This window comes from Lissotriton helveticus (genome assembly GCF_964261635.1).
Source record: "Lissotriton helveticus chromosome 1_1 unlocalized genomic scaffold, aLisHel1.1 SUPER_1_unloc_53, whole genome shotgun sequence".
Lineage (NCBI taxonomy): Eukaryota > Metazoa > Chordata > Amphibia > Caudata > Salamandridae > Lissotriton > Lissotriton helveticus.
Window position 1 is genome coordinate 41,555 of NW_027611696.1, and position 144,179 is coordinate 185,733.

The 144,179-nt window shown below is 44.6% G+C and overlaps 1 protein-coding gene across 1 annotated transcript; it reads right to left on the reverse strand.

Annotated features, from left to right (window-relative positions):
* Positions 1 to 11,054: 11,054 nt before the first annotated feature.
* LOC144806204 (uncharacterized) lies at positions 11,055 to 120,544 on the reverse strand. The gene is given in 8 exon segments (XM_078672614.1): positions 11,055 to 16,763; positions 26,294 to 26,377; positions 93,693 to 93,939; positions 95,277 to 95,439; positions 95,959 to 97,218; positions 108,135 to 108,356; positions 108,358 to 110,250; positions 120,449 to 120,544. Coding segments are annotated over 7 exon segments (5,901 nt in total). The 5' UTR covers positions 109,941 to 110,250; positions 120,449 to 120,544; the 3' UTR covers positions 11,055 to 14,421.
* Positions 120,545 to 144,179: the final 23,635 nt, after the last annotated feature.

The following is a 144,179-nucleotide window of genomic DNA, read 5'->3' on the forward strand; positions in this document are numbered from 1 at the left end:
AGATTTGAAACTTCACATTACAAAAGAAGACATACTATTTTATTTATAACCCTATTTAGTGTCAAGACAGGGCCTTTGCAGACTCTTTAAACAGCACATGGCTGGCATTTTTATTTTGGTAACCCTACTTTATATTCCTTTTCATGAAATGCATTCTCACATTAAGGCAGTAAAAAGTAAAAGGTAAGGAATAGGCAGAGCGGGGACACAGGGGGTACTGGAACCAGAAAACAAACAGCCTCTTTAATCATTTTACAAAGTATGTAAATATGCACATGGGGCAGATTTACAAGCCCCTTGCGCCACATTTGTGTCACTTTTTCTATGTTAAAAGTGACGCAAAAGTAGCGCAAGGGGCTTGTAAATAAGCCCCATGGTTTTTAACAGGCACACAACACCCATGGGCACAAAAGGCTTCAGCATGCTTCCCTCCTCCCCCACGCCCCCTAGTTGTGTGTGTCAGCACAGAAATAGACAGTTTTGGAGCTGCGCATCCGAGTACTTCACAGGTCTTTAAAAGACCATTTAAGCGTTAATGAGGCTTTGTTGTTTTCCTTCCTTTCTTAGAGCCCTTGCATCTCCATGAGAATTAGCGTCCTACCCCCTCCGAAATCGTCTTGCCTCTGGCCTTTAAAGACCTGTGACTCTTGACACTCTCAGCCGAGCGAGCCCCGGGCAGCTGCAGCAGCCAGGGCTGAGAGGCACGTCTCGCGACTGGAAACAACAGTGTTGGTGTCAGGATTGAGAGCAGCGCAAGAACACGCAAGCGCCACTAACCTCACACTGAGGGCCAGCAGAGACGATAGACGATATTCCTTCCGACTCCGCACTACACAAGCCCCAACACTGGAATATACCCACTGTTTCGAGCCTGTACGGTTAGGGGCCGGGAGGTAGATGGACATCAGGGGATAGGTACTTCTAGTGACGGCTGGTCGCTACACCATGAGGTTACTGGTACTGGGACACTGCAGGGAGAGGAGGAGACAGAGAGTAAGAGATTAGTACCTGCAGAGGTAACTACGTGAACCATAAACCCCCCTGTCCGTCAAACACGGACTCACCAGTTTCAACACCCCATGTATCCCAGAAGGAAATCCGGACATGTGCAGGGCACACGAACTAAGAATCACCAAAAGTCTTGAGAAGTTAACATCACTCCTCGATCTAACACTCAGTAGGCAGAATGCGCCTCTATAGTATTACAAAGTACCTGCGCGCTCCTTTACGGCCTCTCCACGAACCGCAATAACTCTTGTGGAACTGTGGAGGTCAAGTACGAAAATAAGTCAGCAACCACTGACAAAGAACCCAGCGCTCCCCATAACGTAAACAAGAAATGGCGGCAGTCCGCTGAAAACGGCAAGAAAACAAGTACAACAAAAAAGGAGGCGAGCCCGCACTCCTCAGCAATACTTGCACGACTGGAAACAGAATTCTTCCGGGGACACACTGACCACGCAGGCTCTTGCTCGGCGACGGGAAGCTCCGGACACACTGACCACGCAGGCTCTTGCTCGGCGACGGGAAGCTCCGGACACACTGACCACGCAGGCTCTTGCTCGGCGACTTGAAGAACTGGACAAATACCCCGCAGCGTGTTGGCTCATCCGCTAAGAAACAGGTCGGAACACAATTGACAAGCACCGTTCTGTCCGGGGGTGGGGCTTATGTAAGGTCTTCCCATTGCGTCAGCCCCCAGCGCCGGATGGCCTTCTGGGACTTGTAGTTCATCCGCATAGTAGTTGCGCTACGGAATCTCTTGCTTTTGGCCTTTGCGATGGTAGCGATCGCTACAGAACCCCCTCTCGTGGACCGCCGTCCCGGCGGACGACCCGGCTTCCCGGGAAACCGTGCATGGAATTGTTCCACCAACTCGGGGCAATGGAGATGGTCCATAGGCTCCCAGGTCCTGTCTTCAGGGCCAAACCCTTTCCAGTCCACCAGGTATTGGATCCGGCCACGGACCAAGCGAGAGTCCAGAATAGAGTGCACCTCAAATTCCTCGTGGCCTTCTATCTCCACCGGCTGAGGACGAACAGGCACCCTCACGCTCGGAAGACAAGGACGCAGGAGCGACACATGAAAGACAGGATGGATTGCCCACGACACCGGCAACGAGAGCTTCATAGCCACGGAATTTACAACCTCGCAAATGCCATAGGGACCAACATATTTGGGCTTCAACTTAGTAAGACCCTTGATATGCAGGTTACGTGTAGAAAGCCACACCTTATCCCCAACCTTATACTCGGGTTCTGGGGTACGCCTTTTATCCGCGAACAACTTCTGAGCTGCCTGGGCGTCTTCCAAATTTTTCCGAGCCTCAATCAGAATAGCCCGAAGATGAGCATGATGTTCATGAATGGCAGGGACCATGGACTCAGCCGGCCATTCAAAAGGAAGCATATTCGGGTGGAATCCATAAAGGCAAAAGAACGGAGAACAACCCAGGGTGGTATGCACCGCGTTATTATAGGCGAACTCTGCCAACCATAAAAGTACAGTCCAATCGGTGGCGTTCTGTAACGAAAAACAACGCAGATATTGTTCCAACGTCTGATTTAGACGTTCCGTCTTGCCGTCCGTTTGTGGATGGAAACTTGATGAGAGGCGAGCATCTATTTGTAGTATGGTACAAAGAGCCTTCCAAAAGCGAGATGTGAACTGTGTCCCTCGATCCGTAATCAACACACTCGGCAATCCGTGTGGACGGACAATATGTTGTAGAAAGACTTTGGCTAATTCGATGGAGGAAGGCAGACTAGGCAATGATATAAAGTGTCCCATTTTCGTAAGATGGTCCACAACCACTAGAACAACTGTTTGCTTCTCGCATGGGGGCATTTCCACGATAAAGTCCATGGACAGAGTGTGCCACGGCTTGGATGGAATCGGTAAAGGCCGCAAAAGTCCCGGTGGTTTGATGTGACTGGCTTTCCCCTGGGCACAGATTGCACAGTCCTGGACATATTTCTTCGTATCAGGTCTCACTCTTGGCCACCAAAAGGATCTTTCCACGTTGGCAGTTGTTTTGTAAATGCCCATATGTCCCCCTAGAACAGAGTCATGTGCCCATTCCAGGACCTTGCGTTGCAACACGGACGTGGGTACATACAAGGCATGGTAATGATATGCTAACTGGTTCTTTTCACACCGATTACCTGGCTCTTCCCGCACCCAAGCAGGGATATCCAAGTCCGTGAGAGCAATTTTAACATCTTCCAGGAAGTCTTCCGATGTGATCAATGCAATTGCATTGTCTGGGTCATCGTGCCCCTTCAAGATAAAAGGGGGTTCTGTTGAGGTTCCCGCTTCTTCCACACCCAACCTTGAGAGGGCATCTGCTTTTCCGTTGCGAGTTCCCGGTCTGTATTTGATCACAAAATCAAAGTCAGAGAAAAAGAGGGTCCACCTCAGTTGTCGAGGGGTCAAAGCCTTCGCCGTCTTTAAGAACAAAAGATTGCGATGGTCGGTGATGATTTCAACCGTATGTAAGGCCCCTAGGAGGTAGTGCCTCCATTCTTCACAGGCCCTTTTAATGGCTAAGAGCTCTTTGTCTGTTACGGTATAGTTAACTTCACATGGGGTGAGCTTCTTGGAATAATACGCCACAGGGTGCAGCTGTCCTGTGGTAGGATGGCGTTGAGACAGGACCCCACCCAGAGCGAACTGAGATGCGTCAGTTTCCAACACAAATGGCATCTTAGGGTCCGGATGTCGAAGGATGGGTGCTCGTGTAAACCTCTCTTTTAGGAGTTGAAAAGAGGTTTCGGCGGCCTCACCCCATTTGAAAGGGGCATTTTTTCTCAACAGGGTAGTGATGGGATGAATGACCTTGGAGAAATCCTGAATGAAGCGCCGATAGTAATTGGCAAAACCGAGAAAGCTTTGCACTGATTTAATGTTCCTGGGCGTTTTCCACGTAATGATGGCCTTCACCTTACTCATGTCCATTCTGAACCCTTGAGCATCAATAACATAACCCAAGAAGGCAACTTGTTGGACGTGAAACAGGCATTTCTCCAGTTTGGCGTACAAGGAGTGTTGTTGGAGCCTTTCTAACACCGTCGTCACATGATTTATGTGATCAGCAAGAGACACAGAATAGATTAAAATGTCGTCTATGTAGACCACACAAAACGTCTCCAAACAACCCCTCAACACTTCGTCCATGAAGAACTGGAAGGCAGCTGGGGCGTTGCAGAGGCCAAAGGGCATAACTCGATATTCATAGAGACCAAATTTAGTCCTAAAAGCAGTCTTCCATTCATCCCCTTTCTTTACGCGGACCAGATGGTAGGCCCCGCGGAGATCAAGTTTTGTAAAATATCGAGCACCTTTCAATTGATCCATTAACACAGGAATCAGGGGCAGGGGATAGCGATTCTTGATGGTCACCTTGTTAATGGCTCGATAGTCAATACACGGTCTCAACTCCTCACAATCCTTCTTCGGTATGAAAAACATAGGCGAAGAGGCAGGGGAGGTGGAATGTCTTATGAACCCAGACGCTAGATTGTCCTCGATATAGGATTTGAGATATTGTGTTTCTTTTTCTGTCAGAGCATATACTCTACTGCAAGGTATGTCCGCGCCCGGAATGAGGTCAATCCGGCAGTCGTAGGTGCGATGTGGAGGTAATCGGGTAGCCTTTTGTTTATCAAACAATGCATGAAAAGATCTATATTCATCGGGTAATGCGGTGGCGCAGCAAAAGGAATCGACGGTACATTCACTTGCTAAGAAGGTAGCAGGGGAAGGAACTAGGGGGAATACTTGGTGCATTCCTTCTTGACAGTGTTCTTTACAATACTCAGACGTCATACTGACTGTACGTGACGCCCAACTCACCAAAGGATCATGCAGAGTCAACCAAGGCATACCCAGAATGAGACGGAACTGTGGGGCATCGATCAAGTCGAACTGGATGTACTCACAGTGATTCTCCCCTACTCTCATTAACAGGGCTCGCGTGTGGTAGGTGACAGGGCCTGAAGTCAAATCTGTACCATCCACTGTTTTGACATTTTCAGGGATTTTCTTCTTTTCACAGGGGATACCCAGGCTATAGGCATAGGTCTGGTCTATATAGTTTCCAGTTGCACCTGAATCTAACAAAGCGTCTAGTCGTACAGGGTCCTGATCTTCAACCTGTAGCGAAACGTTCAAGTTCATATGGGCAACGGCAGGGTGTAGGGTATTGGCGACATAGGGGGAGACCGTGTCCGAAGGTGGTCTCGAATCAGAGGTCTCGATCTGATCCAAGACTGTTAGTTTTCCGACGGCTCACCAGAACTAAGAGCCACCTGCCCTCGTGGAAGGGAGGTTTTTCCTGGAACAGTATTTCTGGCCCGGCAGTCGTTAATGAAGTGCCCACTTTTGCCACAATATAGGCAGAGTTTAAGCCTCCGTCTCCTGTCTCTTTCTTCCCTGGTAAGTGGGCCGCGTATTCCCCCTATTTGCATGGGTTCCAGTCCTTCTGGTGATTTACTTTTTTCTTCACCTCCCTGTCGGGGTTTGACTAAGGGGTAGGAGTATCTGTAATCTCCCGGTTTCCTGTCCCCTTTCCTTTCTATCAATCTGTGATCTAACTGGACGGTCAAATCTATTAATTCCTCACAGGTAGTAGGCAATTGTACCACCTGTGCTAACACATCTTTCAGTTCTCCCCTGAGGCCTTGGTAAAACAAGGAAATTCTTTTTTGAGCCGGCCAGTCTGTTTCCACGACAAGGCGGTTAAAGGTGGTGATATAGGACAACAGATCCTGGGACCCTTGTCTCAAGGTCATTAATTCATGATCTAGGGACATCATGTGGGACTTTCGATCAAACAATTTACGGAGTTCTAGGCAAAAAGCAGAAAAATCATGAAGAACAGGATCATTCCTTTCTAATAAAGGAATTGTCCAACTGGACGCATTCCCTCCCATATAGGACATCAGAAAAGCAGTTTTGGAAGCATCGTCCTGAAAGACCATAGGCTTGCATAGAAAATGCAGACGGCATTGATTTAGAAACGTTTCGAATTTACGTGGATCCCCATAAAACCTTTCGGGAGGGGCTAAGGGTATCCCCTGGTTTTGGACTATATGCACCGTGGGAGTGGTCTCGGTAGAGGTGGAGGGGGCTGCCAACGAACCCCCTAGTCTAAAGGAAGGAGGTGGCTGCAGGGTTGCAGGCCTAATCAGAGGTTTCCCTACCGGGTCTCTCATAGCAAGGTCTGCCACGTCTTTACGTAAGTTGGAGACCTCTTTATACAAGGCCTGATTTTCTGCACGAGAATTCTGTACCTCTTGTTGAAGGCCTGAAAAGCTCTCCAACAATGAGGTGAGAACAGCATCAGTATCCATCGTCTAGGCTGGGCTGTATTCCTGGGCTTGTCAATCTGTCAGGATTGAGAGCAGCGCAAGAACACGCAAGCGCCACTAACCTCACACTGAGGGCCAGCAGAGACGATAGACGATATTCCTTCCGACTCCGCACTACACAAGCCCCAACACTGGAATATACCCACTGTTTCGAGCCTGTACGGTTAGGGGCCGGGAGGTAGATGGACATCAGGGGATAGGTACTTCTAGTGACGGCTGGTCGCTACACCATGAGGTTACTGGTACTGGGACACTGCAGGGAGAGGAGGAGACAGAGAGTAAGAGATTAGTACCTGCAGAGGTAACTACGTGAACCATAAACCCCCCTGTCCGTCAAACACGGACTCACCAGTTTCAACACCCCATGTATCCCAGAAGGAAATCCGGACATGTGCAGGGCACACGAACTAAGAATCACCAAAAGTCTTGAGAAGTTAACATCACTCCTCGATCTAACACTCAGTAGGCAGAATGCGCCTCTATAGTATTACAAAGTACCTGCGCGCTCCTTTACGGCCTCTCCACGAACCGCAATAACTCTTGTGGAACTGTGGAGGTCAAGTACGAAAATAAGTCAGCAACCACTGACAAAGAACCCAGCGCTCCCCATAACGTAAACAAGAAATGGCGGCAGTCCGCTGAAAACGGCAAGAAAACAAGTACAACAAAAAAGGAGGCGAGCCCGCACTCCTCAGCAATACTTGCACGACTGGAAACAGAATTCTTCCGGGGACACACTGACCACGCAGGCTCTTGCTCGGCGACGGGAAGCTCCGGACACACTGACCACGCAGGCTCTTGCTCGGCGACGGGAAGCTCCGGACACACTGACCACGCAGGCTCTTGCTCGGCGACTTGAAGAACTGGACAAATACCCCGCAGCGTGTTGGCTCATCCGCTAAGAAACAGGTCGGAACACAATTGACAAGCACCGTTCTGTCCGGGGGTGGGGCTTATGTAAGGTCTTCCCATTGCGTCAGCCCCCAGCGCCGGATGGCCTTCTGGGACTTGTAGTTCATCCGCATAGTAGTTGCGCTACGGAATCTCTTGCTTTTGGCCTTTGCGATGGTAGCGATCGCTACAGTTGGGTGTAGTGCGCGCCCCCCCTGAAGGGATGTGGTACCCCCCCCAGGGGGGCGCGCCCCACAGTTTGAAGAGCTATGCTCTAGATCGTAAGGGGGCGCACCCAGCATGTGTTGCAGGCTATGCATAGGCTGTCGGTACTGTCAGTGATGCGATTGTGGCAGCCCATAATCACACATGAGAGTAGCAAAGGGGGCCAACTCACCGTCCCCTACTATATCGTCAGCAGAGCGTATCCCTCTGGTCCTCCGCTAGGTAACCGGAGTTCAGATCATACTTGGCCCCAAGCAGCTCCTTGAGAAGAGCAGGGATCAGCAATGCGTTATACGTCTGAGCCAGGAGAAACGTGAGGTCAGTGAACCAACGCTGTTATGCCTCACAGTGGCATTATAGGCAGCCAAATCATTCATCTGCCTTCCTGTCCGCTCACAGCACCTGTGCAGAGGAGATGGACCCAGCGTTCGCCTCCCAGTACTGGCTCAGATATTGTGACCGTCTGTGTTTATTTTCAGGGGCTTTATACCGTGCTGTATACGTTCTCCAATGGGCCTGAGGAGTTTGCAACCGTCGAAGATTATGGTCGAGTTGCAGAAGATCATGATCAAAGGTACTGTTTGGGGGATCAAGGCGTAAACGTTTACAATGGAAGCAGGAGGTGAAAAGATAACCGCGTCCCTCAGGTGCGTCAATCACCATGTATCCATCAAGGCACGATCATCAATAATGTCAAGGAGGATGAACCGGTCGCGGGGCTGCATGGTTTATGGTTTATGGACTTGTCAAGGTGCCATATTCCAGCCCCCCTACTCATTAAATCCCTGGCTGCCCCAAAGGAGAGCAGCAGTTTGGTCAGCCGCCGGGGCATAGATAGAGCCCACACACAAAGACTCATTGAGGATCTGAACCTTGGCAAAAATATATCTGCCCAGGGGGTCCCGCCATGTCCGCAGCGTACAAACCCCCAGGGCTTTGTGAAATAAGATGTCCAACCCACTCTCCCTGTGTTCCAAAGGAGTAGATGGGTGTGTAAGGGTAGTCTGGATCCTGCTGGCATGTAGTACCGTACTCATCCAATCCCTTCTGAATGTATCATGTTCAATAGGTGACAGGTGTGTTTCCTTCAGCAATGCTACATCAAGGCGGTGTATCTTCTGAAATGAGAGGATTTTCTGTCTCTTGATAAAATGGGTCAGGCTGTTGACATTAAGGGGCATATTTACAAGGAAGTGGTGGAGCACAGCGTTGGCCTCTTTGGTTTACGCCACGCTCTCCACTGCTGAAATGCAGGGCTACACCGTATTTACAAGAATACGGTGCAGCCTTGAATTTCACCCTGTGCTGGTGCTAAATTTAGCTGCCTAACGCCAATGGTGCAAGGCTGCCTGCGTTGAGGGGAACAGGCATGACAAGTACCACGCATCAGGGGTTAGAGTAACACATTTCAATGTGGTGGTCCGCATCACCGTACTGAAATGCAAAGTCACACATTTTTATGGCTGTCTGAGCTGTCAAGGGCTGGAGCGCTGCTATAATAATTAGAAGTCAAACTGAGCAAAGCTGGCAGCGCACATTTAGAGGTTCTGGTTTAGCTACTTTCAGGCATGGCACTCCGATCCATCATGTGAGACATCCTGTGATTCTGGGCAAATCCTTCAATATCCCCGTGCCTAACAAAAGTGGATGCGTCCATCTGTAACACAACTGGGGCTCATATAAAGCACTATGATCCCTGATACCTTCGGGTCGAGTGCGAGCTTAATGAATCTCCGAAAAAAAATGCAGGAGACATTCCTATTCCAACTCTAATGCTAACCCCATGAAGCACCCTAAAACTTTAGGGCTACTTAGACAAAGACAGACTGTAATCCAAGTCACAGAGTTTCAAACCCACTACTTCCTGAAGAAAGCCTAAAGGAGGTTCTGGCGGTGCCCGACCAAAAGAACCAGTGGAGGCCAAGTTGCGTGATGTTTGGGTGGTTTCCTAGGGTCAGCTCAAACTGCAGCAGTTTAGGGAACACAACTCTTCCCCTTTCAAGAGTTTGACACCAGCCGCTGTATTAGTGGTGTATGTACTGTCAGTAAATTATTTTAAGGGGCTGAGAACCCCTAGTCATAAGCACTGAATACCCATGCTGCTCCAGACCAAGGGCTGCCTGTCCCCTGTCAACACTCAGCATTTCTGTAAGGAACCGGTTACGTTTCAGCCCCACACAGAGCAAACTAGTCCTCGTGGATCTCTAGGACCAAACACTCTGGTCCTGTGATCGGGGTCGATCAGCAGCCCTAGTTTTGTTGTTTTCGCCTGAAGTGCTCACCTCCATGTCTGCTAAAGTTGGGTTTATGAGAGAGAGTTTAGTGTTCTCTCGCCAGCCACCTACAGGTGCTGCTGAAGAGGGTCTAGAATAGGTTAGATTTGCAGGTATGATGAGACATGGCTGACCTTTCCCATGGAGCGGCGCTGTTAGCAGATAAATGTACACACTCTTGCTAGCAGTACTAACAGTATTGATCAGGGCATGGCATCACCATCACCGTTCCTTTGTAAAGTGTACATGTTTCTATTACTTTCATGTTTTACATCTCAAACCTTGATTTCCAAACTTGTGCTGAATATACTCAGCCAGCAGCCCATCTGGACATGGTTGGAGGGGGCCTGATCCAATCACTTATTGCAATTGTGAGGATGATAAAGTGGTAATAAACAGGTTTGACGTTGAAATCCATCGGCTTTGAGTCTCTGTGTTGTCTCCTTTAAGATTTGACTAACCAACAGTGTCATAACAGGCCCCTCACACCTCTCCGATGAGGAACACCCTAGACCAGTGGTCTTAAAATGTTTTAATGCCATGCCCCCAACTCCACAGCGATCGTCGGGCTACCCTCAGAATTTTTCACAATTATTCTATTCAATTGGCAATGTTTAAATATGTCTAGACTTATTTAAACATTGCAATTAAGTACTGTTTTAAGAATGCAATCAAATACATGATTGCCAAAGATACTATTCTGGTCAGGTAGGCTTTAATATAGTCTTATGGCCTGCTGACGAAGGCCTGCATCTCGGGACTATAACGAGTTCAGGGCCTTTAACAAGCGGTATATCCCGAAGCAGAAGGGCTATAAGGCTATTTGAACATTCCACCCACTGAGGGTAGAATGTTCTAAATTAAAAAGAGAAAAACATGAAGACAAACATTGGAATGTTGGAGCTCCGGACTTATACCAGCCATTACAAGCCCGGAGCTGCTTCAATGGAGCTCCCGACATTCCAATGTTCTGATAATGGGTACAAGTACCCACAGTGAGTTTATTTGAAGTGGAGTCCTGTCCCTTTTGACACCTACTCCTAGCTAGGATATAAACGACAAACCATGTTAGTGATGGCCCATTGGAGAGCAGCTTACGGCCGCTCATTATTTTCAGCTTAAAACAAAGCACCGTTATCAGCATAATCCTTCTTTTGACCAGAGCCTAGTGCCCCACCTGGGATCATCTCAGGCCCCCATGGGAGGGCCCGCCCCCAGTTTGAGGCCCCCCGCCCTAGACATACATTTCAAGCATTCTCAGATCCTAAACAAAATCCCATAAGAGCTGATAGAATGTGAGTGAATGAATCAATCAAGATTTATTTAAGAATTAATTAATATTTCACAAAATTGATACAGCAATAGTACAGAAGAACAAGTAAATGACCGAAATGCATTTTAACATCTACTAATCAATTCATAAACACTGGTAGGAAACAAGGAACTGGTGATTCAAAAGGATGAGAATACATCCTACATCTAAATCTGATTACAAGTTTGATTAAACATTCAAAGATACACAAACTGACTAAAAAGATTCCATGGTTAATCACGCCGCTAGCTAAATCAAACCTACGGAAATATGTTACCAGCAGCGTGATAAGAATTTTTAGGCTAATGAAGTCACGTTTTGACCTAAAACTCTATCATTTGTTCGTGTCATACTGTTGACCAATTACTACAGAATGTCCAGATCATCTGAGGTTAGGAGGAAAGTTAGAGTCTCACACTAGCTTTCTTATTTTTTTTTTTCATTTTTAGGGCTTTAATACAGTGAAAATGTATCTCAATATATAACTGTTGGCAAATTGTTGCTTTGTTATCATTTTATCCGTCCCCTCAGAGTCAGCGCCTAGGTGTTTCAGAAATGTATGACCTTTTTATTCTGTACACTGCAGTAAAAGCTAGGGACAGCTGTCGTGATCATCAACCAAACTACCTTTTAAATTAGTTTGAGCATCCCCAGTGCCCTAGCTTGAGTTCTCGGTGAACACCCACCATGTCATACAGGACAGGTAGCCAAGTCGATAGGGAGTCATCTTTCTTTACTTGAACATCATTGGTTCACAAAGCCCTCCATACCAAAAGTGCCATGGTGGATGGAACTCTGGCTCTGTGGCTGTGCTATGCTCTTTCTAGCATTTAACAGTAACTAAAGGTTTTATTTCCAAGCTCTGAAAGTGACCTCGTCCTGGTCTATCGGACATTGACCTGGTGTGCTAGCCTGTATCTCAAACTAGCTTTATAGGTATATCAGCTAGCACCTGTTTTAAAGAGAACCAGGGGTAGAAAAAGGTTTACGGAATCAAAAGAACCAAATACATTCAATTTCATATCACAATTATTTGTGTCAAATGTTTTGGTTCTCTAAAATTTACAAATGACTCGGCCTCACTCTAGTATCTATATTTAAATGTATGAATATTTAGATATGGTGTCCTGGCCTTAGAAGTACTGGAGTGAATATGTGCCCAAAATGAGGACATTTTAACACAATTCCATACACAGATTTGAGCTGGATCAACTGTGTGATGACAGCGATCCTTGTGCCAATCATTCACACTCGAGCTCATCAGGTAACAAAGACAATCATCAGTACAGACTACTTACTTATCCCTATCTTGGCTCAGTCCAGGAGAGCTTTTAGTTCCATTCTAGTCAAATATACATTTAAAGTTAAGCTTCCATAGGACTATGGAATGATTATTCTCCAGAGGAACCCACAGAATTCTCTTTCACAAGTTACATACGACAACAGCTCAAGCAGGTGCTGCTCAGTAACACCAGCGGAGGGTTCCATAGATTGCTTTTGCTTGAACTTTAGCACTGTATGTTCTTACAGGGGCTTTAAGGAACAGCCTTCCTTCCATACTAAGAAAAAGCTTAAAACACTCGGTTAGTCCTGGACACAGGAAGACCGACATTCTGGATATGATTGTGGCATAAAGATTTCGACAAAAAGCCAACACTCCTGTGCCAGACTCTCTGCTGAGGGCAGTCACACTGTCGAGGCAGGACCCCCTTCTAATGCCACCTGTGCCAGACTACCTGCTGTCAGCAGTCACACTGTCGAGACAGGACCTTCTTCTAATGCCACCTCTGCCAGACTACCTGCTGACAGAAGTCACACTGTCGAGACAGGACCCCCGTCTAACGCCACCTCTGCCAGACTCCCTGCTGACAGCAGTCACACTGTTGAGACAGGACCCCCCTCTAATGCCACCTCTGCCAGACTCCCTGCTGACAGCAGTCACACTGTCGAGACAGGACCCCCTTCTAATGCCACCTCTGCCAGACTCTCTGCTGACAGCAGTCACACTGTTGAGACAGGACCCCCCTCTAACGCCACCTCTGCCAGACTCCCTGCTGACAGCAGTCACACTGTCGAGGCAGGACCCCCCCTCTAATGCCACCCCTGCCAGACTCCCTGCTGACAGCAGTCACACTGTCGAGACAGGACCCCCTTCTAATGCCTCCTGTGCCATACTCCCTGCTGAGGGCAGTCACACTTTCGAGCCAGGACCCCCATCTAATGCCTCCTGTGCCAGACCACCTGCTGACAGCAGTCACACTGTCGAGACAAAACCCCCATCTGTTGCCACCTCTGCTAGACTCCCTGCTGGAATCACAAATTATCTTGAGTTTAGGGGCTCAATATAATTTCTTTACAATCAGCAGTAAAATGCCAAAATCCAAATCATTTTTTTATTCTATTACATATCTTAAAAAACGTGCCCTTCTTTTTAATATGTAAAACTTAGTCATTATTGTGTACATTTTATAGCATCGTGATTGGTTCTACCTTTATATTATTTTTGTGCAATCAATCTTTTTTTTCATTTCTTTTGTGGAACAATCATGTCAAAATTCGGCTCCATTAGCCATCAAAAAATCGTCCTGAAGAGAAGCCGCGTGCTCACTCTGTCTATCACACAGCATGCAGGTTGGAGACTTTCATTAATAATCTGTATTTGCTGAACAGACACTGTGTGCTCGGCCTGGATATCACACAGCTGCAGCTCTGGGACCTTCATTATTGATCCTGCACTCTTCTGTTGTGTGCTCTGCCTGGCTATCACACAGCCGCAGCTCTGTGACCTTCATTATTTATTGATCCTGCACTTTCTGAAGTGTGCTCGGCCTGGATATCACACAGCTGGAGCTCTGCGACCGTCAATATTGATCCTGCACTCTTCTGAAGAGAGGCTGACGTCTTTGTAGCTTTGAAAGTTGACAAAAAATCCTCACACATTTACTGCAATGACATGGCTTTTCCCGTGTGTGTTCGCTGATCAGTACTTAATATTGAATATTCATAAAACCTACTTCAACATTCACTGCACTTGAATGATTCCGGTGCGTGTTTTCTGATGCCGTTTTGGACCTGATATATATATATCCATTGTCACACACCTTGCACTTGAATGGTTTTTACAGTGTGTATTCGCGGATATTTTCTTAATGTTGATGATTCACTAAAACTACTTCTACATTCATGGCAATGATATGGTTTTTCCCTAGTGTGTGTTCTCTGATGCTGTTTTAGTTGTGATAATCAACTAAACATCTTCAAACATTCTCTGCAATTATATGGTTTTTCTCCTGTGTGTGTTCTTTGATGCTGCTTTCGGTCTGATAATCGACTAAAGCTCTTCAGACATTCACTGCACTTGAATGTTTTTTCCCGTGTGTGTTTGCTCATGAATCCTTAATCTTGAAAATTCACTAAAACTACTTTCAGATTCACTGAACTTGAATGATTTTTCCACTGTGTGAGTGCTCTGGTGCCGTTTTAGGCTTGATAAATATATAAAGCTCTTCCCACATCCATTGCACTTGAATGGGTTTTCCCCAGTGTGTGTTCTCTGATGCTGTTTTAGGCCTGACAATCGAATAAACCTCTTCTCACATTCACTGCACCGGTATGGTTTTTCCCCGGTGTGTGTTTTCTGATGCTGTTTTAGGTGTGATGATTGACAAAAGCTCTTCACACATTCACTGCACTTAAATGGTTTTTCCCCTGTGTGTGTTCGCTGATGAGTCCTCAATGATGAAGATTCACTAAAACCTCTTCCACATGCACTGCACTGGAATGGTTTTTCCCCTGTGTGTGTTCGCTGATGAATCCTTAATGTTGATAATTGACTAAAACTACTTTCACATTCACTGCACTGGAATGGTTTCCCCCCTGTGTGTGTTCTCTGATGAATCCTTAATGTTGATGAATTACTAAAACGTCTTCCACATTCACTGCACTTAAATGGTTTTTCCCCTGTGTGTGTTCTCTGATGAATCCTTAATGTTGATGAATTACTAAAATGTCTTCCACATTCACTGCACTTAAATGGTTTTTCCCCTGTGTGTGTTCGCTGATGTTTTCTTAATGTTGATGAATCACTAAAACTTCTTCCACATTCATTGCACTGGAATGGTTTTTCCCCAGTGTGTGTTCGCTGATGCTGTTTTAGGTGTGATATTTGATTAAACCTCTTCACACATTGAGTGCAATTATATGGTTTTTCTCCTGTGCGTGTTCTTAGGTGGCATTTTAGGTCTGATAATCGACTAAATCGCTTCAAACATTCACTGCACTTGAATATTTTTTCCCCTGTGTGTATTCGCTGATGAATCCTTACTGTTGAAGATTCACTAAAACTAGTTTCACATTCACTGCACTGGAATGGTTTTCCTCCTGTGTATGTTCTCTGATGCCGTTTTAGTCCTGATAAATATATAAAGCTCTTCCCACAATCATTGCAATTGAATGGCTTGTCCCCTGTGTGTGTTCGCTGATGTTTTCTTAATGTTGATGAATCACTAAAACTTCTTCCACATTCACTGCACTGGAATGGTTTTTCCCCAGTGTGTATTCGCTGATGCAGTTTTAGGTGTGATAATTGATTAAACCTCTTCACACATTCAGTGCAATTATATGGTTTTTCTCCTTTGTGTGTTCTTAGGTGGCCTTTTAGGTCTGATAATCGACTAAAGCGCTTCAAACATTCACTGCACTTGAATGGTTTTTCCCCTGTGTGTGTTCGCTGATGAATCCTTAATGTTGAAGATTCACTAAAACTTCTTCCACATTCACTGCACTGGAATGGTTTTTCCCCAGTGTGTATTCGCTGATGCAGTTTTAGGTGTGATAATTGATTAAACCTCTTCACACATTCAGTGCAATTATATGGTTTTTCTCCTGTGTGTGTTCTTAGGTGGCATTTTAGGTCTGATAATCGACTAAAGCGCTTCAAACATTCACTGCACTTGAATGGTTTTTCCCCTGTGTGTGTTCGCTGATGAATCCTTAATGTTGAAGATTCACTAAAACTACTTTCACATTCACTGCACTGGAATGGTTTCACCCCTGTGTGTGTTCGCTGATGCCGTTTTAGGCTTGATAAATATATAAAGCTCTTCCCACATTCATTGCAATTGATTGGTTTGTTCCCTGTGTGTGTTCGCAGATGTTTCTTTAATGTTGATGAATCACTAAAACTTTTTCCACATTCACTGCACTGGAATGGTTTTTCCCCAGTGTGTATTCTCTGATGCTGTTTTAGGTGTGATAATTGATTAAACCTCTTCACACATTCACTGCAATGGTATGTTTTTTCCCGTGTGTGTGTTTGCTGATGTGTTTGGAGTCCTGATACCTGGCTAAAGCTCTTCTCACATTCAGTGCAATGGTATGGTTTTTCCCCTGTGTGTGTTCGTTGACGTCTTTGTAGGCCTGATAACTGAATAAAGCTCTTTACACATACAGTGCATTTGAATTGTGTTTTCCCCGTGTGTGTTTGCTGATGGTGTTTTAATATTGATGACAAACTAAAGCCCTCACTGCATGTGTCTGAGACTCCTCTCTTGGTTAGCGTCTCTGGGTCTGGTATATACTTGTTTACATCCCTTGACTGTACTTCCTGAAGGGCCAACATGACTGATAAAGCACTTGTGCTATTCTTGCATTCCTTGTATGAGTCGTATTTTGCACGTTTGTTTTCCGATTAAAGAATAAAGTGCAATGGTCACCAACTACTTTCCAATCTCATAACATGTGTAAGGCTTCTTCATGGGCGATTGTGTCTTTAGACTGGATAATGGTTCTCCATGCTTGCGGGTAAAGATTTATTTTCCTTCTGGTCAGGGAACACTGGGACAGTGCTCTTTATTTTAGACAGCAAAACCCTTATTTCATTTAACCTTCACTTGTCTGACTCCACTCCGTTGCGCTTTTCAATTTTTGCTGTGGATTGGTCTGAAACAGTTAGCCATACACCTCTAGCAGTGAATGGTGGCCTGGTATTATTTAAGGAAGCAGAGCACTGCTGTAACCACCTCATACCAACCTCATGATCAAAGCTGTTATTGGACATGTTTACACAAGAGGAGGTTTATCAGTGTTGTCTTCATTTTCTAGAGGTTATTTCTTCGTTTTGAGGCATGGAGGTGCACAGCTGAGACTCGTGGAATCACTGAATTTCTCGTGTCCCTTGTCCCTTCTTTCAGGATGTCTCAGTTTATGTTCGGGTTCGGCTGGCTCTGACGGGACTTATGTTTTCCGGACTACTGGAACTCAATATTTCAGACTTCGTCTTTGCAGATTTACAGTGTTATCTTCCTTATTTTGAAACATTTCATACAATCAAAGATTGCTTTCTGTTAGATGTAAAAAGATTTAAAATTACTTAAAGGGAAACATAACGGAATGTGCATACACAATTTTTCATTGATTGTATAAATATCTCTTGATTACCTTTTTTGAAACTTATGAAGGCATATTTAACCATACACAAAAATGTACATAAAAGTTGCTTTGAATATGTCACATCTTACTTATTTCAGCAAAGGTGTTCATGTGTAAGTTAGTAAAAAAAAAGGGCGCTCGCATAACACTCATACACTAGTTACATCTTTAGGTAGATGCATATGGGCAAGGTTTTGTAAAACAAGAACAGCTCTTTGAGTAAGAGATGTGAGATGGATCAGGAAGACTCGAGACAGAAGGGTGGACATCAGGATGTTGTGCCATGAATCAAATATTGCTGCCTGGCTTCATCCACTGCACCCACAATATGCAGTAGAGCAGCAGTTTAATGATTGTATTTACTTTGTGGTTTTATTTCTCTAAAATATTTTTACGTTTGTCAGTATTATCCACCGGGGTGGGAGTTCCCCGAATGGACTAGGAGCTTGAGCTGGGCTGCTCTGTTGTATAGTTGTCCCACCTCTAACTTTAGAGCTTGAGATAGCACACCAGCCAGGCGGCCCACTAGTTGACAACTGTGGTGCATCAGCGTAGCAAGAGCACAGATGGCGGGCCAAAGCCAAAGCATGCTAGCACCCTTTCACCCCTGGATCTTGCTCAGCACCCGAAATACTCTTAAACACATCTCTTAAGTCAAACTGCTCTGTCCATATATCCTACACCTCTGCTGCCCTCCATACAAGGAAGGGCCTGTTCTTAAATGTATTCACCTGCACCTCACATGCATAGACCTGCTTTCAACATTCCTTTTCCAGCACAAAACCTGCGAACAACATTTTCTAACCATGTAATTCCCATGAATTTTCAAGGGTCTCTCCTCCTACTCATGCTTTTCAACAACACCTGTACAAACCACTGTGGCCACATTTAATGGAACAATACTGAGGTGCGCTCAGTCGTTTCACAAGATGGAGACTGCACCAGAACAGCACACACTGCACATAAGATAAAGATAAAGTGCCTTATGCGACTCTCACACATGCCCGCCAATGACACAGTCCCTACACAGCTTTTACAAAGGACCAGATGCTTAGCATTGCTTTTCAAATACACACAAAATGCCATAGGCACAGCTCAACAATGTAAAATAAAAGTATTTCACAGTGTGAAATGCACCGCCAAATGATCCAAAGCGTGCTGCATGCCAACAAGGTTCTTTACTATCTCAACTGCGTTCTACAGCAGCTAAGTTTGCTGTCACCAAAGTGTTCTTCCTTTGAAAAAGGTGCTATGCATGTGGTATTTGTACAGCACAAACCTAACCTAAAAGCAGCTGAGCTCCCTACCGGTCCAAGGCAGGGACAGAGTCAACGAGTTATAGGTGAGGCGGCTGGATAGTGGATTGTTACTGCATTGTGATCGAAGAGCCTGAAACTAGCAGCGTGTGTGCTAATTCCTCAGAAGCTTTCCCTTTATGACATGTAGAGCGGGTGCAGGCCAAGATCAGACAGAAATAAAACATTTATAGCTCAGTAATATTCAGAGATATAGAAGCGGAAAGTAGGATGCTGGCTTCCAATAACACAGCACTGAGCACTCCACCTCAGCCAATCTTTAACGATTGTTTGAAGAACAGAGCAACAGGAAGGAGTTTTAAATGCCGACCATCGACCTTTTCACCTGCTGCACACGGGGGACTCTATTGGCATGAACGCTATGCTCCCGCAACCGCTCAAGTCATGCATACAGGCGCTACAACATGTTAGCCAAGTGTCCTGGAACCCTCGATTCCAATTCACTCAATTTAACTACACACATTACAGTTAACTCTACCCCAACCGTATCAAGAGCGTGTTTCCTGATTTGACACCAGAGTGTCCGTGCTGTAAACTGGCTGATGCTGGCTTCTAACATATGGTGTGGGAGTGCCCACCACTACAGGTGTCATGGCTTGAGGTTACAGCCACCATAGCGGAACTCACAGACCATACACTGTCAACTACCCCTGAATCCTGCCGGCTAGGCCTTCACCCTAAAGCAAAGGGGGCAAACACTTACACAGGTTCATAGACCTTGCATACATACTTTTCAAGTGACGAATAGCAATGTCTTGGAAAGCGGCCTCTGCGCCGGACACTAAGAGGTGGCTGCATACTCCCCTGCACTGTGCACGAGCAGAGACCAACACAGTACACATGCTACTCTCTAGAGGGGTGGGGAGAAGGGGTGGGAAAGTAGGATCTGCTTTCATGGCTACCCCCACTTTTTGCTGGTGTCATACAGTTTTTCTGACTAGTCTGATTGTGATCCTGCTAATCAGGACCCCAGTCATCCATATATTGGCTATGGTAAGTACCTTGGTACATTCCTAATTGGCTGCTGGTGTACCCTAGTAAGTCCCTAGTATATGGTACTAGGTACCTAGGGCCTAGGTACTCCAGGGGACCCCCATGGGCTGCACCATGTGTTATGCCACCCATAAGGGACCCTCCAAACTCAGACCACAGGCATGCCATTGCAGCCTGTGTGAGTTGGTGCATCTACAATTGTACCCAAGTGTGATGTATATCCTCCTGTTCATGCAATCTCTGTTCCCCTGTGGACAGTGGGGCCGGGAGTCACGCTGGCAGATTGCCTGGATTAGACATTATGTTGATCTACCCTTACGTGTTCCCGGCAGCCTCCTCCTTACATCCTACTTCCTTATAATGTATTGCTTTATTGACGCACTGTCTGCTATTAGGATCGGCCTGTTTTATAGTCCTCACCATCCTCCTTGCCCTGTGATCACCCATTACCGTAGCACACTCGCTGCCAGGTCTTTTGTCCCCCTGTTCCACTCCCTTTTTTGGGTGTTTCGGGGGGTTTGCGCTTAGGCACCCGTACCTTTTTGTCCACATAAATTAGCGTCCTTTTCTTCCAACATCCTGAGGATTCTTTAGGTACCCAGGGTTTGTGGATTCTCCTGGAGGGGAGAGAGAATTAGGCAAAATACAGCAAAAAAAAACTTTCATGGGAAAATTGTGCTGCAGAAGACAGCGTCAGTTTTTTCCCCTGCAAATGGTATCAACAAAGGGTCTGTGGTGTTAAAATCACCTTCTTCCCAGCTTTCAGGAACAGGCAGACATTTGTCAGAAAACAAAAATTTTCTACACAGTTTTGGCATTTTACTGGGAAATAGCCTATCTTCCTATTTTTTGCGCTTTCAACCTCCTTCCAGTTAGTGGTAGAAATGGGTGTAAAACCAATAATGGATCCCGGAAAGCTATAGATTTATGAAAAAAATATATAATTCTGAATTTAGCAAGGGGTCAATTGTGTAGATCCTTCAAGGTTTTCCTATAGAAAGTAACAGTTCAAATAAAAAAATATTGAATTTGAGTTCAAAACAACAGCCATTTGTGCCTACATTTTCACCTGTAACTTCTTCTACTATCTTAGATTTTTTAAAGCAATATACCGCAGGACCCTTCTGTTAGCGGGGATATATCGGGCTTGTAGGTCCACCAAGAACCTGAGATACCCAGAGCCAATAACTGAGCTGCACCTTGCAATGGTTATTCATTGTGTACCGGGGAGACAGCAATTCATTTGGTAAAATATAAAGAGAGAAAAATAGGTATCAAGGAAACGTAGATATTTCTCATATTGGGAACAAGATAAGGAGTTTTGAAGCAGTGGTTATTTGCACATCTCTGAATTTGTGGGTAGCAATGCCAGCATGTGAATTAGGGGGCATTTTTCAAAATGTCTTTTTTACCCACTGTGTTATATTTTCGAAGGCAGAAATGCCTAGAAAACAGCTGCTAATAACACTTGTTCTACTATTCTGGGTTCCCCTAAGTCTACCGATAAAAACGGTACCTCACTTGTGTGAGTAGGCCGAAAGCCTGTGACAGGAAATGGGTCAAAATGCAACATGGATATTTTTTGAAAACTAGACACCCAGGGGAATCCAGGATGGGGTGACTTGTGAGGCTATCACCAGGTTCTGTTACACAGAATCCCTTGCAAACCTCAAACTTTGTAAAACAAAAAACATTTGCCTCACATTTCTGTGATGGAAAGTTCTGGAATCTGTGGGGAGCCACAAAATTCCAACCTCCCAGCATTCCACCAAGTGTCTCGATAAAATTGTTACCCCACTTATGTGGGTAGGTTTAGAGCCCGCAACAGGAAACGGTCCAAAATAAAAGAAATGTGATCACATAATTTTTTGCAAGGAAAACGGACCCTTCTTTCGCAACGTGCCTACCTGTGGATTTTAGACCCTAGTTCAGCCGGCAAGAACGGAAACATAGCAACAGAAAAATTGCCCAAAACGTACTGTGGAGACTTCAAAATTATTGATCACAAAAAGATATGGTTTTGCGAGGGAGTCACCTGTGCTTTTGGTCACAGGCTTGACAGCCATCTAGGGAAACCTACCAAACCCAGACATTTCTGAAAACTAGACACCTGGGAGAGTCCAGGGAGGTGTGGCTTGCGTAGATCTCCCAATGTTTTCTTACCATGAATCCCCTACAAACCTCAAATTTTGCTAATCAAAATTATATTATCTTCAAGTTTCTGTTTGAGATCACCATGCCGGTACAGATTTCCTACCACCCAGAGTGCCCCTTAAAAAATAAAAATGATACCTCACTTGTTTGGGTGTCCAATGCAGAATCGCCTAAAAAAAATAAAAAAAATAGGGTGCTTAGAGCTTGCTGCGCTATTTCCTCAGTCTCTACGTTTTTGGCCTTTCCCAGTTGCAGACCCTTGGCCACCCAAACAAGTGAGGCATCATTTTTATTGGGAGACCGAGAGGAATGCCGGGTGGTAGGACATTTGTGCCAGCATGGTGTACCCACACAGAACTGTGAGAAAAATTTAATTGTTTAGCTAAATTTGAGATTTGCAGGGAATTCTGGGTAAGACAACATTGTGGAACCCATGCAAACCACACATCCTTGGACTCCCCGGGTGTCTAGTTTTCAGAAATGTCTGAGTTTGGTAGGTTTCTCTAGATAGCCACAGAGCCAGTGACCAAAAATACAGATGCCCACCATGCTAAACAAGGTCATTTTGTGATAAATAATGTTGATGTCTTCACAATGTGTTTTGGGACCCTCCCTGTCGCAGGCCCTTGGCCTTCCCACACAAGTGAGGGAGCATTTTTATCAGGAGAGCTGGGAGAACTTTGGGTGGTAGGAAATGTGTGAGGGCTTGGTAAAAAACTCCCTTCGCAAAAATAGGTTGTTTTGTGATAGATTGGGAGCACCTGCGTTTTTTGGTCCTGGCTTGCATGCCATCAATGGAAACCTTCTAAACATAGACATTTCTGAAAACTAGACACATGGTGGAGTCCAGGGATGTGTCGCTTGCATGGATCCCCCAAAGTTTTCTTATCCAGAATCCGTCGCACAGCTCAAATTTAGCTAAAAGGTCACATTTTCCTCCCATTTCTGTGTGCCAAGTTTGTGAGATCACTGCCCGGCACACATTTCCCACCACCCAGCGTTCTCCTCAGTCTCCTGATAAAAATTATACCTCACTTGTGTGGGTGCCCAAAGCAGAGTCAGCCTAATAACTTATATACAAAACTGCCCTTTTGGACCCTCTTTGGTCCCTCTCAGTGTTTCATTTCATAGGTTTTTCGGTTCTCTGTTTTGGGCAGCCACACAATTGAGGTATCATTTTTATCAGGAAACTGAGGAGTACGCTGGGTGGTGGGAAATGTGTGCCTGAACGATGAGGCCACAACTTTTCCACTCAGAAATGTGAGGAAAGTGCGTCTTTTAGCTAAATTGAAGGTTTGCAGGAGCTTCTGGGTAGTAAAACGCTGGAGGTTTCACACAACCCACACCACCAGCCAAGCGCCATCCATGCACACCACCAGCCAAGCACCATCCATGCTTACCACCAGCCAAGGACCATCCATGCACACCACCAGCCAAGCACCATCCATGCACACCACAAGCCAAGCACCATCCATGCACACCACCAGCCAAGGACCATACATGCACACCACCAGCCAAGCGCCATCCATGCACACCACCAGCCAAGCACCATCCATGAACACCACCAGCCAAGCACAATCCATGCACACCACCAGCCAAGCACCATCCATGCACACCACCAGCCAAGCGCCATCCATGCACACCACCAGCCAAGCACCATCCATGCACACCACCAGCCAAGCACCATCCATGCACACCACCAGCCAAGCGCCATCCATGCACACCACCAGCCAAGCACCATCCATGCACACAACCAGCCAAGCGCCATCCATGCACACCACCAGCCAAGCACCATCCATGCACACAACCAGCCAAGCACCATCCATACACACCACCAACCAAGCACCATCCATGCACACCACCAGCCAAGCACCATCCATGCACACCACCAGCCAAGCATCATCCATGCACACCACCAGCCAATCATCATCCATGCACACCACAGCCAAGCACCATCCATGCACACCACCAGCCAAGCATCATCCATGCACACCACCAGCCAAGGACCATCCATGCACACCACCAGCCAAGCACCATCCATGCACACCACCAGCCAAGGACCATCCATGCACACCACCAGCCAAGCACCATCCATGCACACCACCAGCCAAGGACCATCCATGCACACCACCAGCCAAGCGCCATCCATGTACACCACCACCCAAGCACCATCCATTCACACCACCAGCCAAGCACCATCCATGCACACCACCAACCAAGCGCCATCCATGCACACCACCAACCAAGCACCATCCATGCACACCACCAGCCAAGCACCATCCATACACACCACCAACCAAGCGCCATCCATGCACACCACCAACCAAGCACCATCCATGCACACCACCAGCCAAGCACCATCCATACACACCACCAACCAAGCGCCATCCATTCACACCACCAACCAAGCGCCATCCATTCACACCACCAGCCAAGAACCATCCATGTACCGCCAGCAACACAACATCCATGCACATCACCAACCAAGCGACAGCCCACACATACCACCAGCAAAGTGAAAGTCCACATACAAATCGCAAGACATGGTCCAGCCATGCAGAACGATAGCCAAGCACTAGTCCACACACACTGCTAGCCAAGCACTAGTCCACACACACTGCCACCTAAGCGCAGGCCACACACTTCACCAGCAAAATGCAGGTTCACACACAGTCAGACAAATGCCAGTAAAAACGGACCATCAGCCGCACTCCAGTTCACACACACAGAAGCTAGTGTCTGAAGGTTTTCAGCAGATTAGCCTAACAATATTGCTGATCTGCCCCCAAGAGTGTGGAGGGGGACAGAAGCAGCAAAGATTTGTTCACAAAAAAGGGACCAACCCTGCCTAAGACCATAAACATTTCTCTGGTTCATAGTGGGCTTTCTGCCCCCCCAGGGAGCAGACCAGGGGCCATTGCCCCTTTGGGGGGGGGGGTTATTTGCATCGCAGCCATCTTTTATTAAAAAAATCCTGGTGTCTAATAGGCTTACTGCCTCTGGGGAGAAATCGAGGGCAATTACCCCCATCTGCCCCCTCAAGGCAGGCATAAAGACTGTTTTTCTTGTTTGGAGGTGGGGTCATTGGCACACATATTGAAAACAAGAAATCACTGGGGCCTAGTGGGCTTTCTGCCACCCTGGGGGCAGATCGGGGGCTAGTACCCTCAATTGAACCTGAGGAGCGGCAGAAAGACTTCTATTTTTATAATTGTGAAAGGGGGCATGGCTTTGCCCATTGTGGGTAGCCCCCATCCCATTTTTTTTATAATCCCTAGTGTCTAGTGGACTCATCCCCCCCCCGGGGGGGGGCAGATCAGTGGTAATAACCCCTTTCTGCCCAGGGGAGAGACAGAAAGACTGTCCCTTTTGTTTTGGGGTGTAGAGACATTAGGATGCCCATTCTGGGAAGCCCCCACTGCTCTTTCAGAGAGGAAAAAAAATCCCTGGCATCTAGTGGGCTTTCTGCCCCCCTGGGGGGGGCTGATCGTAGGTAATAACGCTTATCTACCTCCCAGGGGAGCAGGGGGGCTGTCCCTGTTGTGTTTGGGGTGGGGGCATAGACATTCCCATTGTGGGCAGCCTCCAACGCTCCATTATTAAAAAATAAAATGTTTTAATTCCTGTTGCCTAGTGGCCTTTCTGTCCTCCAGGGTGAGGGGAGCTGAAAGACTGATCACTTTTCGACAGCTGGGGGCAGTATAATGTCCATTTAGGGCAGCCCCTACCCCTAAGTTAAAAAAAGCCCTCCTGTGGCGATCCCCAAACAGAGATCCACTAAATTCTCCCCTTTCCAATGATACCTCTCCTGTCTGACTACGTGCTCAGTGGACTGAGATAGTCCCAGGGGTATATAGGCAGTGAAAGTGAAATGAACCTATCATCTTATTTCACTTTCACTGTAGTGGCAACAGCACGCCATGCACGCTGCTCGTCAGTACACTGAAAGAAAAGTGCCTCGGCAGCTGGGTAAGCTCTTCACCAGCTCCCAAGGCTGGAGAAAAAAAAGGAAATTCCTCTGCTGTTTCCAGCTGAGGGATTTCGAAATAGTGGGCCTTGGACGCAACAGTTACATCCTTAGCACCGGAGCACCACAACCTTGGGCGTAACCGGTACGTCCAAAGAATGGAAGGGGTTAGTAGATCTTGCTCTGCCAGTGATGTAACTGGCAATGCTTCCCAACCATGATGTGCTCTACATATGCTACATATATTATGTCATTGATGTTCCCTGCAACCTGTATCGCTCAAAGAGTTTCCTCTTTGTTGATGTTTTACAAGAATAAAAAACGCAATCAAATATTTATGAGATAATGAGATGCAAACATACCTCCATCCTGCACATCCTGGGAAAAGACTGCTGGAAAGAAATCGATGGGAAGGTTTGGAGGTGAGCAAAACAGTGAAACATGACCTGAAAGAGCAAATTCAAAAAAATTGTTAGGAGAAGATAGATGAAAATTAGAAATGACAAAAGGGACAAGCAAGAGAAGGAAATAAACTCACTTGCCCTGTGATTTTTTATAGAGCAAAAAAAAGTTAAAGTTTGCAAAGTACTGAAAAAAACACAATTTAGAACCTATAGAAACTGAAAACAGAAAAGCCTATGCATCTTGTTTTCAATGCCTATGATCAGAGAAGAGGACTTTCTGCATGCATGGGAGGATTAACTAAGAGATCTAGTGTGCCATGATGGTGCACCAGTTGCAGTTTTCTGTAGTCATGAATTCCAATGGTCTCTGGGAAGTGTAGTCTTTTTTATAACTGTGTTTAACGTGAATGCTGATAAAGCAAGGGATGAAATGCATAATACTCGAGACTGTCTGAATCTTTACTCTTAGGAAAATCTAAATTCTGTGCATGCATACAACACATAATGTGAAGTGTGCACTTGGATTAAAACAAACAGATGGCAGGCAAGAAAAGAAGTGGAGAAGGGCAAAGGGGAAAGGGAGAGAAAGAAGCACATTGGTCGTGGCACTCTTCCTGATATCCATAGAGCCCCTCACATTCACCATATGCTGCACAGAAGACATTTGTGAAACTGAAATCATAGCCGGCGACCTGAAAATGAAGCTGTATGCGGAGAACATACTCCTCACTTTACCCTCTCCAAAACGTTTGCTGTCAACACCGACGTTCACCATATCAGACTGTACAGTATTTTCCAGGTACAAAATGAACTAGACCAAAAGTGAAGTCTCACCCTTGATGGTCTATACCACGAGGGAAGCCCTCCGTGCACATCCATTTCGGTAAATCGACACAAAGATGAAATATTATAAGTATTGGTTGCCAATGATGATCAAAGACAATATGACTCCACTGACTGATCAAATGCACAGGGATTTCACTAAATGGATCAAATGGCAATTGTCGCTGTGGGGACGAGTCCAAACTGTGAACATGGTGGTATCCCAAGGTTTAACTGCATCAGAACTATGCCTAATAAAACATACTTCTGGCAAGGTGAGACACGCGGACTGGCCATGTCGAAACTCCAAGCCGCTACTTCAGGCGGACTGAGACTCCCAAAGATGGAAATATACCATATGGCCCATCAGGTCTTACACCAAGCATATCATTCTGCCACAGATCTGGAACACACCAATTGGGTACGACTGAAACAACAACTGTGGGTGGGCACAGGGACAGCAGGCGATATATCTGCTTCATCCCTCACAGATACCTCAAACAGAACTGCTTTGTGGGCCCAGAGCTGCAGAGGCGATGAAGGGGGGAAATCTTTGCCACCATGTACTCCGCCTTTGCTAGGGGGTGCTGGTTTGTTTTCTTCCTTCCCTGTTTCTCTCACAGATCGAGATCATAGACCCAGAAGGTCACTACGTAATATTAACAGGTAAACTGGATGGCAAAGATATAGCCTGTGTGAATATTTATGCCCCCAATGTGGGCAAAACTATCATTCCTATTCTCCCTAATTTTCTCGTCACCCGAATACATAATTACCCAATGTTACTTGGAGGAGATTTTAACTGCATGGCTGATGTAACTTTAGATAGATCACACCCCCACTGCCCACATCCCCACTACATAAAACTGCCCACGCATTTCGATGTTGGATTAATGATTGAGGATTTGTTGATACCTGGAGAACCGTAACTTCGGAGGGCGGCTTTGATTCTTATTACTTGGGTACACACAAGCTTTCAGTACACTTAAATGCTTTCTTATGCTCGGCTAGCGTACATGCAGGTAAGCCGAGATTAATACGGCCTTTGCTGTCTATTATTGTAACATCTATGGGTGCTCTGATGTGGACCAAACCCAGCCAGTGCAGGAATATGTTCTATCGGCAAGTACGAAGCAAATGTCACCAGTAGCGGCTGCATCCCTGGAGGTGACATCACAGCAAGATATGGGTTGAGTAAAGCCCTGGGCAAGGTACCATGCTCAGATGGCTTAACCTTGGAATTTTATGCATCTTGTGCAGACTCGCTTGTCCCAGTCTTGACTACACTGTATAATGCAGCAATAACAGCGGGGGAACTCCCACCAATGAAGGGAGAGTCCCTGTTTGTTCCACTCCACAAAAAGGGTAGAGTGATAAGATAACATCCTAAGACTGCTCTCCATAATAAATGTAGATTATAAACTACTTAGTAAATTGTTGGTGACTAGGCAACCATACAGGTGATCTTATTCACACGGATCAAATGGGTTTTATAACTAAACGCAGTTTGATTCCTAACATTCGCCAAATGCTCCATACCTCATTGGTCGACTATCCTAAAGCACTAGTGATCGGCACTGACACAGAGACAGCATGTGACTATCTGCGCTGAGACTTTCTTGATGCTACACTGGCCAGCATGGGACTGGGGAATGGTTTCCTCACCTGGACAGGTCTGCTATATTTTCCTCCGATGTCTCGGGTTCAAAATGGGGTTTGATATCAGCACCCTGTAGGGTAGAGGCCGTTGTCACACAGGGTTGCCCGCTGTCGCCAGTGCCGTTTGCCTTGGCTGTTGAACCCCTGGCCCTGATACTCTACACCATCCATCATTATCGAGGAATAGTGATTGACGAGCACCCCATCTATACATCCCTATACGGGGATGATCTATAAGTGTACCAGCGTGAGGAACACGCAAATGTGGATCACGCATTTAGAGCTTTGGATGATTTTAGCCAGACGTCGAGAGTCCAGGTGAATTGGGATATGTCAAATGCATTCCCGATACATGCTCTGACACCAGCCGCTATTCTGCCAGAAATGGGGCAGGATCTCTGCTTGGAACCAGTCACATTATGCTTCCTGGGCATTCATATTTACTACAACTTGGCCGATCTTGAGCAATCTTCAACTAGCACTGATTTTTGCAGACATCCATACATTTCTGGCTAATACTTCCTCTATCTGTCGCAGGCAGGGTGATACTGCGAAGATGGTTTTCCTTCCCAGTCTCTTGCATTACTTTGCAGCTCGCCCAAATTGGCTCACAAAATCCATCTTTTGGGAGATTAACAGCCTATTGATATACCTCATATAAGGCACAGGACGTTGTAGACTGGCATTAATCAAACCACGGCTCCCCACTGATGGAGGTGGGTTAGCGGTCCCTGACTTGGAGCTTTATTGCCTGGCGGCGCACCTGAAATGGGCAGCTTACTGAAGACATTGTTGATGGGGGAGGAGGGGGCGTGATAGAGACTGGCGTACACTTTCTCTACGCCAGTACCATGCTATGGGCCAGATTGATTAGCCCTAATGCTCAAACAAGCATTAAATATCTGGTCTTTTGCTGGACATCCTGAAATTTCAATGGGCCTGGGTCTTGCAGCAACCACAAATGAGGGTTCCGTGTGCGAAGCACCTTACACTGTGGACATTACTACAACTCTCGCATGAGGGATATTGGTCTGGGTTGCGGGAGAGAAAGGGTATGAAAGTGCTATGGAGTGGGTAACAGGTGGAAAATTAAGGAACTTTGTGGAACTCGTAAACAAATATACTCTACCTTCCCACCACTATTTACTGTATCGGTCAGTGGCGGCAAACTTGTGGAGGCAATGGGGGAGGACAGGCAAGAATCCCCGAAACAGAGGGGTAGATACCATGTGGAAATAACGCCAATCCACAAGGTGGGGGGGCGGGGTGGGGGTAGAGATCTGAGAAGTTCCAGACAAGCCAGTTGTTACACAGCTGTAGAAGGCCCAGCGGATCCTTGCATCTGTAACACTATTCAAAGCATTACATAACAAAATTCCATCACAGAACACCAACAAGACCAATGTCTGTACACTGCTGTATTACCTCATATAACAATAAACAGTAAAGGCATCCTATCTGCAGAGGCTACACATCTTCGCCCCTTTTTAACACCACACACACACACACATACACACACACACACACAGAACCACAGAGACACTACCACACACACAACAGGAAAATAAATCAACCCAGAGAACCAGAAAAAAGCAATACCCAAGGTAAATATGAAAAACTAACCAGATGCCACTCAACATGTAAAAGGAGTGTATCTTTTAGGCACTTTGATAACACGAGAACTCCTTCTTGACCAAGAACCCTGCAGCATTCCCTGCAACAAACACTTGTTTGTCACTTACATGTTTTTCACTTTCATTCTCACATTTTCCATTTCTAGCCACTCTTGTCATATTTCACCATTGCCCATTCGAACTACGAACAGCATTGCCTCTAACCTCGATGACTCTAACAGGATCTCTAGATTTCGAAGATGTATTTGTTAGCAAAATGGTGTCTTCCTGATACGTACCAAATCAATCATTGCGATTTTGACCTCCTGGACATATTTTTCCTTACACCTCACGTCCCTCTGACACCGAGCAACACTGTTTGTCAATTTCCCGGCATCATCACTTGCTGTAGTCATTCATCACAGCCTTGACCCATCACCTCCATCTTCAAAAAGGACACAACGAGGACACCTCTTTCCTCCCCCTCATGAGTGTAAAAGGTGCTTTACCAGAGATCGAAAGAGGGACACAACGACAACACCTCTTTTCTCCACGTCATGAGTTTAAAAGGTGCTTTACCAGAGATCAAATGAGGGAAACACAGGGAACACCTCTTTTCTCCACGTCATGAGTTTAAAAGGTGCTTTACCAGAGATCAAATGAGGGACACAACGAGGACACTTCTTTTCTCCAAGTCATGAATTTAAAAGTTGCTTTACCAGAGATCAATGAGGGACACAACGAGGACACCTCTTTTCTCCCTCTCATGAGTGTAAAAGTTGCTTTACCAGAGATCGAGTGAGGTTTACAGCTATAATCCCACCCTAAATATGTGGTAGTTACTTCACAGTCAACTCTGGATGTCACTGCGCTCTGGATACACTCCACTAGAAACCTATTGAATGTCTCCACTTTTAGTTGGCCTGAGTGTGGTACAATGGTGTGCGGAAATGTTTCACTCCACACTTGCCTAAAATCTCTGTCATGGTGGAAGAAGTAAATTGAACTCCATTGTCAGTGAGCAGCTCCTCGGGAGTGCCTTCTCTAGCAAACACTTCACAACTCAAAGGAATCACAGAGTTTGTGTTAGGTTCAGCTATACCACGTACTTCCACCCGCCTGGAAAGATGATCCATCATGACAATAAAGTGTCTCATATTGGAAGGTAATACATGAAAAGGGTCGTGAAAAAAAATCAACCACAACTCTCTGCCACACCTTACCACAGAGGTCACCAAATGTTTATCACTCAAACAGCATGGTGCACAATTTCTCACTAATCCTTCTACCTCCACATCCACTCCAAGGCACCAGAAATCATTTCTTATCTTGCGCTTAGTGGCGCTCATACCCAGATGGCCTACATGAGCTGTCTCCAAAATCTTTTGGTGGAAACATCCTGGGGGAATTAACTCATCACCTCTTACCAACAATCCACCTTTCAAAGATTACTCATCCGCCACCTTGCAATAAGATTGCAAAGAAGTCTCCAAAGTTTTTTTCCCTCGGCCCCCCAAATTTACCAAAATTCATGACCTTGGTCAATACAGTATCCTCCCTCAACCGATCACACAATTCCATTAAATTGGAACAAATGACCAAATCTTCAACTTATGCAATGATACATGCCTCAATTTCTTCCTGTAAATCTACTGAACACAAATATAATGGTAACCAAGACAGAAAGTCCACTCTAATGTTCTTTCATCCTGCAATTTGAATCACACTAAAGCTCCAATAATTTGATAGATAATCTGGTTGAGGATCTTAATCTGGATCCTAGACAAAATAGCAACGAGTGGTCTGTGATCGGTCATCAAGCTAAATTTTCTTTTTAAGAGATATGGCTTACACTTGCCGACACCCCAAACGCATTCCAACATATCACCTTCTATTACATATATTGTGTTTCCAAATCTTTCATGCTTCTGGAAGCAAACCCTACAGAGACTTCCGTCCCATCCATCACTTGTAGCAAAAACACTCAATGCCAAAATGTAGGAAACTGGCTCGATATATACTACACCAAAATGAGGTGTAGTGTGTATAGAGAACCAAATTAACCCAGACGTAGGCAGAGGTTAAAGTTAGATAGAACCTAACTCTCTAATTGTGGTAGCTTGGTCGAGCAGTAAGGCAGTATCAGAGGACAGTGTTAAGCATTTGATGTACACACTAAGTCAGCAAATGAATTCGCGCACTCAATAACTGAACTCTAGGCCAGTTGTATTTGTATAAAAATATATACTGTTGTTTTATTTTTAGAACCAAGTAAGCCTGGCACAGGTATGCATTAAATACTTTTCAGAAATAAGTTACTGGATATAGAACAGTTTGAAAATGCAATAGAAATTGTACTTTGTTTGATTTACAGGGTATGCAGAAGGATACAACAGTTAGCAAATACAGTACATTGAAATGAATATGCTTTTTCAGGTAAGTTACTTTCTATGTTACTTTTTTTACTCAGTGCTGGATACCTAGATTCAGCACTGGGACATTTCCTGGAAACAGGTACGTAAATACGTTTTGGTTATTCGCATGATTTTTAAAGAATATTTTTAGGTTTCAAAACTCCACACTTAGAAACTTTTTGGAGAAAAAGTATCAATGTTATCATATGGAGAGAAAACAGGTTAACGGTCCATAGGTAAGTAATCGACTGTGGGAGCTAAGGTTCTGGGGTTAAACTCAGGGGTCCCCCAGGGTCAGTGATGCACTGTTGTTGCGCCCTCAGCGGCACTAGGGCAGCTGGGTGCGGAGTGTTGAGGCCCACTGTTATCCAAAGGGGGACAGGGAGCGCCGGTTGATGGCTGCTGGCAAGCAGGTCACTGGGTTGTGAGAGCAAAGCTCCTAGGGTTAAGGTCAGGGCAAATGGGGAAACAAAGTAGCAAAAAAGGTGCACCCTCAGCGGCACTGGGGCGGACGGGTGCAGAGTGCTGATTCGACGTTGGGTGCCCTGTTGTTTTCTATGTAGAACCTTAGGCTGGGAGACAAAGGACTTCTGGGTGCGACCACCACTAGGAGAGGTAAGTTGGGAAGTTAAGGATTGATTAGGTACCGTAGGTTTGGGCACACAAGGCCGCGGGGCGTTGGGTGCAGGGGTGACTTCTAGGGTCGGATCTTCCTACCAGCTCCTGATCGTGATTAGGGGGCCTTCTGGATTTAGGCTGCATTCGTTGGCTGGAGGTTTGAGGCAGGTCAGGGGTCACCGGATCTCCAGTCAGGATCGCCGGGGTGACCTCCTTGTGGTGTTTTTCCACTTGAGTCCGGGCCTGGTTCGGCGGGTGCAGAGTGGGCTGTATTCGCAGTCCCTGGCTGCTGCTAGGGGTTGCTGTTTGAACAAGTCCGGTGTTCACAGAAGATTCAGTCTTTAAAGTGAAATCAGGCAGGTCCTCCGTGGTTTTTGAGTTTGCTGGCTGCGGGACACACCGGGATTTCGCAGGAGAAGGTACGAGGGGAGACAGGCCTGTAGAACTGGGGCAAGTTAGTGGGCGCTGTCCTCTTGTTAGTTTTGCATGGCTCTTCGGTCCTTCTTCTTATCTTCTTTTCTTGTCGTTTCTGGATCTGAGGAAGCGAGGTTCAGGGTGCCCCCTTAATACTAGATTTAGGGATATTACAGGTAGGTAAAGGGCATGGATCATTGGGTCCATTCCCTGGGGTGGGTACACCCCCTATTCTGCCACTCTCCAGTGGGAGGGTGGCTGGAGCCTGTCCCTGGTTGGCTGGGTCCCCCATCCTGAAGATGTTGGGGACTCGAGGCTGTGCTTCAACCCGCTTCCCCCACCTGAGAGGTGGAGTTGGCAACACCCCTGTTCCTCACTTGTTTTTCCCGCCCAAAGTGGGGGGAAGAACCACTAGGGACCAGTTGCTGAACGCAGCAAATTGTCTGGAGAGGCTCACAAAGGCGGTATGCCTTTGAATCTTCTCCTTCGTGAACCCTGCCCATCCTGGGGGAAGAGGCTTGGTACCTCGTCCCAGGATGTGCATTGTTTCAGGTCTCCGAGAGCAGCAAGCTCTGGACCCAGGGGTCCCGAAACATGTCAGTTGGTGGCAGCCTAAGCAGCCACTCAGTCAGGTCACTAGGAGTTGGTTGAGTTTCAGGGGCATCTCTAGGATTCCCTCTTTAATGCATTTTACATTAAATCCCACACTGGCATCAGTGTGGGTTTTATGTGCTGAGAAGTTTGGTAACTAACCTCTCAGTCTTTAGTGTAGCCATTATGGTGTTGTGGATTTCGTGATGACAAACTCCCAGCACCATATACTCTTAATGGCAGCACTGCACTTACAGTGCCCTGGAATGGCCTTGGGTACTGTAGGGGCACAGGGCTCATGCACTTGTACCCTCACCACTGGCAAAGGCAGCCAGCTAGAGGGGTGACTGATCTATGCCAGGGCAGTGGTTTGTGGGCATGGCACACATGGATGTGTGCCATGTCGACTCTTCACTTTGTTCTGCACCAAGACACGCAGCCTGCAAGGGCAGTGGGTGAGTGTCAGGGTACAGGGCCTCTAAGGGTGGCACAATAAGTGCTGCAGCCCTTAGGGGTATTTTTTGGTCACAGTGCCCTTGGTACCTGTGGTACCATTTACTAGGGGCTGACATGTGGCTAGAGATGCCAATTGGGGTTAGGCTTCAAAACAGTTTTAGGGAAGAAACATAGGCCCTGGGTACCTGATTAGCAGGAGCCCAGGGCACACTCAGTCAAAGAACATCAGCAATTCATCAAAAAGTGGGGGCATACCATGCAAGACAGAGGGCACGTTCTCACACAACCACCCCAAACGAAAGAAGATTAGACTAACCTTTCCCTAGAGAGTCTTCATTGTGTAAGTGGAAGAACCTGGAAAGTCCATCTGCATTAGCATTGGCAGTCCCAGGTCTGTATTCCACTTCAAAGTCCATTCCCTGTAGGGAGATGGACCACCTCAACATTTTAGGATTTTCTCCTTTCATTTGCATTAGCCATCTGAGAGGTCTGTGATCAGTTTGAACTAAGAAGTGAGTACCAAACAAGAATGGTCTCCACTTCTTCAGGGACCAAACCACAGCAAAGGCCTCCCTCTCAAAGGCACTCCAATGCTGCTCCGTGGGGAGACGCCTTCTACTTATAAAAGCAGCAGGTTGGTCTTGGCCTTCATCATTGGTCTGGGATAGGACCGCTCCTTTCCCTAGCTCAGAGGCATCAGTCTGCACTATGAACTGTTTGGCATAATCTGGAGCCTTCAGAATTGGTGCTGAGCACATTGCTTCTTTCAGGGTGCCAAAAGCCTTTTGACAACTAACTGTCCAGTTTACCTTTATGGGCATTTTCTTGGAGGTGAGTTCTGTGAGGGGAGTCACAACGGACCCATATCCATTCACAACCCTCCTGCAGTACCCAGTCAAGCCAAGGAATGCCCTGTCTTGGGCCTGGGTTGTTGGAGATGCCAAGTCCAGGATTACCTGGCTCATGGGCTGTAAGGGTTGTACCTGGCCTCCACCAACAAGGTGGCCCAACTACACTACAGTGCCCTGCCCTAGCTGGCATTCGGGTGCCTTGATGGCTAGGCCTGCAGTTTGCAGGGCTTTTAAAACCTTCCCAAGGTGGATCAGGTGATCCTGCCAGGTGGAACTAAAGACAGCAATACCATCAAGATAGGCTGCACTAAAGGACTCCAACCCAGTCAGGACTTGATTCACCAACCTCTGGAAGGTGACGAGGGCATTTTTTAAACCAAAGGGGATAACAGATTTCTCATAGTGCTAATAGTGCTCCAACAGTGTAGCAGAAAAGCAGTGGGGTACGCACACATTACTAATAGATCAGAACAAATCTCAGTAGTGTTAAAAGATTTTTCAAAGTGTATTATTTTTTTTTTTCAAGAAAGAGAACTCGTTTAATGCCCTAAAACAGAATAGTACACATTACAATAACAAGATGTACTTTCGAGTCCTTGGCATTGTCAGACAGTGCAGGGATTTTATCTGCTATCCTCCCAACGTTCTTCCTAGATCCAGGCTCTGTTCTCCCTGGGTTCAGGTGACCCCTTTTTGTAGAGTATGAGGAAGTAGAGTGATTATGGGTTGAATGCAGTTATAGCACTGCTGAAATCACTGGGCCCGTTTTTTAGTTGCAAGTCTCCCCACACAGAATGGATCAGTCCCTGTAGGATTGGTGCTGATTCCCGGGTCTGCAATGCACTCACACCCTCTCTCTAGATAGGTTGAGTGCCAGCCAGCAGTGCTGTTTATGAGTCCCACATCATCCGTTGAGACTGTACTCTTGTACTGCGCCCAGCAGAAGTGGAGGTGGTAGTCCTGGGTCATCGAGGTCCTGACTGGACCACTGGTGTAAGTTGCAACGATTAGGGTCTTTGGCAACGTCCTCTGGTGCATCCGCTTCCAGCTGGTCAGGACTGTGGCAGATGTAGCCATGCACAGGCCAGTCACTCTGGACTGTCGCAATTACGCACAGGCTGCTCACTTGGATGCCCAATCACAGCTCCACCTGGGCTTCGGCAATCACTGTTGTAAGTAAGTAAGTAAGTAAGTATTTTATTAGCACAGTTAATTAAAAACCAATGCAATACAAAAGCGGAATATATAAAACAAAAATATAAAATGACATGTATTTTAAAAACATAGCATGGACATTGCTGTTCTGGTAATACTGGTAATAAGGTGTATTGTCCTTCCATTATTCACGCAAGAGATACTTTGGCAGTGGCGATAGTTTTTATTTTAAAAGCAGTTAAAAATCAGTTCTGGGCATTTTTTTTCCACTGACTTTATAAATTTTACCAGGCTGCAGCTCAGCTGGGGATCCTGAGATGAAAAACAGGTGAGAACTGCATTCCTTCGTGTACGTATCCCGTATCGGATAAAATGGCGCTTCAGCAGGAGTTTCCGCTCGTCTAGCATTTTCTCGCACGAGCATAACAAGTGTAGCATATCCTCTTGTGTAATGCCACATAGCCTGCATAGCGTGCCTGCTTTCTCTTTTGACCAATGTGGAAAATGCTGAATGCAGGGTAGCAGACCTAACCGGTACCTTAGGAAGCACATTTTGGTGGTTTTGGCGTAGCCCAAGCCGAGATAGTTCTGAGGAGCTATTGCCGAATACGACTTTAGAATCATCCAAGCGTGCATTCTTTTGGAGAAGTCAGCTTTGTCTTGAACCCATGACAGTTGTTTGATTGACTTCTTGACCAAATTTTTGAGCGTTGTATGATTTGTGGGGGTGGTCCAGAGCTGTTTCAACCCAGTGTTTACAAGACTGTTTGCCAAATACTTGGCTGCTGGTGAGGTTGGATGCTGCTCTAGCTCCCTCCATAAATAGTTGTTCAGTGATCCTTGTGCAGATTTCCTCACTTTATCCCATGCGCAAATATAGGCCCCCTGTCTTGCCAGGAGCTGTCGTTGGATACCAAACTCCAGCCTAATCTGCGATGGAGAGGTTCGCTTTGGAAGACTGAAGATGATTCTATGTGCAGCTGTAATCGTGCTATCAAGTGTTGTTGCGTCTCAGCCTCGCTGCACCTCGCTCCCGTAGGTAATAGTTGGCAACAATTTGGCGCGAATAACTTGTATCAAAGGTTTTAGAGAAGGGCCAGATAGTTTATTGTTGAGTGCTTTTAAAGAGATTGCCAGTGCGAGTCATTTTCCTCTGATGCTTGATCTTTGCACACTGAATCGACCACCATCATCAATCTTCACGCCTAGATATTTGTATGTCGACGTATTTTTAATGCGAGAGTTGTTCCAGAACCACAAAAGAGGTTTCTTTTTATTTTTGCTAATCGTCATCGTTTGGGTTTTCTCAAGGTTTATTGTTAGATTGTTTGACTTGGAGTAGCTCTGCGTCGTATTCACAAGGTTTTGCAGCCCTACCTTGGTGTGACTTATTAGGACTAAATCGTCCACGTATAAGAGACATGGTAGGTGCAGCCCTCATAATTTGGGAGCATGGCAGTTACAGTTGTTCAAGATTGGTACCAGATCACCTAGGTACAGGTTGAACAGAGTGGGGGCCAGGACGCAGCCCTGCTTGAGTCCCTTGTTGGTCTGTATGCGCCTCGACAGCAATGAGCCGTCCCCCACCTTTACCTGTACCCAAGTCTCCGTATGCAGATTTATCAGCAAGTCCAACAGTGGTTTTGAGATACCCCAGCCATTTTATTTTGACCATAAGATGTTCCGGTTGATGTGGTCAAAAGCAGCTTTGTAACCTATGTAACAGAAGTGTAGGGGCATTTTTTTGTTTCTGCCTTGTTTATTAGCAAGCCCATAGTTAGGATGTTGGTCATAGTGTCCACTGATTTGACAAAGCCTGTCTGATTGACCGGTATTAAAGATTTCTTTGTGGCCCATGCCTGTAGCTCCTCCAGCAATATGCCTGCGAAGTACTTCGCCTCATTATCAATTAGGGCCACTAGTCGGTAGTTTTGTGGGTGGGCCCTGTCGCCTGCCTTATATATTGGGGAGATGATAGAACCCTTCCAGGAGCCTGGCAAGATGTTGAAGTTCCTGATCTCCAGGAAACTGGGTTCAAGTGCTGCTGTCCAGCTTTCCGCGTCTTGTTTATAAAGGATTGGTGGGATCCCATTTGGTCCCAGGGCTCCTTCCCTTCTGCCTTTTTTGATTTGGCGTTTGATGTTATGTTGCAGTTTTGGGGGATTGGTTAGTTCATGACTGTCTTTGATATTTTTGTGCAGTTGCGTTGGTTTTGCGTTGTCGGCTTTGTGGTCTGTTGTCGTTTTAATCTTTGATAGGTCCTGATCATTAGGCAAGTCTTGATTGAAATGATTGCCAAGGAAGAATGCCCATGTTTCCTCTGTGATGTTAGATGAAACCCCAGTATTTGCTGTTCGTGTAAGGGAGTTAATAGTTTTCCAGAACCTTGCCCCGTCGTTCTGTTTGATGTCTGAGTTGAGTCTTGCCCACAAGTTGTCCTCCATTGTTTTGTTCGCTTCCCATTTCAATTTTTTTAGTGATGTTTTCAATTTACGTAGATGGTTTTGTTTTACTTTTTCCTTGGGTTCCTGCTGTATTTCTCTCATTAGACGATAAATCAATATTTTTTTCCCCTTAATTTTTTCTCTGTACTCTCAAGACAGGTTATCCGTTTTGCTGGGCTTTGCATGTGGATTAGGCTTCGAAGCATAATTGGACAAGGTTTTTGTAAATTGTTCCCATTTCATGATTTCGTTTGGTCCAGTTCGCTCCGCAAAGTGCTGTTTTGCCCTTTCTATTAAGGTTTCACCCATCGCTGCCGAGTATTTCATTTTTTTTAAATTGACTGTATGAATCGTCTCTTTTGGTGCATTTGATCGCTCTAGTATGGGTCTCGCAATGTCCAGACCGATTTCTTGAGGGCAGTGATCACTGTCTGTTTTTTTGCCAATTCGGAACAAGGTTATGTAGTGAGAGAGGGGTAATGAGATAAAAGTGTAGTCTATTGTACTGCTTGCTCTTGTTGAGTGAAAAGTTGGAGCTGGCGGGCTGTCACCTGCAAGCCTTCCGTTTAGAGCTCTGATATTGAAATGTTCTAGTTCTTCAAGTGTCTGGGATCCTAATTTTGTTTGTTTAGGTGTTTGTAGCTTCCATTGCAGCGGTATGTCCCATGTTGCGTTTTGAGCTATAGTTGCCTCTTCTTGTGATGTGCCCATGAGGTTGAGATCAAAATCCCCTGTAAGAACCAGGTTTGTTGTTGATCTTCCCGTGATGCATTCCTCCAAGAAGTTGTATAGTTCCTTTGCTGCTTTTCTTTTCCTTTTGGGGTGGATATAGGCATTAATCAGGATGCAGTCAGTGTCGGCTTTACCTAAATCCGGCGCTGCTAGAAGCAGCTTAACTGCCAGGGCTACTGCCTAAGGGGGCCCGATTTCTTCTACCGTTACAAAACTTGTAGTTGCTACGTATGTTGCTAGATCACCCTTCAGGTGCCCATAGTTAGCTGTCCTTTCGGCGATTGAGAAGAAGCGTAGGTACCCCTGGAGATGTGGAGGTTTGGCGAGCCATGTTTCCTGTAAGGCCACTATGTCGAACGATCTTATGTAGTCTATGAATTCTAGATCTAAGATTTTAGTGGCTAGGCCATTAATGTTCCATGAGCAAATGCACAGTTGGTCATGCTTGTACTCCCGTGGGGTTTGACCTGGTTGTCAATTGTTGTTTTTTATGGTTCTCACGATCCATCTTTGATCTGGCAGCTCAGTCGGAGCTACCCTATCGGTTCCTGTCCAACAAGTGTTTTCGATATGGTCATCTTTGCCTGTTCCACAAGGTCCTACCGCACCTCTGAGAACCGAGGTTCTGAGGCTGCTTGCGTTTTCCCTCAACTTCGGCTTCACTCCTGGATTTAGAATATCCGGGTATCCTGGCTTTATGTATGGTTTTATCGTAATACCCCAGGTTTTAAATAGCTCAGCTTCAGATAGAATTTTCTGCGACGTTGCTCCGGAGGCCCAGGTCACCTTCGTTGCTTCCCTACCCATATCTTCTTCATCTATGAATTCCACTGAAACCAGGTCTGAGCTTACCATGTCTGCCAGGGAGGGGATGTGGGATAGCAGCCGTAGAATGTTGCCTCTGTTAAGTATGTTGTGTCTTCCTTTGGAGATGAAGTCTGGATTAAACCATATGGCATCTGGAGTTTTCCCTTGATCATTTGTAGCCCAGCTTCCTTTGTAGGTGTTGGTTGATGATTTCAGGTCCGCACATTGTATTGGTCTTGCTTGATGTGCGTCGATATTGTTTGCCATGCCCAGAGCTTGATTGTGAGCGCGCTGATCAAAGGCAGGAAATTCTGTTTTTTTGTGGTTCTCCCCGTCCCACAGGGGGCGGTGCGTATTGTCTGACAGATTTACGGGTGCCGGATCTAGTGTTGTATGATCTGTCCATATATGTATTGGCGTGGTTGCTTGGGTGATGGCGAATAGTTGGCTATCCGTCAGTCCTATGACATGACTTTGGTTAGAGAGCCCCAACTTATTCCCATCCCTTGAACCCCTTGCCCCCCAAGGTGTTCCTTGTTTTATATTTTGCGTGGGATTGGAACTGGGCTTTGTGTTGTTTTTTAGTGCATTTGACAGGTCAAGATTGGTAGGCGTTGTGCTGTTCCCAGATGGCTGTGGGCAAAAGGATTTGAGTTTGCTAAGGAGAGCAGGGGCTTCTTGTTCTTCGTATTTGGTGGTGGCTGGTTTTTCCAAGCACACAGTTGTATGTCCCCTTTTGTTGGAAGTTTGGTTTGATGTTATTTCTTCCCCTGGGGTTTTGGGTGTTCTTGTCTCTCCCCCAGGTTAGGGGGTAGTTTGCTCTGCAGCAATAACTTGCCCAAAAAGTTGTGTAAATCCTTCACGTTTTGAGCAAAATTTATATTTCCTACCTTTGCGTTTTTTTGCTCGCCTCTGTTTGGCGTTTATTTTTAAATCTGTGTTGTCTTCGTCCATAGTATCCGTGAGTAAAGGGACCGTTGGTCTAATTTCGTTGGCCTCGGTCCTTTTTGGTAGATCATTCTTTTTAGGATGACCTTGTGTGCCTGTGCCCGGCAGTTCAGTGTTTCTTGCAGTTTCTAATACTACACCAGATGTTCCTATTTCAATAACCTCTGTTTGTTTGGAGGGAGCAGTTTTGGTGTTGTTTGTTTTTAGATGTCCTTGTGTGTCCAAGCCCGGCATACAGCTTTGCTGAGCAGGTCTTTTGAGCTGTGTGCACAGGTCGGTCAGTAATGTTGGAAGAGTAGATAATTTGTCGACGATTGGGCCGCATCCGCACCCACTGCTGATGATCCTATTTGCGTCTTGAAGATGATCAAGTTTGCTTTGGAGAAGCGTGTTTAGTGTGCCCAGCTTCCCATCTATGGCAACCACAAACACGGCTAATGTATCTAATAACGTTAATTGAACGTCCATTTTCTACGATTGGTAGTGAAGGGCTTCCACCAGGAGTTGTACTGTGTTTAGGAGGCTTGGCCAGGCGCTCTCCTGCCTGGTATGTTTTGGGGTTTCTTCTTGACTTTCTGGTGGAACCTTGCAGTTTTGTTCCCCCTCTAGCGTGCCTGCTTCCGCTGGATGTTCCTGGCGGCCATCAGTTGTCGTGGTCCGTGTGTCTGAGGCTGTCCTGCGTCTACTGTGGTCCTGGGAATATGCAGCGATGAGGTCTTCCCATTCCTCCTTCACCAGATAAGAGGATATCTCGATCACCTCTGAAGCTGGGCTCGCTTGCCTATCTGTTTTATTTTGTATCTTCGCCGTCCACTTTTCTCCTTTCTCTTGTTCTTTGTGAGAAGTGCCAAGGGTTGCCAGGGATAGATCCTTGTTTACAGCACCCTCCTTGTTATTGATTTCTCTGGGGCAACTTATAGCCTCAGGGCTTCTTTCTTTAATCGTAATGTTGCTCTCGGCGTTGTCGCAGGTTTTAATGTTACTGTTGTCTAGTATAATTGATAACATATCTTTTGCATTGTTTGGCCAATGTACTTGGATTAGGTTGGCGTCTATAATCAATTTCCTTCCGGCTGTTGATCCTGCCGATGCAGTAATTACCCCTACCCGGCAATTTTTGCTCTGGGTAGTTGATGTTGTTTGAGGTGAGATTTTAGGAACATGATAAAGAACATTGAGACACTACCCCTCCTACTGCTATTCCTGTAAGCAAAACAATACCTGCACATGCGGTAGAACAGCTTTGCTTTTATCTGTGGGGGTATGTAGGTGTGGATGTAAATCAGAAATCAATTATAAAATGACCTGACTACTGAGCCTCTATTTCTCACATATTTCCTCCTTACTGTGATCAACCTTAAAAAACTTTAAAATCCTCTCCTGTCTCTTACTCTGTGTACCAGCCAAAATACTCATCCTTCTCACCAGAACGTACAATACTGCCATTGTGAAAGGCCCTAATGCATTTCGAGCCCCTTTATATAGGTTCCACCTGATTATCATCTGATTGAATTGCTGTTAATTGTGTATTTCCTAAAACTGTATTTTGTGACTAATCCCAATTAGTAAATGCGATTTTAGGTATGGAGCTGGGGTTTACATTGCTGTTATCAATAGCCTTTGAGGGTTGTATGCCGCTGAACTGATAGGGCTGTGAGAGTTGAGATGGTTCGAGGGGTGATTGTAAACCCGATACTTCTTTGATCTTTGAAAATAAGGTATCCCCCGCATTTTTTAGGAAGCAGAACTTTGTGTAGATTTTAGGTTGAAACGAGGTTTGGCAGGTTTTTGTTTTAATGCTCTTTTCTGTTTTGGCCATATTGTATGAATTGTTTGAAGCGGATTCGTCCAATGATATGTCGATTAGGGAGCTCTGTGTCGTGGGCTTGAGTTTGGCTGGCGAAATCTCTTTAGTTTCCTCAAGCGACTTTGCTGTTTGTTTGCGTTTTTTTTTTATTCCTCCTTTGCTCGTTGGGCCTCCTCGGACCCGTCCTGACCTCATTTTTTAGCCTGTCAGGCCCTGAGTTTGCAAGGTTCGGAGGATTGACCAGAGGATGGCATGCAAAGTTGAGTGGACAACGACCTTAATGCGAGTTATTGGCGCTGTTAGCGCAATTTCCCAGCTGTCATCCCTGTGGACACCATGTGGCTGACAGTGCAGGCAGGCCCACAGGCACACAGAAGGTGCGGCTGGGGGGGGACTGATAAGTGGACCTTGTAGCTGTTTCCCTTGGCACAACAATAGGGCCCGCAGAGAGGAGAGGTACCTCAGCTTGCCTTCCGGACTTAGGTGTCGCCACAAAGGGTTACGGGTAGCCAATGGAGCTCAAAGTTTCGTCTAGTGCATTAGTACTTTGGTGGTCTCCGGAAGAATTTGGCGCCGCTTCTCACGCCCCCTGGCTTGCAGGATTCCCAGCTCCCCACCCTGTCTGCCTGCTCCCCTTCCTGTCCCGCCCTGTCCTTCCCAGCTCACATACGCCGGGAGAACGCCAGGGGCCCACCCGCCGCCAACACGGAGAGCTGCAGCAGAGGTGGAACAGGGCAGCAAGGCGGGCAGCGAGCAGGCAAGGCGGGCAAGTGGGTGGGAGCAGCGACAGCAGCCGTCGGGAGTTAGCCGGTTAACAAGCAGTTAAAAGCAGAGTGGTTAAAAGCAGAGTGGTGGCGGAGACAAAGATCCAGGTAATCAGCAGTGGATTCTGCAATAGGCTCTGCAGTAGTTCAAGCTCACCTCAGGCTGGCTGGCTGGCTGGCGATGAAGGCGATGCAGGCGCTGAAGGCTATGGCGGGGTCATGGGCGAGCTTCTTTCAACTTCGGCCGCTGTTATGTTATGTTATGTTAAAATTTATTTATTAAGCGCACGTACGCCCGTGGGCTTCATGGCGCTATCAGAAAGGAACATAACACGAAACAATACTCTAAAAATAAGCCTGTTTAAAAAGCCAAGTCTTAAGGGAGTGTCTGAAGGTAAGAAGATCAGGGCTCTGCCTTATAGGCAGGGGAAGAGAGTTCCAAAAGGTAGCTGCAAGATAATCAAAACAATTGCCCCCCAGACGTTTTTTCTTAAAGGTGGGGACAACCAAAAAACTTTTGTGCGCAGAACGAAGGTTTAATGAAGGATTGTATCTAGAAACAAGTTTCCTAATGAATTTTGGGCCTGTATCCTGTAAAGCTTTAAAAATAATACATCCAGTCTTGAACACAACCCTTTGTCTTACAGGTAGCCAATGCAATCTTTCCAGGCCAGGTCTGATAGGCTGCCATTTAGATTGTCTGCAGATCAGCCTAGCTGATTGATTTTGGACAAGCTGGAGTCTTTTCAACTGGCCTACTGGAAGTCCCAGATAGAGACTGTTGGAAAAATCCAGTCGGGAGAGAACAAGGGCAATGATTACCGGAATAAGAGCAGATTGTGTCAAGAAATGGGCTATTTTTTAAATTTTTTTACGTTGGAAAAAACTAGCGGAGACTACTGTTCCAACTTGTCCTTTCAGGGAAAGATCTGCGCTCAGCGTGACCCCCAGACTTTTGACAGAGAGGGATTTTGTGGGTGGGGATCCCATGTCAGATGGCCAGAACCATGGGCCCCAGCTCAGTTCACTTTTCCCAGGCAAGATCAACTCTGTCTTGCCTGGGTTAAGTTTTAGATGGTTAAGGTTCATCCACCTCTGTATATGTGTCATAGTGTTCTGGAAGTCTGTCACAGAATCCGCGGTGTTGAGAGAAAAGACAAGTTGAAGGTCGTCCGCATAGTTATAGATGGTAGCTTTGAAGTTCCTTAAGGAGTAAAGTAACGGGCGGAGATAAAGATTAAATAATAAAGGTGATAATGAGGATCCTTGGGGAACCCCACATGTAGTAGGAGTTTTTGGAGCTGTAAAAGTGCCAAGTCTCACTGACTGCGAGCGTCCTGTTATGAAAGAGGTGATCCAGTTTAAGGCAGGTCCTCTGAGGCCGGCCTGTTCGACACGGTTGACAAGAATGGTATAGTCATGCCGCTATGCCGCTTTGCCGCTTTATTTCCCAGCTTCTTAGCCCAGCCGCTTGTCTTCCCGCTTGTCTCCCCCTCTCCGCTCCGTGCCACAACCAGTATCCGCTGATCGGGGAGAAGGCGGAAGGGGTGGTTTCAGCGGTCTCTGCGGGTCTCTGCGGGCGGCGGCGGGCAGCGGGCGGCTCTCGGCTCGTGGGTCAACTGACCAGCAGCAGGCTCTCGGCAACAGGCAACAGGCAAAACACGGAACGGAGTCTCCAGTAGAACCTCCTCAGTGTATTAAACAGCAGTTCAGAATGCACAATCCATTGTGCACATATTTCTCATACAGCAGCGTTGTGTGTACAGATTACAGAGTACAGTAAACATCACTGAAGTGTACACAGATTTCTCCTTGAGTAGTAAAAGGCTTTGCAGCGTCCCATTATTTCTCAAGGTGTAGCAAACAGTAGTGCAGTGTGCACATATTTCTCATAGTGCAGTAAACAGCAGCATGCAATACTTTATCATAGTCAATTACAAGTAATGAAGTGTGTACACAGAGCATAGTAAAAAGCAGTGCAGTGTGCACAGATTCGTCAGTGCGACAAAAAGCAGTGCAGCCCATATATTGCCGTCAACAGTGTGGTGTGAACAGATTACTCAGTGTAGTAAATGCAGTACAGTGTGCACAGTTCCCTCATATTGCAGTATGATGCAGTGCAGTGTGCACAGATTTCTTATAATGCAGTAAGATGCAGAACAGTGTGCACAGATCCCTCGTATTGTAGTATGATGCAGTGCAGCGTGCCACAGATTTCTTAAAGTCTAGTAGGATGCAGAACAGTGTGCACAGATCCCTCACATTGCAGTATGATGCAGTGCAGCGTGCACATATTTCTTAACGTGTAGTAAGATGCAGAACAGTGTGCACAGATTCCTCATATTGTAGTATGATGCAGTGCTGCATGCACAGATTTCTTAAAGTGTAGTAAGATGCAGTGCAGCATGGACAGATTCCTTAAAGAGTAGTAAGATGCAGTACAGTGTACACAGATCCCTCATATTGCAGTATGATGCAGTGCAGCGTGCACAGATTTCTTAAAGTGTAGAAAGATGCAGAACAGTGTGCACAGATCCCTCATACTGTAGTATGATGCAGTGCAGCGTGCACAGATTTCTTAAAGTGTAGTAAATGCTGTACAGTGTGCACAGATCCCTCATATTGTAGTATGATGCAGTGCAGCGTGCACAGATTTCTTAAAGTGTAGTAAAAGCAGGGTGGACAGATTCCGCAATGCAGTAAAAAGCAACGCAGCATGCACAGGTGTCTCCCAGTGCAGTAGGATGCGGTGTAGAATGCATGGATAGTGCAGTACAGATCAGTGCAGTGGCGCTGATTCCTCACAGTGCAGTAGGATGGAGAGTAGTGTGCATAGTTTCCTCACAGTGCAGTAAGATGCAGTACTGTGCACAGATTCCTCATAGTGCAGTAAAATGCAGTACAACAGTGCAAGGATTCCCTCTTTAACACAAATGATGCCCACAAACACCCCCAGGGCCAGAAGGAAAGCCCCCAGGGCCCCCAGATAGAGGAGCCCAGCTCAGCCCCAGGGGCCCCCGGATAGAAGAGCCCAGCTCAGCCCCCGGGCCCCCAGATAGAAGAGCTCAGCTCAGCCCAGGGGTCCCCGGATAGAAGAACCCAGCTCAGCCCCCGGGGCCCCGGATAGAAGAGCCCAGCTCAGCCCCAGGGCCCCGGATTGAAGAGCCCAGCTCAGGCCCAGGGGCCCACAGATAAAAGAGCCCAGCTCAGCCCCAGGGGGCCCTGGATAGAAGAGCCCAGCTCAGCCCCAGGGGCCCCTGGATAGAAGAGTCCAGCTCAGCCCCAGGGGTCCCGGATAGAAGAGCCCAGCTCAGCCCCAGCCCTACGGATAGAGGAGCCCAGCTTAGCCCCAGGGGCCCCTAGATAGAAGAGCCCAGCTCAGCCCCAGGGGGCCCTGGATAGAAGAGCCCAGCTCAGCCCCAGGGCCCCCCGGATAGAAGAGCCCAGCTCAGCCCCAGGGGCCCTCGGATAGAAGAGCCCAGCTCAGCCCAGGGGCCTCAGATAGAAGAGCCCAGCTCAGCCCCTGGGGCCCCCGGATAGAAGAGCCCAGCTCAGCCTCAGGGGCCCCGGATAGAAGAGCCCAGCTCAGCCCCAGGGGCCCCCAGAGAGAAGAGCCCAGCTCAGCCCCAGGGCCCCTGGATAGACTAGACCAACTCAGCCCCAGGGGCCCCCGAATAGAAGAGCCCAGCTCAGCCCCAGAGGCCCCCGGATAGAAGAGCCCAGCTCAGCCCCAGGGCCCCTGGATAGAAGAGCCCAGCTCAGCCCCAGGGGCCCCCGGATAGAAGAGCCTAGGGGTGCTGGATAGGAGAGCCCAGCTCAGCCCCAAGGTCCCGGATAAAAGAGCCCAGCTCAGCCCGAGAGGCCCCCGGATAGAAGAGCCCAGCTCAGCCGCCCAGGGCCCCCGGATAGAAGAGCCCAGCTCAGCCCCAGGGCCCCCGGATAGAAGAGCCCAGCTCAGCCCCAGGGTCCTGGATAAAAGAGCCCAGCTCAGCCCCAAAGGCCCCCGGATAGAAGAGCCCAGCTCAGCCGCCCAGGGTCCCCCGGATAGAAGAGCCCAGCTGAGCCCCAAGGCCCCCGGATAGAAGAGCCCAGTTCAGCTCCAGGGGCCCCCGGATAAAAGAGCCCAGCTCAGCCCCAGGGGCCCCTGGATAGAAGAGCCCAGCTCAGCACCAGGGGCCCCCGGATAGAAGAGCCCAGCTCAGCCCCAGGGGCCCTGGATAGAAGAGCCCAGCTAAGCCCCAGGGGCCCCCGGATAGAAGAGCCTAGCTCATCCCCAGGGGCCCCCAGATAGAAGAGCCCAGCTCAGCCCCCAGGGGCCCCGGATAGAAGGGCCCTGCTCAGCCCGGCTCCTGCAGAGATTCCCTCCAGGATTATTCAGTCTATTTCTTCAAACACAGCAGAAGGTGCTGACAATCTCCTACCTGAGCAGAGACCTGTGCAGAAACCTGTCCGGGCTCTCCTCCTCCTGGGGCTGGGAGGGGCAGATCTGGGGTCTGAGGGGGGGAAGGGGCAGATCAGGGGTCTGATGGGGGGGGGGTCTGAAGATGAAGGTAACTGCCCACCAGACAGACAGTGCTCCTTCCTCCTCTGCAGCAGGCTGCAAACACCAGGAGAGGCCGGAAGTGATGTCACCGCCGCTGCTGGTGCTGTCTCTGCCACCGCTGACCCGGAAGAGGAAACCTTTCTCTCTTTCATCCAATGAGCAGCTCAGTGGTTTCATGAGCAGGCGAGGACCGCCCTCTGGTGGCCGCTGACGGAACCGCCGCCTCCAGGCTCCAGCAGTAAATACATTTCACACAAACAAGCACTTATACCTGTAAAGACCTGGGATTTCAGATGTCACAGACGTGAATGTTTTTAAGGGTCAGACAGTTCATGTACAGGACCTCACACTTGGTTGCTGCTGTAAAAAAGTATTTGTAGCTTTACTTCAGATGAGCATCTTCCAAACACTGACGTAAAGGACTTAAGAGTATTTACAGAAAGGTGACAACTGGAAGCGACAGTCCGTATTTCAATGAATATATCTGTATTTCAATGAATATATCAGTATTTCAATGAATATATCAGTATTTCAATGAATATATAAGTATTTTGGTTCGTTTTGCAATCAAACTGGACAGCGTATTCATTTTTAAAAATTCTTTATTTGCTGTTTTTTTCAAATCCACAGCGTGATACGTAGGAAAGTAAACAGAGGAAAATACCATGGAGTTTTAAACACCAGATCAGTGACAATGCAGCATAGGTCATGTGTCAAAGCGACAATTAAAGAACATAGCTGCCAAGGTTTCATATTGCTATGTGTGACATTTTCATAATTTCAGTGTGATTATGAGTGACATTTCAATGACAAATGAGTGACACTTTTTTCGAGAGAAAAAATCAAGCAATGAAGACGAGGGAAACATATTTAATTAAATAAAATTTGAGCAACAAAAAAATCTTTCAAACTGCTGCAAAGCACTTGAAACGCATTAAGCCTCAGGCTGAGACGCAGAGAAGTCTCAGGCATAGCCAACAGCTAATGCGCTGTTGTGTTTATAATTTTATAAATGAGTCTTCCTCAACAAACACACAGTTGTTTCGAAGTATTTCAAGGAATGGCTTGTTCAACTCGAGGCAGCTCAGCATGAATTAGTAAATATACAAAATAAACTACCTGTTCTATTTTCCATCCACATGCTCCAATAATTGGTGTATTTTTGCTGCACTTTAGTTTAGCTAGCATTCATGTACCACACGTATACATCCGGGTATGAGCTGCCTCACAAACATGGGCACTACCTTCGAGAGACACCTACCAGCCTCTTGAGAGCGCTGAATTTAATTTCCTATCATCACCCAAGTAAAGCACAATTTTGCTGTTGGCTCACCGGGATAAAGTCAAGTGAAAACTAAGGGGGGGGGGGACAGACTGGAGCAGTAGCACGCACCCCAGGCATTTTGGTCGAGGCAGCCTCAGGCTCTTTGAAGCACACACTTAGAGGCTCATTATGATGGCGGGAGGATCGCCACCTCCGGGACGGCGGTGGCGATCCTTCCGCCTTCAAATGTTGATTTACCCACCACCAAATTAGGATGGTGGTGGGTACCGTGGTGGACGGAATGTCCGTCCGCTGCATTTCTGCAGGTGGCAGTCATCACAATTGTCTGGCAGACGGAGCAGGGGCACTAATATGGTGGCAGTGCCTATCAGGCACCGTCCACCATATTAGGATGTGGGAAATTAAAGGCCTTCCCATGGCGGCATCGGGGATTGGGTCTATGGGCCCGTTGAGGGCCCCCCGTGTATCTGGGCGAGGTGGGGTGCACTTGGGGGTATCTATAGTACCCCCCTACATTTCGCTGCACCTGGTGCCAGGCACCGTGTGGTGCCTGCAATGTGGTGCAGGGAAATGTTAGACATGCGATTTTAACATCGCGGTGGGTACTGCTGTAAGCAGCACCCGCCGCAATGTTAAATTGCGGAATGCAACCGCCATGGTGGCGGTCGCAAACTAATTTGCGGTGCGGGACCGCCACAGGTCTGGCTGCCGGTCCCAAAACCGCAGGCATGGCTGGCACACTCAGGTCAGCACGCCATCCTAATGACCCCCTTAGTCACAGCCTCGTGGAGCCAGTGGGCAATTATGTGGAAGATGATAGAGCAGGTGTAGTGGCATTAGTAAACAGTGTCAAGTGAGCGTTCAGGGCAGAGAAATCATGTTAAATCTGCCGGCTTGAGAAAGGTGTTGTGCCATACATTTTGTGTGTTTGTGTCACTGACTGGCCGCTAGGTGCAAGTTTGTGTTTGACTGCAAGTGTGGGTGTGACTCGTGTGTGTGTGGCACATGGAGGTCAGAAGGCAAGTCAAGCACAGATTTCAAAATTGGTTACTGGCAACAATTGTTATTTTATGGCCCTCGCTGACTTCTAGCAGGGTTAATCAAACACTTACTTAATTCAGAGGTGGCCAGCTCAAGAGCAGCTGCATTTCACGTGATGCCTGCCGCCTGGCTTCCCTCTCTCGGGCAGTGGACTCAACTTCACAGTCATGGGTCCCAGTGATCTGGGACTTCGAACTAACCACTCCATCAACTGCAGTCAGACCGAATGTTCTAAGTGACTCCGCCACCGCCCGGGGATGTGGTGAGACGGCTTAGAGTTGGTCAATCGCAATGCAGCGAGCCGCCGAGTTTCATTACCGCACCAGCAGCAGAGAGCACGTGTCACGGGAGGCAGCCCATGACAAGTGAAAGTAAGCCGCGTTACTGCGCAGTGATTCAAACCAGTCTGTACATTGTAGCAAGCAGGTAGCTCAGAGCCCAGCTCCCAAGCAGTCTTCCGAATAGCGCGGGCTGCCTGCCTGGCCCACTAACACTAGTATTATTAAAAGACCAGCCTCTACTCGGTCCACGGCGCTTGGCTGGCACAGGCGCTTTATGCGCGACTTCACATTTTAGTGCGGTGATGCGGGCCACCACACTGAAATGCGTTAGTCTAGCGCCTGATGCATGGTACTTGGCAGGACTGAAAGGAACAGCTTATATCTAATTTTCTGTGAATGTGGCTTATTCCTTATATTTGTTATGGTTTTATATCCTCGCACAAGACTGAAATTTAGGCACTAATTAGGTTTTGAGATTCTGATTTAAGAGCACAACTGTCTCCTAAATTATATAGATACCGGCCTCTTCCAGGCTTTGTTGTTTTGTTTACAGTAACCACCATCCTCTCTCAACAAAGATTCACTGACAAACAATAAAGTCATTTATCTTTGAAACAATTAATTCCTAAGATAGAGATATCAAATATGAACCAGACATGTCTCACACAGTTTGCATTGTATCATAAATATGAGTGGGTGTTACTGGTCTGAAGAACAGGGGAGGGGCATTTCACTACTCGAAAATATTGTACTCCTTCACATAGGCCCCTATATCACAGTACACTCATCATCAGTACACCATTGATTAGTGAGTGCGTCAACTCTTTGTAGCATTGTCATGCAAGCAGTCTTGAATGCCTCGACAGCAACATTAGTTCTGACGTGCATACATCATAGCCCTCAAACCTCACTCATCACGAGTGACACTCATTGGAGGTCGGTCTGAAGTGTCACTCAAACCAGGCTCATTCTTCCAAAATATGGGGATTAACTAGAACTTCACACGTGACTATTCGGCACAGAGCAGACACTCTGTCCCACATTTTAGTGGCAAAACTTATATTTCACCATGAGTATTGCACACAGTTCAGTGGAATGTTAAATTGAATGTCAATTTTAGTGAGACTTGGTTGTTAAATGTATCACTTTACATTTGTTCTGATCATGTCTATAAATTCAGTAATGTCTCTTCCTTTGGAATTGTCAAAGTCAAATGTTAAGTGACACCATTCCCTGTGTCTTTTTTAAATATCTAATTTTTTTATTGACTTTTCATACACAATGAGCATATAACAGGGATTGAAGTTTATCAATTCAGCAGAGTCCAAGATACTGTGTAAACTAGAACTGGTGAGACGACATTGATAACAGGAAAAACGATAAATAAAATAACATCTCCAGATAGAGGTGATGTGTCCTAGAAGATCCCGCAGAAGATCAGGGAAGGAGGACGAGGGGGAACAGGAGGGAAGGGACGTGGGAACAGGAGAGAAAAGTCAGCCCCATGGTAACCCCCAAAAAACCAACTCCCACTACGAAGGCCGTAGCCAGCCTACTCTTACCATGGGGTGTTAAATCCTGGAATATTGACATTTTGTGAAGCAAGGTCTGACGGGCCATGAATTGCGGTGCCATCCCTTGGTTGCTCATCAAGTTATCCCAAACGGAGCCCAGTAGCAGAAAGTACTGTACAGTCCACAGGACATGCAAAATGTCACAGGCGAGTGCGCTACACCATCAGCACCTCCAGCACTTGGAATCGTCTGCCATATGTGCTTTATAGATCCACTCCGGCGTCCAGTGCCAGTGGTGAAGGAACTTGAAATAACTGATTTCAACCTGACCTCCTGAGGTTTACTGCCATGATCATTACAAAGGTCATGGGTGTCCTGCTCAGAGAGTGAGAGGCCCAACCTCTGCTCCAGCAAACAGCATAGATTGTAGGCAGCAGTGCTTTAAAAAAGGCTGTCCACAGCTGTAACATACAATCCCATTTAGGGCCTGATTCTGATGTGGTTAGGAAGGCCTCCTAACGGCATTTGCTATGTCCAAATCAGATCGGGAACGTGTCTTACCAATTGAGGGCCCTATTACGATGCGATTAGGAAAGCATTCCCACATCGGGCCCGATTAAGATGCGGTTAGGAACATAGGCTCCCATTCAAGTCAATGGGAGTCCAAACAAATCGTATCTGGAAGCATCCAGATGTATCCTACTCGGTCCATTGGACTCTCCCGATCTGATTTGGTTGGAAACCATTCCCAAACCCATTTGCTCGTGAGGCTTTCCACACCGTATCAGAATCGGGCCCCTAGTGTCCTTGAATCCTTTCCACATCAGAGTATAATGCAACATTGGGTCAGTCTCTAGATCATAAGGGGGAGCACCCAGCATGTGTCGCAGGCTCTGCATGAGCTGTCGGTACCGTCAGTGATGCGATTGTGGCAGCCCATAATCACGTATGAGAGTAGCAAAGGGGGCCAACTCACCGTCCCCTACTATATCGTCCACAGAGCGTATCCCTCGGGTCCTCCACTGTGTAATCGGAGTTCAGATCATACTTGGCTCCAAGCAGCTCCTTGAGAAGAGCAGGTGTCAGCAATGCGTTATATGTCTGAGCCAGGTGAAGCATGAGGTCAGTCAACCCACGCTGTTATGCCTCACAGTGGCACTAATAGGCAGCCAAATCGTTCATTGGCCTTCCTGCCCTCTCACAGCACCTGTGCAGAGGAGATGATCCCAGCGTTCTCCTCCAAGTACTGGCTCAGATATTGGCACCATCTGTGCTTGTCTTCAGGGGCTTTGTACTGTGCTGTATACATACGCCAATGGGCCTGAGGAGTTTGCAACCGTCGAAGATTATGGTCGAGTTGCAGAAGATCATAATCAGAGGTACTGTTTGGGAGGATCAAGGCGTAAACGTTTGCAATGGACGCAGGAGGTGAAAGTATAGTCCGCGTCCCTCAGGTGCGTCAATCACCATGGATCCATCAAGGCATGATCATCAATAATGTCAGAGAGGATGAACCGGTCTCGGGGCTGCCTGGTAGTATGGTTTCTGGACTTGTCAAGGTGCCATATTCCAGCACCCCCCTCATGAATACCCTGGCTGTCCAAAGGAGAGCAGGAGTTTGGTCAGCCACCGGGGCATAGATAGAGCCCACACACAAAGATTCATTGAAAATCTGAACCTTGGCAAAAATATATCTGCTCAGGGGGTCCCGCCATGTCTGCAGTGTGCAAACCCCCAGGGATTTGTGAAAACAGATGTCCAACCCACTCTCCTCATGTTCCAAAGGAGTAGATGGCTGTGTAAGGGTAGTCTGGATCCTGCTGGCATATAGTACCGTACTCATCCAATCCCTTCTGAAGGTGTGTGTCCTGGAGCAATGCTACATCACGGCGGTGCATCTTCTGAAATGAGAGGATTTTCTGTCTCTTGAAAAAATAGGTCAGGCTGTTGTCATTAAGGGGCATATTTACAAGGAAGTGGTGGAGCACGGAGTTGGCCTCCTTGGCTTAACGCCACGCTCTCCACTTCTGAAATGCAGGGCTACACCGTATTTACAAGAATCCGGTGCAGCCCTGCATTTCTCCCTGTGCTGGTGCTGGTGCTAGCGCCAATGCAGGCAGCCTTGCACCATACTGCAAGGGTGCCTGCGTTGAGGGGAACAGGCCTGCCAAGTACCACGCATCAGGGGTTAGAGTAACACATTTCAATGTGGTGGTCCGCATCACCGTATTGAAATGCAAAGTCACACATTTTTATGGCTTCCTGAGCTGTCAAGTGCTGAAGCGCGGCTATAATAATTAGAAGTCAAACTGAGCAAAGCTGGCAGCGCACATTTAGGGGTTCTGGTTCAGCTACATTCAGGCATGTTATATATGTTTTTATGTTAAGTTAATTTCTATAGCGCATGACTCACCCGGGGGCATCTCAGCGCTCGCCTAGAAATTTGGCCCGAGGACTGAAAGTCAGAACAGAGTTAGAACAGGAATGCTTTTAGTTGTTTCCTAAAGGTGCTGTATATGGAAATGTTGTTTAGGGACAGCAGTAGTGTATTCCAGTATCTTGGGGCCAGATACGAAAAAGCTTTTCTACCAGTCTGACTCAAACGTATACGAGGAACCTGTAGAAGGCCTAGAGTACTGGATCTGAGATTTCTGTTCGGTGTATGAAAGGTGAGTTTCTTTTGTAGATAGTAAGGGCCTCTGCCATTCAGAGCATTGTAAGTGAGACAACAGATTTTGAAAAAGGATCTCTTCCTTACAGGTAACCAATGCAGCTCTCTCAGCAAGGGAGCAGAAGGGGAGCCAGCAGGGCGGTTCAGTAACATTCTGGCCGCCGTGTTCTGAATCACTTGTAATTTAGTAAGCAGGGTCTCTGCCACTTCCGCCAACAGAGCCTTACCATAGTCTAATCGGCTGATGACCATGGCTTGAACTAAGGTTCTGCGGTGATTAGTGGGCAAGTAGGGAAGACTTTTGCGGAGTAAACGCAAACTATAGTAGCAGGAGCTAGTAGTGGCAGCAATGTGGTCTTTCATGGTTAATGACTGATCTAATTTTAGTATATATAGAAATGAAAGGGAATGGCCCAACTATCCAAGGGACAGGGTACCAAATTATGTCACAAAGTAAAATATCCCTTGGGTCAATCAATCAGACTACTAATTATACATACCAGCTTCACACATTCATACCTCACCCTTTAGTTGTCACTCATGTCATCTATATATTCAGAAATCCTAAATCTAAATCACCCCTCCATAATAGTTATGAACAAAACCTGAACAATTCAATATCCCAGTCTGTATGTTTATTGGTGTCCAAAATAAGTTAAAAACATTAAAAACTATCCAACAAGAATGTTATTTCATAAACATTAGCATACAATACACAATTAAAACCAAGAAAGAGACTCCAAGTTTGTGATGTCAAATACAATCATCACTATGTCAATTCATAGGAATCAAGACAACTTACACCAGAATCCAGTGAATCAGTTCTGGTACATTGTTCCTTGAGTTTGCGTTTTAACAGATGCGTCGACACGTTTCGGTGTATAACTCAATGTGTACCACCTTTATCAAGACTAGATTTTCAGTCTCTTTCATAACCATAAATTGATTGGACAATTTTATCTACACAGAAAATAAAACAGAATAAAAACAAAATTAACATTATACATCGACTCATTAGAAATATTCAGACTGTGCTATTATGTACTAACTATATACCATTGTTCAAGCTATGTTCATTCATATTATTACATTACATATTATCAAATCCCTACTGAACTGTTCTCTTTTCATTGTTCTTACATATCAAAACATTTCTCTTTTATTAAATTTGTTGCTGTATCATTATATATACAGCAACTTTCAATCCTTGCTCCCCAGTTCACAATATTCTCTAACATATTAATCACATTTATCTATTATAGTAACATTCCTCAACTTGATAAAACCCCACGAGCAGTTTTACTGTTGTCTCATCATCAATAGAATACATCCAAACAGCATTAGATAAGAGAAATGTTTTGATATGTAAGAACAATGAAAAGACATAATAGCACAGTCTGAATAATTCTAATGAGTCGATGTATAATTTTAATTTTGTTTTTATTCTGTTTTATTTTCTGTGTAGATAAAATTGTCCAATCAATTTATGGTTATGAAAGAGACTGAAAATCTAGTCTTTATAAAGGTGGTACACATTGAGTTATACACCGAAACGCGTTGACGCATCTGTTAAAAGTCAAACTCAAGGAACAATGTACCAGAACTGATCCACTGGATTCTGGTGTTACGTGTCTTGATTCCTGTGAATTGGGATGAGCAGAGGAGAGTGCATTGGAAACTTCCTCAAGCGTGGTTAATTCAAAAAATCTAAGGTGCTAGCTGCCATTTTTTCGAAGCGTTCTGTTCTAGTAGAGGTTCCAAAGTCTTGAGAGGCGATCGATGAAAAGTTAGCACAAATAATAATGATCTTTTCTTGAAAATAGATTGCTAACGAATTACAAAAATCTTGGGTTTTCATAGGCGATTGTCTACAGACTTGAGGAGATAAGAAGTCTCTTACTATATTAAAAAGGGCATTTGGGACGTTACTGGCACGTTCAATTTGGTTAAGTATAAATAGACGTCTGGCTGATTTTAAATTCAGATGAAAGCTAGACGAGGATTGTTTAAACTTTAGTTTGTTTCTGCGGGTCTTTACTAACTCGCCAAAGTCTCTCCAATCTCTTGAATTTGGATTTTTCAATCTTTAGCTCTGAAGTCAGACCCTCCAGGATATCGCGATTTCGCGATTTCGCGATTTGCCGCGAAATCGGCACTTTTAAAAAAATGCCGCGATTTTTACAAAAATGCCCGCGAAATCGGCATTTTTGTAGAAATCGCTGCATTTTGATAAAAGCCGCTATATCCTGGGGGGTCTGGGGCAACTTACGTTGTTTATTGGGGCGGGCGGGAAGGACACAGAAGCACTAAAGAATAACTGTCCGGGCTTAATGGGGCATTAGCAGCTCACTGCGAGGGGCTTTGAAGTGCCCCTCCGGCCTCTGGCTCCCCGCTGGAGACCCTCCCAGTGACTGGGGCGAGGTGCCACCCTCTCCCCTGGAGCCGAGGGTCGATATGGTAAAGAAAGGGCGATTGTTCGCTGACCTGTGGGAGGAAGGCCCAGCGGGAATACAACATGTGCAGCCAACATTCCAAAGGGGAAAATCTACATGGGAATCACAATTCAATCAATCAGTCACAGGCCTGCTCTTTACATGAGTCCGGTTTGTTAGAATTCCAATGCTCAGTAGAAATGCACATGTATTTGATGTTAGCCTTTGAATCACAGAGAAATGCACAATCCAAAACCTTTAAAAGAATGAGGCAACAAGTGGGCTAGGGAAAACATCTACCTTATTAGTGTTTTGCTGAAAAGCAAAATTGGAAGCTCCGGGAAGTGTGACCAGAGGATTTTGATTTTCTAATGGCGAATACATTTTGCTGTTAATTTTTGGGGAAGCCTATTTTGTGTGGGGTTTGTTTTTTGGTGCAAATCTGGGCCTAAATTTGCCCAAATCACTCCTGACCAGCCACATTCCGCAAGGAAAAAAATCATACCAAATAGAACAAACCGAGTCCGATTACTAAATGTCCAGGAAATAAGATCAAGGCAGATGTAGTGCAGACTTTCTACCTATTTAGAAACATAACATTTCGATATAAAATGGTGTACATAACGCCTGTGACAGCACATGAGAAAGGAAAGTTAGCTTATCTTTTTTTTTTACAAATATCCAGAACGTACCTCAATGGATATGATAAACATGCCATCCTGACCCTTGTTGAGTGTACCAGCGCTGAGACTGAGATTTTGTTCTACAAGGATACTCCTGCGAGATCCCGACAGACACTTTCCTCATAGTAAAGCTGAGGGAACAGACAAACTACTGCTACATGCATCGTTCCAAAAAAGATAAAGTGCATGGTTAACGAAAAGCTCATGTGCAGAGGCTATTGAGAGAATGCATGCATGACTAATAGAGAGAACAAGCAATTGATTGACAGATGCTTGCTGCCAAGACACAACAGGTGTGCAGAGTGATGTCATCATGTGGCCTAAGTTTAAATCAAAAGAGGCGGCAAGCAAATTAAACATAGCCACAGGTTCACAAGTGGGCTATCTTTAAGCATGTGAATTACTTAAACCTACAATCAAGAGTGTTTCTATGGAGGAATGCTTAAATTAGTATACATACACAGCTTCATGTTGTTAAATAACTAAAAAAAATAAGATATCTGTGTTTGTTGTAGGAAAAATGGACAAATAAAATGCCGCAAAATTGCCGCTAAATTTCCATATTTGTGCCGCTAAATTTCCATTTTTGTGCCGCTAAATTTGCTAATCCATGCCGCTATATCCTGGGGTGTCTGACTGACTGCTCGGCATCCCGAGAAGCCACCCCCTCTCACGGGCGTTGCCCCCGGCCTCTACCCTCCCCCCTCCCCATCGGTGCCCCCAGCTCGGATTCGCTGCTCTGACTCCAGCACCGGCCAGGGGGGGGAAGCTCCCCTGGCTCCTCCTCTCGTGTCTGCGCTGCTGTCAATCCTCTCCAGTCTGTACCAGCGCGCTGGGGTCCATCTGAGGGCTTTGGTTGTGCATTTATTCATTTATTTATTATAATTTATGCATTTTTCTATAGCGCGGACTTTACCCGAAGGTGTCAGAGCGCTTCACAATAGGAACAGAAATGATACTTTTACACAGGAACCGATTACAAAACTAGACGTTACGTTACATAAGGTAAAAGTGACGATTGCGAGCAAATAAAACACATGACGTAGTAAAAATTGTGAGCAACCAAAAAACACATGAGGTAGTAAAGAGTGCACAAGAGGAAAAAGTGACAAGTGTGCAGGATATAAGAGAAAACAAAGTATAGTTAGAGGTATAATACTGCAATATGAGCTAGACACTCGGGCACAAGAACAAGCATTGATCACCGCTCCGCGCGCCCTGCTGTCAGCGCCTCACTTCTTATGATTCCTACAGTCTGTACGGATTGCAGCTCCTTTCCTTCACATTTAGTGTTTAGTTTCACCTGCGTTCGTGGTGACACGTTACCTTTTCCGTCTATCACAACATTAGCCCTGAATAAACTCTGTTGCTGTCTGCGTGTCCAGCCACAACCCCCCTGCAGACTGCAGCAGCATCTCACCGCCCCTCCCAAGACCCACTGCTCCCCCCCTGACCCCCCTCATCTCACACTCTAGAGCAGCAGCATCTCACCGCCCCTCCCAAGACCCACTGCTCCCCCCCTGACCCCCCCTCATCTCACCGCCCCTCCCAAGACCCACTGCTCCCCCCCTGACCCCCCTCATCTCACACTCTAGAGCAGCAGCATCTCACCGCCCCTCCCAAGACCCACTGCTCCCCCCCTGACCCCCCCTCATCTCACACTCTAGAGCAGCAGCATCTCACCGCCCCTCCCAAGACCCACTGCTCCCCCCCTGACCCCCCCTCATCTCACACTCTAGAGCAGCAGCATCTCACCGCCAGTGCATTAAATGGGAAAAAATAAGTGCACGTACTCAGCAAATTGAGCGAGGGGGTGTGGCAAGGGGCGGAGCTGAGGACGGGGCATGATTATATCAAGACACTACTACCATATGTCAAGTGATCATTTTGCCCTTCAATAACACTTATCAGTAGTCTCAAATTTCCTGAATGTGCAAATTACCTCTGTACATGTAGGCATGGCATATGTAGACAATTAATAACTTGTCTCCTACTATGTCCCTTTCAACCGTGTAAGCTGCCCATTGCATTTTAAGGGACATGTTAATTACAGGAGTTTGAGCACACACCAAAACACATGATAAATGTAATTGTAATTCGCATTTGTAGAGCGCGTTATCACCTTCAGATCTCTAAGCGCTATGAGAGAGAGACCTACCCTAGCACATGAGGAGATGAAATTGATTAGATTGTGCCCCAGGCTTCTGAAAATGTATGAGCATAAAGTGGTTAACTCCTTACAAAAAATTTAATGAAGGCCAACCAATGTGCTATACTTTAGTTTCTGCAGTTTTTTTTATATTTGCAGCTTCAGTTCTTATTTGCTTTATTAGGTACATCATTCATACATTCTCTTGCCCATGAGCACGTGCTCACACATAGGCACAAGACTAAGTAGATACGTACACACAAAACATTCCTCACATTTTCTTTAAATACCTTCACACAATGTCCCGATACTCTCTCTGTCGCACCACTCTCACACACAAAAGCAGACTTTCACTGGCACAAAAGGCTCACAACAGAATTAAAAACGCTGTTTGCAATTCCTACCTCCTACAGCTTTCTTCTTTCAGACTCCCAGCCAGTTGCCTGGACTTTCAGTGCCTGCACAATTTCACACCTGTGATTTATAGTGCAGAGTCTGATCCGACCCTGTCACTCATACTGAACTTGCTACACCTGCCACACTAACAAAAAGTAAATGAGCTGCTGCTGAATGATTCAGCAGTAGCTCGGCACAGGGCTATAGTGGCGCTATGGCTGAGAGTGTCTTTCAGACACCCTCATACTTAGCAGCACAAGTACAATAGAGCCTGAGTACCAATAGGATCCTTGGCAAGGAAAAAGTGCCGGTACTCGGGAGGTTAAAAATAAAAAGTGCTGGTACTCAGTACCGGTGAGTACCGGCCCATTTAAAGCACTGCTCACCGCCCCTCCCAAGGCCCACTGCTCCCCGGACCCCCTCACCTCACACTCTGGAGCAGCAGCACCTCTTCTCTTGTGGAAATTTCCCGGAGGAAGAGGGCCCTGTGCCAGGCGCCTCCGATTAAATATCCCTCCCCCCACCTCCCTGTCGAATTCCTCAGATTACATTTATGACTGAGCTGACCCTCCCTTCTCTTGTCCCCACCCAGTCCTGTCCGGAGTCTGACCCATCGCTGTTATCTGCTGCTCCAGCCCTTCCCTGCCTTCCTTCCCTTGCCCCCACCCAGTCCTGTCCGGGGTCTGACCCAGCGCTGTTATCTGCTGCTCCAGCCCATCCCTGCCTCCCTTTCCAGGTCCCCACCCAGTCCTGTCCGGGGTCTGACCCAGCCCTTCCCTGCCTCCCTTCTCTTGTCCCCACCCAGTCCTGTCTGGGGTCTGACCCAGTGCGGTTATCTGCTGGTCCAGCCCTTCCCTGCCTCCCTTCCCTTGTCCCCACCCTGTCCTGTCCGGGGTCTGACCCAGCGCAGTTATCTGCAGGTCCAGCCCTTCCCTGACTCCATTCCCTTGTCCCCAGTCCTGACCAGGGTCCGACCCAGCGCTGTTATCTTCTGGTGCAGCCCTTCCCTGCCTCCCTTCCCTTGTCCCCACCAATCCTGTCCGGGGTCTGACCCAGCGCTGTTATCGGCTGCTCCAGCCCTTCCCTGCCTCCCTTCTCTTTTCCCCTCCCAGTTCTATCAGGGGTCTGACCCAGAGCTGTTATCTGCTGGTCCAACCCTTCCCTGCCTCCCTTCTCTTGTCCCCACCCAGTCCTGTCCAGGATCTGACCCAGCGCTGTTATCTGCTGCTCCAGCCCATTCCTGCCTCCCTTCCCTTGTCCCCACCCGGTCCTGTCTGGGGTATGACCCATCCCTTCCCTGCCTCCCTTCTCTTGTCCCCACCCAGTCCTGTCCGGGGTCTGAACCAGCGCTGTTATCGGCTGCTCCAACCCTTCCCTGCCTTCCTTCCCTTGCCCCCACCCAGTCCTGTCCGGGGTCTGACCCAGCGCTGTTATCTGCTGCTCCAGCCCTTCCCTGCCTTCCTTCCCTTGCCCCCACCCAGTCCTGTCCGGGGTCTGACCCAGCGCTGTTATCTGCTGCTCCAGCCCATCCCTGCCTCCCTTTCCAGGTCCCAACCCAGTCCTGTCCGGGGTCTGACCCAGCCCTTCCCTGCCTCCCTTCTCTTGTCCCCACCCAGTCCTGTCTGGGGTCTGACCCAGTGCGGTTATCTGCTGGTCCAGCCCTTCCCTGCCTCCCTTCCCTTGTCCCCACCCTGTCCTGTCCGGGGTCTGACCCAGCGCAGTTATCTGCTGGTCCTGCCCTTCCCTGCCTCCATTCCCTTGTCCCCAGTCCTGACCAGGGTCCGACCCAGCGCTGTTATCTGCTGGTGCAGCCCTTCCCTGCCTCCCTTCCCTTGTCCCCACCAATCCTGTCCGCGGTCCGACCCAGCGCTGTTATCTGCTGGTGCAGCCCTTCCCTGCCTCCCTTCCCTTTTCCCCACCCAGTCCTGTCCGGGGTCTGACCCAGCGCTGTTACCTGCTGCTCCAGCCCTTCCCTGACTCCCTTCCCTTGTCCCCACCCAGTCCTGTCCGGGGTCTGACCCAGCCCTTCCCTGCCTCCCTTCTCTTTTCCCCTCCCAGTTCTATCAGTGGTCTAACCCAGAGCTGTTATCTGCTGGTCCAACCCTTCCCTGCCTCCCTTCTCTTGTCCCCACCCAGTCCTGTCCAGGATCTGACCCAGCTCTGTTATCTGCTGCTCCAGCCCTTCCCTTGTCCCCACCCGGTCCTGTCTGGGGTATGACCCATCCCTTCCCTGCCTCCCTTCTCTTGTCCCCACCCAGTCCTGTCCGGGGTCTGAACCAGCGCTGTTATCTGCTGCTCCAGCCCTTCCCTGCCTCCCTTCCTTTGTCCCCACCCAGTCCTGTCAGGGGTCTGACCCAGCGCTGTTATCTGCTGCTCCAGCCCTTCCCTGCCTCCCTTCTCTTGTCCCCACCCAGTCCTGTCTGGGATCTGACCCATCCCTTCCCTGCCTCCCTTCTCTTGTCCCCACCCAGTCCTGTCCGTGGTCTAACCCAGCGCTGTTATCTGCTGATCCAGCTCTTGCCTGCCTCCCTTTCCTTGTCCCCACCCAGTCCTGTCAGGGGTCTGACTAGCGCTGTTATCTGCTGCTTCATCCCTTCCCTGCTCCCTTCTCTTGTCCCCACCCAGTCCTATCTGGGGTCTGACCCAGCCCTGTTATCTGCTGCTCCAGCCCTTCCCTGCCTCCCTTCCCATGTCCCCACCCTGTCCTGTCCAGGGTCTGACCCCAGCCCTTCCCTGGCTCCATTCCCTTGTCCCCACCCTGTCCTGTCCGGGGTCTGACCCAGCGCTGTTATCTGGTGCAAAGCAATTCTTACCACCCGGGACTGGTCAAAAGGCTGTGGTATGTGAATCATCTGAGCCTTTTTTTGTGCCACTGTCTACATCTGCCTCTCAGAGTGGACCTTCTTTCTCAAGGTCCACTCTGAGAGGCAGATTGGAAAGTCTAGAGATTGAGAGAGGTCGGATACGCACCTCACTCTCCAGAGCCCCCACCTTCATGTCTGGAGACTGAGAGGGGCCGGACCCTCACCTGCCCCTGCAGAGCCTCCACCTTCATGTCTGGAGATTGAAAGGGGCATCAGAGCTCCTTCCAGCTGCCAATGGAGGTGGTCGATATAATTCTATCAGCTTGTTGCCCCTCTACCTAGTCAGTCTATTCTGGAAGGTAAAACTCATACATCGTCTGACCTGTTAATCATAACATGGACTCTTCGAAGGCTCTCCTTTCAGAAGGTTTCCATTGTGCTCTATGTCCTTTCTTATCCGTCGATGGGCTTGTTTTCACATTTCCTGAGCCCTTCCACAAATACCAGCTATGGTTACTGATCCTGTGCACCGTTTTTATTGCTATTATTTTGATGATATACAACAAACAACAATGCTTCACTGTACACTTATTAGGAACTAAGACAGTTTACAAACCTTAGAACGAAATGGAGTGTCTATAGTGCCTGGAAGTCACTCGAGGAGTCAAGTCATACGTCTTCATGTCATGTATTCCTATAGGTTCTGAATTGATCCCCCTATTCCTGACCCTATTCTGGTTAAACTAACTATCAAGTTAACTAACAGTCAGCCCATGAGGCAAGACAAGCCCCCATGATGCAGATACCGTTATCTGACGCAGTCACACTACGGCACAGGAACGTGTTATCTGATTAGGTCATAACGCTTGAGATCTAATTAGACAAGCGACATTCCTCCAACCCCTGATAAGGCATACGACGTTCTCATAACAAATCAAACCTATGACAACCTGGAAAATCCGTGCGGCCATTGTTTTGATTTCACAGAGAACTTCAGTAAAAGAATGTGCTAACGAGCAAGTCGTATGACATCTTTATTTACGTATCTATGTCCATCCTTACGTCAATCTCGGCACCTTTAAGGTATAAATATTACCGATCTTGCCCTATGCAAACACACGCGTGGTGACGAGACGGAGCAGCCACACTTGCCGAAGCCGAGAGCAGAGCAGACCCCGCTGGCAGCAGCCCCGCCTTCCTGACGCGCTGAGAGACGCGCTGCTATCTCCTGCCGAGAGACCCAGCACCGGCGCTTCCGGGCAGCCCTCGCAGGCGGCCTGGAATATCGAGAACAGAGAAAGAGATACCATTCCTCATTCATCCTAAATTCCAGGTACAGAACTGAATAATCCCTCACAGAGAATTCTTTAGTTATTCACTTGGCAAAAACAAACTTAACTTAAACTGTAACTTTCTATTCCCGCCCACGCATTAGACTTAGGTCAGGTACACGGGGTAGGCGTATTTAGAAACACCAGTTGAGTACGTTTAGTCAAATGTATATGTGTATGTAAATATATTTTAATCATTTTAAACATCATATGGCTCAGAAACCATATCAATGTTTTTACAGTATTATTTTATACTATTGCTTTTAATGTATGCACTTTACTTAACTATAAGTATTGCAATAATATCGATCCATTTCTCTTGTACGAGAAAAGAGACTGATCAATAAATAACACCTTTTTATTGAACACGCCCGTCTCTTCCTTTTCTCTACATTCTGATGAGACTAAGAATGCACGTACTGACTGAGTAAAATAATTGCCTTGTGCTCACACGACTCTGGAGATACACTCTTGATTAGGGGAGAGCAAAGTTGTCATGTTCTATGGTTGTCAGAAACGAAATCCCTTCTTGTCTAATCAGGGGAGTTAATTCTTTCCTGAACATTCGAGAAAGTTTTTAGCGAACTCTGAGCTACGCTGGCAAACCCAAAACTTAAGTCTAGTATCGACAGTAGTAGACCTAGTTAACGTCTGGCCTAGGCCTTTACTGCTGTAGGTATTATTCCAATGCGCAGAGCCTATTGGGAAGATAGGAACTACACTACATGGCGCCCAACGCGTTTGGAAAGGGCGATAAAACTAACGTAAGACATTTAGAGTAACTCAGTCGTGCTTTCTCACTCAGACCCCTTTTCCCATTATACTCCAAAGACGTCTGGAGTGGGTGAAAGGTTATATCCGCCAGACCTCGCAGGAGGGAACTCCTATGTATGGTTCTTGGTATAGTCAATGTTGAAGGATAAACAGTTCCAAAAATATTGTGCATCTAATCTCTGTTTCCATAAGAAACCTGATCTGCAAACAAACATAATACCATCCTGTCTGTAAAATGGGAGACAGTGATGAAGAAAGAGAAGCAGTTAGATTAGCAGCTGAAATAGCAGCAGCTGATACTGCAGCACTAGATGCGGACGGGGATATAATACTCATCCCGGTCGCCAAAAGGAAATCTATAACCTTAAAACTTATAGAAAATGGACTGACACCTAGAGGTGGTACAGTCATATTCGTAATTGAGGCACACGAATATCGGCAGACAGAGGTATACTATACATGGATACATTTTCCAGCAGCAAATGCTGTAACAAAGTACTTCCACTATTACAAAATAGAGGTACCACCTGACATTTACACTCCTTTCGAGGAGGTGGAAGTACCACTTAAATTTCAAGAGCATTTGCTCTTATTTGATGGCGCCCTAATACATAACAATCACATTACAAGGCTCGGTCCTTTAGGTAGACCAGGAGCAACGTGGCCGGTCTTAGCCGGATACACACCACACCCAGACATCGAAGGAATGTCTACAGGAGAGCTGTTAATACAGCTAAAACAACTACTAAAAATTCATAGACAATTAGTACAGTATGTGATGCGGACTTCAACAATTCAGCCAGCGATTAAACTTCCACAGCTGACCCCTCACCAGGGGAACACAAATAAAATTACACCACAGAACATCCAGTCCTGCCTAGGTAAAGTACCGGCTAAACGGGAACAGATACCATTCTGGTTGGCACAGAAAATTACCCAAATAGAGGCGGTGTTTCCTGACACCACCCCATTAGAAAAACACAGGATTCTGACTATCTGTCTTCCAATGGGAATCGCACCACACATTGAGGACGGTGACACTTGGGGTACAGTCTTTGCTTCCATCTACACAAAAACGCACGGTGTTCCATCCATTTCGGTAATACCAGATGTGCTAAAACAAATTCAAGACGAATATGGTCCAGAACCTGCTTTAACTCTTGGTATGAAATTACTAAAAGACTTCAAGCAGGTCTCGGCTATACTATTAGCCAACATAAAAGGTGAAGCAGCAAACGTGGCGATCCGCTAGAGGTTAAAAGAGACAGATATAGCAGACCAACCAGCTGAAATTGCCAGAATCATAGAAAAATCCTATGAGGAACTAGGTAGAGATAGTTTAGGTGGAATACCAGTAAAACCGCAACTGACTGAAAGTCCAGAAAAAATATTTTTTAATAACAATTCACCAAAAAAGAACTGGGATGGAAACAAACAATCCAATCCTAAAGAAAAGAAATTCCAGTCCAGAGGAAGTTCTCCAAGGCGAAGAGAAAAATCTCCAAACCGAAGACAGAGGTCACCGCAGAGTGACCCCTCTGGGAATAGATACAACCTTAGAAATAGGGATAATATTAAAAAACCTGATAGATATCAAGACATTGATACGCGTCCCTCTCAATCTTTTCAGAATTCCTCGCAGAAATCGGAAAGAAGAGGACGATCAGAACAAAGAGAAGAGCACGCCAAGTCCAAAGACAAGGAACCTGCTCAACTAAAAAAGAAATTACAATTTCCAAAAAAGAAGGTAGCCAGTATCAAGGTAGTTAACAATGCCGAGAATACTGAGGACTCAACTGAAAAACGGAGAGTGGGCTCAGACAATGCTAGACAGTGCAGCAGAAGTGAGCATAGCTCGCAAAGTCCTTATGAATCATCTGGAGACAGTGGACACGAATGAATATCTTCAAGTGGAAACTGCAGACACCAGAGTTAGCAAACCCCACAAGATATACGAGATAACATTACGTATAGAGGGAGATAAGACTAGGAAGATAAGGGGACTATTTTGGGATAATCTCTCCAAGGGCTACGATATACTTCTAGCTGAAAAAGACTGGCCACCAGAGTTTGTCAGGGAGTGCCCTCATGGCGAAGAAGTAATTATGCCTGCCTTCTCGAATCAAATCCCGATTCATAAAAAATATACACTTGCTAGAAAGTGGGCAGTGGCTCTAGCACCTGCTTTATATAAAAATCACGTAGGATGGGATGAGGATTCTCCTCCTCACAAAATCCAGTTAAAATCACAACCTGCTGCACAAAGGCAGTACCCAATTAAGCAAGAAGCTAAAAAACAGGTAAATGAAATACTAGATCAGCTAGAATACCAGGGGGTGATTGAAACTTGCACCTCACAAATGAACAATCCTTTGTTTCCGGTCTCCAAACCAGACAACTCATATCGTCTAGTTTTGGATTACCGACACCTGAACACATGTTGCAAAACTTTTGCAGTGCAAAACTCACACAGTGCTGCACTAATGAATAACATAGTGCGCAAAAAATACAAAACAACCTTGGACATCTCCAATGGATTCTTTTGTCAAAATATAGCACCAGAGAGCAGATATTTAACTGCATTCTCAGTAAATGGCACTCAAAAACAATTCTGTCGGTTAGCCCAGGGGTACAAGAACAGCCCGGGGGTATTCTCAGCGAGAGTAACAGAATTACTACAACTATATGATGATGAAGCATTATCTTATGTCGATGACATTTACTTAACAGATGATGACTTGGAGACTCACTTGAAAAGAGTGAACACCATAATACTTGGGTTCGCTGCAGAGGGTTACAAATTCAACTTTAAAAAGTCCAGAATTGCCCATCTGACGGTCCTATTCTTAGGATATGAGTTATCAAGTGAAGGCAAAAGCCTGGCTGACAATTTTCTAGAGAAATGTGCCGTACTCCAAACACCTAGAACACTAAAAAACTTACAGTCGATTCTAGGCTTCCTAAATTTCGGAAGAACATACATTGCAAATTACGCAGAAAGGGTCAAACCCCTTTATGATCTAAGTAAACCAGACTTTAAAAGATCCTGTTGGACTCAAACACACACAGAAATTTTGAGATCCTTACAAACAGACATGCTAATTAAAACAAAATTAGAAACACGTGATAACACACGCAATCTTGTGATTCGAGTCATCCCAGGGAGATGCGGATTCACATACCTAACCTCTAATGAGGGAGAAAAGGTACCAATTGCATTCAAATCACACGTGTACACAAAAGCTGAACAGAGATTCAGCAACAAAGAAAAAATTGTTCATGCAGTTCAAACCGCAATAGCTAGAGAAAAAGACATAGCTGACGGTAGACATATCACAGTCAGAACAGCTGAATCAGCCCTTGAGGCATTAACAACACCATGTAATTTACCAACAACAACATTGGATCCAAAATGGTTACAATGGGTAAATTCAATCACAACGGACAAAGTATACTACTACTTTGATGCAGAACTAGAAGAATTGGAAAATCTAGAATATGAAAAAACATACCCTCTGCCAATCGACATTCTGCCTCTACGACATTACGCCTGTGTAATCTATACAGACGGACATGCTCAACCCTCCGTTTGGGGAAAACAAGCATACAACCCCACATGTGAGATTACAAAAGAAGTGTGGCGCGGAGGTAAATTAAGACCTCTATTAACAAAATCACACTCGGTAGAAACTAATTCAGAAAAACAAACTGAGATATTAGCTTTGAAAATGGCGCTAGATAATGCGGATCGCGAATTCCCGACACTTATAGTGTCAGATTCATATTACTGCGTCAAATCATACAACAAGGATTTGCAGACATGGATTCAAAACGGTTACAAAGATAACACAGATGCACTAATAAAGCAGAAACTGCTCTGGGAACAAATAGCTCTTTTACAAAAAGAACTACCAAAGACTCACGTGACTCACTCACTGAGTCATCAGCGTGATGGCGTTCACGTTGTAGGGAATTCATTGGCTGAAACAGCCGCAGCGGCAGCCACTAAATCGGCTCCCGTAGTTCGAAAAAAGCGTACATTAAAATATATTGACGGTGAAACAGTGCTGGCGGTGAAAACGTAATCAAAAGGCGACTGCTCAGCGTTACCGATCAACTATCCACTCAATTATACATACATAATCGATGCAAACTCCGTCCCTTTTGCTCGAATCCCTGGAGTGGGGGATAGAGTGATTCCAAACATGGACAGGAGACACTTGTTAATCGCAGACGCACACATGGGCGAGGGTCTCAGACACCTTAAATTAAAAGATTCTCTGGAAGAATTACAATCACGGTACTGGTGGCCAGGCATGAGCCTGCGTCACACCATGTTTGTAAAACGCTGCCCAAACTGCAATAGAGATCGCAGTGGGGAGAGAAACAGTTTGATACCTCGTCGTATTACGGCAGATAATATCAGCAGTAAAAAGCAGGGCTTGCGATTAACATATACAGGCTAGTTCCACTTATAATGTAGATCACCAGCACTCAGCTGACGTCCGGACTGTTATACAAAGATTTGCGAGTCTAAATGGCATATACGCTAAGAGCATGTTACGTTTGACCATTGTTTTCACTCAAGCCCACCAGCCTGGGGGGAAACATGGACAAATGAGCACAGCCCAGCGGGAATCTTCTCACTTCCTTCCTGAGGGTACGGGATGGTGTAAAGAAAAAACCAAGGCAGAAAGCAATCTATAATAGAAAGGATATTAGGTTCGGGAGCTGGGTGGGTCAAACATCTAATAAGTGTCCAACGTAGTCTAAATAACTTGCCAAGAAATTCTCTGAAGGGATTCAGTCCGTACGAATTATTATTTGGAACTAGAATGATTATCTCTGACCTCAACAGTCAGACTTCAGTGGTTAAAGAAAAAAGCTTTGATGTCAAAGACCGTTTGGCTATTTTGCAGGACTTAAACAAAACAAGAAAAGACCTGAGCAACATACAGTTGAAACAACAGCCAACAACCACTGAAGAATCACCACCTGTCCCAGCAAGACCTGTCTGGATTCCAAAAGTCGGGGATCTAGTCAGGGAGAAGATCGCGGTAAAGAAGGAATTTGGGCCTTCTTACAGAAAAGCAGTTCCTGTCTTGTCTGTCAACGGGACAAGATCAGTTGTACTACCGCCACTTGCTGGTAAAAAGGAGAACCGAGTTGTATCCATCGACCTGGTAAAACCACAACATGTGGCCGATAACAAACAGTAGGCCAAGTGGACTCCCAATAAGTAGCAGAACACCAAGGTTTGCTACCAATACAGAGGTCCTAACGAAGAGGCTCATCACATTCGAAACGCCTACAGAAGAACAACAAGGACTATGCAACAATGCAATAGAACTAAGACCTCTGAAAACCCAAATAAAAACATTTAGCAGAGACACACCAATCTACAATGAAGTACCAAGTGAAAATGCAAGAAACAAAAATCCTGAACCAATTGGAACAATTGACAGAACTGCATCTGGCTACTTCATAAACTTCGATGATTCCTCTGAAAGCCTCAGCGAATCAAAGACACAGCCATCATCAAAAACCTTTAAAGACAAAGCTAAAGAACTTTTGAACCAACTGACAGAAACATATATGATTTCTCCATGGATTGAATTTTGGGTGGGTTTTGGTGCATTTATCCTCATACTTTGGCTCATCATGGTATTAACTTTGGGACGCTTCATTGAGGGAAAATATGCTAAAATGGACACAGCAAGTCAGAACATCAACTTGATCGTCAAACCACACACATCTTCACACGTCGAGAAAAGAGGACTTTCTTCAGCCAACTTCACAGCCAATCCGATACCTGGTGGGGTAGCCTGGGACAACACTGACTATGAAATTTATGGTCCGGTCGAGATCCTGAAATATCCACACCAAATTAAGATCTCCTTGAATGACTTTGCGAAACCAAACTCATTTGCTGATGAATGGGACTTCGAAAGCATTAATAATATGATGTCTGACTTAGTAATGTCTGCTAAATTTACCAAACATGATTATTTGCAAGGTTCTACGAATTATGACAGTATGTATTGCTATAACCACTATGGTAATCACTTTTTACATAGATCTGCACAACCTAGAAATGTTTTAAAATATAATCAATGGGAACATTGTGCAACACCTCCAAGAGGGAGCTCCAGAACCGTTTACGACAAATATTCATATTTTTCAGGTTTTAACACAAGTAATGCTGAAACGTTTTATTTCAAATTGTCAAACAAGACAGGGACCAAAACCATGATAACCAACACAAAATTGTTATATTCAGACTCATTTTTTGAAAAAATGAATACTTTTGGATTTGATTATTGGGACAAAAATGTTGATTTGAAAAGTGTTTGGGGTACAAAAGAATGGCAAGTACAGGGTATAGAAGCTTTGTTTAGAGCCTGCATGATCCCGGAACAAATGATATTTTTAAATGACACTGTTCAACAAACCACCTGTCTTGGCTTAGCCAAAATCAAAGATTTAAATAAACCGTCTATTCCAAAGCCAACAATGTTTAGCAATAGCTCTGATACAGATGAAGAGATAGACGTAAACCATATATTAAACCAAAACAGAACACATCCTGATTGGAAACAGTGGTTGATCTGGCCCACAGATACAAATAACTGTCAAGACAGATTCCTGAATAAAACACAGGGGTTCAAAATGACCAGGCCAGACCCAAGATATCCCCAAAGACATCACCCAGGGATAATAACAACCTACAGTGTGGGCAAATTATGCCTTCAATGGCTTCAAACTTCCACACTGCCAGAAATTAAGCAACACCTAACTTTACTTACTGATGGTGCTGACTTGCGTGATTTCACTTTGGGACCACGCAAACAGCGTCAAAAGCGTTTCATAGCAGCCTCTGTATATGCAGCATACAATGAGGCCTGGAAGGTTACTCAAATTGAAACAGCAGAGAGAATACGGGAAATTGACCGTATTAATTTGGAAAAATCACTTTCTGTAGTGGACAATGGGTTAATGACTCTGTCCTCCAGAATTTTTTCATTGGACAGCATTGTGTCTTCAGCAATCGATATATTATCGCAAGACTTACTGTTATTACAACATGGTCAGTCACAATTGCGTTCTATTGTACAGCTTGGCTGGACGTTACAAAATTTGCGTTCAGGCTATGTGCCTTGGCGTTTAATCAACACAACGTCACTATTCCAAATCTTTAACCTTACTGATAGACAAATCGGTATGGCGCAAAAGGGTGCTGATTATACAATCTTGAGCATTGAAAAACTAGAAAGATTACCAATGACAATGTCAGAACGACCTGTCAGTGAATGGATAATACACGGAATCATAAATATTCCAATCTCAACCTTCAGGTTTCAATACTGCCAAAAATATATACAGGCTGGCATGTACGAGAAATTGGGTAAAGGGTACCTTAAAACAACTTGGAACCTGCCCTATTCACATGCATGTGTCAGTAATAAAGGACAGAAAGTGTTTCTTAGTGGCAACAATTGTGCTGTGTCACTAAGCGGCACGCTTCTGTGTAACGGAATTAGTTTGCATGGAGCCTGTGAAGGGAATTCATACAACCTTTCATGTCACCAGCAAGGCGCACCTGCAACTGAAATAGAACCATTCTTTCAAAGACTCTATAATGGGAGTTACATTCTTATTGTAGACCGCAGATGTTGTAGTCTTATGCCCGGGACTCCTTATCTAGTAACTACTACTGCGAAGGTCAAGTGCTGTGGACGTTCTTTGTTCCCCAGCTCCTTTCCAGACAGGGAGGCAAGGGCATGGCCCGATTTGAAAATTACTTCTATTCGAATAGATACTTTAAGCAGAATGAAAACAGTCCTTCTTCAGACGCCTACCAGGCTCTCGTCATCAAAAGAAACGTATGATCTACAAGTCGCAAGGACGACTGCAGAGATACATACATTATTATCAACTAATTCCCCCGTACATTTCGCGGAAATCCTAAGCGAAATCTTAAATATTTCTGATACCACAGGGGTCTCAAAGGTATTTAAGACAGTATTTTCGATGGCATTAACACCATTCAAAGCCATACTGGGCATTTATCCAGATTTCGTCCATTCGATTTTTGGCGGACTTCCCCTGATCCTGGGACTAATTGCAGGAATCCTATTCTTAGTCCTTATTTTTCGTTATGGCAACCCATGTCACAGATCAAACTCTCGCGACAATGGAAGATACAATCCTAGCCATTGGATACCGGGACCGGATATCAAAAATCCTGGGACTCTCCCGGCTTAGAGACCTGAACATGACTTGGTTTCTATCATTTCGACCAATGTGGCAGAGGTGTGTTTTACCTGTACTAAGGTGTCTGCTATGCGGAGAGGAATGCGTGTTAGACACCTGTCTGACGCTACAATCGGATGCGCCAGTGGATGCAGATACATTGTTGGTTCCTACCAAGGTTCACGCTTTGTGCTGCCCTCAAAGGCTGCCAATCCTGATGATGGCATTCGTGGAAGCTTCACCACTACGATTGAAGAGTAGTGAAGTTCAAGATGAAAGCAGCATCGAACAGGTACGACCTTCTGTCAGCAATGCGAATCAGAATGTCAATGGAGACAATCATGCGCACGAATGCATGGTTACACCTATTTCCGACTTAGTGGAACTTTCCAATGAAGCTGTTGACAGTTTTTTCGAAAGCCTTAATGATATGATGTTCTCTCCAGAACAGAAATAGAGACTTTTGAGCAAGCTCGCACACGGCGTTCCCTGAATTCGGCCTTCAACTTTAAAAATAAAGTCACATGAACATTTTCGCTCCAGTTCACGGACAGCAGTTTTTCAGCAGCCCCAAATATTTTTGCATATTTTTCGGGACACTATCTTCTGCTTAAAGTAAGAACTATTCTTAGAGAACTAAGGTTTCTAAAAATTAGATAGCTTATAGACATTAGCTGCCCGCTGGCATGTTCATAAAGATATTTTATTATGTGATGAAATGGTCTCGAACTTTCTTTCTGTATAGCCATATTAAGAGCCATTTCATGTGTATTTCTCATATACCAAATAAGCAATAATGTATACAAATGCGTGTTTACTTTAGCGTTTAATTCATAGCTTAAGTGCATACAAAATATATGACTGCAATTTTTCAGTATATTTGAAAATTTCAAAACGCATTTATGTATTTTGGGGTGGTAAGGTATACACTATACTCTATAGTATGTCGTACTATGTTATACTATGCATAGATTAGTAGATATGACCATAGTTAGCGTGGAGTGGGTGTCATGTATTCCTATAGGTTCTGAATTGATCCCCCTATTCCTGACCCTATTCTGGTTAAACTAACTATCAAGTTAACTAACAGTCAGCCCATGAGGCAAGACAAGCCCCCATGATGCAGATACCGTTATCTGACGCAGTCACACTACGGCACAGGAACATGTTATCTGATTAGGTCATAACGCTTGAGATCTAATTAGACAAGCGACATTCCTCCAGCCCCTGATAAGGCATACGACGTTCTCATAACAAATCAAACCTATGACAACCTGGAAAATCCGTGCGGCCATTGTTTTGATTTCACAGAGAACTTCAGTAAAAGAATGTGCTAACGAGCAAGTCGTATGACATCTTTATTGACGTATCTATGTCCATCCTTACGTCAATCTCGGCACCTTTAAGGTATAAATATTACCGATCTTGCCCTATGCAAACACACGCGTGGTGACGAGACGGAGCAGCCACACTTGCCGAAGCCGAGAGCAGAGCAGACCCCGCTGGCAGCAGCCCCGCCTTCCTGACGCGCTGAGAGACGCGCTGCTATCTCCTGCCGAGAGAGCCAGCACCGGCGCTTCCGGGCAGCCCTCGCAGGCGGCCTGGAATATCGAGAACAGAGAAAGAGATACCATTCCTCATTCATCCTAAATTCCAGGTACAGAACTGAATAACCCCTCACAGAGAATTCTTTAGTTATTCACTTGGCAAAAACAAACTTAACTTAAACTGTAACTTTCTATTCCCGCCCACGCATTAGACTTAGGTCAGGTACACGGGGTAGGCGTATTTAGAAACACCAGTTGAGTACGTTTAGTCAAATGTATATGTGTATGTAAATATATTTTAATCATTTTAAACATCATATGGCTCAGAAACCATATCAATGTTTTTACAGTATTATTTTATACTATTGCTTTTAATGTATGCACTTTACTTAACTATAAGTATTGCAATAATATCGATCCATTTCTCTTGTACGAGAAAAGAGACTGATCAATAAATAACACCTTTTTATTGAACACGCCCGTCTCTTCCTTTTCTCTACATTCTGATGAGACTAAGAATGCACGTACTGACTGAGTAAAATAATTGCCTTGTGCTCACACGACTCTGGAGATACACTCTTGATTAGGGGAGAGCAAAGTTGTCATGTTCTATGGTTGTCAGAAACTAAATCCCTTCTTGTCTAATCAGGGGAGTTAATTCTTTCCTGAACATTCGAGAAAGTTTCTAGCGAACTCTGAGCTACGCTGGCAAACCCAAAACTTAAGTCTAGTATCGACAGTAGTAGACCTAGTTAACGTCTGGCCTAGGCCTTTACTGCTGTAGGTATTATTCCAATGCGCAGAGCCTATTGGGAAGATAGGAACTACACTACATTCACTTTGTCTCGATGCACCCCTCACTTCTTCATTCACATGAGCATCTGTTCACATCTTGAGCACTTTATTTCACTTTTATAGCTGACTTCATTTGCTAAATTCCGTGAATAGATTGAATCAAGTGTGATTGTTCTATCGTTGTTTTTCAAATGTATTTTCCAAATTGTCGAAGTCATGTCAGCAAATGTTAAAACTGTACATTTCTGGTTAATGGACCGCTCATGGAGAGCGGCGGCATCCACACAGTCATCGAGTTGGTATTTTTCAGAAATCAGTCTACAGCGAAGCATTGCTACTTGTTATCTGCTGTTCCCCCAGGTTCCTGCTCTAGCAGTTTGGGCATACCTTTGTTCTCTTTATAGCATCACTTCGTTGCGGCACATCAGTGAGTTACAGGCACTGAGCGTGCGGCCGCCCTTCACATGCTTCTTCCTGGAGGAATTATTTCTCAGAACTGTATTCCTTCTCCTTCCCAAGGTGGTGACCTCTTTCCATCTGAGGCGATCTGTCACCCTACCAACCTTCTACCTCCAAAGGAGGCGAGATCAGATCAGATCAGAATACGCTTTATTTGATTTAAGAAGATGTTAAACCATAAAAGCACAATACATAATAAAAAACATGCATTTCATGTATATATACAAAATAAAAATTCAAACGATATTTTAACCGAATGCGTGCGGCCGCGATTTTCGCGCTGTGCGGCTTTTTTACTCAAGCCGCGTTACATGACGAGCTGAGCTCGTCATGAGCATGCGAGCGGCGCAACTCATGACGAGCTCAGCTCTTCATGAGCACGGAAGGGGTTAAGAAGGAGTGGGACCATCCATTGTCAGCCGTTGTCTAACACCCCTTTCCAGTATGTAACAATGTGATCAGTCACAGATCTGTCATTCAATTCAAAGAAGGGCTGGCGGCATTGTCTCAAGCCATAACTCATTAAAATTGGTAAAATCCATTTGTTCCTGGGCATAGAATAAAACTTGTAAAAACACATAACATGAATTGTCGACTGAGCAGGGATGTTATCACACGGGCATAAACATAGGGTGCGGGACCAGTCATTCGTTTTTGGGAAGGTAACCCTAGTGTGAAAGCTGCCAAGGCGTAGGCAGGTCAATAACAATCTATCATAGGCTCCTGCAGTGTTTAATAAGTATGGTTGTATTCCTGGTTGAGTCAAGAGTAGTTGGTGTGTACTCACTGACGGTTTTACAATGTTGCTAGATGGATTAATGGACTCCAAATAGTCCAGACATAGTGATTTTAAACTATTTCTAGTAACATTGTCCAAGCTGTCAGGGTTAGAGAAATATTCAGAATTGCCTAGACTCTCTAAAAAATGTTTGACATAGGTCAACCAGGAAATTCGGTCAGCCCCATCAAGGGACAGACAATCATTGATCAGGTCCCTGTTCAAGCCAGTAGAAGTGCCAGTCCAAACTTTATGCCACAACAAGATGGGCTGCAGTTTAATCGAGTCTAGGAGTTAAGGCAACCACAGCTCAGCGTGGCAGACAAATGCGGCTGTACTACTGGGTACAGCTAAAAGATATCTCAGGAACCTATTTTCAACTATTTGCAGGCACTCGGCATTGGCATGACCCCAGATGCCTGCTCCATACATGGCAACAGGAATGCATTTGGCTTTATAGATTGTTATTAAATCTGCAACTGGGCACCTCCCCAAGTTCCTGGCAAAATTAATTATGGCACCAGTGGCTTTACAAAATAATATCTTCCTGGATTCAATAGCTTTAGACCACAGACCCCTTTTTTCAAATACATTGCCCAAGTAGGAAAAATGAGCCGTGAATTCGAGTTTCCTGTCTTCAATAAAGAATTCACAGGCACTTGGTACTGGGCTTACAGCATTTCATTGTAAATGTTTAATTTATATTAAGACGAAGGTCAAGATCTAGCATATAGGCAGAAAAGATGGTAATTACATTTTGTAGGCCAATGGGGGTACGAGCCAATAGGACGGCATCATCTGCATATAATAAAGCTCTTATTGGCCGTCCGTTTATGCATGGCAAGTCCTGACAATCATTACCTAATTTTGCTCACAGGTTATTAATATAAAGAGTGAACAGGAGGGGTGCCAACACGCACCCCTGCCTCACCCCCTTCTTTACCGATAGGGTCTTACTGAGTTCACCACCCCTTCCATAGTGCACCCGGGCCCTAGCATCTAAATAAGACTGTTTTAAAAAGTTAAGAATGGGTTGATCAACCCCCATGGCGTCTAAAATGCTCCATAGCTTCTGATGGTTAACACAGTCAAAGGCTGAACTCAAATCAACAAAGCATAAAAATAAATTCCCCCTTTTAGCCTTTAAATACTTTCCAACCAGTAAGTTCAGGTTTAAGCATTGTTTGATGGTTCCCACACCTTGGCAGGAAGGCATACTGTAATTCAGAAACTATACAGTTTTCCTCTGCCTATAACTGGAGGCAGTTTAAAACAACACGCCCAGCCACCTTTGCAAAAGAATCTAGTAATGAGATTGGTCTATTGCACGGTTGCGTCGACTTGCAAGATACGCCGCTTTCAGATGTAGATGGGGAACGGTGGGTTGATGGGTCCTGTTTGAAGTTGCCAGATGGTATGACTTCAGCTGCATATGCAATTACGACACTTCCGACAGTAGTGCAGACAGCTCGCATACCACAGAAGTCGGCTCAAGCAGCTGAGCTAATAGCTTTGACACGAGAGTGTGAACTTAGCACTGATTTGTGTGTGAACATTTATATGGATAGCCGCTATGCCTTTGGAGTGGCCCATGATTTTGGCCTACTAAGGAGAGAGGCTTTCTTACGTCCCATGGGATGCAGATAATGCACAGAGAATTAGTGCGTAATGTTTTGACTGCACTGACATATCCAAAAAAGATAGCAATTGTGTAGTGCACACAAGAAGGTAACTGATAAAACAGGACAAGGTAATGCTTTTGCTGATCGCGTAGCTCGTGAGACTGCAATGCAACGAAGCGCTACTTCCATGTACGTAGTGAGGTCTCAAGATGAGCAATAGCATGATGCTAGAGAGGAAGTACTAGATGTACAGAGATCTGCCTCTGTAGCAGAACTTGAGCAATGGGCCAAAGAAGAAATATTGGACGATGAGGGTTGTTGGCGCAACAAAGACATGGATAGATGGAAACTGCCTGGAGCCTATTTACAACCTATGGTTCAAATGGCACATGGGCTGGCACATGTTGGAGCTCTAGCAATAACGAATTTGCTAATGAGAGTTTGGGAGTATCCTGGGATTGCCAGCACAGCTAAGAGAGTAGTACAGTCTTGTTTGATCTGTTGGCAGTATAATCCTGGTAAAGGGACACAAACTCCTACATGAGGATTTGCTACACCGCCTGCACCTTTTGAAGTTTTGCAGATGGATTACATCCAACTTGAACGCTGCAATAATCTGAAATATGTTCTAGTGATGGTATGTGCCTTCAGTAAATGGATAGAGGCATCCCCTACAAAGTATAATACAGCTCTTACCACAGCGAAGGTGCTTTTAGTCAAATACAAAAGCATTGAAACCCTTTCATGACGCTTTTGCATTTGACTTGTGAGGGACATCTAGTAATAACTAGTGGAACTGCAGCTTGGTGTAAGAATAATTTTAATGCATTTGTATTTGACTCGTGAGGGACATCCAGTAACGACTAGTTGATCTGCAGCTATTTGTAGAAATATTTTGATATTGGATACTATAATATTCACTGCCCACTGCTAATCTCGCCCCATAATGCTTTGCAGGGCCTTTGGTTGGGATTGTTTTTTGCCAATAACTGTGCTTGAGGTGGTCCTAAGAGGATGGGACCACCACCGAATCGTTCAATAAGATGTGCTTTTTGTTTTCAAGGCATCTGCTTGGTTCTCTCCCTAGAGTAGGGAGGATCCCAAAATCATCACCTCTCTCACTGCTTGTTAATTTTTCATTCACTTTTGTGAAAGTGCTATATGCTCTTTAGATAAAGATACTTATTTCATCATAACTGGTGCTGTGCAAGATGCCATTTGCAATTATTGCACAGTGCAGGCGAGTACACAGTGCCATCAGCTATGCAAAAGTTCAGTACTACACAAAGTTCAAAGTATACTACGTGAAGCTACGCGCAGTGTTACTACACCAACTACGCCCAGGGTTAGTAGAGACAAGATTTGCAACAATTTGCACGCAGCCCAGAGAAACCAGCAAATTCTTAAAATGTTTGGGATAGACCTGGTGGGATCCGACGCACATCCCTGAGATACACCATTATGTCATCTGTGTAAAGTGAGACTATGTGCATCCCATCTCTATTTTCAATTTCTATATACTTTTATAGCGTACTACTACCCGGAGGCGTCTAGGCGCTGACATCACAAGCTCCACTTAACCACAGGGAATCAAGAGAAGCGAGATGATTTCTGTGTAGCTCTAGGCCTGGAACAGCCAGGTCTATCAGCTTTTCCTAAACAATAATAGGTCTGGCGAGTTTTTCTGTGAAAATGGAAGTTGGTTCCATAGTCTAATAGTGATGTAGAAAAAGCCTTTCCCTCCCCAATTGGAGAGTCGTGCCTTAGGAACTTCCACCAACTGATGGGAGGCAGACCGCAGCATTCTTGGAGGACAGTACCAACAGAAGTGGTCCATTACATTTTCTTACAATTTTTAAGATGAACCAGATGGCTGATGTCAACGCATTAACGTGGTGGGAAAATGATAACGTGGTATCAACGATGACCCCCAGGTTCCTGGCATTTGAGACTGGCATGGGGAGAGGGCCAAGTTCGCTGGGCCACCCGTCCGATGACCAATGGGCGACATTCTTGCCAAAGAGAAGAACTTCCGTTTTATTATAGTTCAATTTAAGGCAATTTTCCAACATCCATTTACTCACCTGTCTCATACAGGCCTGGAAGTTATGGATGGTACCACGGGGGTTTTCTAAGATGGACACAATCATTTGTGTGTCATCCCTGAGGGTTCCCCCATTCCTCCCCGTTTCTGAAGCTCCGCTGCCAATTGCTCCACCGCAATCACGAAGAGGAGCGGAGACAGTTGGCAACCCTGCTGGGTGCCCAGACATAGTCATAAGTCATAAGTCATAAGTCATAACATTTATATAGCGCACTACATACCCAGAGGGTTTCAAGGCGCTTAGGAAGGGGAGGAGGATTATTTGTCAAATATCCACGTTTTAAGCTGCTTTCTGAACGCTAGGTGATTCTGGGTGAGGCGAAGGTAAGCGGGGAGTGAGTTCCATGTTTTGGCAGCCAGGTATGAGAAGGATCTGCCTCCCATGGTGGTCTTGTTGATGCGAGGTACAGTGGCGAAGGCTTGGCTGGAAGAGCGAAGTTGTCGGGAGGGGGTGTAAAAGGACAGTCGAGAGTTGAGGCAATCTGGTCCGATGTCGTAGAGTGATTTGTGTGCGTGGGTAAGCAGTCGGAAAGTAATCCTCTTATTGACGGGTAGCCAGTGGAGGTCTTTAAGGTGACCAGAGATGTGTTCGTTGCGTGGGATGTCTAATATGAGCCTGGCTGAGGCGTTTTGGATTCGTTGTAGTTTCTTCTGGAGTTTAGCGGTGGTACCTGCGTAGAGGGTGTTTCCGTAGTCCAGTCGGCTCGTGACTAGAGCGTGGGTGACTGTTTTCCTTGTATCGGAGGGGATCCAGCGAAATGTTTTTCTGAGCATGCGAAGAATGTTAAAGCAGGAAGAGGATACGGCGCTGACTTGTTTGTTCATTGAGAGTGAAGAATCCAGGATGACGCCAAGGTTCCGTGCGTGGTCTGTCGGGATGGGTGCATTTCCGAGGGCTTCCGGCCACCAGGAGTCGTCCCATGCAGAGGGGGATTTACCTAAGATGAGGACTTCTGTTTTGTCTGAGGACTAGAGACATGTCTACCCGTCTTTACTTGATCTGTTGGTTCCGTATATAGCAGTTGGGTCAGACTGAGGAAGTGGCCCGTGATACCATATTCGGCTAGTATCGCAACAATTTATCCCCACTCCAAGGAATCAAAAGCCTTCTCCAAGTCTAACACCAAACATCCCGAGTGCAGTCATTGCTGAAGTGAGTAGGTAGATACTCTGAAGAAGCGCCGGAGGTTCAGTGAAGTGTTACGGGATGGGACCAAGTCATTCTGGTCATGATGGACTAGCGTTGGCACCAGTGGGGCCAGTTTTTCAGACAGTATTTTAGTTAAGAATTTGTAGGCAGTGTTTAGTTAGGCCAGCGGGCGGTATGAACCAGGGTCCATAAGGTCTTTGTCATGCTTGGGTAGTGGGACAAGCACGCCTCACGAAGAGTCGCAGGGAGAAGTCCGGCTTTGAGGGCTTTGGCATATAGCTCACATATGTGCAGTGCGATCAAAGGTGCGTACGTTTTTTTAATATTCAGATCGGAGGCCATTATTGCCAGGAGTTTTGCTCGTGGCGAGTGATGGAATGACCTCTTATTTCGTCTAGCGAGATGGGCGCTTCTAAATCTGCAAGTTGCATACTTTCCAGTATGGGAGGCCTTGTTTGAGAGAGGAGGGCGTCAAGTCGCCCACTCTCAAAAGCTGCTTATGATGCGTACAAGGTTAAAAAACAATCCCCTTTTCTTCATTTCTCACCAACAGATTTCACATTCCACCATGCAATGTTACAGGCAATTATTTTCAGATAGTTACAACAGGTCTGTATCCCCAGCCTTTAAAGTTTCATCCCTGTAGTGTCAGAACTAACAACTTTCAATTTAAGAAACCGTGTACATGCTACATATTCCTTATCCAGTTATTTTCCTGATGCACTACTATGCATTTTGGCCAAATAGGGCTTGATCTGTGTTTGTTCATTAATGAGCACAAACAAATATTATCAAACTTTACATCAGGTTTCCTTTAATGTATATTTTTTTAGGACCACTCCGGTCAGTCCACACACTTTTTTCCATCCAACAAACAGTTCTTGCAACATAATCAATGCTTAATGAGTAATAAGACACAAGATATTTGAATTGTTTGCATAATATAATAAATCACTTGCCATAGTGCATTTGTAGACACACACAATACTTTTTTAATACTGAATTATTAGAAATGTCTTTCCTTAGTGTACCATATTTCAACGTACAACTTAGTGGCAAGACCTTGCATGCTCAATCTTATGACGTTAAGAGTTCAGTTAGTAATTTTTGCTTCCAATATATACGCCAATTGTGTAAACTATCAGCTAATAGAAGCCAAGTGAGTCCACACTTTTATGCATATGTACACGCTTTGAATGTAACATATACATGTAGTCCAAAAATGTATAACAACCAGGAGAGTTTGGCTTTCTTGAAATAAACTAACACAAAGTAACCATTCTTTGCTGTCCACCAGGTATACGACTTCTTTTTGCTGCTCTTTCAATACCAGAAGAAACCACAGGAGTATAACTGTTGTGGGTGTCAAATAAATGGGATCACTGACATAACCTCGACAGACCGAATATCGACTGGGCAAAATATCGATAACAAATTATCGACAACAAAATTATCGATTGACTATACTTAAACAACAAACCACAAAAATATCGAAACCACAATATCGACTACTAAAAACAACGACTACAACAATATCGACTAACAACATTATCGATTTCTAAAACATCGATTATAACATATTTATATGGAAAAACAGTCAAAATATCGAATACAAAAATATAGAAAGCAAATTGATCGACTTTTTAAAATATCGCCATTAATACATCCTTGAATAAATGACTTTATTATTTATAAATTGAGTCATACTAATCATAATTATTCAGATATTGTTTATATAAATAGATAAAATATATTATATATTTTCCTAACATTTACAACACACAATAAATACAAACATACATTTTATAATACATAAACAATGTTTCGAACCACTAAACATTTCTTACTGCAAATTATATATATTCCTCCACTTTACAAATATAAAGATAACATTACCTATACTAAATAAGGCCTTACACATTAAATAAACGTTAATTGGCGTCACCCATATAAGGAAAGCAATTAGCATAACAGAGAAAAAAATTCAAATCCACAAATAAAAACAGACTATCAATTTAAACAACCAATCCTATTTCTGAAACAATTAGACTAATACTATATAAACGAGATTACAGCAAACTAAAAATGCAGGATACATCTCCTAACTAAAGGAAGACGAAACTCTGCAGGATTTCTGAAAGAAAACTGATTGACTTCAACATAAACACAGCTACACATATCTAAAGTAAGTACTACTACATTATTAGTCAGCGAAAATGTAACTCTCAAACCTCACACCTATGTTTAAAAGCCAAATACCTAAAATATATGTATTTTTTTTTACTACTTATCCTACAGACAAAAAGAAAATACAGAAGACCTACACAACACCTGGACATCAAAAGTTACATATAAATAAGAAAGTATATATTTGAAATGTAAATTCGACATTTAATAGATAGGTAACTAAATAGAAACTAGCTAAAAACCTCTATCAAAATATCATAAATAGTAATGAAATATTTGTACACATTTTCTCAACTTCCACAGGTACAAAAAGATATACACAGAAAATAACAGTTTGAAGAACATCAACACCTGAAAATATCTACTTTAAATCATCAAAAGATTTACAGGTAAATTAAAAATGTATTAAACTGTATAATTCGATTAGAACATTATTTTTTCTACAAATGTAATGACATTCTCTTTTAATTACCTCCTAGCACTACAATACAATCATGACTGAAGGAGCTAAATTCATTTATTCACAAAAAGGGAAAATGCTTCTTTGTTACATGGGATATGTCTACACTCAAGAGAAACAAAAAGATTTGAAAGTGTTTTGGAAGTGTACGAAATATTATGCCAATAAATGTTACGGTAGAGCTATAACTCAGGAAACTACTGTTACTTATACTAAAGAACATAATCACCCACCCAATGTAACAGAAATCGAGATTAGACAAATGCTAGATTCCCTTAAAGAAGCTAGTACTAGAACTGATCAACCAACAACTGCTATTCTGAAACACCATTTAAGTGTACTTCCCCAACATGCTTCTAGCCAATTTCCATCTATCGAATCCCTTAAAAGAACTGTAGCTAGACAAAAAAGAGCAACATGCACTACTCCTCCCACACCAAAAACTTTAGAAGAAGTCCAAATTCCCCCTGAACTCTCTGTAACTCACAATAAAGAAAATTTTATACTCTATGACAACAAATCTAAAGATAAAAGAATTATACTGTTTGCCACAGCAAACAACATGACTAAACTTACCCAATGCCAAAGTTGGATGATGGACGGTACTTTTTCTGTATGCCCCAAACCTTTTTATCAATTATACACCATCCATGGTCATTTCCAAAATGCAAATATTCCATTCCTTTATGCCCTTCTACCAAACAAACAGCAAGCTACCTATCAAGAAATACTAACTGAAGTCATTCAACATACTAACAACTATTTTCCACAAAAAATTATCATTGACTTTGAAAAAGCAATGATAAACAGCATCCTTAAAACATACCCACACACAGCAATACAAGGTTGCTATTACCATTTTAATCAATGTATCTGGCGACATCTACAAAAATCAACCTTGAGTATCCAATACGCCACTGATAGCACATTTGCTTATCAAATCAAAAAACTCATCGCCCTAGCCTATGTTCCACTAACAGATGTAACTGAGCACTATAACTTATTAATAGACAGCCCCTACTATAAAAGAAACGAAGAAAGACTAAGCCCTATGCTTGACTACTTCGAAGACACATGGGTAGGAAGGCTACACAGATCAGGCCACAGAAGACAACCCAAATACCAAATAGCTTGGTGGAATGTCTACCTTAGCACACTAAATAAGGAAGCAAAAACAAACAATGCAGTTGAAGGATGGCACAATGCCTTCCAAGCAACTACAAGCCGAGGAACGCCTACCCTTCACAAATTAATACAATCCTTACAAAAAGAACAGAGTTACCAGGAGCTCCGAATGGAGCAATCAGTAACTTTGATCGGACCTAAACTCACCAAAGAAACTAAAAAAATGTATAACACACTCCAAAGTCAAGTTACCCTCTATCCAACTAGCAAAGGACTAGAATATCTATCAATGATTGCAAAAACTATTCTTTAAAACATTACATAACTATACACGTTAAATTAAGCATTTTTTTCTAAAATCCTTGATTATAACATGTAACAATTTGCAATTAAATTATCAAATACATAATATTAACATATATAAAATGTATTTAGATAATGTATTTACAAAATGTTACATACAACGTAAGTAAAGCAAAAATTAAAACAGTTTCCCCACCCATTAAATGTTCAGAAAATACTTACATTTCTGTTGCAGCTTCAAATGTAATCCAATTCCAAGCAATCCATACGACACCATAGCAAAAACCCATACAATCCATGGAAGCCCAAAAAAACAATGCAAAAATACAAGCAAATCCATAGCGACTCCTTTCCACTTTAATAGACACGAGATACGATAGAAAACCCGAAAAAAGTAATGTAGAAAAAAAAACGCTCCAGGAAAACTTGAAATCCCAAAAATTTGTGTGCAAAAATAAGAATATATAATACTCGTCACACAACTCTGATCAAAAAAGAAGGAACTCCTCAAAAACAGTGAAACGCGACGATAACCTAGAAAAAAAAATTACATACCCACCCACACAAAAACAGCCATACATATATAAATACACATATTTGTACACCAAACATATTATCTTAGTAACATTTAAACATATTACCTCACCTCACACACCTACAACAAAAACGCAGTAAAAATCAAATATCGTACACTCTACCTAACACCGAACACACAATCTTCTCTTAATAACCCTATCTACATAAACCTAAACACACCACACATACACTAACAATAACTTCATTAACTTGTAAAAAACAATTAAAACAAACTTACCCTCTCTAACACGAAGCAGCATCCAACCGCGATCTGTTGAAGCACCAAATAAGCCTAAGTAACATTACGCGGTTAAAAAGTAGTCCCTGTATACAGCAAAATCCTCTTTAATTTCTATATTCCAACACTTAAAAAAATACACAGAGTATTATATTAAGTGTAAATAATTATTTAAATTGTAGAAAATTATTTCATAAATATTCATTATTTTGAAATAATTATTCAACTGTTATGTGATACTTTAAAAAATATTTGATGATTTATAAATACATTTATAAAATAATCTATATGTAAATAAAATTTGCATCAATAACTTTGTTACAAATAAATTGTTATTAAAAATTGCATGCCCCTCTGGTGGGCCGACAAATGACATCGTTCGAACGTTGGCTCGTATCCAAGGACTCAGATAAACATCTCATATCAGACCTCTATCGGATGCTCTCCCCTGCTGCAGATCCTGATAAGACCGCTGGACAGCGGCGTTGGGAAGCAGAACTTGGCCGATCTCTTTCCTCAGTGGAATGGAACCACATATACTTCAGGGCCGCCCACACTACCCGAAATACCAAAGCCAGGGAATCGGCGATCAAACTAGCTATCTACTGGCATCTTACCCCGGCGAGACTCAATCAAGGCAACCCGACCCGTAGCGCGCTGTGTTGGAGAGGATGTGGCAGCCGGGGTACACTGACTCACCTCCTGTGGGAATGTCCCTCCTTGCAGGAATACTGGAAGGTCGTCCTGGATGACATTGACTCCACGTTCGACACCGAGATCCCACGCTTCCCAGCATACACACTCTTAGGGCTTCCTAATGCACTTACATTCCCCTTGAGATCAACTCGCGGCAAACAGATGGGCATTGCAATGCAGGCAGCCTCGCAACACGTCCTGTCGCTCTGGGGCTCTATTAACCCACCCACCCACACTGGCTGGCTGCACAAGCTGTGGTTCACGTTGGGCATGGAACGGATCCAAGCCACGCTCACGCACACCACTGACACATTCCGCACCACTTGGCAACCGCTCCTGACGTTGCTCTCCAGGGAATTCCACGAAATTACCTGCCCGAAATATCTTCGTATTCTACGGCTCACAGACTGCACTGTGGACCGAACACAACCAGAGGCACCCTGATACATTCTAATTTGCTACAACTCACACGATTACTATAGACGACTGGCGTACTGGTGGGGTGGGGGGGGGGTTGGGTGTTTGGGAGGGAGGTGGGTTCTTAGGGCTGGCTTGTTTCCTTGTCGCCCCGATTGGGGGATTCTTTAGACTTCCAGGCACCACTTTTCCATTTGAGCACGCTTATCTTGCTCACCTACCGCTTCATAGAGAAGACGTGTCTGTCTGTCTCGCTTGCCTAACTTGCCTGTTGATTATCCATTGCTATGCCATGCCTTTTTCTTTTTCTGTTTTAAAACTCAATAAACATACTTTGACATTAAAAATTGCAAATATTATTTTAAACATTATGTATGTATATAAAAACGTATTTTTTCGGTTTATCTATGTAAAAATTAATATTATAAATATGTTCAATATTCATAATATTAATTTAAAAAAAATAACATGACTTTGTAAAAAACTAAAATGTTACTGTTACAAAAGAAATGTACATATTTATCTATGACAATATATTCAATGTCTATGTGAATAAAATATTTGTTATTAAATAAAAAGTACATATTACCAATTTGCTTCTTTAACTATTTAAATTACAATATACGTAAATAAACATAAAATTATGTTAATATCATTTATGTGTTAAAAACATATATATGTACTTCATATATTTTTTAGGATAATAAAAACTGTGTATTAAAAAATGTCAATTGAAATAAAAAATTATTCTCTACTTACAATGTATTGTTTATATGTTAATAAACTGTTTTTCATTTATTGCATTTAACCCTGTGTATGTTTCCTTCTTTATTATTGTATATAAATATTAATTGCATATGAAATATTCTATATAAAAATGCCTTTTAAATTTTAATATTTGTAAAAATGTATTAATCTTTTAAGTACTACAATAACAATAATTATAATGAGAAAATACAATTTCTATGTAATGTAAAAACGTTACTATATTGTCCTACCAATAATAATTATTTATATAAAAAATGTTTTCTTATTTCCACTGCACCAATTATAAACTCACAAAACCATACTACACATTAAAACCATACAAATTACAATTCCCATTTCACCAATTGTAAAGTCATGGAAGGTGCTGGACACTGAACCCATACTAATTACTATTCCCACTCCAGTGGGTGCAAGAGTAGGGAAAGTAAATACTTCATATATTAATAATTAAATAAAAAAATAATATCAATATAATTTATTTAACAAATGATTAACTATTTAATTTAACATAATAATTAATATATTAAAATTACTAATTAACTATCATTATTTATATTACTTACCTATTAATAATAAATTACAACTAATTACCAATAATTTATTAGATAATTAAAAAATTATTTTTTAATTTTTTTCTATTAAATACAATTAAATAAAAGATATATTAACTTTTAACACATACTTTTACAACGCATACCTTTACAACAAAACTTTAACAAAGCAAATACCATTACACCACATTTATTTACAAAGAATGTTTTTACAAAGCAAATACCTTTACAACGCATAACATTACAACATAACTATTTATAATTATATAATATTTTGTTTAATGTATATTAATAGAAATATATTTTATTAAATGTATTAAAAATTAAGTAATTTAATGAAAATTTTAAATTACCTTATTTTTACCCTGTACCCCTCTACCCTAAAACCCCAAACTGACCCTGAACCCTAAAAACACCCCTTTACCCACAAACTGAAAACTGACCCTGAACCCAACAAATACCCCTTTAGCCACAAACTCAAAACTGACCCTGAACCCTAAAAATACCCCTTTAGCGACAAACTGAAAACTGACCCTGACCCCTAAAAATACCCCTTTACCCACAAACTGAAAACTGACCCTGACCCCTAAAAATACCCCTTTACCCAAAAACTGAAAACTGACCCTGACCCCTAAAAATACCCCTTTATCCACAAACTGAAAACTGACCCTGAAACCAAAAAATACCCCTTTACCCAAATACTGAAAACTGACCCTGACCCCTAAAAATACCCCTTTACCCACAAACAGAAAACTGACCCTGAAACCTAAAAATACCCCTTTACCCAAAAACTGAAAACTGACCCTGAACCCTAAAAATACCCCTTTACCCACAAACTGAAAACTGACCCTGACCCCTAAAAATACCCCTTTACCCACAAACAGAAAACTGACCCTGAAACCTAAAAATACCCCTTTACCCAAAAACTGAAAACTGACCCTGAACCCTAAAAAAAACCCTTTACCCACAAACTGAAAACTGACCCTGAACCCTTAAAATACCCCTTTACCCAAACACTGAAAACTGACCCTGCACACTAAATATACCCCTTAATCCCCAAACTGAAAACTGACCCTGAACACTAAAACGACCCCTTTACCCAAATACTGAAAACTGACCAAGAACACTAAAAATACCCCTTTACCCAACAATCCAAAGCTATAACATTTTTTATATAATTACATACTTACCAACACTTACGTTGTAATGGTATGCATTGTAAAAATACCTGCATAGTTAAAACATTTAATCTAAATACATGCGTTACTATGGTTTTAGCGTTGTAAAAGTTTCATTGTAAAGGTAGTGCATTTTAAACGTTGTGTGCTAAACGTTTTATACCTTAATTAAATATTAATATTTCCTTATTTATTATTATATTACTTCCCAATCTATTCCCCTATCAACAAACAACCCACTCCAGAAAAGTAAAAATGTAATGTAACATAATTAGCAATTAAACAATTAGATTACATTATTTACCAATTATTTTTTAAATAATGAACATTAATTTTTTAATGAGCAATTAATTAAATATTACTACCAATTAATAAAATTGCATATTTAATTGATTATAATTTAATTACTTCCCACCCTATTTCCCTATAAACTCACAACCCCCTACATAACATAAATTACTTAAAATAACATAAATAGCAATTACTCAATTAAATTATATTATTTACCAATTAAAATTTAAATAATTAAAATACATTATTTAAGTTACAATTATTATAATATTACAACCAATTAATATTTTTAACTTTTGTAAATAATAATAATAAAATTACTTACCACCCTATTCCCCTATAAACCCACAACTCGCTACATGACATAAAATTTATAAAGTTACATAATTAGCTATTATTCAATTAAATTAATTACCAAATAAATGTATTAAAATTAAAATATATGATTTACTGAACAATTATTTAAATTTAAACACCAATTAATACATTTACATATTTAATTATTTACAATTAAATTACTTCCCACCCTATTCCCCTATAAACCCACAACCCGCTACATGACATAAAACATTAAATTTTATATTTTTAACAATTATTCAATTAAATTAAATAAATTACCAATTAAGTTATATATAAAATTCACATTTTTTATTTAATTAACAATTAATTAAATATTAATACCAATTAATTAATTAACATATTTAATTATTTATAATTAAATTACTTCCCACCCTATTCCCCTATAAACCCACAACCCGCTACATGACATAAATTATTTAAATGAGCATAATTAGCAAATAATCTATTAAATTAAATTAATTACAAATTAAATATTATATATTAAATTAAATTTTAAATTAACTATTAATTAAATATTCATACCAATTAATAGATTTACATATTTAATTAATTATATTTAAAATACTTCCCACCCTATTCCCCTAAAAACCCACTACCCGCTCCTAGAAATTATTATAGTAATTTAATAATTTTTTTAAATTATTAATTATTTTTTTAATTATTTCTATATAAAAAAACAAAAAAATACAATATATTTTAACAATAAATGTATTTATAAAACATTAAAACAGTGTACATTTAACTATTAGATATTATTTATATCCATATTAAGAGTCGATATCATGACAGTCGATATCATGACAGTCGATAACACAACTTTCGATATTTTTAAACTACTAAACAAATCGATATTTTTTTCTAACGATATTACTTACTCGATATTTTATCTATCGATATTTTTTTACATACATAACAATCGATAAAAAAAACATCGATATTACTTACCTCGATATTAATGCCATCTCGATATTCTGGAGTCGATATTATGTCCATTCGAAATAAAACACTCGATATTAAGACTGTACACCAAATAAATCACATGAAACTTCTGTTGAGTTGGTTGAAGTTTATTCGAAGAGCAACGAGCCACCGCACCATACATTGGCACAGGGAAACTCCAACTGGCAATTTACAGAACTTGAACAACATAAACTCCATGACAACAAGAGAGTTCCAGAGAAGGAACACAGTAAGCACAAGCAAATACAACATTATCTCTTTTTTTCCAAAGAAAAGTAAGCAATTACCACATTATAAAAGAACAGGAAGAACAAAAAAAAACAAGAAAAGAAAGAGAAGACAAGTAAAATAAACAAAATGAGAAACCAAAAGTCTAACGAAGTTTCCACGGAAGACGGGTCACACGTGAAGACTTCCTTACAGAACCACCACTCATGGGACACACTTCAGGGACACAAGTCGGTGCCGGTGGTAAAGACTTATCCACCAGATCAGAAAACTCAGGTTGAGAGTCACGATTGGAACATGCTCCACTGTCACCTACTTCCACCTTGATGACTTTGCAAAGATTCCACCAATGACCACCTTCCACCATGATTGCATTTCCACACACTTTCTCAACACAAACAGGTTCACCAAATGAGTCACAACCTTTCTTGACTGTCCTATAATTCTTCACACGCACCATATAACCAGGAGAAATATTAACAGTTTTAGTGGATTTCTTGTCATCATATCTATAGGCCATTTTGTCTTGGGCAGTTTTAACACGCATCTGCAACTCTTCCTGATTTACAAAAAGAGAAGGAACTTTTTGAGCAACTGTTCTCAAACGCCAGGCAGTATAAAGTGTTGATGTGGGTAATCTTCCTCTGAGGGAAACAAAAGGAGCAACCTTTGTTACAGAATGCGGGGTCGTGCGATAAAACCAAATCATGGATCTCACAGCATTCTCCACATCAAAATTGTTTCCTTTGGCCCACTTTATACACTCCAATAACACACGATTCATTCTCTCAACTTGACCATTCGTTTGAGGATGCCCCACTGAACTCCTCAAGTGCTTCACACCAGATTCCGACAAAAAGACACGCATTTCAGCATTAACAAATTGGACACCATTGTCAGAAACTAGCGTCTCAGGAAAACCTTCCCTCATAAAAATTTCTCTTAGAAAAAGAATAGCACAATTAGCAGTGGGATTGGCACAAAATTTAACCTCAAGCCATTTGCTATGAAAGTCCATTAGCACAAAAGCAAATCTTAAATGTGAAGGGAGAAAATTAAAAGGACCAACAAGATCAATACCAATTTTCAGCCAAAGTTTAGAAGGAAAAGGAATAGGCTGCAAAGGAGAACAACAACTTTCAAGCCTTTCTCAGCAGAAGCACATACACAACACGCCTTGACTCTTTCGTGCACATCCCCATCCATTGAAGGCCACCAGTAGTGCAACCTCAATCGTCTCTTCGTCATTGTGACCCCAAGGTGACCATCATGAGCCCTATCTATCAAATTCGCTCGTAGATTCAGAGGAGGTATGCATCTGTCATCCCTCATGACAACCCCATCTTCTATTGAAAGCTCTTCAGAAACCTTCCAAAAAGGTTGAATATGGGAAGGTAGATTTTTTTCTTTAGGCCAACCAGCAACAATATAATCTTTGACTTTCAGCAAAGTTATGTCAGAATTCATAGCATCCATCCATTCATTTTCAGAACAACTAACATTTCCTACAGCATCTAAAGTAGCAATAAAACAATACTCTCTATCCTCATCCAAATCTGTACCTTCATTTTCTTGTAAAGGAAGTCTAGAGAGCATATCAGCTGTACAATTGTCCTTGCCGGGTATATGTTTTGCAACAAACTGATATTGCAACAAGTTGGTCGTAAGATGAGCTATGCGTGGTGTGGCATACTTAACACGATCACCAGACAAAATGTAAACCAAAGGCTTATGGTCAGTCTGAATTACAAACTTCCTTCCCCAAATAGAAGTCCGAAACTTTTCTCAGGCCCAATAACAAGCAAGCAGCTCTTTTTCGATCACTGAATAATTAATTTCAGGATCCCTTAAGACCCTTGAAGCATAACTAATAGTGACCTCTTTTCCGTCAATTACCTGAGTAAGCACTGCTCCCAGACCATAATTACTTGCGTCAACTGTAATGATACAACTAACACTGGGGTCATAAGCCTTCAAAATCTTAGCATTCACCAATTCAGATTTAACCAAATCAAAAGTTGACTGACAGAGCTCATCCCAAACAAAAGTAACACTGGATCTGAGCATATTAGACAGAGACTTCATTTTACAGGCATAATTCGGGATAAAACGTGAATAAAATTCACATAAACCCAAAAATGAACGTAACTCATCTTTATTCCTTGGTACAGGACAATCAACAACAGCTTTAACCAAACCGGGTCTAGGGGAAACACCCAAACCAGAGACCAAATGACCCAGAAACTCAACTTCTTTTTTCCAAAACTCACATTTGCTCTTTTTAACAACAATCCCTTTGTCATCAAACTTCCTGAGAACAGACCTGAGAGTATAATCATGTTGATCTAAAAATTTGTCAAAAATCAAAACATCGTCTTGAAAAATTACTACTCCCTTGACATCTTTGAGAACACTCTGCATGATTCTTTGAAAAACTGAGGCCGCAGAAGCAAGCCCGAACGGCATTCTACAAAATTGAAATGTCCCAAAGGGAGAATTAAAAGCAGTGTAATGTCTTGATTCATCCTCCAACACAATTTGGTGGTACGCGGAGGCTAAATCAATTTTTGAAAACTACTGCGCATCTCTCAGCTCTTCCAGCAAATCACCAATCTTTGGAAGTGGATGGGCATCCACCCAGATCTCCTTATTAAGACTCCTGAGATCACAACAAAGACGAATCTCTCCATTCCTTTTACGTGCCACCACCAAAGGACTAAGCCATAAACTAGACTCTATTGGCTCTATAATACCATTTTTCTCCAGTCTCTCAAGTTCAGTTTTAAGGTCAGCTCTCAAACTAAAAGGTACAGACCTTACTTTATGTTTCACTGGTACTGCATCACTTTTAACTTTGATCCTATGTGTAAATCCTGCAATTTCACCAAGTGAATCAGAAAAAACTCTGGGAAACTCTTTCTCCAGACACGATGAAACAGGCATATCCAGCACAACAAGTACTTGTTCTTTAGCACCCGGTCTCAATAACATACCAAACAGACCCTGATGGTACCAACCCAAGATGTTCAAACCAGGCACAGCCACGTAAATCTTCCCCTGTATCCTCCTATCCTTGAACTGCAAAACGTCTTCAATGTAGCCCTCCAAAACTATCTTGCGACCCTCATAGGAGACAGGTGCCCTGTCTGGAGGAAACAACTCTCTATCTGCCCAAGATTGCTTGAATAAATCCAAAGAGATCATGGTTATCCTCGCTCTAGAGTCTACAAGAAGCTTTAAACAAACATCACCTACCATAATATCCACATAGGGATCTACACATTCTGAAGGATCCCCAGTCACAATACCATCTTCAGTAACAGTGACAATCATGTCCTTAAATTCTTTCACCATTTCACATTCCGAGACTTGCTCATCCTCCATCACACAACTGACTTTCTCAGATTTACTCAAACTGGCTTGGCAAACTTTAGCCAAATGACCAAATTTCCCACACTTATAACACTTCGCATTTTTACCAGGACAAAAACTATTTTCTTTGGAATGTGGAGGATAACCACATCTATAACACATATTTTTCTTAAAAGAACTCTTTTCATTGAACCTCTCTTTCTTAATAAAACTGGACTTAGATGCTTGCGAAACAACTGCATTTACACTTTCTTTTTGGACATCAGTTTTGCTCAATTCTTTAATAGAAGTTTGTGCCAGCTCAAGACTTTTTGCTACCTTTATTATTTCTTCTAAAGTTGGATTTCCCATGGTAAGTAGTTTCTGTTGAATATGTTTGTCGCCGCAGTGTGCGATGAACTGATCCCTCACCAATTGATCTCTGAAGTCACCAAACTGACATTCAGCACAAAGTTTACGTAAGGCACTTAAATAGGAATCAACATCCTCACTCTGTAGTTGCGCTCTCTTAAAAAAACTTGTGTCTTAATACGACTAAACTTGGTTGCACATCAAATTTGATAACAAGCTTCTTTATCGTTTCTTGATATTCATCAATGATCTCACCCTCAGCAAGAACCAAATCAGGCAAATGCTTGTACACCTCCCTCCCCTCAAATCCCAAACAGTTCAAGAGTAAGAATTTCTTTCCCTCAGACCTGTATCTTGAAGCACCAATGGCGCCAATATAGGTGTCGAAAGCATCAAACCACTGCCTCCATTGAATTTGTGGAGTACCAGGACTCTCTAAGAAGGGAGGAGGTTGATTGACAGATTGCATATTGAGCAAAATACGACAAAAAATCAAATAAAGAAGAAACACACAACCTTTTTGTCAAACCACAATTGATCTAAACATATGCCAAGTTAGCAATAAAATTAGAAACTATAAAGGTTATCATATAGAGCTATATGAGCAAGAATTGTCACGGAAATCGAGTTGTAGTACAAATAAAAATACTATCTTACTACAACTCAACGAACGCTGGATGTGAGTAAACACAGCTTAGCAGTTCTGAGAGACAATACCAGTCACGATGTCTATCTTCCTTCGGGAAATATGAGACAGTTAATTACACAGGCTGGTAAAAAAAACGAATAGTTCATGACGCTCTGAAAATGTACTCAAGCACTCTGAAGAATGACGAGTAACGCTCTGTGAATTCCCGGACTCCTTCTTATGACGCGCTATGCTTTCGCCAACTCCTGTTGTACGTTCGACAACGTCATCAGTCGGGAAAGGCGCTGAAGCAGAGACGATCTCTACGCTGAAGAATGACGAGTGACGCTCTGTGAATTCCCGGACTCCTTCTTATGACGCGCTGTGCCTTCGCTGATGAAGAACAAATGACGCTCCGTGCATTCCCGAACTCCCTTTTATGACGCGCTATGCTTTCGCCAACTCCTGTTGTACGTTCGACAACGTCATCAGTCGGGAAAGGCGCTGAAGCAGAGACGATCTCGCTGCTCTTTACAACGGTCACTGCGCCTCAAATCCAAACATGAAGCGTGAATCGCAAGCTTCAACCAAATAGGTGATATCTGCGATATTGAAATTTTCAACGATGAACTTATTAATGGTAAATGTGAAAAGCAGCAAAATCGGATGTCCGCGGTCCCTCTTTTTTTTTAATATTTGAAATGACCCACCCTTGAACCTCCTCACCTTTTAAGATAGAGCCGGAAAAACTTCCGCTGGGGAAACTAAATTCCCTTTCAAACTTACTGCCGCTGGAGAAGGCGGTAGGGTCATAGGGTTAATCAGCAGTCCTGAAAATTCAACTTCTTCAGTAGATTGTAGCAGTCATGAAATTCAGCATAGAAATCACACAGCAGTGGCTCGTTTTATATTGACCCCAAGTCCTCGTCGCCAAAATTATGTTGTGGGTGTCAAATAAATCCCATGAAACTTCTGTTGAGTTGGTTGAAGTTTATTCGAAGAGCAACAAGCCACCGCACCATACATTGGCACAGGGAAACTCCAACTGGCAATTTACAGAACTTGAACAACAGAAACTCCATGACAACAAGAGAGTTCCAGAGAAGGAACACAGTAAGCACAAGCAAATACAACAATAACCCATAAACCTCTTGAGATCTGGGTGAATATACTATAAATGACAACAATATCTCAAAAGGTAACAATAGGGGAGTCAGTTATATTAGTATGTAAAATACATTACGCGGAAGGAGACAGCGGGAGACTCACGTAAAGTTTTGCAAAAGTGCACATGGCATAATATATATGGAAAAAGGTTTAGATATGGTACAGTTGTAACGGCACTGTAAGCATGAAATGCATAGGCAGCCCAACTTGGACTTGGTGCACAATTACACTCGTGACACATAGACGTGGCGACGCAAGTGACAAGGTGAGAACAGAGGAACTGCGCGTGGTGACAAGTGAATAATATATACAAGTGACTGTGAGGTTCAGCACGGATTGATTCACAAAGGTTGCGTGGGGATAGATGGAAGCAATTTAGTTAGAACCACACGAAGTTGAGGCACCTCCAATTGCGCTGTGGGGTCGATGACGTTTAGATCCTAGGAACTCAGGTTCATCATAAGGATGGGGCTGCTGTCTTAGGAAGTGCTGTACACGGGAGAAGTAAGACGTGTCAGGGTGTGGATGGGAAAACTGGAAGGAGCGCGTAGTGAAACCAATCTAGGCGCAGGGGGGCCTGCTTGTGGGTCAGGCTAACAGTGGTACCTGTTGTAGCGCACCAAGGTGGCGCGAGATAGGAACGATGGGCGGGAGTCAGTGGGGTTGCAGGAGAGGCATGACTGGCAACTGGGAGGGTGGGCTCTGGACCTAAGGAGGACTATCTAGAGCAGAACAATCTGCTGAGGAGGAAATGGCCATATGAGCGCAGGGAGGGTCTCGAGAGACTGCAGGGGCTGGCATGCGAGGGCGGGGAAAGCAGTGATTATCCCAGGGTGGGTGAAAACTCAGGTCGGTATGTTGAGCCAGGGGAAGCCGAAAGCAGTGTTGACGGAGAGCAAGTACCTGCATGCTTGACTTCCAAGGTGGGATGTGGCCGATGTGCTCACAGGCTGTACGGCATTGCGTGGGTGGTCCAATGCCAATTGCATCTAAAAGGGAAGGGGCAACTGTTGAGGGGGAGCACTCTTACCTGGGCAAAGGCTAGCGGAAAAGTAGTACTGTCGGGCCGTTAGGGGAGCGGGTGGGGCACCACAGGAGCAAACGTGGCTATCCCGGTGGCCGGTGGGTGGAATTCTTCGTTCGTCAAGGGCAAACGTGCCGATCCTTAAGGCTGGAAAGGAAGAGGACCGGCGGCATCAGGATCAGCGGGGGAATTATAATGAGGGGTGGGCAGGCTGGGCGCATGTGAGGTGACTTACCGGGGAGAAGAGCGAAGTAAATCCAGGCGGTGGGGAGCGGCACGTGTGTCAGCCGTAAACCGCCACAGTCGTGTCCGGTTACGCTGTACGTTCAAGGGGAGCCGTACAAGTATAGCAAAAGCGGTCATGTGACCGTGGAATCAGGGTGTGTCTGTTAGGTGGGTCTAGGTCTGTGTGGAAGGCGGGGCTAAGTGGTGGGTGGGTGTGTTGAGCATGGCCCGTCTAAGAGCAGAGGCTGACAGGGAGGGCTGTGGGGGCGTGACAGGGGGTGGAAATGAGGAAATGGAATGTGCGTCAGTCAAGGAATATGTGAAAAGCGAGGGGCCATGATTCTTCGAGGTGCAGAATGAATTTACATGATATTATGGTGCACACTTGAATCAACAATGGAGCAGACAACTTTATTGAGTGAACAACATGACTGGTGTCTGCATGGTGGTTATTAAGTGACTGTAATAAAGTGATACAAAGGTGTTACATGAGGGCATTGAAAATCAAGTAACTGCATATAACAACCTCAAAATTATACAGTCAAAATACATTGGTATGGAACGGCTGGTCGGACAACCTTCAAGTTTGGTCCACAGACTTGACAGAACAAGAAAGGAATAGGTGAATGGAAATTGTAGCATTCAAAGAGAGACCACGTTTGTCAATTTTCAGGGGGGTCGTACTGAAGTGGTGTTACAATAGGATGGTACTGTTCCATTCATCAATGGTGTTAAGGCCCTGGTTCACAGAGTTGCAAATAGTGATCCATTTGCATTCACTCTTGTTCAAGAGGGCTCTGAGGTTGACACCTCTGAGTGGTAGTGTGGGTTGATCAATCACCTGCCAGGTGTTGTCAGTTACATAGTGTACCTTCTCAATGTAGTGGGACACAAGTGGGGCTATCAAACCTTTGCAATGTATCCTGCTCTTGTGCTGGATTATTTTCTGTTTGATCATTTGTGTGGTTTGGCCAATGTATATGAGGTCACAGGGACAGCGGATGGCATAGATGACATTTTGTGATCTGCAATTGGTGAACGTGTTGAGTTTGTAGGTGGTATTATTGGTTTTGAACTCTTTAGCGTTACATGTAAGGTCACATACAATGCAAGACTGGCATTTGTAATGTCCCACGATTGGTGGTAGTCCCCAGGCTGCAGAGAGGGTGTTCTGTCGAGTGGGTTGAGTAGGCCATGTGATTGCATCTACTAGGTGGGTGAATAGATTGTCCCCTCGACTGTACGAAAAGAGAGGAGTTTCTCTAAACGATTCCTGAGTTCGCAGAAGGGACCAGTTGCGTTTGATGATCTTGCTCACTTGGTTGCAGGAGGGGCTACATTTGGAAACAAAAGGTATGCGACTCATGGCTTTCTTGGGTTGGGGGGTAAGGAGGTTCTCACGGTGACAATACCAAGCCCGTTTGCAGGCCCTGGAGATGAGGCGTTTGGGGTATCCCCTGTCAAGTAAATTTTGGATGAGGGAAATAGTGAGTCTGATGGTGGTGGAGTAAAGAAAATAGAGGGCAAAAAAATAAGTTGAAAACACGTGTCGGCTGTCTTTCTGTTTCTAAACCTGACTTGAAATAAAAGAAAAGAATACCAAGACGTATACTTATTTTCTCAGTATATATGACACAGAAGAACTGAATTTGGGGATTCAACTACCCCTGCAATTCTTATACAGAAGAGCACAAAACCAATCACACATTGCATTCATTTATTTAGGGTGGTATCTGGGTGAAACCACCATTTTGGTTTGTGCTACATCTATTTGGGTCATGACCTTTGTGTGTGAGCCCTGGTAACACCCATCAATTCTACACTCTAAATTCCCAAAGCAGTAGTTAGTTTCTTTAAAACAAACACACAAAAAACAATTACCTTACAAAAAAAGGAAACATACAAAAATACCTTCCCAGAACATTTAAACTGAATTACGAAAGTAGAAAAAAAGCACCCAGTTGCTAACAAATCAATATTTTATCAATTTATTTACATAACATGACATTGTTTAAAGGCATATATTGGTAAGAATGACATCAATTCCACAAAAAACAGGTAAGTATTCGTATAAAACAATGAAAAATGTCAGACATATATGTAGAAACAATTATATTGTGGAACACCAGTCCATAGAACTTCTAAAGGAATGGCAAAGCAGTTTTTGTAATTGCAGATTTCCCCATATGTTAGAGGTATGGCAAGGGAAGGGTACTGATGGGCCAAACAGGACAATACATAGATGTGGCAAAATCCTTTATGCCCCCAACTGTTTGCGCCTTGGGTGGCATCTCCTCTCGCAGATGTTATTGATGGATTTCAACTCTTCTTGTTTATGGGTCTCCTCAGGACATGGACAGCGACTGTTGGGTGGTATTTTCAAAAGAATTAAAGTGTGAGCACACCCAGGATCTTTCAGTTCAAGGAGTGGTAGAAATACCCTGTCTGTACGAAGATGAAAGTTTGAATTAAGTTTCAATGACGAATTCATACGTTGGTTGCAAACTCTTGCCACAATCGTGTTGGAACATACCTGTTTGTTGGAATAATTGGTGTAGATTCAGGTGCTTTGTTACAGCCGGGAGCAGACATGGGCCAATGCTGCCAGATATCAACATTTATAATCCTCCACCGGGCGGCGATAGCAAGGTCAGAATGTTTCTGGATCGCTGCTGTAGTGTAATTCTTGATTACCAAAAATGGCATGTGCGCACATTGGTGTAAAGATGCATGTTGTGTCATTACATCAGTGAAGGATCATGGGGATGTAGTCTACGTTCATTAGAAAGGATAATGCACGCAGTAGGGACGTAGGAGTTTACTTCAGTTAGGGGAAGTGCTAAGATAGAGCTTGAGCAGAGTAATCATTTATGAAAAAGGGGCCATGTGAATTCTAGATCCTATATTTGGCCGTGACTTGTATGAGAATGAATTAGCGGCGGCACACTGAATGAAAAAGAGTCATGAGAAGTGTGATCCCTTGGTAATGATTCCAAATGTAGGATGGCCAAATGGATTCAGAAGGAGCTTTTGCTCTACATGTAGGGGAGAGAATGTAGCCATACGGCTAGAGCGGTCGACCCGGGTTCGAGTTTTGGCAACAACGCTTAACATCTTGTCATTCTGGGCATATCATTTAATCTCCCTGTGCCTAACAAACATGAATGTGTTCATCTGTAACGAAACTGGTGCCCATGTACGGCGCTTTGATACCCAAATTCTCGGGTCTAGTTTGTGCTATATAAAACTCTAAAAAAAGAATGTAGGGGTCACTGTGTGTATTACTACAATGCACTACAGTTCCTCCCCTGGCAATACTGGGTAGGCAACATAAGCAAAGGTCAGCCCTTCCTACTTAGTGCAAGATGAATGTCACTTTCACCCAATGGCCCTGTTGTGCACAAACCAGCAGGTGAAAAGATTACGACTGTGGTGCAGGAGAAGCTCTGTTTATGTAAACACAGTCTTTTCTCCGACTCTGAACTTGGTGAAAGAACCGCAACTTTGGCGAGTTGAGAGCACTGCCAAAATACGACAATGCTCACACTCCACTAAATGCAAAATGACATCACTTGCATCTTTGTGTGCATGTTATAGGGTGATAGGACTGAAATCCTAAGAATTATATCTATATTTATGAGTTTCTCCTTCATGGCCATGTCTGGATTTCTGGTAAAAGGCTATGAGTTGGAACTGATGTTTGATTGGATTGTAATCTCTTTTCGTTATACACTTCCGCCTGGATCATGATCCCAGTGTGTGTCGAATACTGCAACGCTCCGCAGCGTACACTTTGCTGAAAAAAATACTTCTGATAGTACGGATTTCTTACCAAATTGAGCTGACTAGAGCCTTGATACTAAATAACTGCATTTGCCTCCAATGGCATACAGAATAACATTGTAAATCCTCTGCACCATCTTTAAAGTAAAGGATAGACACGGACCTAAATGTCACCACTCACTGAACCTGAACTATATTCCAAAGAACAACCAGAGATCTAGTGATATAAAGGGGAGAGGAGTTGCCCTAACGTCTAGGGCGGTCGACCTCAAATCTGAGGTACCGGGTTCAAGTCTCAGCAATGACGCTGAACATCATGTGATTCTGGGCAAATCACTTAATCTCCCCGTCCCTAAAAAAATTAATGTGTCCTACTGTAACGCAACTGGTGCTATGTAAAGCGCTCTGATACCCAATTCCGGGTCAAGTTCGCGCTATATAAAACTCAGTAAAAAATAAAAAAATAAAACAAATAAAAAAATCTGCTAGTTCATGCCAGGAATAACTAAAAAAACATACAGTAAAAAAACTGTTCTCATGATAGCCCCGTTCTGGAATTTTGTGTTGAAAGCAGAAGAGTAGAGCTAATCTTACAATACATGAGAAAGTGAAAACAAGCTTATTCAATGAAGCCTTCCCAAACACCCAGGAATCTTCTGAGATTACCTCCGCACAGGTCCACGAAGGAACGGGGACCCTTTGTACACATGTTTGACACCTGCAGAAGACTGGATTTGAACTTTTCCTGGCATGAACTAATCTTCTGAAGCTTGGATTCTACTTTGTCTAATGCAAGTTTATTGTAGGGATGACTGCCTTTTTTTGCCCTGCCGCTGAAAGATGGCCAGGGCAGGGGGAGCACTCTGTTACTACATACCTGAACGGCCCATGTCAAGTGTTAAATCTGCAGGGAGATTTTGGCTTATTAAGAAATAAGACTTTGCATGCTAAGATGTGGGGCCTACGTTTACAATGGAATAAAAGCAAAACTATAAGTCTCAGAGAGGAGGGTGTTGTTGGATAAAAGAATACCAAAGTGGCTGAAGGTGTAACACATGACATGGGGCAACTTGGCAGCCATGGAACTAACCGTCAGCTCACCTCTGAAAGAGGGAAGAAGTGGGCCAGAGTCGATCACATGCCAGCATTACAACCGACAGGCCTGAGATATAACTTTGCACATGTCAGGATCACCTGTCAGAGGCATGTAGGGCTGGGTATGAATAAGTCACCTTTGAACTTAGGTGTCGGATTCAGACACACATTAAACCAGTGTCAGAAAGAAAAGCAGTAGGGGGCATATTCGGTCACATGTTAAGATTAGCTCTGAGGAACAGGATTATCTCTGTCTTGAACCTGAAACAACAATATTTAACAAAGTCAGTAACATCCCGAGTTCCTCATGAATGTCATTGACTCTGCCGCAGTAGTGCAGCATCACATCATGCTAATTTTGGGAAACCGCCATTACAATGTGGCTGTTATCATGCATAGCCTTTACCACGCTTGCGTTACAACATGTGTACCGTTACCATGCATAGTATTTACCACGCATTTTTTTACAACACATACGCTTTTACTCCGAATGCTTTTACAATGCATTATGTTGTAAAGGTATGAATGGTAAACGTATATGCATGAGACTGCTAGTATGGGCATAAGTGTGGTTGCTGTGGTGAAGGCATTTGTCTGCCAATAAATGTAGTCAGATGAAACAAAGAGACCCTTTCGCTTCCTCTTTATGATATGCATCGTGCCTCAGCCTTACAGAGCTGCCTTGTAGTGAGGTAAGGAGAATTGGGCATGAGGTGGGGGTACGGCTTTAGGGCTTTTGGCTAGAGGTTTTTTCTTTTAAGGACTGGGCGCGAGCGCGGGTCGCGTTGGGGTCTGGTTTTAGGGCTCAGGGCAGGGGCCAGGAATTGTGTGGGGGAGTCGTGCCAGGGTCTGGTTTTAGGGCTAAGGGCAGGGGCTGGGAGGTTTGTAAATGGGCGGGGGTTCTCGCCGGGGTCCAGTTTTAGTGCTCAGGGTGGGGGTCACGGAAAACCTTTACCACGCACATGCCTTTAACATTTATGCTTTTACAATGAAATTCGTTGTATAGGCATGCTCTGAAAAGGTTATGCGTGGTATTGGCTTTCACATTGTAATGTACGCATTGTAACGGCAAGCGTTGCAATTAAATGTGTTGTTCAGTCATATATCAGCTAATATACTAAGCAATGGCATGGCATGGGGTGAAAAAAGTAATGAGTTTGACTGTTATTCCGAACACCTGCCTGTGGGAGCCTATTTGCAAACATTGCTCGCATCACCTTCTCTGTGTTTTTTCTATTAACTATGTTACCAAACTGTGATTCTAGTTTCACTTTGTTAGATTTTCAGGCTGAGGCATTTCTCTACAAATGTTATGCGGCCCACTATGTAGGCAGTCTGTCTAATATATCCTGCATGCTTTTCTTAATTAATCCTGTTGCAACTACAATTATACATGTTTTCTTATACAGTCAGGTCCAGTTTATGTTAAAAGCTTTTCTGGAATTCAGAGGACAAAAACATATTTTTCTGTGCGCTCTTTCTTCATGTTTAGTAAGATGAATTTTTTGACGGAATCTTTTCTTGCATTTAGAACACTGCTTTTCCCCGCTATGTCTTCTCTCAAGGTGAATGAGACCAGATTTCTGAATGAAACTTTCTGGCATTCAGGGCACTGATACAGCTTTTGTCCAGTTTGTATTCTTTCATGCTGATTGAGATTGGCTATATGATTGAAGCTTTTCTGGCATTTCAAGCACTGACAAAGTTTTCTCCAGTGTGCGTTTTCTCATGTCGAATGAAACTGGATTTGAGATTGAAACATTTCTGGCACTCCGAGCACTGATAAGTCTTTTCTCCAGTGTGTGTTTTCCCATGTTGCGTGAGACTGAATTTATGGCTGAAACTTTTCTGGCACTCCGAGCACTAACATGGCTTTTGTCCAGTGTGTTTTCTTATGTCGAATGTGACTGACTTTGAGACTGAAGCTTGTTTGGCACTCCGAGCGAATATATGACGCTACTTCGCAATGACCATTACTTCGCAAGTTTATTCTGCAAAATCATTTACATTGCGAATGCATTGAAATGTACTTAAAATGCGTTTTCACTTTATTTAATTAATACTCATACCATGTAAACTCCTTTACTGCACGTATTAAGTGCAAAAAATCTCTAATACTAACCTATCCCCTGGGACAGGATGACAGTGAATTATGGTTTTTTGGTGGGGGAGTATAGCAAATGTAATTAAAAACCATTTTAAATTTAAAAATGAGTCAAGTAATCCTTAATGTATTTTAATGTTTTTAAAATGCTTTTAATAAATTAAATATGTCTTTTGGGTGGGTGATTCCTTCCACTTTTTTAACACATTCACATTTACAAATAGGAACACTACATTACACAAATCCTCAAACACTATACTACCCTACACTACTCAAACACCTCTACACTACCCTAAACCCTAAATCACTACCCCTAAACGCCCTTCCCCCTTCCGCACAGTCCTGTCCCTACACTCTTTCACTACACTGCAAGACCCCCCGACACTAGCCTAAACCCTAAAACTCTACCCTACACTACTCAAAGACCTCTACACTACCCTAAAGCCTAAATCACTACCCCCTAAACGTCCTTGCCCCTTCCCTCAGTCCTGTCCCTACACTCTTACACTACACAGTATGACCCAGACGCTACCCTAAACCCTAAAATTCTACCTACACTACTCAAACACCTCTACACTACCGTAAACCCTAAATCACTACCCCTTACACATCCCTCCCCTGACTCCCTGTCCTGTCCTTTCTCTTAAACACGACCCTTCATGACCCCGACACTACTTTAAACCCAAAAAACAAAAAAAACACTACACAAACAAAACACTACAACCTAAAAGACTACCCCTTGCACAACCCTAAAAAACACACAACCCCCTTACCTCTCTCTCCTCGTGGTCTCTCTCTTCCCCTTCATCCGTGGTTCCTCTCTTATCCTGCTAAAAGCATCATCATAATTGCATATTCTTGTTTGGAAACGGAAGCGCCTCCTTTTCCAAACAACGATGTATATAGTTTGCAAAAGTAAAGTACTTTGTGAAGTAACGGTAAATGCGTACTAATGGTAATGCGTACTAGTGCCCACTAAGTAAAGGTAGATTACCCTCCGAGCACTAATGAGGCTTTTCTCCAGTGTGTGTTCTCTCATATTGATTGAGATTGGATTTGAGATTATGCTTTCTGGCATCCGGGCATTGATAAGGCTTTACTCCTGTGTGTGTTCTCTCGTGTTTAGTGAGACTGAATTTATGACTGAAAGATTTCTGGAACTCAGAGCACTCATAAGGGTTGTTTCCACTGTGTGTTCTTTCATTTCGAGTAAGTTTGGCTTTCCTGGCACGCAGAGCACTGATATGGCTTTTCTCCAGTGTGCATTCTCTCATGCTGATTGAGACAGGATCGGAGACTGAAAGTTTTCTGGTATTCCGAGCACTGATACGGTTTTTCTCCAGTGTGCATTTTTTCATGTTGAATGAGATGGACTTTTTGACTGAAATGTGTCTGGCACACCAAGCAGTGATAAGGCCTTTCTCCAGTGTGTGTTCTCTCATGCCGATTGAGATTGGATTTGTGACTGAAAGTTTTCTGGCACTCCGAGCATTGATAAGGCTTTTCTCCAGTGTGTGTTCTTTCATGTTTAGTGAGACTAAATATTTGACTGAAACTTTTCTGGCACTCCAAGCACTGATAAGGCTTTTGTTCAGTGTGTAGTTTTTCATGTTGAACGAGATGGACTTTTTGACTGAAATGTTTCTGGCACAGCAAGCATTGATAAGGCTTTTCTCCAGTGTGTGTTCTCTCATGCTGATTGAGACTGAATTTATGACTGAAACTTTTCTGGCACTCAGAGCACTGATAAGGGGTTTCTCCAGTGTGTGTTCTTTCATGTCGAATAAGATTGACTTTGCGACTGAAGCTTTTCTGGCACTCAGAGCACTTATATGGCTTTTCTCCAGTGTGTGTTCTTTCATGTCAAATGAGACTGACTTTGTGACTGAAGCTTTTCTGGCACTCAGAGCACTTATAAGGTTTTTGCCCAGTGTGTGTTCTCTCATGTTCAGTGAGAATGAATTTTTGACGGAAATGTTTCTGGCACTCCGAGCACTGATAAGGCTTTTGTCCAGTGTGTGTTCTTTCATGTTGAATGAGACTGGATTTGAGAGTGAAAGTTTTCTGACATTCCGAGCATTGATAAGGCTTTTCTCCAGTGTGTGTTCTCTCATGTTTAATGAGACTGGATTTTTGACTGAAACTTTTCTGGCACTCAGAGCACTGATAAGGCTTTTGTCCAGTGTGTATTCTTTCATGTTGAATGAGATTGACTTTGAGATTGAAGCTTTTCTGGCACACCAAGCACTGATAAGGCTTTTCTCCAGTGTGTGTTCTCTCATGTTGAGTGAGATTATTTTTTTGACTGAAACTTTTCTGGCACTCAGAGCACTGATAAGGCTTTTCTCCAGTGTGTGTTCTTTCATGTTGAATGAGATTGACTTTGAGATTGAAGCTTTTCTGGCACTCAGAGCACTGATAAGGCTTTTCTCCAGTGTGTATTCTTTCATGTTGAGTGAGATTATTTTTTTGACTGAAGCTTTTCTGGCACTCCGAGCACTGATAAGGCTTTTGCCCAGTGTGGATTCGCTCATGGCGAGTGAGACTAACTCTCTGGATAAAGTTTTTCTGGCATTCTGAGCACTGATAAGGTTTTTCTAAAGTGTGAGTTTGCATATGGGAAGTAAGACTGACTTTCTGACTGAAGCTTTTCTGGCATTCACAGCACTGATTAGGATTTTCCCCAGTGTTGATTCTCTCATGTTGAATGAGACTGGATTGATGACTAAAATTGTTCTCATATTTAATACACATACAAGATTTCGTTCTGGAATTGTCTTCACATTGGTTTTTATCTTGTGAATTTGCCATATTAAGTAAGAAATTGAGCCAGTGCCAGGACAGGTTTAGATAAAGTTCACAATTAACCTCTCACATAGACTGTACGCCCTGTTCTTAACACTTCTGTCCAGAGCTCATATGTTGTCATCTCAATAGGCAGCTTAGCTTAGTCATCCTACAAACCTTCCTTGAGCATTCCTATTGCACCTTGAATGACATCTCTCACAGGTTACAGTCTCCTTATGGCCAGGTGGATTCTTATCTGCAGTTCTTTATTTTGTGAGTCAAGCGTTTTCTACATTCATTTTGGAGCTTTATTAAGCAGTGATACTTTACCACCCTGTAGAATTAAATGAAAGTAGTTAATAAAATTAAATTGGCAAAAAGAAATATTATAAGCTGATTCAATGCATTGAGCTGTCATTTTTTGAATGGAAGCAGAGAATGTTTGAGCTGTTTTGCAGGTAGTTTGTGGTGACACAGTGTGCAACAGACCACAAGGGCCAAGGGAGTGGACACAAGGCAGCCAGTAATGTACAGATTCTGGTGTTGTTTAAGCAACGTTAGATCATGCATTGGCCATTCCTGGGGACAGTGGCTTTGGGATGCAAAGGATACTTCTTTCATTCATCTCTATGGAAAAAGAAACATTTAGAGAAGAGGGAGATGGAAGCCGGGCCAGGGATGAGGAGCTACATCTGTGTGTGTGTGGCCTTTGCAGAGACGTCATTGATTAGCAATGTGCAGCAAGATATACGGTGTGAGTAGAAAGACAGGGAGTTCAGAAGAAGAGGAGAGTGAAGGGGTGAGAGGGAAAGAGATGTGGTGATGAAAGAAGATTCCTTTTATCAAGCGAGAGCTAAGCTGTGTGCAGGAGGGAAGGGGAAATGCAAGTAGCAGAGGTACAGCAATCAGTGAGAGTGGAGGATAGAAGAAAGGGGTCAGATGGCTACAACGGTGCAGTGTTTGTAGGTAGTCAGGGGAAGGAACAGAGGGAAAGTGGGTAGGTGAGAGCAGAGTAGTGAGGGAGAGAGGTGAGGAATTCATGCAGAAGAGGAAATTGGTGGCTTCAGGATCACACATGAAGGGGTAGAAACGAGAGCAGGCAGTGAAAGGGGTGACGGAAGGTATGGGAGCAGATTAGGAGATAGGTAAGGTAAACGTAGCAGGGCCCTGGAAGAGGCAGAAGGGAAAGAAGGAAGGAGGACTGTGTCAAGAGGAAGGAAAGAGTGGGAGCAGAATGCAGAGAACGGTGGACTGAGGAGAAGATGGGAGGAGAGTGAAGAGAGGCTCAGAAGGAGAGAGGAAGGGACAAAAGTGAAAACTGAAAATGGAGTTGTACTTTTGAAGTAGTAAAAAAGAGAAAAGTGCTAGAAGAGGATGAAGAGTGGAGGCCCTGGGCAGAGGGGCTTGAGAGATGTAGAAGAGAGGAAAGAAAGAAAGAAAGAAAGAAAGAAAGAAAGAAAGAAAGAAAGAAAGAAAGAAAGAAAGAAAGAAAGAAAGAAAGAAAGAAAGAAAGAAAGAAAGAAGGAAAGAAAGAAAGAAAGAAAGAAAGAAAAGTAAACCGGATGTAGGGGAGAAGGTGGCTGCAACAGGTCAGAAGGGATAAAGGGGAGAGCTAGAGAGAGGTAAGGTTTAAAGGAGAACAAAGAGGGAGAAAGGGTATAGTAAAGGTAAAGGGGGTGTCAGATAATATGGAAGAAAGAACGGGAGCTGTACATGATTAAGAGTGAGGAGAACAAGCATTGGCATAGCCAATAGGTCTCCCCTTTGGGACCTTGTAATTATTTTGCCATGTAGCACGCATATAGAATTAATATATGAATACTATATATAAATTAAAAATTATGGAGCAGAGATTGGAACTCGAGCATGGAAACATAAATAAACATGTGTCCTAAGAAACCCACTGCTCCATTTGTGGTTGGAGGGGGGGACTTTTAACATGAAGTATCACACTTCAAATCCCTCCTCCATGTGTCACATACACCCGAGCAGCATAGAATGTAGCCTTTTAAAATTGCCACTACTTAATTGATGTGCGCCACCAATGCTAAATCCGGCCCTGGACAAGTGCAACACTTTCAGCCAGTCTGGGCTTTTTACCATGCAGCAGAATGCATTCTGGAACGTGTGGGTAAATTTGTCATCTATGTAGGTGCTCAAAAAAACATGTGGACAAAGCGCTTTTGTCTAAAAGGATGGCGGTCTCACATACGACAGACCTCCAGTTGGCAACTACGTAAGAGACTTCAAAGAAGAATGAGTTGCGCTGAGGTATCCAGATCATTCAACGGTGGACTCTCTTCACCCTACTTGTAGGCGGAACGGCACATTCCTGGCGTCCAAGTCATCCGGTTCGCAGTTGAGTGAAGCTGCGTTAAAATAGCTCCCCATAGCGTACAAATGCATGGAGAACATAAAAATCATCTGCCCCTCTCTTCCAACACCAACTGCATGCTGCGAGGTGGCCATGTGAGCGCGTGAACCCATAAGTGGCAGAATGGGGGATGGGCAGCATTCGGTAAAAGAAGAATCAGATTCCAACACGATCCCTGCCCCATGCCCCGGAGCAAAAAAAGAAAATCTGGTGCAGTAAGCAGGAATGTAGGGCTTCCTGTGCAACTCAACAGACTAAGGGAATCTGAGCAGGGAGCGGTGGGGTGAAGTGTGCTCATGTGCACCGATACAACATGTTTGTGTGAATTTGACGTATCCACTTAGGTGAACCTACGTCCCTACGTCCAAATGCAAAATGTGAACTCCGCTGCGCGCTCACAAATAAAATGTACTGAGACGCGCATGCATATGGAGCAGCTGCACAGATTCGGGCCCCTCAAAAATACACAAGTGCACTTGATGCACACCCAGAACACACTAATCGAGTCAAAAACTGACACACACACACAAAGCACGCGGACGGGGTCTGACAGGCAGATATGTCACAGTGCGTCCCCAGTGGCACCTAATGATACACATGTGGAGCAAACACACAGTCGCTAATTAGAGCAGTAAGCATTTTCCGAGGAGCTTCTAACAGCCCTTAATGATGGAGCGGTGGCAGCACTCGTTGGACTCGATCGAGGAATATACAATATGTTCTACAGGTGGCATCCAAGCCAATCGATATAGTTACGTTATGAGAATTAAGAACCGATGGTGGTGCTTGTTAATACTGGGGTCTTCATTTTATTTGCATAAAGCTAAAACGGAGTTGTGAGTCAAACTGGCAGTATCAAGTTAACGAAACAGTTGTCCAGCATAATAGCTTTGTCTATGAAACTAGGCTGTATACATCCTCTTGATCAAAGCATTGCTACGCACCCACTCCTTCATTCTTCAAAAATATTTACTCCCCGTACATGAAATCTCATGAGATCTAAAACAATCAGTTTTGAAATTATCTGCCAAATGGGAGTCTCGTGAGGCTCTGAAGCCTACTTATTGTGTTCAGCATGAAGAAACTTAGTACCTTTCACACGGTCACTTTGTGCTTCTAGGCACTTAAAACACTACGATTGTTATTTAGGTTGCTTTAAGTGTCCTACAGCACACCAGAGAGGTGCCCTAAGGGCCTGCATCAAAGTGTGCTATAATGCATTTGCCAGTTAACAAAGACAGCGTTCCATCTAGTTATCCGCTATCATAACCTATTCCTAGGCCCACTTGTGCCAGTAGCAGTTCCTTTGAAATGCTGCTTCTTTGTCGTCGCCACAGATAATGCATAAAGGGCCTTCTCACCAGGAAATGAAGGTTTAGGCTCAAACAGTGGTCACTTGGGCAGCATACGGTCTATGAATTGGAGTGGAATGGGTCTTTTACATGTCTAGAGCCAGCAAGCATGAAGCATAAAAATCTTACGTGCATTTGGATAGTCAGCAGTGCTATTAGGACAGGTGAGAAGCGCGGCCTTCATGTATCATTGAAAGTGATGTTTCACAAAACGCATCACGTTTATATTAATGGCAAGAATTCAGTCTCAAAAACATCAGCGGAGAAATCGAGTGATACCAGATTTCTTATACCTGCATGTATTGTCCCCAGCACACGTCCCGACAGATACAGAAATAAATTAATATTGAGGATCTTCATTTCTGTGAACGTTTGATCCAGTTCAGAGACTGCTTCAGCGCACAATGTTTTTCCTGTCAAACTGGAGGCGATTCGCAAACACTATTCACTTTTTCATTAGTGTGGGAACTGTAGAGGAACTCGATGCTCTAAAAGCGCACCGACTTCAAGGCAGGAAGGAAAGGCCAAGCGCTCAGATACATTATACAGTGTACTATGCCTTGATTAACTCAGAATAAACATCCATCTGGTGGTAAGACAAAGTTATGCTGAATGACTGCAGGAAGTGGGAAAAGGAAGGGCCACGCGGCTCACTGAGAACATCAAAGTGGCCGCAAAAGTGATTACAAAGGCTGAAGTCGGACAAATGGTGCCCGCGCCCGGCGCACAGGCACTGTACCTCATCCGCCTTTAGCCTTTGGGAGCACTTTTGAAAGCCCCTTATCTCGCCAAAGCATCGCTAACGCGATGGCTTAGACGAGACCTAAAAAGTGGGCTCAAAAGGGTGGAATGAAAGAAGGAGAGAAAGGATAAAAGGGTGACAGGAGAATACAAACACAGGCAGGAAGGAAGGTAAGGCAGCAGTCGGAGGCTAAGGGGCAGGAGTAAGGTCTTGTGGGGTGTTGTAATTTATAGTTTAGCAACCATTATATGCTATCACCTTTCCATTTCTTCCTGTTCCTTTCTGCTTCACTCTGCTTCCCCGCTCTTGCTATGTCTTGGTACTTACCAAGTTTCCACTGACGGTTGGAATGTCAGTTGAGATTCAGGTGGGAGACACTGACTGAACAGCTGTTATTGTGAATACAGTACTCTTAATTTAAATACGGCTTTCTAGTACTTTATAAAATGGGGTTTAATCTGGGTGTCAATCTTGTCCAGTTTTTACCTGAAGCTCAACCCCACTTGCCTCCTGTGATCGTCAGCCTCGACGTGGAGCTTCTCGGGGCTATAATTAGTTATAACAGCATCAAGAGTCACCAATATGTCAATGATACTCAACTCTACTTGAAAGGCTCCTCTGCTCCAGCCACCCTACACCTCAAACACTGCCTGCAACTTATCTAGTCAGGCAGAGGAGGGTCTTGAGGAGAGACCAGAGGGAGGGTAGGAATATGACAAAGCCATTGTATCAAGAGACATGAATCTGAACTGATGTAAACCCCAACTTTCACTGAATGCCAGGTCACTTAGATGCACCCTAACCATCAATGTCACCCTCAAGGAACACACTGCTAAGAAAGCAAAAAAAGCCTGGTACCATCTCCCTCTACTAAAGAAAGATAAACCACTCTCCCTGAACACAATTTCAGGACAGCTGTTCAAACCGTCCGGATGGTGGTTGTGCACGCTGCAGTGCGCTCCTTGATGGCCTCCCAAACGCCATGCTAGTCCCGCATGAGGGTATCCTACTCATATCAGCAGGTCCTACCAAGGGTCTAAAGAAATATAACCTCATCACCTTCAACTTGATTGAAATCAATTTGCTCCCCTTAAACATCCAGTTGCATCGTTTAGGGTCATCACAACCAGAACACCTGAATGAATGAATGAATGAATGAATGGGAATTTATAGAGCACATGGCTACCCGGGAGCCTCCCAGCGCTAGGCTAACCTACTGGTCCAGAAGACAGAGCAAATGAATGCTTTAAGGGAATAGGAAGGTTTTTATCGGTTTCCTAAAGGAGTGGTGACTGCATTCGGTCCGGAGGTAGAGAGGCAGAGCGTTCCAGAGTCTGCCTGCATTCAGGGAAAAGCGTCTGCCACCACTTCTAGCACGTTTTATTCTAGGGGTTACGATGACATGAAGGGCACCCGAGCGCAGCTGTCTCGTAGCTTTGTAAGGCTTGAACCATGGCTGAGATCAGAGGCGGGTCTAGCCCCTGAAGTGATTTATGAACAATACACTGGGATTTAACACTGATTCGCTCTTTCACTGGCAGAGAGTGCAAGAGACGGAGAGCGGGTTTTGCGGAGGACAGTTTTGGCATTCCCGTCAATAGTCTGGCTGCGTAGTTCTGGATAACCTGCAGTCTGTGGATTACCGAGGTGGGGGATCCTAGGTAGAGCGCATTACCATAGTCCAGTCTGGAGAGCAGAATGGACTGGACCATGGTTTTCTTGGCTTGGGGAGGAAGCAGGGGGAGCACTTTCCTAGCCATTCTGATTAAGCCAAAGCAGGTTGCCACTATCTTGCTGGCTTGCATTTGGAATGTCAATTTATAATCCAGCCAGATGCCCAGGCACTTTATTTCAGGCTTGGGGGATTGGACTGAACCCATGCATGCTGGCCAGATGGTTCTAAGGGCAGAATTATCAAAGTTACCCAGGGTCATGATCTCGGTCTTACCTCCATTAAGTTTCAGATGGAAGGACCCCATCCAGTTTACCACTTCCGTGAGACAGGCTTTCAACATCGTGGAGTGAGGTGCGGATTGGATTAGGGCTACAACCAGTTGGGTGTCATCGGCGTAGGTAACCATATGGATCCCAAAAGGAGCTACAATAGATGCCAGGGGGACCATATACACGTTGAAAAGTGTCTGGCTCAGCGACGAACCCTGAGGGACGCCGCACTGGAGGAGCCAAGGTTTGGAACTCATGCCATCTTATAAGACCTGGAACGTACAGCTTTCCATGAAGGAGCGCAGCCAGCTCAGGGCGGTGCCAGATACTTCTAACTAACCTTGTCGAAGGCTGCGCTCAGATCTAATAGAATGATCGCTGCTGCTCCTCCGGCATCTAGCAGTTTCCTACTTTCCTCAACGACCGCCAGCAGAGCAGTTTCTGTGCTCTGTCTAGGCCGGAAGCCAGTGTGTGAGGGGTGGAGCAGGTTGGAGGTTTCTAGGAACTCAGAGAGGCTTCGGTATTTGCAAGCACGGTACTGGGAACTCAGTGATCAAGTCTGCCTTATGGCTGATAGACATCTTCTCCCCTATGAGCTGTGGCTTATTACGCGCACGCCAGATAAAAAGCTAATATCAGATTTATATAGGATGCTGCAGGCCAGACATGCTCACACTTATAGTTCCGGACGGGCGCACTGGGAAAGGGAACTGGGCAGGACACTCAGTCACAAAGCGTGGGAAGGGATATACTATAGGGCCCGTCACTCAGCCTATCACATGGGCCTCACTGAAACCTTCACCAAGGTAGTGACCTATTGTTATTATACCCCAGAGCGCCTTCACTCAATAGACCACATTTGAGAAGTGACATGGCAGATGTGCCGTTCATTCTACCACAAGTGCATACAGCCTAGGGCAGTGTTTCCCAAACTGTGGTCCGCGGACCCCCAGGGGTCCGTGACACATTCCCAGGGGGTCCGCAGGCAACAGTTTTAAAAGCACAGAAAAGTTTCTTGTATAATTAGCAGCTTTGCAGCAACAATAAAAGTGTCAAGATAAAGCCAGTGATTAATGTACCTGCTGGAGCGTGAGGAGAGTTTTGTTTAGTGGCAGCTTTGACTTAACTAATGTAGCACAGAGGGTTAATGTGCCTACTGCAAAGAACGTGTAACATGCATTTTAAAAAGCTGCCTTTTATGTGCATAAGTTCCTGGTTACTGCTTTTGTCACAGAGATTCTTTTGTTACTGTGCACTTCATAAGTGACAATCGTAATGTAGCAGAGGGACCTATAAACTGTCATCAAAGAGCTGCTTGCAAACTGCATGGTACCAGTTAGTAACTTTTGTTTTTCCCAGTTATTCATTATCCTGATGCTGCTAAAAAGATTTATTTTGGTGGAAATACATTTTGAATGTTAAAGTCAGTGCTAGCCACTGAGTTATGTTCTGAATCCTGAGTTTGTGCTTTTCCAGACCAAGCACTCTTTAAACATTTTATATACACACTGATTTACATGTATGATTCAATGTCTCTATATGTGTGTGATGTGAAGTGCTCTGACATCTTACAGTGGTATGAGAGATGCTATAAAACAAATTAAATACATGTGACAGAGGGGCTATTACTTCAATATAAAATACTAAGGGCCAGATGTACGATCCGTTTTTATATGCGCAAACGGGTTCGTGAACCCGCTTTCACAGGCAAAAACGTATTGGGTCATGTACATTGCCTATTTCGCGAAGTTGCAATTTGTTTGCGACTCGCTAAATAGGTTTTGCAACTTGCTATTTGGAAGGGGCATTCCCATCCAAATAGCGAGTCTTAAAACCATGTACAAATGTTTTGCGGTCGCAAAAAACTCGCAATTACCACCTACTTCAAGTAGATGGTAATGCATTCGCAAATGGGAAGGGGTCTCCAGGGGACCCCTTCCCCTTTGCAAATGCAGGCAGAATTATTTTTTAAGGGCAGGCAGTGGTTCCAGGGACCTCTGCCTGCCCTTAGAAAATGAAACGAAAACTTTCATTTTCTTTTTGTTTTTGTTTTAAATGCACGGTAAATGGGCTGCATTTTTTTTTAACTGCTTTATTTAAAAGCACTCCCAGACATGGTGGCCTACGGAGCCCAGCAGGCCACCACACCTAGGAGGGCTGGCATTCCCAGTAGGCTCGCAAATTGCGAGAGACTCGTTAATATTAATGAACCTTGCAATTTGCGACCCCATTGAGAATCCGAAACAGTGTTAAACACACTGTTGTACATTTCATTTTAGCGACTCACAATGTGCCACTCGCAATGTGTCCCCAATTGCGAGGCGCTAAATGAATGGTCGTACATCTGGCCCAAAATCCTCTTGCGCCTCTTTTACGCTGCTGTTGCGTCACTTTCGTGATGCAGCAGTTGCGCAAAAGACGCACCATGGTGCAGGGTATTTACAACATGACGCATCTGGGAGATGTGCCACGTTGTAAAGCCCTGCGCCAGAAGGAGGCGTTCCGGCGCAGGAACGCCTCCTAAAAGTGGCTGAGTGAAATCTACAAAATTTCACTCAGTCACTTTGGGGCCCATGCTGCGTCAAAACCCTGCGCCTGCTTGAAGCAGGCGTAAGGATTGACGCAGCATTAACAAGATAGGGCCCCCCAGAGCATTGCTGGTGCTGTGTCGCGCTTGCGGCGCAACTCCAGCAATGCCTCACCTTTACGGCACAGGTGCGTCATGCATCTGTGCTTTTTTGCCCCATGAGGCGCAGCATTGTAAATGCGGCGCATCAATGGTGGCGGAGGCATGGTGCACAATAAGTGGCGCATCTCTGCTGAAATGCATGGACGCGTCACTTATTGTAAATCTGCGCCTAAGTACTTTGAGTATTTGTTTTGTGTGCACATGTGTATTTTTTTCGAATTACTGTTTTAATATTTTAAATTTAACTCATACAAATTGCTTGGGGGTCCCCGGCTTCCAGTGGTGACTCGATGGGGGTCCTCAGGAGTCAAAAGTTTGGGAACCACTGGCCTAGGGCACTTGTAATAGGACGGATGGGATATCTGCCACGACCATGGTAGATGTCCTGTTCATTCTACCACAAGTGCATACAGCCTATGGAACTTATAATACGACGGATGGGATATCTGTCACGACCATGGCAGATGTCCCGCTCATTTTACCACAAGTGCATACAGTCTACGGGACTTGTAATACGACGGATTGGATATCTGTTATGACCATGGCAGAAGTCCCGTTCATTCCACCACAAGTGCATACAACCTACGGAACTTGTAATATGACGGATGGGATATCTGTCACGACCATGGCAGATGTCCCGTTCATTATACCACAAGTGCATACAGTCTACGGAACTTGTAATACGACGGATTGGATATCTATTATGACCATGGCAGAAGTCCCGTTCATTCCACCACAAGTGCATACAACCTACGGAACTTGTAATATGACGGATGGGATATCTGTCACGACCATGGCAGATGTCCCGTTCATTATACCACAAGTGCATACAGCCTATGGAACTTGTAATACGACGGATGGGATATGGCTTCTGCTGCCATCCTTGCTCTACCCTGAACGTGACTCTGAAACTTGGGAACCAGGTGCGACTCTCTGCAGCAGCTCAACATCCTGTGACTCTGGGCAAATACCTTATTTATTTATTTTGAAAGTTTCATAGAGCGCGAACAAGATCCTTGCGGATATCAGAGCGCTTTACAATTAGTGAGGTTAATTATACAAAAGATAAATGCAGGTAAATCACGTATACATAACATCTCGTGCAACGTAAAGCAATAGGGTAGAAAACAGGAAAGACCCGTTGATTCAGGACAATGGCAAATATAATGACTAGGTTGTCTAGTTGGTCCCTGGTCATAATAAGGAATACTGGTGAAGGTACGAATGTTATCAGAATTTCCTTGGTCTATTTCCAGGTGAATTTTGCCATGATCTTAATTTTACTGTGCCTAAAAAAATGAATGTGACCTTGTGTAATGTAAGTAGTGGTCCTGTACATAACTTTGGGTTGAGCATGTAACATGTAATAACTGCAGAAAAAGGTAAAAGCAAATCATTAACACTAAAAAGGAAAAACAAATAAATATCCACTTAGTGGCTGATCTTTACACAGTGAACCCAGAAATCCTGGATAAACAGCAGCTTCCCAGCGAAAACTGTGTGCTCTTAGGCACATATGTTATTTGACCGAAACTCCTTTTACTTCATAATTATGGATTAAAGTGTCTTCAAAGACGGAGTTCAGGATACCGGCTGGATAACAATCTGTCTTTGATTTCATGGACCTGAATATTGCCTGATATCGGCCTGGTCCATACACAGGGCTGACCTGGGAAAGGTCTGGCCTCTTAGTTCACTAATGTACACATGGCAGCGTTTTAAGAGGCAGGAGGGAGATTCTATCAAAAAAAAGAATAATAATATGGATTAGGATGATGTATTGTCCCCCATTAACTTCTATTGAACAGATGCAATTTTAAGGCGGGAGAGAGCCAGAGAGAGGTTTATTTTGGCTCGAGGAGTCGAGCCAGGAACCGGGTTCGAGCCAGAGCCGAGCCAGGCAAAGAGCTCTGCTTTCCCTGCTGTCTCTCACGCTTCTCGCGGTCCGCCCCCCTCCAGGCCCCCCGCATGGAACCCCCTCCTCCTCACCCGCGTCTGCGGCGCTCCTCGCCCGGCGGGCCGGGCCTCCAGCCGCTCTCTCGGGGCTCAGACCGACCCCGGGGCTCCGGCTGCACCTGACTCCAGACACAGGGAAGAGGCCTGGAGGTGGAGGTCAGAGAGGGGCGCGAAGCGCATGCGCGGAGCGCAGGCAGCGACTGCCAGGAGGAGCACGGCCATTGGAGCATTCGGCAGAATAGAAACACCGCAGGCACGGTCGGGGAGAGGTGCGCATGCGCGGAGCGCAGACACTGACCACCATGAAGAGCCCCGCCATTGGAGCATCCCCGGAAAAGGAACTTCGCAGACAGAGGTCGTGGTGACGTGGCATTTGCGTAACTTCCGCTCTGCCTCGACTCTCAGCTCTCTTGCTGCTACGGAAATAAGAAATGTCCTCGCTACTGAGAAGGAAACTTGTACTTCTGTTATGAACGCGGAGGCGAGGATTATGCACAACGTTATTCACTTTTTATTAACGGCAGTTTCAAAGTTAAAAACAGAAGTTTAAATGACACTGCCACAATACAACTCCCATGAGTCCGTGGGGCGTGTCCATGACAACCATCAGCCAATAGCAGCGCAGTCCGTCAATGCAGCCATCTCTCCTGCTGCTGCAGCCCTTGACTCTGCTTCACTCCATCCTAGAACCAGAGACAACAAATAAACAAACCCTTTATTCATCCAGTGAAACAATTTACAAATACCAGACTCATAATCATGCATGAAAAAGCCAAAGAGCTATCTAACCAAGCAACTATTTATCAGAGCAAGTGATAACTGCAATCAATACCATCTGAGTGCACATCAATGCATAACAGAATCCATACAAGAGCACAGAGGAACCCCTAATCAAAACCAGATACTTCCTGGTACTCAGAGTTGGTAATATCCCACCAATAATAGCCAGGAAAGAAAACATATACACCTACTGTAATCCAGGCCAGTGGGAGGGTAACATATCCCCAATAGGATCCGGGTGGGATCATGTCAAAAAGAATACTTACCACCAGTTATGCTGCCTCATAAATATGTTTAAAGTGAAACCTTTTCAAAGGTGTATTCTGAGGTTTAATATTCCGCATTCATATTGTCCTCCAATCCAGGGGCGTAGGAGACACTAAAATTCTGGGGGGGACAGGCACAGCCTTGTGGACTTCCCATTGACCCTATACAAAACACCGCCCGTTCAACAAATACAATCGCATACTTTCAAAGTGAAATATTAAGAAAAGCAGGTATGTTGTCACAGTTTGCATGTAGGCTTCTTTGTTATTTCATATAGTAATCAGGCCAAATGTTAAAAAAACATGTATATGAATCTGGTCTCCAGCAATTTTCAGGCAACAATAAAAATGTGAAGATAACTTTGGTGATCAATGTCCTTTATTGAGAGAGATCGGAGGTTTGTCTAGTGGAAGTTTTGACTCTTAGTAAGGTAGCCACAATGTGTTAATATGCCTGCTGCAAAGAACGTGTACCACGTAGATCACAAAATGTATATCATGTAAATAGGTCAGTGAGTTACTGCTTTTGTCTGAGAGATTCTTTTGGTATTTGCAGTTTATAAGTTAAAATCCTAACATAAAACAGTGAGCTATTAACCATCATCAAAGAACTGCATGAAAACTTCAAGGTATAGATTAGAACGTTATGATTTCCCCCCAGTCTTTCCTTATCCTAATGTTGGAAAATGTGTTCATTAGTATAGAAATCAATTCTGATTATTAAAGGGAACCCCACAACCACGGTGCTATGTTTTAAATTCTGAGTTTGTGCTTCTTTAGTGTTGCAAAGCCATCCTCTGCCCTGGGCACTCCTGACCCTGACTGACCCTGTCCTCTGCCTGAACAGGCACAGGGCCAGTGCTATTCTGAAAGAGACACCTAAAGATACTGTGAAAACACCTACATACACTAGGGTGCACTATGGGTTAGGGTACTCCTATGATTGGCATGGCCTCTCCTATAAGGCCCTAGTACATAAAAGGGTAAGGATTCAAACTACCTTTAAGTCCCTAGAATATAATAGGGCATGGCAGATTTGAGGCCAGCAGCCCTTTCTGCATTTGCATGTGTGCACTGCTGAAGCCTGAGGTCAGTTTAAAAGTAGCCCTTTGTTGTAGGACTGCTTTTAAAATGCAAATTGTGCCCAAACTCGACTTTTGGGTTTGGGGAACTTGCAAATTGATTAACTACAATGCTGGGGCGAAATTAAGTTAAGTGGAAAAATGTTTTCACTTAACTATGGCTATATCATATTTGCCACATAATACATCATCTGCTGCTTAATCTAACGATTTGACCCAAAACAATTTTGTTGCTCAAACGGATCAAAAATTAATAAGATAAATGTGACTTATGTTGCTGGGAAGTGTAAGGCCCTTTGCAAAGGTTGACTGGTCACTTTTTCCACTGCTGCATTTGTATGTTACACAGGTACCAATGAGGCAAAAGCTTTGCAGAGGCTGTTAGTATGTATAAATATGTGAAAATAATAAATTATCATAAAATGCACTGCATTACGCTGCAGCCTTTTTATTGTTACATAATTTAGTCAACACTGCAACATCTTTTTGGCCTCCATTGCTGCATAACTCCAGTGGTTCGAAAGCAGGCTGCACATGTTAAAAGTGCTTGGGCATGAAGCAGAGACCATGAAGTTTGCAAACTTAGGGGCTGATTATGATGGCAAGCAGACTTCAGTCTGTCCGCCATTGAATCGAGGAATGGGACCGCTGGCCTTCAAGGTGGCGGCCCCACGATAGGCATTACAATGCGACCACCACTATGGCATTCGCAGTGCCTATCTTTTACATTGCAGCAGGTGCTGCTGGCTGTATCATCCGCCGCAATGTAAACAAGCATTTACAATGCAACGGTCTAGCCTTTGCAAAAGTTAGAGCTATTGGCATTGTAAATGACAATTTTTTTTATTAATGTGCTGGTTTTGAAAACAGATAAATAAATGGTATTGTCATTTACAATGCCAATAGCTTAATCTCTCGCAAATGCGAGACCTATTGCATTTGCACCCACACGCACAGAGCGACACACACAGAGCCACACGCACAGAGCCACACGCACAGAGCCTCACCCACAGAGCCACACACACACACACACATAGATGTGGTGGATGTGGGGGTGGGGGATCTGGTGGATGTGGTGGTGGATGTGGTGGTGGTGGATGTGGTGGTGGTGGATGTGGTTGTGGTAGTGGATGTGGTTGTCGTGGTGGATGTGGTGGTGGTAAATGTGGTGGTGGTAGATGTGGTGGTGGTGGTGGATGTCGTGGTGAATATGCTGGTTGATGTGGAGGTGGATGTGAATGTTGTGGTGGTGGATGTTGTGGTGGTGGATGTCATGGAAGTGGTGGATGTGGTGGTGGATGTGGTGGTGGTGGATGTGGTGGATTTGGTGGTGGATGTGGTGGTGGATGTTATGGTGGTGGATGTTTTGGTGGTGGATGTTGTGGTAGTGGATGTCGTGGAAGTGGTGGATGTGGTGGATGTGGTGGTGGTGGGTGTGGTGGATGTGGTGGTGGTGGATGTGGTGGTGGATGTGGTGGTGGATGTGGTGGTGTTGGTGGATGTGGTGGTGTTGGTGGATGTGGTGGGGTAGTTTGTGAGCTACAGCATATAATGTTACGAATCCAGAACATCTGAAACATACAGAAAAAATGCAAAGTAAAGGCTTTGGTGAGCACGGGCAAGTGACCTCCATTGTTTTAGTCGTGGATGGTGCATTTTTTTCAATATGCCAGTATAAGGGTGCCACTGAGACACGGCATCGTGTATTCAACGGCTTTACCAAGTAATGCAAACCACTGTTGTAGAGTCCGAGCGCTTCCATATTTACATAGGATCGTATGAGCCTAACGGGTAAAAAAAGGACACGCTGCCTTCAACGCCCCTTATAAGAAATAAAGCTAGTACTAGCACAAATAACGACTTAGGTCATTTATGACTGCTTTGATGTTTGCATGTTTCTCCGACCTAACAAATCGAAACTATGCTTTATTATACTGACAGCACTTAGGCCAACAAACTCGACATGCGACGGCTCTCACTATATGCTAAAATTCATCAAGTGTCTGTCCTATGCTTTTTCTGGTTACATGGAAATGCATTTATAAAGAGAGCACGTCACTTCCGTTCATATGGTGCATCCATGGTACTTGGTGCACGTCCTGTTTTGTTAGTGTCAGCCATGTGCTGACCAATTGAGTGCTTCACAAAGAGACAAAGAGGGGATGGGCTGTTCCAAGACTGAACCTTATATTAAAAATACGAAACGCATTGTGAGGTATTGTACAGCGTTTTTCAATCTGTTTATGAAAGGCATTTTACATTTCAAAAGATATTTCTGCGTCAAAAATAAGGCTCAAAACAGTAAGGAACGTCAAGAGTAACGCAATGACTGCCTTCAGCACCGACGGATAGTGTGAGTGGGCGGCCCGACCATATAAACACCTGCCCTCCAACACCGAGGGCAAACTGTGGGGCTAGCTCTGGGGTGGAGGTGGCCTTCCCCAAACGTTAAGTCTCCTTATCCCTATGCATCAAGGCAACCTCTTTCCATGTTATACACACAGGGGCTGATTTACAAGCCCCTTGCGTCGCCGGTACCTCACTTTTTCCCATATTAAAAGTGACGCATCGGCGGCACAAGGGGCTTGTAAATAAGTCCCACAATGTGCATTTAAAAACACAACGTGTAAAGACAGACCTATTGGCTTTGACATTCTACTTACATTGGGCCACTGAATCCCAAGCTAAACAGTTGGTCCATGTGCGGTCTTGTTAAAAATAGCAATATGTATGTACATAAGCGGCGTTCATTTATGTTCACGGTACCCCTTGGTGTAAACAGAATGGATATCGCTAAAAATCTGACTGTGTTGTCCCACTAGCATAGACCCATGCACACACGTACACGACAGCCATTTTAGGTACCATGGTCTCCCTGTTCACGATCACTCATCAGCGCACTTCCCTGACCCTGCAAGCATCCCCCATGCACCCTGACTGCCCCCGCTCTCTCATGCACAAGTCGTGAGCCCTCCCCTCCCGCATGACTCTGTCTCTAAAGAATCGCACCCCGCGCCTGACCAACACCTCCTGTCCCTCCATGAATACCCCTCCTTTGATGACCTCTCCCTCTGAGCCCGAATGTCTACACAGACCGCTGGTCATCCCTCAGCCCGAGGATACAGTTTATTGCCCACCACTGTATGTACTCGTCTTTCTTGAAAGAAGCCACTATTGATCATGGCCACCCCGCCCCCTGAGATTCGATCAGGAGCACACATTCCAATGGAATCAGCAGAACACTCAGCTGCGTGACAGCCCCCTCCTATTGCATGGAGGATAAGGGCCCTACTGTAGCCACGTGTTGAAATACCTCCATACTATACAATGTGTTGATTATAATAAAGGATGCCTGTGTGCCACAAATCTGTGTATAAAAGATGAAGCCTCAGAGAAATTTGTTAGAGGACCTCCCGAAGACACTATGCGAGTGTCCCAAAGGACAGGCTCTCCTCATGAGTAATAAACTCTGTTCTTGTTTTCCTACTTCCAGTGCCCGTCTCTTTATTTGGTAATTATTCAAGACAGAAACGGAAGAGTCGCCCAGCACCAGCAGCCGGGGCATCGGGTGCGATATGGGCTGACTTTTCTACAGTCTGGACACGCAGGACCCACAGCATCGCCTGGTCTGTTTCTGGTTTCCTGTGTGAATTGAGAGGCCTGCTTGCCTCCTCCCCTCTTCAATCTGTCCCTCCATCTGTCTTCCCCGGTGCGGATTATAATGGCAAGTGACAGGGCCTCCTGAAAGCAAAGATGGTGTGCCCGGAAAGAAATCCATGGGAAGTTGCTCTAAGAAAGATAGAAATGTTGTCCGTGTGTCTCGCCCTACTGGTTTCACAAGGTACATACCTTGGGCTAGCGTGGGTCTGAGGTCTCCCTCGCGCAGTCTGCTGCCTTCCTTCCGCCTAAGAGCTCGTGCTCCTCTCTTCCTCCTTTCCTCCCGCCCTCCACGCCTCGGCGCCATCAGTTTTCTCCCTCGATCATTTCCGGTCTCAGGGGGTGGAGCCAGAGCACGAAGGGCCCCTTCTGCCCCCGGGCACTGACTGAGTAATAGAAGACAGTAATAATAGGGGTGCAGGGGACTTGATGCCCGGTGCCACTGCACCTGCTGCGCCATGTGTAGCTAAGCCCCTGTCTGGTCCTTTATGTCTGAAGAACATAAAGCAGAAGAAGGGGCGAACCCAGGAAGAGCAGCAAATCCTGACAGATATGGCGAGGAAGAGTACAAAAGTAGATCGAAGATGGAGGGCAGGGAAAGAGAGGACATGACAGCCAGAGAAATGACGAAAAGGAACAGAATTGAAAAGAGAGGCAGGGGAGAGTAGTGTTTCTTGGAATGGAGTTGCTTCACAATGTGTTGATGTTCGGTCGTAACTCCTCTGCATGCCTTAGGCGTCCTTTGCAACCCTGCCTGTCCGTTTTTCCGTCCGGTCCTATGTCATGGTTGCCAGTTCTAATTGGACTGAAGATAAAAAACGAGGGAACAGACAAACAACAAGGAGGGGGCGGAAAGCAGAGGCAACAGACACCCACCACTAGAAAAGGGGCGGGGCTTAAAAAACTAGAGAAAAACGCCCCCGAATCTGCTCAAGCCGGGGCTAGAACCGAGTGACGCCCCTCTCCTCCAATGGCTGGCCAGCATTTACGAGGCCAGCCAATGGAGAAGAGGGGCGGGTTCAAGCCCCCATACTAGACATCATTAAATCTTCGGCTCCGCCCACCACTGGTTACAGCGGTGCGGACGAGGCCTCGACCTAAAAAGGACATGTTACATATATCACTGCACTACGTGGCAGGCACAATGAGGTGCCTGCCACATGGTGCAATGTTATGTAGGGGGGCATCTTAGATACCCCCCGGGTCCCATGTCTGGGGGCTGCTATGGGCCCCCAATGTCGCTTTCACCAACTTTTCCATGGGGGGTGAACCGCCATGGATAGGCTAGCGGGTAAAGGGTATCGTAATCCCTACTGTGGTGGCTGGTAGGCACCACCAGCATTGTAGGAACCACGAGCCCCTCCGCTGCACTGGCGGGCTCAAGGCGCCAGTTGGGTGTGTGGCAGTGGTCTTTCCGACCACCAGGGAACCACCCGCCATTGTAATATGGCTGGCGGTAATGCAGTCACCGATGGCGGTGAAACCGCCACTGACGGGGTGACGTGGCAGTCCCACCTCCATTATAATCACCACCTAAGTTTGGTGTGCATGCAAATCCTTCATTGCTGATCCCTGGTGGGTTGCACCACTACTGCTGACAAAGGCCAATGGAGGTACCAATGGGTGCAGTGGACTGGTCTCAAGGATCTTGTGACCTCAGTGACAGTCACTGTCGATGGTGTGTCTAGGGTGTGCTTCTTTGTATGCCTGCTCGAAAGACTGGATGTGATCTGCAGTATTGATTGTGATGGACAGGCCTTCAAGGTTAACACACACTTGCCGCCATTAGGGTCCACGTGCGGGTGCTAAGACACCAGGGCTTCTAAGGTCTATCGGGCCTTCTAAGATGTAGCATCAGAATGAGCTCTGTCAGGAGTGTGGTCTGGTGGGCTGGCTATGAAGGCTGAAAATGGTGCTCAAGTTCCTAATTCAGCAGCTCTGGCCAGAGTGCCATATCCTCTCCCACACTGAACAACATACTGCCCCACTGAGAGAAACTTGCACTGCCTTCAGCTACAACTCAATTGTGCTGCGACTAAATTCAAATTATGCACTAGAGAACAGTAAAATGCTGCCTGGAAAAAACGAATAACACCCTGGAAAAAGCAAACAATCATAAGGAATACATGAATAAGCTAAGCATTTGAAATGCATTCAGGAACAACATGGTTACCTTAACAGTTTTAAACTCGTTATTCAGAAATCAGTAAGTGATTTTGCCTGTACAATTCAGGACATGGCTACAGGACCAGGCAGGAAGGCACTCGTTTCAATGTCCATTGCTTATATCCTTTCAAAATGTAAGCAATTTGGTTTAAAGAAGGCCACATCCCGAACACAGAGCCGCAGTACACATTTTATAAGCTAAAATAATTAAAACTGTTGAAAAAGATCATATTAAACGTTTCTACTCCACTCATCAACCAGGTATGCAGTCCCTTTAGGAATGGAGCACTTCCCCACCCTGGGAAAACAATGGTGTTCAAAGAAAGAAAAAAAGAAAGCAAACTCTGTAAAGTGGTGCAAACGTGTGTGGGTGTAAATAACAATCTGACCTGTCTGCTGACCACTCTGTATCGCTTTATTTAGGTATTTAATAATTTTTTCTCTCCGCCCGAGGTTTTTCTTTTGAATTATAGAACGGTCAGCAAATGAGACATTTCCAGCCAAAGTGTTCTTCCTATTTTGGATCCATTTCACAAGGAAACAAATAAAGACTAGGAGAGGCAAGAGAGAGTTGAAAGTAAGAGCTGTCTCTTGAAATCAGAACTTAACGGAGACACAGACAGAAAGAGATAGAGGAAAAAGAAAGAGAGAGGGGGAGGAGGGCCACTGCCAGAGGCAGATCAGGAGAAGTTGACACTGTGCTTGCCTTCTCTGGGCATGAAGGAAAAGAGACAGAGTTGTTTTCCTTCTCTGCCCTTCCCAGCCTTCCTGTAGCATAACAAAGGGCAGAGGGCGGGTGGCCTCTTTGACTGCAGGCAGGTCAAGTGCAGGGCCATTAGGTAGCGCTTTCGCGCACTAATGGCCCTGTGAATTGTGGTAAATAAATAAATAATACCTCTATTTTTGACTAGATATACAATAACAGATAGCTCAATAAATAAGAGTCAAGATTCGAGGTAGCTGGAGTTTGCAGGTTTAATACAGCATAAAGGACAGGAACAGGACAACCTGCACGGGGGAGATCTGGAATGGCTAGCAACTTTTAAATAACAGTGCACAAGCATATATAGTTAAACAAAATACATGGTATTCAATACAATAGGCGTAGCAGTGGGCAGGGCCTGTAGCAGTCGCGAAAGATAAGGCAGAAAGTAGGTGTAACAAGAGGCGTGAACAGGGCGTATACATAGACATGTGATGTAAACGTAACAGAATATGTCATAAATGGGGCGGAAACATGGAGGGGGCTACCTAAGGAGCCGGGACCTCTGACCTAGAGGTGCGCGCAAACTGGCAATGACGTATTACTAGGAGAAGCTGGGGGCTATGACTTCTGCGCTAGAAGAGGAGACGAAAGTCTGGAGAGTCAGAGCGACATGTACCTAAACACTATCTAGTATCTGATGTTTAGAGAACATGTTGATAGAATCCAAAAGTTATCAGGGCAAAGGCTAACAGACACTAAGACTGGTGCATGCATTATTCTACATGTAGTGCGTGTTGAGGAATATTAAATGACCATTAATACAGTATTTCTCTTACATGGAGACGTAAAGGCTAGACGATGACTGAAACTATTGATGCGATTCAGTAGCTTAGGAATGCAGAGAAGGAGAGCTGGACTGATAACTAGAATCATAACATACTCTTGGCAGACTGGCAGGCAGAGCCAGTCCGAGCCGGGCACTGTGAGGCAGGAAGTAAGTGAAGGGTCAGGGATACAGGTGGGGGCTGTATCGCTCCTCAGCGAGGGTTCAGGAGACAGGAGCTGAATCTGGTGTCCGGGCCCTTTTGAGGCCTAGAAACGGGGACTTTTACTGAATTAACGTGCACACTGTGAAACGTGGCAACATAACTTTACATAGGCCTAATACTCGTAGCTTTCACGAGAACTGGAAACTGGCATATTAGAGTTGGACACAACTAGAATTGCATCTTTAATCGATCACAAGGGAATACATATGCATATTAATCATGCACATATAACATAAGATGGGGAACACGTAGGGACACAGAACATTGCAAAATTTACTTTTCCACATTCCCTCCTTGTCACTACGTTTCCATCAGGAAACATCAATATTCATGATACCATCTATCATTTCATACAGTATCATTTGCTCGTCTCGAATTGGCTTGGAACGGGACTTAGGACGGGGACTTGGAATACAGGATGTAGCACAAATGCCGCAAATCGCAGGGCCACATTGTAAACAGAGGCAGCAACTGAAAATGATCATTACTGCTATACCTAGGAATGACAATACTTTCCATCCCCAGGCAGAAATTATACTCCAGAGCCAACCGGACCATGTCCAGGTGCCTGGATTTTGGTGTAACTGATGGGTAATTTTATGAAGTCTGGTTATAGCTGAATACACAGACGGCGCGTTATTAGGAATGAAAATGCAGCAACTAGATCCGATGACTCTACATGCTCCTCCTCTATCGGCCAGTATGACGTCAAGAACGAGACGATTTTGGAGCACAACAAATCTCATAGCAGATTGCTCTTCGGTTAAGTTACCTAGGGCAGAGGCAGTCTCATTCACTACTGCTTCAAGGGTTCTCTTTAACCTACGGATTAGCTTACTATTCTGGACGGGGCCTAAAAAGAAGAAGAATCCTTTATTAAAATCTTGATACTGTTCTAGAGTAGTTTCAGTTTGATCGACAATCGGGGACTCGATCTCCCTTCTATGTCTAATGTGTACTAGATGTGTGTTTCTATGATAATCGGATGGGGCTAGGAAAACTGGTGGCAGTAGGAAGGCAATGTAACAGGTTCCATCCCAATCGAGGGGCAGACGAACATATGCGGTCTGACCACAAACAAAATATGAATGACGTGAGGCTTTGAAAATAGATTTCCCACTGTCACTATACTTGACAATAGTAGTACAATCACTATGTCCTACATGTGCGGAACCATTCTTTCGGACACATAATTCGCCTTTGACTGGTAGTACTGAAATTACAGGTAAATCTGGAGTAGTATCAGACTGAACATTCAGGACCATAAAATTCGAAGAATAATTACCTAAATTATAAACTTCATTTTCTAGATCTAACCCGGTTCTATGGGAAAGACCTTGCTTGTCTGGAAAACATGTACTGTTTAGAAGGGACATATCAGTTGAGGATGACGTTAACGTGGACCATGCTCCACACGAACCATTATGTGAGAATGGATAAGGAAAGAGTGGCAGAACTCCCTTCGGTGTCTGAAAAGGGGGGAGTCGACCACACACCCAACAATTAGTGGCATTGCTGGTCTGGTGTGAATAGTGTAACATTCTTATAAATGTATTATTTCTCATAGCAAGACGATAGGATAACTCGTGAGGAGGCAGATCACTAAATGTGTGCTCTACTGTAGCATTAGAAAACTTATTTACATGAGAAATTGGAAAACATAAATGCAATGCATAACTTGTGCAGGTAACCATCAAACTCAAAAATAGAAGAAAACATAAAATAACGATACATCTGATGGAGTTTTGACTAACTCTCTCACTATGGGGGTCTATCTTATACATGTCAGAAACCTGTCTAACCGTTTCACCTAGGGGAGGACTTAGACAATTAAACTGGCTGACTTATTTTACTAGACCGAAGTTTCAACTTATACTCCTGCTGCGGAGTTTTCTCTAACAGGGAAGGCTTGGTATCAATGTCATTTGCGGGACAGTCCTTAAGAATAGTATCTTGGCAGTCTTTAGGTAAAATGCAGTCCTTGGCAAAAGTTTTAGGTTTGATTCCATGGAACTTCTTGACGTGGGACAGATGGACCCACCCCTTACGGCCCTCCAACTTCACGGCCGTACGGGTGGTCAGAAGGACTTGCTTCGGTTCTTTCCAACGAGGCTCCAGCGGACTTGAACGATCAAAATTGCGGACGAGGACCAGGCTTCCTGGAACGATTTCATGCGGTTTCACCTCGGTATTGTCTGGAAATGCGGCGGCAACCTGTGAACGACAAGAGTGTAGGGCAGACATCAAGGAAGCTAGGTAATCTGTCAGCATATTACTGGAAACATCTGTAATACTTCGGGGTCTAGGTGTACCCCACATGTTCGGGGGGCGGCCGAATACGACCTCGTAAGGGGACAGACCTGATCTGGAATGTGCGACCATGCGCATATAAAACAGGGCGACTGGCAGAGCTACTAGCCAGTCTACACCTTTCTCTTTACAGATTTTGGCAAGACGGATTTTCAGGGTCTGATTATGTCTCTCTACGAGACCTGCTGCTTCAGGATGGCGTACACAATGAAACTTCCACTGGTACCCTAACAGAAGGGAAACGTGCTTCATTATCTCTGATGAGAATGGCTGGCCGTTGTCTGAATACACGACCCTAGGGAGTCCATAGCGGGGGAAAAATTCACGAACCAGCTGCTTCGCAGTGGTCGCGGCTGTGTAATCTGGGACTGGATATGCCTCTGTCCACCTGGACAAAGCGCATACAACTACAAGGACATATTTGAAACCTCGACATCGCTCCATCTGAATATAATCCATTTGGAGGACCTCAAAAGGGTGGTCAGGAGGCTGGAATCCCCCTTGTTCCACCGGGACACTTTTACCTGGATTGAACTGACAACATATCATACAGGTACGGACTTTCTGCTTGGCTGCAGCTCGTAAATGCTTGTTGAACCAAATGTTCTGGATACTGTCTAACATGGCTTTTTCTCCTAAGTGTGCAGGACTATGTGCGGTATTAATAATGACTTGAACCATTGAGTCGGGGAGAAACCATGTGGCTTTTCCCTTCGTCAACCATCCTTGATCTGTCTGGACCCCTCCTTGTTCGGACCATTTCTTGATTTCATCGGGAGTAGCATGTGACTGGATATCTATGACATCTTGAGTAGGGTCCTTAACTGTCATACATGTAGTCTGATCTGGAGTGGATGTCTGTGTCTTGTTAACTGGAATGTCTGGAGTCTGGGCTGTAAGCTTGGCTGTTTGATCTGCTAGATCATTACCTTGGGAAATAATGTCAGTGACTTTCGTATGTGCTTTGCACTTCATAATAGCGATAGCTGTCGGTAAATGTATTGCATCTAACAGAGCTTGAATAAGGAGACCATGCTGAATCTTGGTTCCATGAGAAGTCATAAAACCTCTTTCTTGCCAGAGCACTCCAAAGTCGTGTACGACTCCGAATGCATAACGTGAATCTGTGTAAATGTTAACTTTCAGGTTCTTGGCACGTATGCAGGCTTGGGTCAGAGCAACTAGCTCTGCTGCTTGAGCGGACAGAGTGTCAATGCGGTGTGTCTCTATAACTTCAGTGTCAGTAGTCACTGCATACGCGGCTACTAGATCTCCTGTACTTGTTCTCATACATGAACCATCCACATAAAGTGTCAGGTCGGGATCTGGTAATGGAATATCTGTCAAGTCTTGTCTTGGCTTTGTCATGGTGTTAACTACTTCCACACAGTCATGTGTGGCAGGATTTGAAGTAACTGACGGTAACAGTGTAGCAGGATTTAAAACGTTGCAGCGTCTGATTTCTATGTGTGGCTGGAACAGTGTCAATTCATAACCTGTTAAACGTGCAATTGTCAAGTGCTGAGTCTGTGTTCGGTTTAAAAGAACTTCCACGGAGTGTGGAACTTGTACTGTCAGGGAGTGTCCTAATACTATGGAATCACTTTGTCTGATAGCTAGTGCTGTGGCTGCAACTGACTTGAGGCACGCAGGCAGAGCCTGGGCTACTGGATCTAGTGTGCTCGAAAAATAAGCACAAGGCTTGTATTGTCCTGCTTGATCTTGTGTGAGAACAGATAATGCTGTACCTTCACGTTCTGTGACGAAAAGTGTAAAAGGCTTACTGTAGTTCGGTGTTGCTAGAACGGGTGCTTGACATAGGGCTTTCTTTAATTCATTAAAAGCAAGTGTATGTTCAGATGTCCAAGGGAGGACAGTCGATACGGCTGCCTCCTGTGTCGTTAACTGTATCAGTGGTTTGGCTAGGAATGCATACTGAGGAATCCATTGTCTGCAATAAGAAGTGAGGCCGATAAAAGCACGTACCTCCTTCTGGGTCTTGGGCTGAGGAAGACTCGCTATTAACTGGATACGGTCAGGTGTCAACTGCCTACCCCTCTTGGACAGTAAGTGGCCTAAATAGATCACTTGCTGGACACAGAATTGAAGCTTTGAAGGGGACACCTTGTGCCCCATCTCGGCTAAGAAATACAGAACTGTAAGTGACGCTCGCTCGCAGTCACGTTCAGAACGGGCTGTGATCAGTAGATCATCGACATACTGGAGCAGGGCAGTGTCAGTTGGCATGTGAATATTGTCTAGTTGTCTTTTAAGTGCTTGACTGTAAATGCTAGGACTTTCTGTGAAACCTTGAGGAGCTCGTGTGAATTTATAGCTCCTTCCATTTAAACAGAATCCGAAAAGGAACTGGCTGTCTGGATGAATGGGGACACTGAAAAATGCATTTTTAAGGTCTATGACTGTGAAAAATATAGCTTCAGAATCAATGGCTGTCAATAGGGAAGAGATATCTGGAACAACTGGGTACTGGGGAATAATACATTTATTTAGTTCTCGAAGGTCAATCACTAATCGATATACTGGAGGTGCATTTGGATCAGTACGCTTCATGACTGGAATGATAGGAGAATTACATACATTGGAGTCAGTTTCTACAACCACTCCTTGAGCAATGAGCTCGTCAATAATTTTGGATAAGGCTGCTACAGCCTCGGGTGGCAATCTGTACTGTCTGATTCGTGGTAACACTACACCTGGCTTGAGAGTCACACGATGGGGTGTGATTTGCATAAAACCAACATCAGTTGGACCTTGTGCCCATAGATGCTGCGGGACATTCAATAATCTTGGATCAAAATCACGTAATACATAGTGACCCTTAAAGTCACGTAAAAACAAACGTATTCCCTCTGGGGAACAACATATGACTGCACCTAATTCTTTCAATGTCTTGATACCTAACAAATTTTCGGGACATGACTTCGTAAGTAACAGGTCAGTGGTTCGGGACAATGGACCTACTTCTAGAGTAACTGGTTTAGAAATCTCGTTTACAATAGGCTTTCCTGAAAATCCAAGGGAAACATTTCTAGAGCCTGAGAGCGGAGCCCCTGGAACCTCGTCGTGACTTATGGTAGTCCTACTTGCCCCTGTATCAATCAGAAACTTTCTGTCTTTCCCTAATACTTGACTGTGAACATAGGGACCCTCTTGATCTACAGGTATCTCGATGAGAGGCAAGCCTACCTCCCTCTCTAGGCTGTTTCATGAATACTGCTGGTACTCTGGATACTCGGACTGTGCATACTGGTACATCTGTTGTGTAACATGCTGTGTTGCAGCGATAGGCTGCGGTACTGGAACTGTCTGTTGTGCATTCTATGGTGATTGAGAAGTCTGTGAAACTTGTTCTTGTCTAGGCGGACGTGGTCTTTCTTTAGTCTTACCAGTAGCTATATTGTGTTTCAGAACTGCACACTCGTTTATAAAATGACCTGGTTGCTTACAATAATTGCAGGTCCCTTTAACAGGAACTGCAGGATGACTGGCTTGATTCGTACCCCTCTTCTGACTGTCTTGAGGAACAGATTGTGCAACTAATACTTTCATTTTCGTGTCTTTCATACGTTTCCTTTCATGATCTTGCTCTTCTCTGATTCTATTCTGGTGATACTGGAGCATCTGTAACATTTGGGACGGAGTATTAGCTTGCCATGTACTTTCGACTTTCAAAACTCGATTTTTAACTTGTGGACTTGAATTCTCGACTAGTTTAGTAACAAAAAGATGAGGGTATGACTCACTACTCGTCTTGAGACCACTGTTAATGCTAAAGCATTTCTCGAATCTAGAATAAAAATCACTGGTATCTTCGTCTGGTTTCTGTTTACAGGCTGAGATTGCATCCCAGTCTTCCTTTTTCGTGGCTAGTAATCTTGGCAAAACTTGTATTAACAGTTCGGGTAATTCCTTACATTTACCTCCTAGACCGGTACCTGGTACACGTGTATTTTCTTCAGCTTCTAGAGCTGCCCAATCTATCTTTTTCTCTCTCACCTCCCATTCTTTTTCCTTGAGTTTTTCATATGTGCCCGCAGGCAACAGAACCTTTAACATTTTAATTATATCTGGATACGTGTATTCTCCCATACGGAGCATGTCTTTTAATTCACGGTGGAACCCTGCTGGATCTTTGTCGTGACAGGGAATTAATTTCTTCATCTCTAAGAGTTCCATCTTTGTAATCGGGGTGTAAACAAATACTCGTTGCATTTCACCACCCGCTGTCCTAACTGGGTGTACTTCCCGTAACGGATTCTGTCTGTCTATGTAAAACGGTTTACTTTCTGGGGGTGAGACGTGAACAAAATGCGGGTTCAGAAACGTTCTATATTTTTGGCGTTGTTCTAGAATGACACTAACTAAATCGGTACCTAGACCTTTCCATCTATACTGGAGTAACTCGTTCAGGACATCATGTAACGGACCTGGATCGGAATGCTGACCCTCATACAGAGTAATGAGGTGCTGGATCATATACATACCCACCAGTCGCTGCTCGGCTGGTGGTAGTTTCAGAAACATTTGTGCCACTATTTCGTCTGGAAAAGTGGTAGAATCAGTAATCCATCGGACTGCTGATCGGGCTAGTTCTTGTTCATGCATAGTACTAAGTTCATTATAACCGATTCGTGATTTCAGAATGTGATCGGTAGCTTGAAATACTTGTTCTAGAGAACCTTGTTCTGGTGCTGGAGAAGGAACAGTTTTCTTGTAATCTAGGCGTGGATGTCGGTCGGAAAGTCTAGTTTTACCTACATACGCTATTCTAGTGGGATTCTCGTCGTCTACCTCTTCAGTATCAGAATTACTTTCTTTCTCGCTTACTAGTGCTTCTTTGCGTTTATCGTGTAACCTTATTATTTCCTTACGAATTTTCTTGTACATACTCTCCATACTACTGATAGTCCGGTGTTTACCCTCGGCTATATTATCACTCCACCTTGTCAGAACTTTCATTTCGGTCTGATTTTTAGTCGGATAATCTTGTTCCCTTATTAAACAATTAATTAGAAACTTTAATAGTATGAGCTGGGTCTCAGCTTTCCTTAGAGAGAAAACTTCGCCAACACTTTCTGGGTCTGTTCCTGTACGAATGAAACGATATATTCTGTCTAGATCTTCTTTCATATTCTGTAGGGTGTCCAAATACACGGTCACCCGTCTTACACGCAATGAATATAGAACCATACTATCATCACCTGGGACTGGATCATAACGGCATTCGGTAAGAGCTCGCCTGATATCTGCGACGGTCTGGTGTTTGGGCGTACGCTGTAACGCACGTTCATGTAACTCGGCTAGTATTGCACGCTTGTGTGGCGGCGGGGTTCCCGGGGGACCTCCTCCCGCGGCCCCTAAACTGGAATCGTCGACTAATACTCTTCGTGCTGGCAGAGTGACCGATGTAGCGGGTACTTGTAATGTCGGCTGAACCGGGGGTACCGTAACAGGTACTGTAACAGGTGCCCCGGTGGCTGGAGGACCAGAAATTACATTATTTACAGGAGCTGGCGGAACAGGATTTGCATATTCTGGGACTGTGTCGTCCAAATAGGACGAGAGAAAAATATCAGCTGCGGTCGGTTTGTGACGTAGCTTGGTCGGAACTAATGGCGGCGGAAAATTACTGGATGCCTCCGGGGTTGCTTTTGGCAAGCCCTCGGCAAGAAGAGGGTACATACCCTTAATAAGGGCATTCCTCTGTCTGTCTGACTGTTCAGTTTTAACTCGTTCACCTATTTCGATTAATTCCCTTTCTTGGGCTCTTTCTGAGGATTCTCTACTTAATTCTGACTTTCTGATTTCTTTTTCTGTTCTTTTAGGAGATTCTTTGCGCCATAACTCGATGGCATCTTTCTGTGACTGTCTGGCTTTCTTTTTCCATAATGCTTCCTCTACTCGCATGATGCACTCGGCATCCCATGTGCCTGATACAGGCCATCTGTACTTTTCTTCTAATTCCTTGGTATACTCGACCCATAAATCTAGATACAATATGGCACTTATGCCATGCTTTTGATACATAAAATGACCTGGACTGTCCCTAGGCGGGACAGGAACTGCTTCTTCGAGCAGCCCTTTTCTACTTTTTAACTGACGTAATTTCGAGAACAGAGGCATAACTAGGCTGGAGTTCGGACACAATACAATACACAATGAACACAATAATTACAACACATTCGTACCACGACACTGAGAAACACATGAAATAACATTTAAAATAACAGTTCGGACAAGATACTACCTGAATTACTGAGAACAGAACACATGAATTTTCTCGAGAACAGAACTGACTAGAATTACTAGATGCACTGCTGAAACAGTACGAAACTTACCGGTCTCATAAAGAGACACGTCAGGACCCGCATCCACCTAAGTGGACACTTCGTGTTGGATCTGTGTACCCAAACCCACGGACCAGAGACAATTAAATTGACCCTGTCTAGATACTACCCCAGCAACGGTACTCACCGGGCAGCAAGAACGGAAGGCCTCGGACTGGACTGGACTGCTACGACGACGGACGGACGAACTTCGGACTTCAGTTACGGGTGGGCCTCCGGATACCTCGGACCTTGGACTCTCGGCTTGGGCTCTGGTCGGGACTCGCCGCGTTCCTCCACCGCCTCGTCTGGATGCTGGACCGCAACCTCCGTCTCCTCCGTGGGCCGGAGGGATACTTGAAGCAGAAATATCTGCACGTGCACGGTATGATTCCGTCACGGCTGCAGAGGGTCAGGGGGCTTGCGTGGCTTCTCCGGCGCGTGGGGAAAGGGCAAGTCCCTATTCGGGCGCCATTATGTGGTAAATAAATAAATAATACCTCTATTTTTGACTAGATATACAATAACAGATAGCTCAATAAATAAGAGTCAAGATTCGAGGTAGCTGGAGTTTGCAGGTTTAATACAGCATAAAGGACAGGAACAGGACAACCTGCACGGGGGAGATCTGGAATGGCTAGCAACTTTTAAATAACAGTGCACAAGCATATATAGTTAAACAAAATACATGGTATTCAATACAATAGGCGTAGCAGTGGGCAGGGCTGTAGCAGTCGCGAAAGATAAGGCAGAAAGTAGGTGTAACAAGAGGCGTGAACAGGGCGTATACATAGACATGTGATGTAAACGTAACAGAATATGTCATAAATGGGGCGGAAACATGGAGGGGGCTACCTAAGGAGCCGGGACCTCTGACCTAGAGGTGCGCGCAAACTGGCAATGACGTATTACTAGGAGAAGCTGGGGGCTATGACTTCTGCGCTAGAAGAGGAGACGAAAGTCTGGAGAGTCAGAGCGACATGTACCTAAACACTATCTAGTATCTGATGTTTAGAGAACATGTTGATAGAATCCAAAAGTTATCAGGGCAAAGGCTAACAGACACTAAGACTGGTGCATGCATTATTCTACATGTAGTGCGTGTTGAGGAATATTAAATGACCATTAATACAGTATTTCTCTTACATGGAGACGTAAAGGCTAGACGATGACTGAAACTATTGATGCGATTCAGTAGCTTAGGAATGCAGAGAAGGAGAGCTGGACTGATAACTAGAATCATAACATACTCTTGGCAGACTGGCAGGCAGAGCCAGTCCGAGCCGGGCACTGTGAGGCAGGAAGTAAGTGAAGGGTCAGGGATACAGGTGGGGGCTGTATCGCTCCTCAGCGAGGGTTCAGGAGACAGGAGCTGAATCTGGTGTCCGGGCCCTTTTGAGGCCTAGAAACGGGGACTTTTACTGAATTAACGTGCACACTGTGAAACGTGGCAACATAACTTTACATAGGCCTAATACTCGTAGCTTTCACGAGAACTGGAAACTGGCATATTAGAGTTGGACACAACTAGAATTGCATCTTTAATCGATCACAAGGGAATACATATGCATATTAATCATGCACATATAACATAAGATGGGGAACACGTAGGGACACAGAACATGGCAAAATGTACTTTTCCACAGAATAACAGAAGGGAGAGGGGACATTCTTTTGTCCCCTCTTCCCCTCCATGCTTGTCCCCCGTGTCCCCCCCACTTTAAAATCTGGGGGGATATATCCCCACGTCCCCCACACTTCCTACGCCCATGCTCCAATCTACCGCCCGCTTGAACGCCTTTGGAGGTCATTGCTACCCTAGTCGAGTGAGCTCCAAAACGATGAATGTCTTTTCCGGCCTTTGCCATAATCCAACGTATCTATCTGGCAATGGAGGGGAAAGAGACAGCTTTGAATGGTTTCCTGAGAACAATCAGTAGTTGTTTCTCCCCCAGAGGTCTCACCTCTGCCATCATCTAGGCCTTTATACATCTTACCACACAGATTTTAGGAGCAGCTTCAAAAGAAGGGTAAGTTACCAATCTGGTATTAGTCTTAGTCCTCCTAGAAATGGAGAGTGCCACCCCCTCTGGGGTAAAGACACATGCCATGATGTCAAGGGCTCTACTATCAGATAGTCTTTTGCATGAAATGAAACAGAGTAACATGACCAGTTTCACTGAAATCTCCTTCCTAGACAGATACTGGTTGTCCTTCCAAAAGATGCAGCACCAGGTTCACATCCTACAAGCCCGAATATCTAGGCTCTAGCAAATGAGGCAGTCTGATACCCTTTAGTACTTTACACACCCATGGATGCTCCCCCACCACAGTGTTGTAAATGGGCATGTGCCCTGCTGAAATCGCTGAGTGAAAAGAATTTACTGTGAAATAGGCTGGGCCCAAGTCCACTAGTTCAGCAAGAAACTTCGAGATATCTGTAATTTGCACCCCCACAGGATCTAGGTGTCTCTCCACACACCAACTAACCCATCTTCTCAAAGCCAATCTGTACCACTTGGTGATCCCCAGGGCCCATGCCTGTCGGATGAATCTTTCAGCCTCATCTGAAAGTTTGCCACCTTACCAGCATCGCCTGAAATCTTCCACACCATGAGCTGCAAGTGGTCTTGTAATACCATAGGATGTAGAAGGCCATTGGGGTCCTGAAGGACCCCGGGAAATGACTGAACTTGCACTGGGTTCATCCATGAAAGTTCCAGAAGGCAGGAGAACCAAACTTGAGATTTCCAGACAGGGGTCACCAAAATCAAAGACGTCCTCTGATGTCGAACTTGAGCCGCCACTCTGGGGATCAGAAGAAATGGCGGGAATGCATAAGCCTGCCACGTCGTCCAATCAAGCATGGAAGCGACCACCACCAAGGCTCCCGGATCTGGCCTCCAGCTGATATGCCAAGGGAGCTGTGCATTTAGTCTGGAAGCAAACAGATCTATGGAGCAGAGACCCCACTGCTCCATCAATGCCCGGAAGATCGCAGGATCCAACTGCAAATTGATGTATCTGTGAAATACCTGGAATTCCAGTCTGCCACTGAATTAAGGGATCCTGGATGAAACTCAGCCGTAACCTAAATCTGATGTTGGAGACAATAGGGCCAGAAGTCTTTAGCCATCTGCGCTAGCGCTCTCTATTTAGTATCTCCCATTCGATTGATGTACTGGACCGCTGTCGTGTTGTCCAGCCTCAAAAGCACATAGCAGGAGACTCTGTCCCTTGTCAATGAAGGATCGCAAAGGATCCCACCAAGAAGTCCAGGCAGTTGATTAGCATGCTTAGTTTATCCTCCACCCATCGTCCCCCCATGTACACAGCTCCACATCTGGTTTCTCAGCCCTGATGGCTGCCATCTGACTCTATTACCAGGTCCGGGAGGGATCTGAAGAACGCACTCCCATTCCAAGTTACCATGTGGTCTATCCACCACTGCAGCTCCATCATGGCTTCATCCATCAGAGAAATCAGTTCTGAGTATGTGAGACCCTTCCAAAGACGCACCGCCTCAACCTCTCTAATGCTCATCGTGGAGCGGGCCCAGGAACATGGTTTGGACTGAAGAAGTCAATAAACCAACAATCCTGGCCAGTTGTCTGAGGGAGAGTCTGTCCCTTCACAAGACCTTGTTCAACTCCTTCTTGATCTTCAATACCTTCTCCTACGGAAGGCTGAGAGTGGCTGAAGTGGAATCTATGAGAAATCCCAGGAATAGCATGCTCTGTGACGGGGTTAGCTCTGATTTTTGGGAATTGATCATTGTTAGACCTGGCACCATTGGAGTGGGTCTCCCTTCCATTTTTGCTGTTGCCTCATGTGTTTTTGCTGGTGTTAGATGTTTTGGGCACTGTGCCACTGCTATTCAGTGCCACAGCGCAAGTGCTCCCTATTGTAAATTGATGTATGAATCAGTGGTTCCATGTTTGGCTATTTGGTTTACTTGTCAGACCCTAGTCATGTGCATTGTGTGTACCAGGGCATGTAATCCAAATGCTGTCGGTGGACCTGCAGGACTGGTTGTGCCACCCACAGAAGCAGCCTTGTAAAATGTGTCTAAGGTCTGCCATTGCAGAGCCTGCCTGCAGTCTGGTACTGTCATGCTGACTGGGCAAGTGCACCCACTTCCCAGTCCCTAAACCGTCCCTTTTCTGTATTTCAGTCACCCCTATGGTAGGCCCAAGGGCAGGGTGCATTGTAAGTATAAGGTAGGACAAGCCCCGGTGTGAGTGGCATGTCCTAATAGTGAATTACAGCCATTTTTGTTTTTCACTATTGCAAGGCTACCTGTTCTCCATAGGCCAGAATGGGCTGTTAGAATTGTTACATTTTATAATCCTAACAGGCTCAGAGAATATGGTGGAAATTCGAGTTTAGTATGCCTGAACTCAGAATAATAAAATACATATTTTAGTGAAATTTATTTTAATATTCTGTGTTTGCAAATACCACTTTTAGAAAGTAGGTCTTTGCTTGTCTAACCATTCAAACCTGCCTCTGCTAGTTTGTGTATTCCTATGTCTGGTTTCTGTGAGTGACAGGGCTGGGGAATTCCAGGAGACAGGCTGAGTCACCCAGTGGTGAATAGAGAGATCTGAATCTTGACGGGAGGGAGGAGTGTACCTGAACTCTGAATAGGGCTGTGCCTGCCTTCCACAATGCTGGCTCCACCTCCTGGGGAGTGGCTGATGTCCCTGCCCTGCACACTGAAAGAAGAGAAGGAAGACTTTCAACAGAGTACTCCAGGGCTGTCCTTGCCTTCCACAATGCTGGCTCCACCTCCTGTGGGGCGTCTGATGTTTCTGCCTTGCACTGTGAAAGGAGAGGAGAA